Source organism: Cricetulus griseus, chromosome 3 (assembly GCF_003668045.3).
Source record: "Cricetulus griseus strain 17A/GY chromosome 3, alternate assembly CriGri-PICRH-1.0, whole genome shotgun sequence".
NCBI lineage: Eukaryota > Metazoa > Chordata > Mammalia > Rodentia > Cricetidae > Cricetulus > Cricetulus griseus.
Genome location: NC_048596.1, coordinates 106,438,769 through 106,582,947, shown reverse-complemented (window position 1 = coordinate 106,582,947; position 144,179 = coordinate 106,438,769). Strand labels below are relative to the sequence as shown.

General features: G+C 40.1%; 3 protein-coding genes and 1 pseudogene across 7 annotated transcripts; 2 read left to right on the top strand and 2 right to left on the bottom strand.

Moving 5' to 3' along the window:
• Nucleotides 1–31,957: 31,957 nt before the first annotated feature.
• Nucleotides 31,958–50,613, top strand: Ccdc90b (coiled-coil domain containing 90B). Of its 2 annotated transcripts, none has more exons than XM_027407649.2 (9): nucleotides 31,958–32,120; nucleotides 38,709–38,828; nucleotides 39,660–39,763; nucleotides 42,682–42,783; nucleotides 44,087–44,128; nucleotides 44,210–44,281; nucleotides 44,980–45,033; nucleotides 47,245–47,359; nucleotides 50,130–50,613. In XM_027407649.2, exons 1-9 carry the CDS (start codon nucleotides 32,021–32,023, stop codon nucleotides 50,189–50,191), a joined length of 771 nt encoding a protein of 256 aa, XP_027263450.1. In that variant the 5' UTR covers nucleotides 31,958–32,020; the 3' UTR covers nucleotides 50,192–50,613. The 2 variants fall into 2 exon arrangements, with proteins under 2 accessions (XP_027263450.1, XP_027263449.1); XM_027407648.1 differs by lacking the exon at nucleotides 31,958–32,120 and adding an exon at nucleotides 32,214–32,334.
• A 2,728-nt stretch (nucleotides 50,614–53,341) lies between these two features.
• Ankrd42 (ankyrin repeat domain 42) lies at nucleotides 53,342–111,472 on the bottom strand. Of its 3 annotated transcripts, XM_027407654.2 has the most exons (12): nucleotides 110,495–111,472; nucleotides 94,453–94,619; nucleotides 89,595–89,702; nucleotides 86,138–86,257; nucleotides 84,795–84,930; nucleotides 78,724–78,924; nucleotides 75,451–75,576; nucleotides 73,371–73,476; nucleotides 68,277–68,452; nucleotides 61,811–61,937; nucleotides 58,086–58,230; nucleotides 53,342–53,710 (listed from the first exon to the last, which is right to left on the bottom strand). In XM_027407654.2, exons 1-12 carry the CDS (start codon nucleotides 110,550–110,552, stop codon nucleotides 53,624–53,626), a joined length of 1,557 nt encoding a protein of 518 aa, XP_027263455.1. In that variant the 5' UTR covers nucleotides 110,553–111,472; the 3' UTR covers nucleotides 53,342–53,623. The 3 variants fall into 3 exon arrangements, 2 of the variants coding, with proteins under 2 accessions (XP_027263455.1, XP_027263453.1); XR_004769137.1 differs by lacking the exon at nucleotides 61,811–61,937; XM_027407652.2 differs by lacking the exon at nucleotides 53,342–53,710 and having other exon boundaries at nucleotides 57,295–58,230.
• On the top strand, nucleotides 92,636–92,760 carry LOC113834891 (annotated as a pseudogene).
• Nucleotides 111,473–116,784: 5,312 nt separating the features above from the next.
• On the bottom strand, nucleotides 116,785–142,028 carry Pcf11 (PCF11 cleavage and polyadenylation factor subunit). 2 transcript variants are annotated; one of them, XM_027407650.2, is made up of 16 exons: nucleotides 141,522–142,028; nucleotides 137,884–138,009; nucleotides 136,076–136,264; nucleotides 135,617–135,811; nucleotides 133,371–134,488; nucleotides 132,383–132,563; nucleotides 131,794–132,277; nucleotides 129,515–131,073; nucleotides 126,916–127,015; nucleotides 122,900–123,019; nucleotides 122,360–122,465; nucleotides 121,148–121,331; nucleotides 120,083–120,238; nucleotides 119,545–119,637; nucleotides 119,049–119,084; nucleotides 116,785–117,855 (listed from the first exon to the last, which is right to left on the bottom strand). In XM_027407650.2, the coding sequence occupies exons 1-16, from the start codon at nucleotides 141,711–141,713 to the stop codon at nucleotides 117,640–117,642; spliced, it is 5,055 nt and encodes a 1,684-aa protein (XP_027263451.1). In that variant the 5' UTR covers nucleotides 141,714–142,028; the 3' UTR covers nucleotides 116,785–117,639. The 2 variants fall into 2 exon arrangements, with proteins under 2 accessions (XP_027263451.1, XP_027263452.1); XM_027407651.2 differs by having other exon boundaries at nucleotides 132,187–132,277.
• Between the last annotated feature and the right edge of the window lie 2,151 nt (nucleotides 142,029–144,179).

The window sequence follows — 144,179 nt, the reverse complement described above, 5'->3', positions numbered from 1 at the left end:
CTAATTGGAAGGCAAAGTAACTTGATATTCAGAACTATTCTTCTCATTAAAGATTATTAAAGTTTCTACTCACTAGATCCTATTTCATCTACTTTCACACAGAGTCTGCCTTGTTGGATATGACTTATAATAAACAGCCTGAAGATGGGGTTGCAGAATTCTGGGATGTCTTAAGTTCTACACTTAAATAGCAATGCCATTTTCAGTATTTAGGAGAGATGTAGGTATGACAAAAAAAGAGTAGTTGGTGAACAGTAACATTTAATCACATAGTTCTGATTTTATTCGCTGCATGTTTTTATTCATTCATCCATCTGCTCATTCCTTTGACAATGTGTGAGGCACTAGAGGGAAAAGATTCAATGTGGTTCTCACTCTTGAAACAAAAGGATATGAAGAAAAGAACCAATGACTGCAAGCAATGCATGCATGCCATGATAGAGTAAACAAAAAGGGGCACCGCCTGGACAACTCTAGAATCACCAGACACATAAAATAAAATGTGACTGCTGTCCCCTGAGAAGAGAGGAGAGAACACCAGGGCCAGGCAGGCAGCTGCCAGTCAGCCAAACACGAAGCAAGCACTGAAAGTTGTACATACAGAATAATAGAAAGGTAAGAAGCCCCAAGGCAAAAAGTAGATGAAGAAAAACCAGGTTAATTTAAGTTATAAGAGCTATCAAGAACTTATGGGAACAGAGAGCAGAATTGTGGCTATTAGGCTTCAATGTGGGTCTTTTAACAATGGGGAAACCATTGGTTTAAGGATATAAAACTGCAGTTGGACAAGAGACATGGACTCTGTGAAGTTTTGAGGTCTACTGAGAGCATGATAAATATGGTTGATAACAATATGCTATATTTTAAAAGTTGTGAGATAGTATACTTTAAGTATTCTCAAAACAAAAATGATGAACATGTGTGATATAACATGTTAATTTGTTTAATTTAGCCATGCTATTGTGAACATACTGTATTCTGTATCATAATTGTGCATGATTTTATTTATGAACTAAATAAATGAATGGAAGAAAAAAAAGAGCTAGCAAGAAATGAGCATGAAGATAAGGCCAGGATTTCATAACTAATAATAAGTCTCTGTTTCATGATTTTGGAGCTGGTTGGTGGCTCAAAAGCAAGCCTGTTATATGCAGGGTCAACTCCCTTATCTGTTGTAGGCAGTGAGGGTTGAGAGGTAAGAAAGGACATCTCTCCCCTGCCCACACTGCCTCATAACAGTGAAGGTGCAGGTGTAATGATTTCACTAGACCCAAGATAAATGATACATGGGTGTTTTATTGGGGAACAACTTACACAGAACAATAATGCAGCCTGCCTGCCCTTCCAATCTGAGAGACAGCATGAGAGACCAAGCCTCAGGCTTTTCCCTTTCCGTACCTGAAGCCATGCCCAAAGGGATGTGGCCACTATTACAGGTTCACAGGCAAGATGCCACTACATAACAGCTAAGTAGAGGGGACAGCTGTTCCCCACTCACAGTTTTAGGCCTGCCTCACCCACACCTCTGCCAACAGTGTTGGGTTTATTGTGCTGCTCAGATGAGGTGCAAGGCCTGCTCACCCAAGTGCAGCAGCTGGTGAGAGGCAGGAGCAGCTCTCCCACATTTATGACCTCAGGGCCAGCTCTCTTACCCGCCTCAGGCATTGAGAAGTAGGGGAGGGCATCTCTCCCGTGCCCATGCTGTCATATGGCAAATGAGATGCAGGCCCAGGTCTCCCATACTCCTGTTGTCCAGGTGGCTCACCTGTGCCCCCTTCAACAGGGTCAGCTCTGTTGTCATGCCCCGGCAAGAAGCAGGGCCTACTGTGCAGAATGTTGCAGCTGGTAAAGGGGAGGGTCAGCTCACTCGCTGGAAGAGGCAATAGAGGCAAGTGGGAAGAGCATCTTTCCCTTGAGTCTACCATCATACTGCAGGTGAGGGAAGATAGTAACAGATATGCCCTTCTCATGCCCTCAGGGCTGGCTCACTCAGGACCCTGTCTACAGAATCAACTCTATATGTTGCCCAGGAGAGGTACAGGGCCCATTCAAATGAGTGCCACAGCTGGTGAGAGGTTGGGTCAGGTCCCTCACGGCTGCAGGTGTTGAGGGACAAAGGGAAGGGGGCATCTTTCCCTAACCCACACCATCACATGGCAGATGAGGACACGACTTGCTCTCCCATTCTCAGGGCCAGCTTGCCCATGCTCCTGCAGAAAGGGTCAGCTGTATTGTGCTACCCAGGTGAGGTGTAGGACCCTCTTTCCTGAGTGCTTGAGGACCAGTTCTTCCTAGTGTTGCAGCCAGTGTGGGGTGGGGCCAACTCTGTACAACCCTATCCTCTCTGCCTTTGGTGGTATCAGGAGCTTGGGACATCAACACAGACAGTGGCTGCATCAGGGCCTTGAACCTAGACATGGGGGTGGCAGCAACCCAGGCCCAGACATCACTATGGCTCTCAGTGGCAATCAAGCCATCCACCACAGCCTGTGCCTCACCACTTTCACATCTTCAGATATGCTTCTGTCCACAGGAAATGAATCATTCTGTCTCTCTCTCCCATAACCTACTGCACATTTGCTCAACATAATATTGCCCTGTCTGCCCAGCACCTTGTGGGACATAGCAGGTCTGCATATGGGTCTCTTTGCCCCACTCAGTCAATCATGGTGCTAAGCAAGAACATGCTTGCCTGAAAGAAGCTCTGAAAAGCAAGCAAGTAAACAAACAAACAAACAAAACCCCCGAATGCTTGCTTCAGCAAAAAGAACTCTGAAATACAAGCGTGACAAGAAGGCCCCCTCCCAATTGAGTACACATAAAGAAAGAGAGACTGATTTTAAAGGATGTATGTGTGTAACTGTGGAGGCTAACAAGTCTGAAATCCATAGGGCAGGACAGCAGGCTGGACAGCAGAATAGACTGATGAAGCAGACTTGAGTGGTTGTTGGAAGGTAGTTGGAAGGAGGTACTTAAGAAAGTAGTTGGAAGGCAGACCTCTGGCTTCTTTGTGGAATAGCTATCATTTCCCCCACAGCCTCTAAAGGATTAGATGAAGCCTTCTCACGCTATGAAAGCAACCTGTACTCAAGTCTACTGACTTAAATGTTACTCACATCTAAAGAGTCTGTTCACTTGAAGGTACTTCACATGAAGGGACACTCAAGATCTCAACCCTTCCAAAAGATCTATATGCAGTTAGTGGTTGAGTCATTTTTTTCATGGTGTAGCCACTAGTAAGTTACCCATATTCCTGTAAATAACCTCTCAATCACTCCTATAGGCAGCCCTAATTGAACCCATTGTGTCACAATCCAAAAATCAAACAAAAAACGCATGAAAACAGAAGGGGGACTAGTTGGGAAGAGGAAATGGGTTAGTGGAAGTGGAGAGGGACAATAGGGTAATAGGATGTGAATATTTAAAAATATATGTGTCCCATTGTTATATATAAAATGCTAACGAAAAACTGGATAAGGGCCAGCATGGTGGCACATGCCTCTTAATCACTGTACTTGGGAGGAACAGACAAGAGGACCTCTGTGAGTTCTAGGACAGCCTGATCTACACAGAAAGCTCCAGGCCAGTGGGGCTGCACAGTGAGACCCTGTTTCAAAGGGGAAAAATTCATCAGTAGAAAGGGGATAGGATATTCCTTCCCAGAAATATGCAGATAAGTATTTGACCCATAGCTGGACACTATAGTCAGGCTTAATTAATACATTAAATTTACTTTCATACCCTCTATATTGTAAATCTCAATAGTTTGTCCTCAACTTCCCAAGTAAGAAATACCGACACTTCTAGGTCCTTTTTCCGTCTTCCCTTCCCATACCAAGTCCTGAAAATACTGACAGACATTTCTAAACGTAATTGCTTCCCTTCCATGACAAACCATGGTTTCTTACCCAAATTTAAAGAGGTCCCTAATAAGTTTCCTTGCCTTGCATCTCATTCCATTACATTCCAAAGTCATTAAACTCTATTTGCTGATGAAAATGTTTCAGTAATTCTTTCTTTATTTACAAGATAAAATCCAGTTTTGTAAAATCCCTTTATGAGCTGGCCCTTCCCTACCTAGTCAGCACCATCAACCACCACTTGATATTATTAAATCTGTTGTTCTTATATTGTTGTTGTTACTGCTGCTGTTGTTTCTCAAGACAGGGTTTCTCTGTATATCCCTGGCTGTCCTGGAACTCACTCTGTAGACCAGGCTGTTCTCCAACTCAGAGAACCACCTGCTTCTGCAGATCTCTGGGATTAAAGGCATGCACTACCACCACTGGGCTAAATTATTAATTTGTAACTGACAATGTCTGTGATAATTTTGATCTTATGTATATGCTATAGAAGTATTCCGCCTACTATGTATCTTTTGTGCATATTACAATGCATTTATTCACATGGCAATCACCATCATCATGTAAGTGATCTTCTTAAAGGATAGGAGTCTCATGTTAATTCATCTTTGCCTACCGCTTAATGAATGATCAATAAAAATCCCCAATTATCTTTTTACTTGGTAAGCATCTTCTAGACTCCAGCTCCAAGTGTCTATCTGGTACACTTGATGCTGCTGTGTGCCTTTTACTGGTAAGACTTGAACATCTGCTCACCTCCAATAGGGCACTGATGACAGATCAAAGAAAAAAATTCTAAGTTCAACTTGGCTGAGTTTATTGGGGTTACTTCCACAGTCTGAATAAGGGGTAACTTAAAGGATCAAACCCCACTCAAAGCAGGTATGTTGCTGAAAAGCTGACCGTATGGGTGATGATGACTTCCACAAGCTGCAAACCTGCAGCTCTCTCCATTTTTCTTGTTTCCACCTAGGTAGATAAGTTCTGCTTGGCACAGAAAATCTACTTTTTAATATTCTCTTTCCTCCCCAGCCTCTCCTACCCTGATGCTTATGTTGTGAGTGTGTTACATCAGAAGCATAGACAAACACATTTGTGTCTTGTTAGTATGTAAGAATCTATTGAGTAACAATACATTCACAAAATGTCAGTGATTTGCCGGATACTCTTCACTTTCCTTGAGAATCTGGATCTCCTCAAGACAAATATCTTATTTTATTCCCATCTTGATTACTAATATTAACTCTGAGATCACACATGACAGACATATCCCATAGTAAATCTACATGTGTAAGGGTCTGGGAGAGCAAATGGCTATAAGAGGCTATAAGAGAATATGAGAGGTTTTAGAGGTCCTGAGAATCAGGGAAGATGACAGAAATACAAAGAAAGCCTACATTGCTAAGATTGGGAACTACAGGGAACTGGGGTTTTGGTGAAGCTACTGCAGTCCTGCTGTAAAGTGATGTTGCAGAGTCAGAGCTAAGCTGGAGAAGCTGGAGGATCACAGTGAAATCAAGAACTAGGTCTAGATGAACTAATTGGAGGACCAACAAATAGCAGCTACAGACTGGCAAACAGTGATGCTGACAGACAGCAATTCAAAGAGAAAGTGACCAAGCCAAGCTGAAGCCCTGGGCCAGTCAGAGTTCTCTGCTGTAGGTCCCTTGATGCATACACCAGGTAGTCAGGTAGCAGGTTGGTAATGGCCATCACTATATCACAGCTAGGTGTCCACCTCTTTATGGGGTCTGGATGAGACAGTTATAGCCTTTTCTTGGTCTTGAATGTCTGGTATATTCTTGTGCCTGATTTCCTTGGTACTGTTTTCACATGACAATATGCCCTGAGAGATCCAATTTTCCCCGATAAATTTATAGGATGACACATTTTCTACTCCTAGAAATAAGTCATTTATCAGTGTTTGCTATATGGGTTGTACCAGCCAGGTGATGCCAAGTATGTGTCGTCCAGGTGCAGAGCCATCCCCTGTCCTCAAAATGTAGTCAAAGCTGCTTATAAAATGGAGTTCCAGAGTAAGCTCGGGCTGAAACACTGCCTTTAAACACAACAGGACCCAGCCTGATGGCAACACTCAGCACAGTGCCAGGTACATGTGAAGCATGGAATTATACTCGTTCATTAGATAATAACTAGGTTCTGTCACTTGTGAGGTTTTAAAAATCTGAATCAAAGCTTTTACGTGTCCAGACCTATCCCTAACTCTGATGTAGTGAACTGTGAAAAATCATGCTGAGTGAATCTAGGTCGACTCTGCCCAGGAGAGATGGAGTGCATGTCTTTTGTGATTAACCTGCATACATCTCAGGCGGGCATTCATCCACACTCTCCAAGGGGATTATACTTCAGCCTGATGATCAGAGGATGGATGAGCACAGAAGAGTTACATGGAGGAAAGCAATGCTAAAGTAGAAAGTCCTTGGTGTCCCGTGAGACAAAGGTGAAGCCAGAATTCACTGAGATTATTTAAATCAAAAGAAGCTGTGTTTTCATCCACAGCCAAAAAGCAACAGCTCACACTGAGCTAAAAATTCACTGGTACCAGGTAAATAAGAAGCTCCTTTTTTCAAGAGTCTTTGGACAGAGTTCTGGGCTCCACTCACGTTAAAGCCCTAAGTTCCCACAACTTACTTTAAACTTCACATTGTATTTCTCCTTTCCCTTTGGCTGTATCTTACCTTTAAATCCAAGACCAACTGTCTAGGACTCAGGAACATGATTTCCAGTGTGACCCTCAGTCCTCTTGGGATAAGCAGTGTAGCAGCTTTGGAGTCATCAGGCCAGGCCTTGAGTCCCACACTCCAGCTAAGTTGCCTTGTCAAGCAGCTCAAATCTCCAAGCCTGTTTCTTAATGGATTTAATATCTAACCCAAAGATGTCATTTTGTTTATTAAATGAAATTTTTTAAAGAGTAGTATTATCATCAGTATTGTTCATCCTTTTTCCCCATCTGTCCCAACTGGCTTCTGTCCCAGAAAGTCAACCCTACCCTCTAAGGTATCATCACTCAGCCTGGAAATTACTTAGTTTGAGTCATTATTGACTCCTTAGAGAGCACCATTGTGTTACTCACAAGAAAGCTTTAAAAGCTTGAGCACTTGTATATTCCTCCCTGAGCATGCTATTTTGACTTTGGGCTCATGGCTGTAGATGTGAGGTTCCTACCCTGATAGGATAGGTAAAAAGGAAATATCCCCCTCACAGACAAAGCTGAAAGTCCAGGAATGATAAGTATCTAGTGGCCATTCTCTTGCTGATGTTTAAATGACAGCCTGAAGAGTCTTCCTAACAGTTCTTAAGGTTTCTAGTGATAAATCACAATCTATAAAAGATCAATACTCAGGGAGGAGAAAAAAATGTTTTCTCTACTATCCCAGTAGGTGTGTTCTTCTAGAAACGATCTAAGGTCAGTTCTTTCTCCCAGTCTTCCTGTGTCATGAAAACATTTTCCACAGCAGTCCTGCCTGCATCCTTACATTTCTTTTCATAATTCAGCATAGTATTCAAAGACCTTAAACATCAGGTAATTTAACCCAAATTTGTATACCAAGAGAAACTGAGATTCAGAGGAGGCAAAAAGCATGATAGAGGGGTATAGCTGTCAGAGTCAGATGTTCATACCAGCAGACAAATGGCAAACAAGTATTTATTTCTTTTCCTTTTAGGTTTTGGGAGTGTGTAGTTTGAATGAGATTCCCCTATAGTCTTGAGCATTTGAATATTTGGTCCCCAGTTGGTGATATTGTTTGAGTAGGTGTAGGAGGTGTGGCTTTGCTGGATGAAGTATGTCACTGGAAAGAGACATTGATGTTTCAGAGCCATGTCTATTTGTAGTTCACTCTTTTTGCTTGTTTATGGTTTAAGATTTGATTCCTCAGCTCTCAGTTTCCAGCTCCAGCCATCATGTCTGCCACCTGCTACCATGCTATCCCCACGATTATGAATCCTAACCTGCTTGAAGTGTAATGCCAAATAAACCCTTACTATAAATTCCCTTGGTCATGATGTATTATCACAGCAATAGAACAGTTCTAATAAAGAGGTCCAGACCAGGCTGGTGAAACCCACAGAAACAGCTGACCTGAACATCAGGGAGCTCTTGCTACCCAGACTGATAGCTGGGATACCAGCATGGGACTGATCCAGACCCCAGGAACATGTGAGGAGACCTCAGAAATCTACGGGACCTCCTGTAGTAGTTCAGTACTTATCCCTAGCATAGGTATGGACTTTGGGAGCCCATTCCTCATAGAGGAATACTCCCTGAGCCAAGACACATGGAGGTGGGCCTAGGCCCTATCCCAAAGGATACAATAGACTCTGATGACACCCTATGGAAGGCCTCACCATCCAGGGGGAGCAGAAAAGATATGTGATAGGTAGGGTTTTAGTTGGGGGAGGGGTGGTAGGGGAGGGAGAGGGAACTGGGATTGTCATGTAAAACAATCTTGTTTCTAATTCAAATTAAAAATCTGCAAAAAAAAAAAAAAGAAGAAGAAGAAAAGAAGAATCATGTCCTCAGACTTGATGCAAACATCTTTCTTTGAATGTGCCCTCTCCCTAGCTTCAGAGCCTTTGATAAGTTATGTCTCCAGGAATGGTAGAGGCTGACACTGGGTTTCTCATGTGAATTACAATTTTACAAATTGCATAGCCTGCAACAATCTCCTAATAAAATTTTTTTCTAATTAAAAAAAGAGTAGCTAATATGACTTCATCTTTTGTTGTTATTTTTGGTTTGTTTGTTGGCTGGTTCATTCATTCATTCATTCATTCATTTTGGTGTTGAGAATTGAACCAGGGTCTTGCCCACACTAGGCAAGTGCTCTACCACAGAGCTACCCCTAGTTAACCAAGTTCAAACATCTATTTCCAATGTAATAATACCAAACTGTAGAAGCCACTAAATGTTACTAAGATGTGACACTTTAGGCTTTCTTTTTGTGTAGAATCTGCAGCACATCTATTTCCCTACTCTTCCAGCTGGGTCCCTGGCTAGAAGTCTCAATTTCATTGGAGAACTCATTGGAACTGGAATCTCACATATCATCCCAAACCTACTAAAATAGAGGCCACTAGCTACATAAAAATGATAACTTTCCAGGTGTGGTGGTGTATGTCTTTAATCCCAGCACTTGGGAGGCAGAGGCACATATGTCTCTATGAGTTCAAGTTCAGCCTGTTCTAAATAGTGAGTTTCAGGACCCCCAGAGCTACACAATAGAAAGATGCTATCTCAAAACAAAAAAAAAAATGAAGAAAGGAAGGAAGGAGGAAGGGAAGGAAGAAAATAAGGAAGGAAGGGAAGAAGGAAGGAAGGAAGGAAGGAAGGAAGGAAGGAAGGAAGGTAAGATGGAAAGAAGGAAGGAAAACTTAGTGACCTTGGGAACTTGCTGAAATCACATAGTTGTTCATGATAGACCACACTCAACTCTTTATAAACTGTTGTGTGGTCACATGGTTCAAGTTACTAGTTCCTTTAAACCATGTTTATTCTTCCTGATAAGTAACTGATCTCTATTGATTTTGTTCATGAAAATTCACTCTTATTGTGTGACCTCCACAGAAAGCTTTAGTGATTCCTATTAAAATCTCACTCTCTCTGCCCTTCACACATATCTTCTAGAAGAAAATTAGTTCTTCCTCATTAACCAAAGTCTATCACCTTAGAATAGGAGGAGGTGACCAAAGTTTGATTTGATCACTCCCTTGAGAGATGGAGCAAAAAGAAGATGCCTGTGAATTGTGAACACCCTGTGATAATAATCACCCAGGTCCTGTCTCTAAGCAACAGAGAGCACAGGGAGTAATTACAGGCTCTTGCTTTCATATTGCATTCAACAATTTTCAAAGCATATACACATCCTACTGAGTCTTCCAACCATCTCAGGAGGGCAGCAGAACAAGAATTATGATTAATGAGGCCCAGAAAGGCTAAATGATTTTCTTCCATAGTAAAAAAAGTTTGTGAGTAGTAAGGCTGAGACTAGAACTACAACCTGATATTTTCCCCAGAAAGCTCCGGATAAATCATGCCTTGTGCTATTCTTAGAAATATTCTGATCATCAGTCAGTGCTTTAATGTGGATTAGCTGGAAGTCAGCCGAGAACAAGAATGGTTCACAAACTCATCAACATAAAGAAGTATAAGGAGGGCAGGGTAGGAAAGGGCTCCAAGGTCAAACATATACAACTCCATGATTTTACTGACTAAATTTGAAAAACCATGTATTTGTAAGCTCTTATTGCCTCTGATCTTAAGCCAGGTGTTCCTAGGAAATGGAACTTTGCATCTCCAAAGGCTAGAACCTTCTTGGGCATAAGGTGGATTCTAATATGTGTTTGATAAATAAACAAATCCGTATGTGTCTGTGTGAAATCCTGGTGGTTTTGTCCTTCTCAAGACCCACTGAAAAAGATTTTGGTTTTCTTTACTGTCCTCTCCCATTCCTCAGTAGCCTGGGTTAATGTATGACTCCTGTAGAGAAATCAGTCCAATAGAGGTTTTTTGCTGGCCTGGTACAAAGTGTAAGCCCCTCTGGTCCTGAGACAGCAGTTTTCAATTGAACCAATCCTCATTTCCCCCAGATACAACAGATTTGACATTTTCCAAGCAGAAGAATTTACCATTTTAAGACAAAAGCAAAAAACAAAACAAAATCAATACGGTTTTATTTGGTGTGATAAACTTGCTAAATGACAGTCTCTAGGCCTGATTCTGACCGATCCAGAAAGCATCTCAGATACAAAAGATACAGAGGAATGTCCAAGTGCCTAGCCCTCGTCTCTGTCTCAAGCACCTTCACTTGATCCTGTCCTTTACCACCTCTTCCTGACTTCTGCAGGCCTGTTAATCAACACAGTGGAAAGATATGCACCCCACCATTATTAACATGTTACTAGGATGAAGAATTAGATTGTGGTTACATTTGACCTGTCTATGTCCCCATGCTCTTTTCATTCGAAGCTAACAATACATTTGTAATTTTAAAAACAGAAGCCAACTCACCCAGCTGCCTCCCCTGACCCTGCCTGATGCTGTAGAAGAGAAGCCTAGGGCTGTTCACAGGACTTAAAAAGCTAGAATCTGCTGCTTTTCTACAGGTGTTCTATAAGGGAGGCACAGATCTGAGTGCTGTTCCCTTCCAGCTGCCAATCACACCCCTCCTCAAGAGAGCAGAATAGAGAACAAGATAGGTAAGGTGGGATATCTCTGTCATCAAAGGCTGCCTCTGCCTCTCTTTACCTACAGGGCTTCTTGGTGAAGCCCAAAATTAAAAGAGAAATGAACTGTGTATGCACCAACTGCAGAGATACCAGCCTCCACATTAGATTTCATTAGCATCCTAAGTCCTGGGCCAGGTGCCCATCAACAGAGAGTTCTGTGGACACATAGTCTGTGCTAGCCAGGAACTGTCTGTAGAAGATACCTGGATACACAACCCTCTGGGAAGGGAAAGGATAGAAATAGATTAATTAATTCCATGAATCAGTGTATTTTTCTCATTGATATAACAAAATACCTTACCAAAGAAAATTAATTTAGCAAAATTTTATTTTGGCTAACATTTCCAGGGTACAGTAGGCTAACCTTGAATTGTAGACTCTACATTTCTACACTCATGGTGAAAAAAATCACAATGGCAGGAGATCCAAGCACACCACATCCATAGTACAGAAGCAGAGAGAAATGAATACTCCTGCTCAAATCATTTTCTGTTTTTCATTCAGTCCAAGAACTCAGCCCTTGGATGGTACATCCTATATTAGGCTAAGTCCTTCTGCTTCAGCTGACATAATCTACAAAAATCCCTCACAAATTTAACAAGAAAAAAAAAGGAACACCAACCTTTGAATAAAGAAATACCCTTAAAAATTAGGACTAAGGGGCTGGAGAGATGGCTCAGAGCAGCATTGGCTGCTCTTCTAAAGTCCCTGAGTTCAATTCCCAGTAACCAAATGGTGGCTCACAACCATCTATAATGAGATCTGGTGCCCTCTTCTGGCCTGCAGGCATACATGCAAGTAGAATACTGTGTATGTTTAAAACAATCTTTAAAAAAAAAAAAATTATTACTAAATCTACCTAAAAGGAACTAATGCTTAAAAACAAAACAGAAGAAAACTTCATAGTTATTTGAATTGCTATCCTTATTTGAAGAAATCACACTAGCAGGGAAAAGAAACAATAAAAGACCTTGAAGTATAATACTGCATTGATAACAATGGGATTTTACAATATACTTTTAGGGGGCCATGGTGGAGCATGCCTTTAACCCCAGCACTCACATTTCTGTGAGTTCAAGGCCAGCACGGGCTATATAGTGAGACCATGTCTCAAAAAAAAAAGGCGAAGAAAAAGGAAAATATATATACATATGTATAAATTGAGTAGAGAATTTTAAAGTATATCTTTACATTATTCTCAAGCTAAGGAGAAAAAATAATATATTATTTTAGTATAAAAATAAGAAAAGAGTAAATATCAAAATTTATTTGAAACTTATAACACAAAATCAGGAATAAATATTAGCCTCATAGGTATCTGTTACAAAACAAAACCAGCCCAGCAAGGTGGCGTATCAAGTGAAGGTACTTGCCATCAACCATAGTGACCTGAGTTTGATTTCTGGAACCCATGTGATGAAAAAAGAGTAGACTTCTGCAGGTTGTTCTGTGACCTCTACCCTCATGATCAACAAAGAAAGAAAAAAGTGAACAAGTCATGAAAATATTATCAATCTAGAGTAAGTCTAGCTCTCCAATTCGTGAATGTGAAAAAAACCCGAATCATAAAATATACACATAATAAAGAAGAGGAAGTTAAGAGCTCAACTGACAGGTTAACTAAAAATATAAACCCAAAATTCGCACAAGGAATAACCACTAGTGTGAAAATGGAGATGCAATCCACTTCATTAATAACTAAAGAAATAATGGTCACAAATAATGGTACAATATCAAATAAAAGGAAAGGGAGTTTTGTCATAATCAATTACAGTGTGAATGAAAGAAGAGAGAAACTGGTGCATTCAAAAGTAGAAAGAGCGGGTGATTTTATTCAAATTATTTGGAGGGCAATTCGACATACATAATAGAGCAACCACAGTTATTCACATTATTTGATCCTTTAAGTCAATTCCAGTTAACTTTCTGGTGGTCAGTTTCCTTCTTTGCTAGTCTGGGGAGCTGACCAAGGGTAGGAACTGAGTCTTAACTTAATTTGAACTGCCAGGCAGGTCCAGATGCACACATGGTACAGAGTGATGGACTGGTATATTTTTTTGCTTCATTGGAATAATTCTGAAAGAATCACATTCCCAGTACACTGAAGGACACCATGATAAAGACAAAGAGGATATACATTTGCTGACTGATCCCAATCTCTTTATTGTAAACAGAGAGCTCTAAGACGAAGGATACTCCTGGGGTACTAAGGATATACGGACTGCCCACCTTGGGTCAGATGCTAAGTCATCCTATGTAGCTCAGGACCTGGTATTTACGACCAGCAATATCGTCAAGAGAGCCAAATGGTCTTCTTTTCCACACAGTAATAGTGAGTCTGGCTGAGACCATGCTATCTTAGAACCATCTTGAAGGGAAAGTATGGAGATTATGTTAAGCTTTCACACACTGCTGATAGTTCTTCAAGGTGATCTAGCATTTGGACGAGTGTAGTTTGCTTCATCCAGTTCTGAGTAAAAATGTCCTTCCAAAACTCCATACTGGGGGAAGAGGCCAGACTCTGAGACCTTTCTCTTCTTTCCAGAACTATTTGGAAGTGTGAGAACAACTATTCAAGAGCAGGCAATCTAGAAGCTGGCCAGAAACCTGCAAAGAAAAATGGTACACAGAGAGGAATAGTAATTAACTGAGCCAATCTGATTTTCTCTCTGGGCTTGATCAGAGAACAATTAGAGAATCCGATGTTTAAGAGAGAAAACTAGGGAATGCCATGCTGATTATTCTTCACTTGCTGTCACCTTCATCCCTGATTTAGTCTCCATTCTTCTCTGCCCTGTAGTTGGAGTCTTTTGTCTCGACCATCAGTTTTGGCAGCCATTTATGAAATAACACTCTGAGGCTAATATTAAATATAAATATATAAATATAATTAAATATAATTGACCAGTGGCTCAGACATATTACTGGCTAGCTCCCTCTCTTGTAAATTAACTCATTTCTATTCATCTGTGTATTGCCACAAGGTTGTGGCTTACCAGTTATGCTCTGGCATATTAGTCCTTTGGTGGCTACATGGCATATCTTCACTCCACCTACTTTTTCTTTGTATCTTTGTTCAGATTCCTACCTAGGTGTATTCTCCCTGGCCATTGGCCAAATCAACTTTATTTATCAACCAATAAATGTAACACATATTCACAGCATACAGAAAGACATCCTGCCCTCATCCAGTGGCTGATGGAAGCAGAGACAGACATCCAGATATACACTGAGCTGAAATCGGGAATTTAGTTGAAGAGAGAGAGGAATGAAGAGCGAAAGGGTCTGTACCAGGTTGGAGAAACCCACAGGAACAATTGGCCTGAACAAGGGAGAGAGAGCACATCGACCCCAGATGCTATCTGAGAGGCCAGTACAAGACTGATCCAGACCCCTGAACATGGATGTCAATAAGGAGGCCTCGGCACTCCAGGGAGCCTCTGGTGGTGAATTAGTATTTTTCCCTGGTGCAAGAAGGGACTTTGAGAGCCCATCCCACGTGAAGGGCTACACTCTAGCCCTGGACACATGGGGAAGGGCCCAGAACCAGCACAGGAAGATTTGGTGGACTTTGCAGAGCCCCTGTTGAGGGCCCTACCCTGCCTGGGGAGTGGTGGGTGGATGGGGTGGGGGATAGGCTGGGGATGGGGTAGGAGGGATGGAGGTGAGGGGAGGGAGAGGGAGAAGAGATTTACCTGTGAAACAAGCTTGTTCCCTAACTAGAACTAATAAATAATAAAAAAAAAAACAGAAGGACATCCCACATCACTGCCCTGATTTCATATGTGAGTGCACCTCTATTGTCCCTTACTCTCTAGCTTCTGTCTGGGTTCACAATCAGCCAAGAGGACAAATGGCAAGAGGTTGGAGATAAGAGGAAGACAGGTCATGGAATTTATTTCTCCCACAACCCCCATCTCTCCCTCCTACACTCACTTTGTCAATATTGCCCTTCCTCTGTAGTTACTGTTGGCCTTAGGTAGACTTTATATAGCTCCAACTTTTGTCCAGGCTCTGAGATCACCATTTCCACAGCCCTAACAGTTACAATGGCTTTCAGTCATTGCCAGTGTCTCTGCCCATACTTTTGCAAGTAGTCTAATCACTACTTTTAAAACCTCAGGTGAGGGGCTGAAGAGATGGCTCTATGAATAAGAGCAGCTGTTGCTCTTGCAGAGAACCCAGATCAGTTCCCAGCACCCATCATCCATAATGCCAGTTCCATGAAATCCAACCTCCTCTTTGACCTTCAGGAGCACCAGGCATGCATGTGGAACACATATATACATACAGCAAAACACACATACACAAAATAAGTTAATCTATAAAAAAAAAAAAACCCAGCTAAGGAACGCTATTGGGACCTGAACCGATCCAAAACCAAGAAGACAGGGAAAAGTCAACTTAATGGTATAATAGTGTAGGGAGCCGTCCCTGCATTCTCCATTACAATGATGGTGCCTGCAGGCACTAAATGTAAATTATTGCACAGGCGCTGGGTAATTTTCCATTTCCTTGATCTCTGCCTATTCCATGGCTCATATGGCCTGAGGAGCTGAAGCCAATCATAGGGTGACACGTCCCAGGCGGGGCTGCCAGCCTTTATTAGGGGACGGGATTCTTGGCTCGGGGTCTCCGCTCTGGTAAGCTTATGCTCTCCTCTCAAGACGCATTAAAGCTTTCCTGCAGAAGGATCCGAGTGTCCTGTGTGATTCTTGCCGGCGAGACTATAGTGCGGGACATCTGGTGCCGAAACCCGGGAACTTGTTAACATCGCCGGCACCGCGGAGACCCCTTGGCTACAAGGCGGATTCAGAACTGCAGGGTGGTAAATTCGGAGAGGTATGTCTTTTCTGGACTTTGGCTTGGGAATGTTGCTATTTTGGGAGGTTAGTGTAGAGGCTTCTGTGCTTTTACTAGGAGCCATTTTGACCTTTCTCACTGTTGTAGCAATCTTAAAGAAGTCCAGAATTACATGTCAGAAACCGAATGTAGTGAGAGATGGGGCGCGCCCAACAATAAAATATAAGGAAAAAGGACCTCCCGGGATGTCTAATGACAAGGGAGTGAGTAATTTGTTAGATGATTCTGTAAATAAGTTTAAAGCTTTAAATCTTGATAGCTCTGATGACTCTAAAAGCTCAAGAGATAAAGTTTTAGAGGAAACAGCTCAGCTAGGTGAAAAAGAAACAAAAAAGGAGGGAGAGAAAATAGGGGATAACCGGTCACACCCCGGTAAATTTAAGAGACCTGTTAATCCAGCGGGTGTACTTCCATCAACACCCCCATTATTTGGTACTGACTCCTTTTTACCATTAGAGGAGCGGAGGAAATTACAGATGGCTTTCCCAGTCTTTGATAGGGGAAAAGGCCATGCATGTTATTCAACACTTCTTGGAGGCCTGGAATGCCTGGGGCTTTAAAGCCTCATAAACATTGACGCTCGGGGCCATACTGCGGCCAAGCGTCACACCTCAGAACCTGAAAGGCCAAAGGAAATGGTAAAATGGAAAGATATCTTAACTGGTCTTTGGAGAGGCCCGGATCCTATTCTCATAAGATCCAGGGGAGCTATATGTGTTTTTCCACAGGATGAAGAGAATCCCCTGTGGATCCCGGAAAGACTCACACAAAGAGCCCCTTCGGACCTTCAAAAGTTGAAACTCCACCCTCTCCCCGGGAGTTGAGAGCCGCTATTATTATCCAGATTAACTCCTGTCCTTGACGGAGAGATTGTCATCATAGATCGCTTAAGGGGTGGGGATGGGATTGTTTGGTGCAGCCGTTTGCTGCGGATTGGTGTTGCTTCTCTGGCTGGTCTGTAGGCTCAGGGCTCAAACTAAGAGAGACAAGATGGTTATCGCCCAAGCGCTTGTAGCTTTGGAACAAGGGGCTTCCACTGACATTTGGTTAACAATGCTTAAGCAATAGGCCGCCGGCCAGACAGCTCTTGCACACCCGGAGCCTAGGCTCATTGCACAGGGTAGAGTGTCTGGTTTGAGCAGCCCATGAGGGATGTTGAGCAAGGCATCGCACAGAGAGTTGCCCAGTATGCAGGCTTCTCTGGGAGGCATGTTGTCCTGCATAAGGGTTGCCTGCCCTAGTCTCCCTTTCCCAGAAAAACGGCAGAGGACAGGTCGAGAGCGCTTCGGGTCAAGCTAACAGCCTGATGGCGACTCTTGTACACAGTCTTAATGTTTGATTGGGAAGGTACAACCTCTGCCTCTATCCCTCAACATATGGGTGACCTATTTGCTTGTAAAAATATAAAGCCTTATCATTAATTAATAAAAAAAGGGGGAGATGTAGGGAGCCGTCCCTGCATTCTCCATTACAATGATGGTGCCTGCAGGCACTAAATGTAAATTATTGCACAGGCGCTGGGTAATTTTCCATTTCCTTGATCTCTGCCTATTCCATGGCTCATATGGCCTGAGGAGCTGAAGCCAATCATAGGGTGACACGTCCCAGGCGGGGCTGCCAGCCTTTATTAGGGGACGGGATTCTTGGCTCGGGGTCTCCGCTCTGGTAAGCTTATGCTCTCCCCTCAAGATGCATTAAAGCTTTCCTGCAGAAGGATCCGAGTGTCCTGTGTGATTCTTGCCAGCAAGACTATTGCGCGGGGCATAATAGCAAAGTATTGTCTCCTCAGGTGTTGGATTCTGCAGGTTTCCTTATTTCAATTCTATCGAACTGATAAACATCTCTCTATCCCAAAGTAGTACTTTATCTTTTAAATTTCCCCTAGGCTCCAGGGCTGAGCTGATTATACAGCTATTGAAGAGATCACATCTCAATATATGTCTCATGATACATTGGACATGGGGGACATACCTGTGATCTTAGAACTTGGGATATTAAGTAGGAGAGGAGTGAGTTTGAGGCCAACCAAAACTACATTACAAGACCATGGGTTTGGTTTGGTTTGGTTTGGTTTGGTTTGGTTTTTTAATTCCCGTTCTCACACTACCTGCAGTGGCTGGAGGCTGGAAGGTAGGTGTTTGCTACTGATCATGGCCTACAGAGCTGTCACACCATTTGGGAAGGCCACTTCATCACAGCCTACATTCACCTGGTACTTGCATCCATCCAAAGCAAGACAGCACTTTCTTTGGATACAGACTCTGATGTCAACCCAGAGACACTCCAGAATCACCAGCTAGGTAAAACAAATGAAGAAGGAAAAATATTTATCCCTTTATTATAAAGGAATCTCTTTTACACTGTCCCCTTGTAATTTAAGAAGTAGCCTCACTGTGTTTCTTCCTGTGATGAGAACTTTCCCTCTTATGTCCTTCAGAAAGGAGTCACAGCTTAGAGCCACATTTTTTCCACAGGCTTGAATACTTGACACATAGACTAAACTTCTGAGAGAACCAAACTCCTATGATTCTTTTGTGTCCTGATTTCATTAACATTTTTAAGCTCTGCTGTTACTAAATTTTCTATTCTTACACCTGTTCGCATATTTTATCTGGAAGGCAACCTGCCACTGAGCATTGACCTGGAAAATGAGAACCCAAAACTAAAATATAAACTAAGAATCTGGATTAAAGCTAAAAATAATTTCAATAACTGTTGAGAAATATTTCATCATCACAGGAGGACTAGCTAACTTCTCAGTTTTATCTAGCTTTAAAAGTCTTTGGAAGGCCCTGAGTGGTGGTGCATGCCTTTAATCCTAGTACTTGGGAGACTGAGGCAGGTAGACCTCTGTAAGTTTGAAGCTAGCCTGGTCTACCTATCAAATTCCAGGACAACTAAGACTACATGAAGAGACCCTGTCAAAACAAAGAAAGGAAGGGAGGGAAAGAGGGAGGAGAGAGGGAAGGAGGAAGGAAGGAAGGAAGGAAGGAAGGAAGGAAGGAAGGAAGGAAGGAAGGAAGGAAGGAAAGAAGGAAAGGAAAGAAGAAAAGAAGGGAAGAAGGGAAAGAAAAGAATATTTTATTGCTTCAATGATAAAGTTACATTCTTGGCCCAGCTTCATTCACCATTGTATGCCATTGATCAGTCTCCCAGTGATGGAGGTTGAGAGTACTACTTGACTCCTACTTAACACATCATGCTTGGCTAGTCTTTGAAGTTAGTTGTCCTGAGACAAGAACATCATTTCCCTTATAACCACCATGTTATTTTGAGGGACCACCAGTCTCCCTAAGGGTAGCAATTCCTGGTTCAGGCCCTAAACACCACAGCTTCTCCAAGAACCACTGCTATATAAGGAAGAGTGAGTTTTCCCATGTCTTCCCCATAGGCTTCTGGGCATCTCAGCTGTGGCACACACTGGAAAGCATGGCTTAGCTGTGGCACACACTGGAAGAGAGCTTACCCAGGCTACTGTTCCATGTTTGGTATAGAGGACAAAAGCAAAAGCAGTTTCCCAAACCTCCAGTCACCTAAACTGTGAGCATGATTTAGTTCCTCTAGTCAGATGGGATGGTTTGAGACTCCAGGTGAGAGCAGAGTTGGATTGGGAAAGAGACACAGCATGAGCTATCAGGTATTTCACATAAATCAGAATTGAGCCGACTTGGTTGATTGGGTGAAAGCCTTAACTCTGCAGTGTGATTCCAAATAGTCATTCCTGGAAGCTCAATTTAAGTTCTGTTTCTTTCTCACTTCCAGAAATTCTGTGGTCCATAAACGCTTTTCCATAAGCTTCCCACTTCACACGTGGAACAGATTCTGTTGTAACTAAGTATACTCTCTAAATAATGCCTCACAATCTCACATATTTCTCCTACTTTGTACATTGCAAAGTTATTCCCACAACTGAAAACTCCTGCATGCTTTCTTGTAACTCAGTTTATCTACGCTCTAGTGTGAACTTGTTTGGCTTCAGGCCCTAGGTTAGAACCTGGAGTTATTGTCATGGATGTCTCCCTTCCCTTCTACAGAAGCAAGAAATTGTGTACTCTACTAATCAGAGATTGCTAATCTAACTTTAAGTAGGAGGTGCTTGTGATTCTAAGAGTTCAAGAGGGAGGGTGCTCAGGTTTGGGGAAGAACACTTGAAAGGCATCTCATCTTTGTTTCACTCTGTCTGCTGAGCACTACTCTGAACATCTCCTGACTAGTGAACCAAGGCCGAGTAAATATTCTCAAAAGTAAGAGGTTTTAAATCTACCATGAACCAAAAAACATCATTCATCACAATCAGTCTTATTCCATAAGGATAACAAAACACGCAAGGTCTCCATTGACTGTCTCTCCCTAACAGATGCTGTCACTCCCTTCTTACAACAGATCAAGATCAATAAGGATCAATACCTTTTGAGGAACAGAATGCTGTTTCGCTTGGGAATTGTGGCGTTTAGTATCATTACAGTCTTAGATCTCATTAACCTCTCCATCCTGAAGTTCAGGCAAGGGTGACTTTCCCCATATCTCTAACATAGCATGTCCTGTCCCCCGTGCCTCCCTCACTCTGATCCCCCATACTGATCTCCAGCCTTGTTAATATACTGTCCATCCCCTATGGCAAAGCTAAAATGCCACCTGTACTACAAACCTTCAGTCACTATAGGCAGAAGTAATTGATTCCACATTGTGCTGTGAATGTTTAACATTCACTTTGACCATTTTCAAACCACCTTAAGCATCCAGGATATGGACTAATTTGAAATTTTGTTGAAGTAGACTTTGATTCACAACTACCGTGAAGAGAATGTCATTGATCCAACAAGATGGTAAGGTTTGGTAAGATGAAGTCCTGGGGGAAGAAGACAGTGGCTCAAGCTCCTGTTCCCATCTTCATCTTCACTCTACCTCATAAAGAAGTAAGGAATGGTCATGTCTGGGACCTAGTTCCTAAACTTCATCAGAAGGATCCCGGGCATGGGGGTGGGGGTCAGGCCCCATACAAAGGGAGAAGGATATATAGGAAGTAACCGAGAACCAAGAGAGCAAGACTGAAGCAGGGTTAGTTAGGTGCTTAAACTCGGGCACCATTTGTCAAATAGAAGCTGAAGGTCTAAGGGCCAGAGAGCTCCCTGAGGCCCCACGAGTTAGGCATCTTTATTCCCACACTCTCATCCAGCCCAATCTAGTCACAATATTTCCATTATTTTTGTTGTTGTTGTTTGTTTGTTTGTTTTTCTGATCTCAGCATAGGTAATATGAAGTTGTAGAGGACACCCAAGCACAGAGGTCCCAAGGGCCTTAGCAGATGCTCTTAAAATCATAGCTAGCTGTCCACTAGAATCCACCAGTGCATCTCTCCTAACAGTACCACCAGATGAAGCTGAGGTTCTACTTCTTCCCTTCTAGATGGCCAAGGACTCATCCTGGTGGTTCTTGTATTTGTCAAGTCAAAATAAGCTTAAATGGTGGAGTGTTTGGCCTGAGATGGTTTCACGGGGACAGGACACCTGTCCACTGGACCATATTGGTTGGAGTTGGGGAGGAATGAAATCAAGAACAAGTGAGGCTTTTCCCTTTGGATTTTTAGACATTAAGTTCAGCCTCATTCTGATGACTAGAGTCAAATATAACAACACCCAGAGCTTACAGCCTGTTTCCCTACCATCTGGAAAAATCAGTCTAAAACAAAATAATAAAGCAATGTCATTAGCCCTAACACTTTATAAGAACATTCTCTGTGTCAGACACCAGGCTGAGCCTCCAGAGCTCATTTAATCTTTACAACAACCCCAGGAAGTTAGTGATCTGCTCACCCTTGTCTAAAGACAAAGAAATGGACACAGTAAGCTTAAGTAACTTATTCAACATCACACAATTTATAAGAAAGATTATCTGGCTCCAGACCCTATCACCTCAATTATTAATATATCTATCTCAGAGCTGGAAGGCAGAATAGAGCAAAAATTGGAAATAACAAGAATCCTAGTCACATTCAAGTCCCATTTCCAATAACTCCAAAAGGTAGACTGTAACCCCATGTACAATACAGGCTTGTCTCACAAGGTCAGTTTCTATCTTGAAGCTGAACAGTGGTGGACAGGAAAGCGTCTTTCTAAGGATGCTGTGGGCTGTTCACCAACACCTTCCTCCTCTCAACCTATTCTCCCACCTCCACTGGGTGGCCAGAATATTCCAGTTCCAAAAGTACACATCCTTAAGACCCTCTAGTATCTCCCTCCTGCCCGCAGAGGAAGTACCGACTTCTCCGTTCAACACAGAATGTCCTCCTCCAGAGTCTAGAGTCTTGCTCTTTATTTCCCAGTATTATTGTGGCCCCAGTCCATTCCCACAGTTCTCTACAACTAGAGGGAAGGAGATATATTCCTAGACTCCCCTGAGCTCCTACTACCACCTTTGTCTAAGCTCTTCCAGACTGTTCACAAGCGGGCATCAGGATTGGTCTGCTTTGGTCCTGTTACTTTGGCAGGTCTTTGCTATTCCCTACTCCAGAGGCAGAAACCATGACATGAATTTCAGAACTCCAGAATAGCCTCAAAGGAACACCTACCTAGCTGATTCCCTAACACTTCCACATCATTTCATCCACTGGGTTTCAGCTACTGATGCCTAACTGAAATGGCATATGGGAAATGCCTGTACAGTGTCTAGTGCTCAGCATATATTTTTCCTCCCCATAGTCCTCTCACTCCCCTGGTAACCATATTGTTGAAGGGCTGTGGTCCTCACCCAGCCTTTGTGAAAACATTGCTGGGCAGATACTCTACTCCAACTGTCCTATGGGATAGCTGAGAAATATCAAGTCTCAGACAAAAATAGCTTTAAATCCAAATGCTCTGCAACACAGATGGGTACTATGTCAGGATCTGGGTCTGTGACTGTGGGTAGGTATCAAAGATCCCAGCAATAAGAAAGGCAGATCTCCAGAGGTTGACACTAGCAGACCCAGTGGGCCTTTCAATGCAGAGCTCAAAGCAAGCTGTTCAAGCACTATTCCACCTTCACAGCAATTCTGTCTGTGCCAGCAAAAGAAAGGGGGTAGAGCTTTCCATTCTGTTGGAACCACTGCCCATCAATTGAGATCATTACAATTTGATCATTTTGCAAGCAAAAGGAGTGTTGGTTCAAAAATATGCTCCTCTTTGTTAGAACTTTCTTTGAAGAAATTGCCTGTGTTCCTGAGCCACAGAGGCAGCTATGAAAATCCTCCAGTGCCTGTACTTCCAAAAAGACAAGAAGTCTAGTTCTCATTTGTAATATTCTAAGAACTCTAAGGGTGAGCCTAAGTAGTTATTTGGATAAAGTGAAACCAGGAAGACTAATGTATTAACATCTTATTGCTATGATGAATATCTGAGAGAACTAATTTAGGAGGAAAGGTTTAGGTGGATTCAGTTTCAGTGCATGCTCAGCTAGCCCTGTTGTTTCCAGGCTGTGGGGAAGTAGAGCTACATGCTGGAAGAATGTGATGGAACAAAGTGGCTCACTGCAGGCACCCAGAAAGCAGAAAGAGACAGATGAGGGGTCAGCATAAAGCTTCGAGTACATCCCTCCAGTGAGCTACTCCCTCTAACTTGGTTGTACCTATTAAAACTTTGCAGCACATTCTAAAACAGAACCACTGGTGGGAATGAAGCCTTCAACATTTAGGCCTGTGGAAGCCATTTCCTATTCAAAACATAACTAAATGTCCATCATCTCAAGAGCTGGCCATTTCATCAGAAAACATGGTGCATCATGGTACCCATTTGACAGACAGAAACATAAATTGTGTGCCTATCAAGACCTTGAATGTGGGAGAAATGCTTTGTTCAATCCTATTTTATATGGTGAGCTGTATTAACTGGCATGTCTGTGTTGGACCCCTCCATCTTACCTGCTAGATTCAAGGTTTGTGATCTTATAATGGCTTTAAGAACTTGAAAATAAATGAACCCAAGCTATAGAATGAATTTTCTAAGAGCAACTGTGAACATTTAAAGCATATTTATCTATAAACTCAAATGTAACCATCACAGTGTAGGAGAAAGACATATTTAGGTAAAACCCTTTGATCTTGTTGAGTATATATAAGGATGTTTCTGCAGTATTCCTGCAGCAGAATGCCTTCATTTATCATCTTAACTCTACATTAAGATTTTTCTCTGGACCTCTACAGGGCCCCTATGCTGCGCATCTGCCTTTCAGGATCACCTCTTAGTTTTGAAGTTTAGAGAATGTTTAGTCTTTCCAATTTGTGGTGCTAAATCAATCCCTTAAGGGTTAATTGTACCACAATATTGACATTCTGTGACTCTGGTGATTGTTACTCCTACTATACCAGCACAAAGATCCACATAATGTTTGGAGAGGTTCATAGTCCTGCTCATGTCTCTGTAGCTGCTGGGAGCTGAGCAAAGATGCTCCTGTCCCTCAGGCTTCTGGAAGAAAAGAGCACCACTGAATAAAGGAACATCTTCAGAAGTATCCACAACAGGAGTATTCACAACATGCACAAGTCTTCTATCTCAGGCTACCTTCAGTGTCTCATAGATATCATCCCTTCTTCTCCCCCATTCATAACAGCTTGGAATGCCACAATTTTCTACATTTCTAATTCTCTTGTGTTTGTTCTTTACATATTCTCATAAAAACTTATAAGGGAATGTCCTTTGTCATATCTGGGTCTTCTATAAACAAATACCCAGCTCTTTCAACAAGGAATTCTCAATCCACTTTCCTTCTGTATCATCTCAGGCTGCATAATGTGGCTCTGGCACATAAGCATGGTTGTCAGTTAAATGTTAGGTGACAAAGCCAATTGGAAACAATCAGAGTCCCTTCCCTGGCAATCTAGGATTGGAATTATATGATTCTGAACTGAGTTGAGTGCTCCCCAGTATAGTGTTCTAGTTTGCTTCCTGTCTCTATAAGACACTGGCCAAAGCAAACCTGCAGTGGAAAGGGTTTATTTGGCTTCCAGCTTACAGTATATCATCAAGGGAATCCAAGGCATGAACTCAAGGCAGGATCTTGAGGCAGAGACCATGGAGGAAAGCTGTTTATTGGCTTTGTTCCTGTGACTTTCTCAGCTTGCTTTCTTATACGACTCAGGACCACCTGCCCAGGGGTGGCACCATCCCCAGTGGGCTCGGCCCTTCTCCAGGCCAATCTGATGAGGGTATTTTCTCAATAGTTCCCTTTCCCCACATGACTTTAGGTCACTGTAGAAATCCTAAAACCTATCAACAGGGTGGACAACAACAGGACAGAAAGTTCTTGAGAAAGGTCACACAGAATAGAAGAAAGGTCTTAGCCTTAGGTCCCACCCACAGAAGTTGTGTGGTACTAAACAAGTTCTTATCCTTTGGGGCTTCAGGTGATGCATCTATAAAGTGGGAGAGATCCTTGCTACTAGGAATTGTTGTCTTGGATATAAAGAGTCCATATTCCAAGAATTTCCAGCTTCAATTCCTTTAAACCCCCATGTCAATATTTACCCCAGTGAGGTAACCATAATTAGTGAGGTAATTTTAATTGGTAGGGTAACTATAGTTAGTGAGGTAACTGTAATTGGTTAGTCTGGCTTGAAAGTTTCCAAAATAAGGCTAAAACCATACAAACTATGTGGCTAAGAAAAGGCTAGTTTGGGGCTAGTGAGATGGCTCAACAAGCAAAAGCATTTACTGTGCAAATCTGTCATCTGAGTTCCATCCTGGATCTCAAGGTGGAAAGAGAGAACCAATTCACAAAGTTATCCTCTGACCACGTGTGTCATGGAACATGAAACACACATATACATACATATAGTGGGACATTACCAATACGGAGTCAGGTAGAAATATAAGGGTATTTAATAGGGAAAAGCCTTACTTACAGAGCGACCTAGCCAGCCGATGGCAGCAGCCTGTACAGCAAGAAGCAAAGAGAAACCGAAACCGAAAACATAGTCCCATTACGTCACTCTGACCACGCCCTCACAAGCCTGGTCAGGCACACCTGTAGCCAGCCCCTAAGAAGGCGTGGCTACAGCTTCCCCTACACATACATATATACATACATACATGCATACATATACAAAAAATGAAAAATAACTAAATAAAAGGTTGGTTTTCTTCATTATCAAACATACATATATCCCCAATAGAATCAACAAAGAAAACTAGATCTTTCCTCAAAAAGTTAAACAAAATTATCCTATAACCCTACAATTATACTCTTAAGTGTATAACCATAAGACTGAAGAAAGACAAAGAAGTATGTGTCCATGCATGTTCATATCAGACCTACATACAATAGCCAAAATAAAAATGAAACAAACATTAATCAATAAATGAATGGAAAAGCATATAATAGTAGATGCACATGAAGGAATATTTGGCATGAAACACTGATACATGCTGAAACACAGATCAACACCTGAAACATTTTGCAAAATGAAAAAGGTATACCAAAACTGTCACCTATCAGTAATTCCACTTATATGGTATATACAGAATAGATAAATCCCTACCAGCCTACAATCCATACTGCCAGAAAAGCTAGTAAACAAGGAGGACCCTATGAGAGACATACATGCTCCCCTGGAGAAGGGGAAAGGGTCAAGATCCCCTGAGCAAATTGGGAGCAGGGAAAGAGCGGGGAGGTAGCTAGGAGAATGAGAAGGGGAGAAGAGGAGGGATGCAGAGGACATGAGGGAGCAGAAAGGTTGAGTCAGGCAAAGAATAGAAGATAACACGAATGGAGATACCATAATAGAGGGAGACATTTCAGGTTTACAGAGAAATCGGGCACTAGGGGAATGTCTGGAGATCTACAGAGATGACACCAGCTAACAATCTAAGCAACAGAGGAGAGGCTACCTTAAATGCCCTCCCCTGATAATGAGATTGATAACGGACTTATATGCCACCTGATAGCCCTCATCCAGCAGCTAGCGGTAGTAGAAGCAGACACCCACCTAACTGAACTGGAATCTAGATGCAGAGAAGGATGAGGGAAGAGCAAATGGGCCCAGACCAGGCTGGTGAAACCCACAGAAACAGCTGACCTGAACATCAGGGAACTCTTGCTCCCCAATCTGATAGCTGGGATACCAGCATGGGACTGATCCAGACCTCAGAAACATGGGTTTCAGTGAGGAAACCTCGGAAATCTACGGGACCTCCTGTAGTAGTTCAGTACTTTTCCCTAGCATAGGGGTGGACTTTAGGAGCCCGTTCCACATAGAGTAATACTCCCTGAGCCAAGACACATGGGGGTGGGCCTAGGCCCTATCCCAAAGGATATGATAGACTCTGATGACACCCTGTGGAAGGCCTCACCATCCAGGGGGAGCAGAAAGGATATGTGATAGGTAGGGTTTTAGTTAGGGGGAGGTTGGTAGGGAAAGATGGGAGGGAGAAGGGAACTGGGATTGTCATTAAAACAATCTTGTTTCCAATTCAAATTAAAAAAATCTGAGAAAAAATAAGGAATAGACAAATCCCTAGAGACAGAATATAGATTGGTTTAGCCAGAAGTTGAGAGTAGCAGGAAAAGGGGAAACTTAATAGGTAAGAGGTTTTAGTTGGCAGAGATGTGTTTCAGAACATTTATTTACAATCTGAAGATGTGTTTTTGCCACGGCACCTTCTGATTGGTTTAATAAAGAGCTGAGTGGCCAGTAGCTAGCTAGGCAGGAAGAGGTTAGGTGGGACTTCTGGGGACAAAGAGGATTCTGGGAAGAAGGAAGGGAGAGTTGCCAGCCAGATGGAGAGGAAGCAGGATAGGTAGTACAGAAAGATGAGGTAAAGAGTCATGTGACAGAATGTAGATTTAAAAATATGGGTTAATTTAAGTTATAAGAACTAGTAAGGAATGAGCTTTCATAATTGCTAATAAGTCTCACTGTGTTTATTTGTGAGCTGGCTGCCCAAAGAAAAGTACTGCTACAAGGATGGAATTCAACAGAGGTAGTAGTTGTACAAACTAAATCCCACTAATTGTTTGAAGCAACCAAGCAGTACAATGAGGATGGTATCCTGAACTGGGGCTTGTTCTCTACAGAGAAAGAGTTTATTCTTGCCCAGAAAATGAGGAATTGGTAAGGCTTCTAAAGTCTGCATACAACAGGAGACCTTGGTGAAAAATATAGCCCTGACTGCTGAAAGAAAAGCCTAGACACGAAGACTGAGCAAAGACTGTCCCAGTGTCACTCCCCAGGTGAATGGCTTCCATTGGTGCTTCCTTTATCTTTTGGAGAGGGGCAGGTTGTTTCACAAGGTTTCATTGTAGCTGTGGCTGTCCTGGAACTCGAGCTGTAGACCAGGATGGCCTTGAACTCAGAGATTTGCCTGCCTTTGCTTCCCGAGTGCTGGGATTAAAGGTGTGTATCACCACCGTCTGGCCCAATGGAGCTTCTTACTCACTGAGGGTCAGCCCCATGTTTTCTGACCTCATCTTCTAAACCTAGGCTCATTTCTGTTCCATAGCCATTGTCCCTGTTCCTGGATGAGTAAGGCCTTCACACACACACTCCCCCATTTTTGCATATGTTATTGCCTTCCACACACAACATGCCCCACACCACCATCTGCCAAATCTGCCTCTACCTTTTACCTATTCTTCCAAAGGAATTTTCACAGAGCTTCATGTCCAGTAGTATAAACCTCTCTTATGGTTTCCTTGGCAGCCATGCTTCCCTTCATTATTGTAGCTCTTAAACTCACAGCCAACCTGAGGCCAGGACTGTGTTTTATGTATCTTTTCATAGTCTATCAGAGTCCTTAGTACCATAAACCATGATTTTCTGAGAGAACAAATGAATAATGAGAGACACCAGGAGGTGATATATTCTTGGACATGTCTTTTTAAATTTTAATTTAGTTGTTATTTTATTTTGGTTTACTGTAATTGGCAGACTTGTAACTGAGTCATTGTTGACATCCTGGTACACTCAGAAAAAAAAAAAAAAACTGTTTCCTGATTTGCAAAAGCTAAAAAGTGGCTGCCACTTTTAAGTCATGAAAGCAATATAATGCTAGCATAGTTCCCCCAAAGCTTTAGTGACTGTGGGCTCCTCTGTCTCCAGAATTACACAAAAGTCTGTAAAATAAGCTTCAGAAAGAACAAAGGACTGTCTTCTATCCTAGCTCACATACGCCCTCTAGTGTCAAGAACTAACAAGTAAGGTAAGGTAGAAAATTAAATCCAGAGCCAAAGCTATTTCACCTACATCTTTTTAAAATGCACTGGAATCAGCTACAGTAGATAAGGGCAGTGACTGTTTGAGTGCACCATGCTGCCTTCCCTTTCATTTCCATCACCCAAACTGCACTCACCATTCGTGGAACTTCTGGTTATTCCAGCCAATTAATGCCAACCTTAGCTCTGGTCCTCAGGCATCAAGGTCTTTGAGACAGTTTGAGCATTTTAAATGCTTAAGGATGTTGTGTCATCACTCTAGATGCAACTGGAAGCCCACCGAAGAAACTGGCATGTACCTTTGCTTTTGGCTTGGGGTTTATCACTTAGGGACTGAGCCAGCCCTGCTTTTCTCCCACTCATCAATTAGGTAATTTAACACAAATTACTTGAAAACTGGAAAAGAAGTAATGGCTTTATTACATATGTGGGTGACAAGCAGTAATGCTCATCTAAATTTGGGGTGCATAAGAATAACAAACACTAATAGTTGTCCTCGATAATGAAAAACTGGGACTCAGCACCTCTGCTCACTTGCCGCTGGCCTTCAAGTAATGGACAAACTAGGTTACTTCAGAGTAGTTGCGTCTCTCATACCCAGGCCACCTCACACCAGTGGCACAAGAAGTGATTCATTTGCCTGAATTGGAGAAGGGCAAATAGTTCCTTTCTGGAAAGGAATTTAAATGGACTTTTAACTTACTTTGACTCAAAAACTTTCAAAATTTCTTGTGAGTCCACTGTATAAAACTCAAATTCTTTACTCATTTTTATTCATTTTTTAATCTAAATTCTACCCACGATCCATGTATTCCTTTGCCCCCATCTAAAAGTGTCCTTACCAAATTATGACTATATTTTGAACACTCACACATTCATTTAACATCTACTTATCAAGGCTTGTTATGGACCAGGCACTAGTCTGCTACCATTATGAAGAATATAGATAAGTTCATAACATGAAAATTTTGGATGCTTAACTAAAGCACCAGATGTGCACATGGTATGTGTGAGTGACAAAAGGCATTGTGAAGTGGCCTTTCAGCTGGGATCTGAAGATCATGAAGGAGTTGGTGTGATAGACTAGAAAGAGTTGTTCAGGTTGAAAAATTATCAAATGCAAAGGCCATGTCGTAGGAAGCAAGATTAATAAAGTGTGCTTGTTCATTCCAGCCCTCTCCCTGAGAGCCCATGTCCTACAATCTCTACTTAATAAAAAATCCTTGAAAACAAGTTTGAATCCTACCTCTTCTCTCTTTTCTAATTTATTTTATTAGTGTATATCACTGTGCAAGTGATGAGTTTAATAATGACATTCTTATCCAAGAGTATAATGTACTTTGTGTTTATTTACTCCCCATTAACTGTTCATTTTACTCTTTTACTCTCCTCTTGCTATTTCCAAATAGCCCTCCCCTTCAATTTTGTGTCATATACACCCCTAGATTGCATATATAAGGAAAACCAGAGGACTTTTGTATATGTGGGTGTGGCTCACTTTGCTTACTATGATACACTCACATTTCCCTACTAATGTTATGAGTTTGGTTTTCTTTGTGGCTGAATACAACTACATTATGCATATAATACATTCTCATGCATCATTTGTAGATGGACTCTTATGCTTCTTCCATAGCTTGGCTATTTATTGCAGATAGTGCCAATATCTCACTTTCAGCTAGACTAGAAAATTGATTGTTTAAACACTCGCATGATGCTAATGTATTACTGTTTTCTACGGATGCCTATTCTCTCCATTCTCCTGTTCTATTCTCTCCATTACAAGTTCTTAGGGAGCAGAAATCCTTGCAATCCCCACATAGCCTAGCAAAAGTTCCTGTACAGTAAGAACTTGAATTGTTATTTAACTGATTTCTTTTTCTTTACAATATTGATCTTTAAACCTAGCTGGCATTCAGATATTTCTGAGAATGAAATTGAAAAACTAAATTTTAGAGTCTCAAGTGCTTGCCCTTTAGTCCCTCAAGTATTAGGGGACCGCCTCAAGCTGCTGCTCTGAAGCAGATGGTAGCTGTGCCTCTCACCTCTGTTCCCTATAACCGCACTCACAGAACCCTTTACACTTTCTCTACCTGTGTGGTCTACTAAAGCACTTGCTGATGGGAATCGAGTTTTGTTTTTAATGAGATTCAGTGCTTGGAATGGTGGTTGCTAAGTCGCTGATTCTCACAAAGTTGAAATCCAGTGAAGCCACTGATATTTTCAAGATTTTACCAAGTGGAGCAATGACTACGGTAACTGAAATTGGAGAGGTGTGAATCACGAACACATGGAACCAGTATGAGAACTTTCGTTTCCCTGATGGAAGGGCCTAAAACAGTTGGTCCTCCAGTGCACCAGAGGGCCAAGCAGAAAGATGGGAAAATGCAAAAATGTGCTGCGGAACAGACTTCCACAAGTCTCGTGGATGAGGCTACTACGCGGTCTCGCGCAAACACTCCCCCCCCAACCCCCGTCCCGCCCAGGTTCAATGCTAGCAGCGAGGACTGCGAGTCCCAGGATGCTATGCGGCTACACTGGTCTTTGGAAAGCTTGTTGTGGGACTTAACTCACCACCCCTAAATGCGTGCCCGAAGGTTCTCCAAGACCCCAGTTTCTTGGAGCAGTAAAGGCGGAAAGGTCTGGGGAAGGGATGAAGGGCTAAAGGGAGCCGTTTTAGTGAAGTGTGGCCCTGTGACGAGGCCCGGGCTCACGCTGGAGACTCCATAAATAGATGGTGTCCCTAACAGAACGGAAACTACATTTCCCAGCATCCTTATGGTGAGAGAACTTCATTGTCCGAAAGCCTCTGCGCGATTCGGCACGCCTTCCGTTTCCTCTTGCTGACCTGGATCTCCGAGAATATGAGGAGCCGCTGGATTTGGCGGCTCCTTCGCCCTGACGGCGGTGGGTCCCGCTGGACTTCAGCTCCTCACGGGTGTCTGTCACCCGTCCTGCGGAGAGGTGAGACAAGTAATTGCTCGACAATTCAGGCGGGTCACGTCTGCTCAGGCGTACTCGAGAGTGACACACCCCCTTCTAGGCCCCGCCTACAGGTGCAAAGCCCGGAGGATGGGGCTTGTTGGTCGAGGGCTGAACTGTTGGGGTCTGGGAGGAGGGCTGCCTGCGTCCTTGGAGACCCATCCTCTGTGGTCCTGGGCTTCCGCTGGGCTTCTGAGTAAGGAGGTGGGATGGGAGTGCGGGGTTGCTGTTGCATCTCAAAGTTAATGAACTCTAGATAGTTTGCGAGTGTTTCTTTTAGTTTCCTGTTCAGATTTACTTATTTATCCACTTGGAGCTCAGTGTTGTGGTAGATTGCAGCACACATTTCACGTCAAGTGCTTTATTCTCGCCGTAATTTTCGAGCCCTTTAAAAGTCACATAGTAGGCATTTTAAAAGTTGAACCTATGCGTTTCCAAACACTTGGCCCCGTTGTTAGTCTGTATATCCTGGAGAATATCTTACTTTATTTTGAGAACTGTTTCCAAGGCTTTTTTTTTTAAATGTTTTTGTTTTTGTTTTTGTTTTCTTTTTTTTACTCATTAAGGTCTTATGCCTTAAAACTACCACCTTCTTTTCCTCCTGGATCTATGATGATAAACTGATCCTTTCGGTACTCAAACACACCTCTCCTGCCTCTTGTGTGGCTCGTTTTGTTGTTATTGTTTTTAACCTGTTCTTTAATTTTATTTACACCACTGGCCTGCAGTCACAGCTGCCCTTATAAGGCTGCTGTTTAACTACCAGGATTATTCACAAGTCTTTGGTTACATGTTTAGGTAGTTAGTTTGCACACTCATTCTGATGGACTTTGAAAAGGCATGAGGAGATGGGTCCACTGGTGAAAGCATGTACTTCACAGGCGTGCTAACACAAATTTGAGTCCCCAATACCATCCTCATAAAAGGCCCTTGCAGTGGCCATTAGCCAATTCCAGGTTCAATGAAAGCTGCATGACAGCAGGGTACCATAGGCCTCCTCTGACCTGTGCACCCTCATACACAAAGGGTTATTGTTGTTTTGAATCTGAGGAAATAACTCAAGTCTCAATTTACCTGTGTGCTTTTAGAAATATACTTTGTTTAAATAAACATTATTTTAAAATACATGTCATTCAGAAAATATAACACCTCAAGTAAATGTTAATATTTTAATCCAATTGTTGAATTATTCCACTTGAGTCTGGGTACTCAAGTAACTCTTAAGTCTTCCCTTAAAATTAGTGCATGATTTGTGCCCCTGTTCAGTGTAACAGGTATTTACTGCATGGTGGAGATAAATAATATCAATAGTCAAGCAAATTTGAAAGCTGGTCTTTATCCCATGGAAAGACCTTAGTTATTTAGTCCAAAGTAAATGATGAAGGGATAATAAATAGGAAGATGTGATTTATCTAAATTTTCTCTTCAAAGTACGGCATTATTTGTTACTAATTTCCACTTTCCACAGTACATCAGAGACATTGCAGATGTTTCCTGTAAGTAGATCCCCAAGCCATATAACTAGAAGTACTGAGTTATTCCCCAAAGGCAGAGAGCAGGCATTTTTGTTAGTTCATTTAATTTGCCATCGATCTCCTGAGGCAACATACACAGCATGTCAGTAGGCTATAATGTAAGAATATATGCTTTAATGGGATTCTTTTTTAATTCCTGTAGAGAAGTAACAAGCGAGGACCAGCCAAAATGATTTAGCAGGCAGAGGTATTGCTGCCCAAGCCTGATGGTGAGATTTCTGACCTGAGGCTCATGAGATAGAAGAAGAGAACCAACTCCTGACAGTTGTCTTCTCACCTCCACACACACAGTTACCTGTACCCTCACGAATACATACTCCATACACAAATATACTCCATATAAAAAAGTTTATTTGTATATTCCACATACAAATAAATAAGAAAACTAACCTATTATGTCACTGAAGTGGTTCAGTTCTAAAAACAGACAGTAAACTAATAAAACTTGCAACTTAGAATTAATGAAATCTAATGCCTTTTTAAAAAGTAAATTCTGGCCTTTTCCATCAGAAAGGCATATAGTACAATCTTTATTCCCACAAAGGATCAAATGTCTCTCTTTTCTCCAGTGGATATATTTTGAAATCACATCATAAAAACCACAGCCTTAAAAATCCAGAGCAGCCAGGCGTTGGTGGCGCACGCCTTTAATCCCAGCACTTGGGAGGCAGAGGCAGGTGGATCTCTGTGAGTTCGAGACCAACCTGGTGTACAAGAACTAGTTCCAGGACATGCTCCAAAAAAAAAAAAAACAGAGCAGAAGTACACACCTTACTGTCTTTTACTCACAGGCTGAAATGGGATCCTCTTAGCCCAGCTATTGTCTTTAACAAAAATCTCAACTGTTCAATTTTACCAATAAAGACTTGGGAGCATCAGATGCTGGGGTGAAAGCCTGCTAGCTCAAAGAGGCAGAGAAAGCACCCCGCTGGCCTTCCTCCTCTGCCGACATCCCAGAATCTTCTAATACCATCTCAAACAAAACCTCAAACTCCCATGTCTCTCCCTTCTATTTCCTCTGCATCTCTATCCATCATCCTGACTCCCTCTTAATTCTGTTTGGGGGTTTTTGTGAGATTTGTTTGCTTGTTTGTTTTTTGAGATGGGGTTTCTCTGTAGCTTTGAAGGCTGTCTTGAAACTCAACTCAGTTGGCCCAGAAGGTGTTGAACTTACAGAGATCCACCTGTCTCAACTCCTCCCCTCCCCCAGTACTGGGATTAAAAGCGTGCTCTACCACCTGGCTCTTTGTTATGTTTTGTTTTGTTTTTTTGACACTCGGTTTCTCTGTATTGTTTTGGAACCTGTCCTAGAACTCACTCTGTAGACCAGTCTAGCCTGGAACTCAGAAATCCACCTGCCTCTGTCTCCCAAATACTGTGATTAAAGGCGTGTGCCACCAATGCCCAGCCTCTGTTTTGTTCTTAATAATCCCCTGTTCACTTCCTGTTAACTTGTTGCTTGCTTAACTTCTTGACCTTTGTATGGTTCAGCAAAAAGCACTGGATTAAAGGTGTGTCCTAGGGCTGAGCTGTACCACAAGTAGAAACAAGTTTTTCCAGTAAATAATGCAATGTCAAGGTTAACAGTGTGATCAAATATCCTGTAAAACCCAGCAGTCTGAGACAAATGTGAACAAGTCTCTGACCTCAAAACATCATTCTTCATTGTACATACAATGCCAAACGTGGTCTCTTTCATCCAACATGTATCTTTTAGAGCACGTAAAACTGTTGGGCACTGGGAACTCAATAGAGACCAAGAACAAATGTACCCCCTACTTGTAAATGGACATTTCTCTCCTGCCTGCCTGTTCCCAAATAATTGATTTGGCTTAGTATTACTTAATGCTCAGCCAATAGCTCAGGCTTATTACTCTCTAGCTCTTACATTTTAAGTTAACCCATATTGCTTATTTATGCTCTGCCACATTGCAGTACCTTTATTTGCATGGCATGTTCATCTCCTGTACCCTCTGCATCTGCCTGGTATCTCCTGACTCCTGCCTATAGATTGCCCTGCCTATACTTCCTACCTAGCTGCTGGTCAGTGTTTTATTAAACCAATGAGAGTGACAAATCTTTACAGTGTACAAGAGGATTATTCCACAGCACCTATTCTCAAGGTTTACTTTAGTGGTTAGCAAACTTTCTGTAAAAGGGATGAATGGTAAATATTTTAGGCTGTGTGGGTTATATGGTTGAATACAACTTCTCTGTTATTGAAGCATAAAAGCATCCGTAGATAATAATCCCAATGATGTTTTATTTATGGAAACAACTTTGAAGACTGGGTATTGGTAGCCTGATGGCCACAGTTGACTAATGCCTGATCTAATGGGGAACTTACAAATTAATAGTTGTGCAAATATGAAAATTGTGAATGGTGTTAGAATTTTACAAAGTACTTTTAAAGCCCATTAAGAGAGATCTGACCTCAGTAATCCTTGCATACTTCCCACCAGAAGAGACATTTGTGCAGAACTCTGAAAAATGAATAGGAACAGGCAAACGAGAGCTTTCAGAACACAGACTGGGCAAAGGCCCCAAGAAGGGAAAGCAAGCAGATGGCATGTTTGTAGAGTTACCATCTAAGAGCCAGAGTGCATAATAGGATGTGAGATTAGCCCTGCAGAGATTTGTTGGCAATGTTAAGGTATTTGGTCTCTATCCCAAGGAGCTGATTTTCAGGTGAAGCATTCATTATTTATTGACTGAAATTAGGAGTACCAATTCGACTACTCATGAGACCTAAGATCTAAGACATATCATACTTGCCTCTGAGCATCGCTTTTCTCCATCAAAAAATGAGAATTTTAAGAATTTAGTAATAAGCATGAAAATATTAAAGTGTTATCTAAGTAAATATTCCTGATTTTTTTTCTAAACTAGAATGAACTTCTAATGAGAAATAGGTAATTTAAGGTACCAAGTCATTACTCCTGCTGCAGCTGTATAGGGAAACTACTGAAATCTACAGTTCTGATTTTTATTTTTCTCTCCTACTTTGGGTGTGACACACAAAAGCACATTTTTTAACCCTTTTCTTGATGACACTCAGCCAAAAGAAGGCTGACTATGCTAATTTATTTTAATGCATGGTTCACCTTTCCAGCTGCTTCTTTTATCTCTTTGGTTAAACGGAATTCAGAGGTGAGGCTTTGATTTTTTTTTCTAATAACACCTGATAACATCCTTCTAGTCCATAAAATCAGTGAAGGCACAAGGAGTGTCTGGCTTCAGTATATTTTGCCCTGTGCCTAGCACATGACCTAGTGCTTAGTCTACATTTGTTGACTATAAAGATATTTAAGAAGAAATCGTATATGCCCTATAAATTACTAGCATAAAGTAATACCTGAAATTGAAGCTGTCATTTCAGTACCTAGATATATATAGGTAGTTTGAGACAAACAACACAAGGTGATAAAAAGAATGTGAGCTTTGTAGTCAAAAGAACCCAAATCAAAATTCCATTACCTGCCACTGAGTCTGTAACCTAAAGTGAATTACTTTGCCTTTCCTAAGCATAGTATGGTTTGGTCTAACCTGGTCTGGTTTCAGTATGTAGCCCAGGATAGCATCAAATTCATGATCCTCCTGCCTCAGTGTCCTGAGTGCTAGAATCACCATATCCAGCATGAGGTACCATATCCAGCTCTAGTGTGTGTTTTTTTTAATTTAAAAATGTGACTTATACTACCTTGTCTTGGCAGCATAGTTATCTGGTATAATACTTTGTATTATACTACCTGACAGTTACTATCTTAATGTATCATAATAGTTTTATATGGGCAGAATTCATCCTCAGAGTAAATATTTTATAATAAAATTCATCAGTAACAGAGATGATTATACTGTGTCTGAGTTAAGTTTTGGGGATTTAATGGAGCAGGACCAGAAGACTTCACAAATGAATGGGCTCCTATACTAACTAGTAAATGCTCCAGGACTTAAATCGAATTCCTTGATTGTGACTCACCTGTGTATCAAAGTGTTGTTGTATGACAAAACTTTTCCTGGGAGACACAACACATCTACTCACCCCAGATAGGAAGCCCATGACAGACCAAAGTACAGATAATACCAAAGTCCAACTTGGTGAACCATGAGTTTCATTGTGGTTACTTACAGGATGGGTGAAAGGTTACTTAAAGGAGCAGAAATTACTCAGACAGCTGTATCAGCAGCTGTCCCACCCCAGCCTGGGTGACAGCTGACAAACCTAGGAACTTGGAGCACACTGCACAGTCTGCAGGCAGCTCAAAAGGTTGAAGAATGTCCTTTCTAAGTGTCTGTTGGTCTAAACATCCTCCAGACAGCTCGGCTGGTTTCTACTTCTTTGGGGCAGCTATTCTGATCTGAGTTGTCCTTGTAGCTTTTCTCCTCTAGGAGTCCTCTTTCAGTTCAGTTTGTCTGAATCTTGGCAATTTGGCTTCTCCTAGAACCATCTATGCAGCTTCCTTCCATCCAAGAGGGATTCTCCACTTGTATTGCTTACTCTGGCCAGGAAGGGGGCCTAGTGCATCTGGTCAGTTTGAGTTATTTCCTAAAGCTGTTTTGAGTTGTTTACTTGTTTACCCTCCTGCTTAAGGAGATTCCCTGAAGGATGGAATGTTCCAATCTTGGAGGAAACTGTTACACAAGTGCCCTTATGGGTCCTAAAGATACAGTAACAAAAAAAAAAAAAAAAAAAAAAAAAAAAAAAAAATACAGCCATGGCCTCATAGGGATTATAGTCTGGGTCAGAAAGAAAACAGCTAACATACAATTGTATTAGAGCTGAAAACTGTAGGAAATAAATGATATGGGTACATGATGAAAGAAGAAAATGAAACGTATTGAATGTTAGCTATGTACAGGATAGCATCAGAGACTTTCAGATGAAAACGGTTCAGAAGAGTCGGTGAATTTGGGTGAGATTACAGGACTTCTAATTAGGAAGCTAGAACTGTATTTAGAAGAGGAGAGCTTTTCAGAAGCCAAAGTGTGGTACCACTGTTAATTACTGTAAGATAACGCTGACTTCTCTTTTCAGGTTTCTTGACCACCACAACAAAGACGAGTTATGATAGAAGGCCAGTGGACGTAACTCCTTTAGAACAAAGAAAATTAACTTTTGATACCCATGCACTGGTGAAGGACTTGGAAAATCATGGTGAGAAACAAGTACTTGAAAGAAGAAAATTAGCAACACTTACATAGTAAATTTCCAAGTCAAGACTGTGGCACTGTTACCAACAATTAAGAGTTATTTTTGAAACAGAAGTGCCCACCGTACTCTACAATGTTTTATAGTCATTTAAATTGTATTGTTGGGAAAAAGATATATTGTGAAAAAAGCATTATATAAAATTATATGCACAAAATTAATTCCAGTGAAGTAAAAAATCACAGCAACAACAACAAAATAAGCTTTTAAAGACTAATACTAAATTCTGGATGGAAGTATAAATTTTGAAGAATAAAAAGTTAAGGAATAAAATATTTCCAGATATGGAAATATATTACAAGTAAACAGCTGATTGACATTGCAGAATGGTATTCAAAATATTACATCTGCTTACTGAAATTCTAGATAGCCCTAAATGCTAAGAAGTTCTTAGGAATAGCTAAAAGAAAATTTAGTAATTTTATAGAAAAGTAGGCAAAGGCCATGTAAAAAGGCAGTAACAGAAAACTAACAAAAATGTACGTGAAAGTGCTTAACCTCATGATCAACCAAGTTATATATTGAAGTACAAATGAAAATAACACCATTGTATTGCCAATTATATAATCACTGTCAAAAAACTAGAATTGTTCAATTTTGTTGTTGTTGTAGTTATATTAGGAATTACAGAGTGCTTTTAGAATAAGATAGCATTGTCTCACATTTTTCATTGTAACTGTTTTAAATATAATAGTTGAAGTATTGAAAGTTTGTTAGCTGTCGCTTCTGCTAGTGGCTGTACATGTTTTAACATGTATATTTACTTGCTGTGTACAGGATTTGACAAGACACAAGCACAGACTGTTGTGTCAGTACTAAGTAAATTATCAAATGTCAGCCTGGATACTATCTATAAGGAAATGGTGACTAAAGCTCAACAGGTAATACATTCATTTTTTTTTTTATCACCATGGTATTTTCATTAGATAATCTTTCCCAAGGAAGAATTTGAGAAGCCTTTTACAGAGTCTGTCTAGAAACATTAGAATTAGAGTGTCCCTAACAAGAGTACAGTGATACCAAGAGCAGAATCCAGTTAACTTCCCTTGTTAAAGATACATGTAAAGTCATTTCCCTAAATCTTTCCATTAAACTTAGTAATTTCTTAAAAAAAAAAGATACATGTAATATTTCAATCATGAAATAGTGGTAGCCTTTAGTGAAAGAACCTTTTCCCCTGGAGAACCCTCCAAAGTAGAAGAGCTAGCCTTTCTATAGGACACATTTACTGATTTTATGTGTGCATGGTTAATCTTCACAGACTTTGAAAGCTAGAAGGGACAAACATGGCTGTAAAAGGCTTTACAAAGTAAAGCTAAAATGTGAAAATCTGACTGGATATGAAAGTCTTAAAAAAAAATTAAGCAAACTGGTGGTTAATGAATTTAATCCCAGCACTCTCGAGGCAGAAGCAGGTAGATCTCTGAGCTGAGGCCAGCCTGGTCTCCAGAGTAAGTTCCAGGATAGCCAGGGATATACAGAGAAACACTATCTTAGGAAAAGAAATTCTTTTAAACATTATTTATTGGATGTGGGGGTGTATGTCATGGCACAGGCGTGGAAGTCAGCTTGCAGGAGTTGTTTCTCTTCTTTCACCATTGAGTCCCAGAGATTAAACTCAGGTTATAAATCTGGCAGCACACATGCTTACCCACTGAGCCATTTTGATGACCTATGTATGAGTTGAGTAATTTTTAAAACTTTTCACATTTCAATGATAATGGACTAAAATCAGTAAGATATAACTGTTTAAAAATCTGTTTTATTCTTATGCTTATTTTAGTTTTTTCACATTTAGTCTCTTTTTTCTTCATATGGTTATTTCAAAACAGACATAAATATTAGGATTTCTTTTAATCCCAGCACTTAGGAGGCAGAAGCAGGTGGATCTCTGTAAGTTCAAGACCAGCCTGGTCTTCAGAGTGAGTTCCAGGACAACTAGGGCTACACAGAGAAACCCTGTCTTGACAAACAAAACAGAAAAAATGGGATTTCTTACATAAAATTAGAATCTACTTCATGGAATTTAATTAATGGGTTACAGAAAATAAAAAGCTCTTAAAGATACTATAATCCTTAATTAATTAGAAATTGAAACACTGATCTCTTAACATTCAACTTGCCTTTCAGTTTTGCATTATTTTAGCTTATTTCAGGATCATCACAAGCTAGTAATTAACTGGAAAAAAAAAGCCAAGCATTTTATTAATTCTCCCAAAGTTCTAATCTATTCTTGAGTAATCTATCTAAAGGAGCTACTGACATTTTCAATAAAATAACTTCCTATTAAATTTTAAGCCTGCTTTTTATGCAAGCATGAATTAAAACTATGATTTCAGGAATATTCCTGTTGCCAGAACCACTTAATCCTACATATTGAAAGTAGCATAAGTATAAAAATGTTACTGTGAAACTTTTTACTTTTTATTTATTTATTTTTGGAGTATAGTGGTTTTATTTATTTTTTAACTTTTGGCTTTCTAAAGTACTGGTTTGTGATGTTAAAAGTAACTCTTTCATCCAGGAACCTAACCCCACTTCTAGGACAAAAGAAAGCACAAAGATGATATGAAGGACAGAGCTAAGGTTCAGGGCCATCAAGCTATCACACTACCATATGAACCCTTCAGAAGAGACCACTGTAAGTCTGCCTGATGACTCCATGGATGGTCAGAACTGTCACACAGACAATAGACGAGGCTACTCATAATGGATCACAGCTTCACATTTAAAGTTTATGAATAATGGCACTTGTACTGTTTTGTAGACTTTTTGAGTCTCAAGCTCCATTTCTATGTGGAATATAGGTAGTTATTTCTGTTTTACCAATAGGGAAACCAAAGAAGTAACTTGTTGAAAGTCACACAGAAAATGGCAGAGTTTGGGTTCAAACAGCTTTGTAGACCATTCTCTTTGTAAAGTTGTTTTTGAAGATGTATACATTGTAGACCTTTTGAAGACTAAACTATCTTAGCTTTCAGCTAACTTAGTTTCTTGGCCATGTGTTTGAAATTGCTATGCCCTCTGTTATTGAAAACTGAAGTTGGTTTGCAGTCTTTCTCACCCATAGCAGTCAGAGAACTGTAACTTTAGAACTAAACTGTGATTCTTCTTGCTTGGACCTTCTGCTTAGCAAGCTATGGTATGTATGGCCCTCCTCAAGATTACATACTCTTTCTTTTGATAAAAAGGTAAATTGTTAATCTGCCTAATTTTAAGAAGTTGAATATGGAAACAGATTTCTTTGTAAGGTTGTTGTGGGTCATTTCTGAAGGAATGTTCTTCTGCTAGGTATGAGGATGAGGCAGGAGGGTCAAGAATTAGTTGAGAAGGGTAAACCTAACTTTTCCCATTTTTACAGGGTTAATTACAGAAACTAATAAAGTATTCTCTAGTTTTTAAAGTTATGTAGAGCAAGACCTTTCCTGCAAAAAAAAAAAATTTAAAGTTCTTTATAAAGCAAGTGCTTACCAATCTGTCAGGTAGGAGTCATATTTTCTCTGTATTGTCAAATATAGGAAAAAGACCAGGAAATTTAAGAAAGCACTTTTGTTGGGATCCTCTTCTTTAGAAGATATAGACATTTCTCTTCACTGGGAGATAAAAGTTTCTTCCTTCAGTTCCTTCACTTTTATTTTGATATTTCAGATATGTGGGTACCATGTTATTTTTTACTTAAACAGTAATTATACCTATTAGAATGTTGACACATTCTTTTAAAATTCCATAAAACAATTCAAAATTAAAAGGATGCTACCATTCCATACATCACTAGGTTATATTTTATTTTGTTTTCTAGGAAATAACAGTCCAACAGCTAATGGCTCATTTGGATTCCATCAGGAAAGACATGGTCATCCTAGAGAAAAGTGAATTTGCAAATCTGAGAGCAGAGAATGAGGTGATAAAACTTTAAACTTATTATTAAGGATAAAAATGTAATTGATCTCACAAGTATGCTTCTTAGTAAATAGTAAGACCAAATACTATTGTATAGCTGAGTTTGGTGATGCACTTAGGAAGCAGAGGCAGGTGGATCTCTGTATGGTGGGGGCCAGCTTGTTCTACATATACATAGCACAGTCTAAGCCAGCTAGGGCTACAAAGTGAGGTCCTGTCACAAAAACCAAAAACAAAATTCACTGTTTAGCCTTACCTTATCTTTAAAGTTTCTTGGATACTAAGTACATATTGTAAATTGTTTATGTGAAATCACATAGGGGAAAATTTGAGCTGCAATATAAATTTTCTAGTATAGTTTATTATATATTGTCCTTAAAACTGAAAGTACTGTGATGTTCTCCATTTTATTTAATGCTGTGTTGACTTTTGTCACTATGCGGAAAAAATGTATTTAAAATTATTTACTATTTTAAAATTCTGTTTATATATAAGTGGCTATGTGTATATGGGTATGGGTGCCAGAAGAGGGCATCAGACCCTGTGGAGTTAGATTAACGGGCAGTTGTGAGCAACTGGGCATGATTGATAGAAACCAAACTCAGGCCCCCCCCTAGAAGAGCAGTAAGCACTCTTAACCACTGAGCCATCTCTGCAGACCCCCCAAAATGTATCTTTGTAGTTAAATCAGAAATAAGTTCTTCACTAGCTTAAAGTTAAGATTAATTTTTTTTGGGGGGGGGACTTTGGGAGGGAAGATGAGGGAACTGTAAAGGTACCTTGTGATACCTATAAAGGTCAGAAGAAGGTATCAAATCCCCTGAAACTGGAGTTACAGGCAGCTGGTGAGCTACCAGATGAAGTTACTGGGAACAAAGCTCAGGTCCTCTGGACTAGCAACAAGCAGTCTTAATCACTGAGCTATAGGAGAGGGAGAGGAAGAAGGGACTTACATGTGAAACAAGCTTGTTCCCTAACTTGAACTAATAAAAAAAATAAAATAAATAAAATAAAACCTCTATCTTTAAAAAAAATCACTGAGCCATGTCTCCAGCCCTAGCTTAAATATTTTTAAATTTAAAAAAGCAAATCATTTTAGAGGTAGAGTCTAATACCAAAACTAAATGTTTTTGACCTAATATTTATTTATTGAATACAGTGGTCTGTTAGTTCTTTACTTTTTAAAATCATAATTCTGTATTAAAAATCCAGAAATATACTTTTGCTAATCTAAGTTTTCAAACTTTTAAAGTAATCCTAGGGACTTTTGGATTGATGCTAATTGTTACCTCTTTTACACCTAGAAAATGAAAATTGAATTAGATCAAGTTAAACAGCAGCTGACTGTAAGTGAAATTTATTCTGCTAATTTCAGAACAAATGCCCACTACAAGATCATTTTTTAAAATAACTAATTTTCTTTAAAGCATGAAAGCAGTCGAATCAGAGCAGATAATAAGTTGGACATCAACCTGGAAAGGAGCAGAGTAACAGACATGGTAATATGCTTTTTTAAAAAATTAATTATATTTTATTTATTTTTGTGTGTATCTGCATTTGTGTGGGCATACTGGTAGAGGGTAAAGGACTGACTTATGGGAGCTAGTTTTCTCTTTCCACCATGTAGGTCCTAGGGATCAAACTCAGGTCTTCAGGCTTGGCAGCAGGGGCCTTAGCTACTGAACCACCATCTCACCAGCCCAGTAATGTCCTTTTTTTTTTATTTTATTTGTTTAGTTATATGTAGATGTAAGTATGTTTTGTGTCCACATGTGGCTATCTGCATGTGAGTACAGATGCCCTAGTAAGCCAGAAGTGTCAGGTCCCCTGGAGCTGGTGTTGTATACTGTTGTGAGCTGCATGACGTGGGTGCCAGAAATCAAACTGAGGTCCTCAGGAAAAGTAGCAAGTCCTCTTAACAGCTGAGCCATTTTTCCAGCCCCTCCAGTAATGTGCTTTTAGATGACATTTTTGTTATTTATACCTTTTAAAATTATTTATAACCGTTTTTCATTGCTGCTGTTGTCGTGACACATGTAAGGTGGGAGACAACTTCACAGAGTCAGTTCTGTCCTTCACCTGCTTGTGGGCTCCAGGGATCCGACTCAGGGTGAGGCTTATGTGGCCAGTGTCTTTCTCCACTGAGTGACCTTGCTGCCCCTTTTTTCTGTTAACCTTCTGGCTTCATATTCTTTAGTTCACAGATCAAGAAAAGCAACTTATGGAAGCAACCAATGAATTTACCAAAAAGGTAAGGTTAATATGTAGAAGTCTTTCTTCCCCTTGTTTCATGTTCCTTGCTTATATGACCATTTTTATATGCATCAGTTTGTAAGCTTGGACTTTAAATACCTAACCTGTAGAATCTGATGTCATCACAGCTGCTACATTTGCCAGCACTCTGCGGAAAGCTGCCCCTAGGAAGTGGGGTTACATGAACTGCAACCTTAGAGTAAAGCTTCCCAAGGCTAGAGAGACTACTGAACATAGCACACTCACAGAGGACTAGAATCTGGTTCCCAGCACTCATCAGGCAGCTCACAACCACCTGAACCTCCAGTTCCAGGGGATCACATGCCTGATGCCTGCAACACATATCCATACACAGACACACAATTTAAGATAAAACAAATCTTTTTTTAAAATGAGTTAAGGATTGAGCATGGTGGCACATGCTTTTAATCTCAGCACTTGGGAGCACTTGGGAGACAGAGGTGGATCTCTGTGAGTTTGAGGCTAACCTGGTTTCTACATAGTGAGGTTCAGGTCAACCGGAGCTACACAGTGATTTTCTGTCTTGAAAATAACACCCCCCACAAAAAAAGAATTTACTTTTTCATGACATACTTTTTTTAAAGTTATTTTATAGAAACAGTAGTTCCTTTAATACAAAAACAAAAATTCACTATTGTTTAAATTTCTAGATTTAAATAAACAAATAGCTTTAACATTTTTGAATCATAGTAAATATTTAATATTTATTATGTACCAGATACCATTATACATGTACTTGTGTCTGTTAATGCATTTAATCTTCATGTCTACCTCTATAATTAGTATTATTTTTACATTAGCAGTTTGGAAAATGACAAACAGAAAGATTAAAATCACACAGCCAGTAGTTGATAGGGTTGAGATAAGAACATAGATTCTTAGGACTAGAGAGATGGCTCAGCAATTAAGAGCACTGGCTTCTCTTCCAGAGAACCCAAGTTCAATTCGAGGCACCCACATGGCAATTCATAACTGTCTTTAACTCCAGTTCTAAGGGATCTGATACCCTCACAAAGATATACATGCAAGCAAAACACCAATGCACATGAAATAAAAATAAATCATTTTCTAAAAAAGAACACAGATTCTAATCCAAGTGTGCTATGTAACCTCAGAAGTCAGGACTGCCATGACTTTGAAGCCAGGCTGGGCTACTGTGTGCTGTCCTGTCTCAAATAAAGAGCCCAGGCTCTAAACACTGTACTTAGAGATCCTGTTACATTCTCAATAATCCTGTAATATAATCATTAAATAATAAGTAAACTCTGGCTTTCTGATTTAGCTTCATCCTTTTCTTATAAAGTTCTCTTGCTCAGAACTTTTTAAACAAATAATCTTGAATTTAAGAATTTTGTTTCTTTCCCTCATTTTTCAAATAAGCCTTCTTTTTTAAAAAATCTTGTTTTATGTGCATTGGTGTTTTGCCTGCATTTATGTTTGTATGAGGGTGTCAATTCACTTTGAGCTGGATTAAACATAATTGTGAGCAGTTATGTGGGTGCTAGGAATTGAACCCTGGTCCTGTGCAGGAGTAGCCAATGCGCTTAACCACTGAGTCATCTCTCTAGCACCACTTGCCCAGAATCTAGTATAAGGAAAGAACACCTGTGTTCTTTCAAGAGTTCGTTTTCTTACACTTCTTGGCCAGAGAAAGCAGATAATTAAGGAAATAAGCAAATTCTCTCAGGTAGTTTCTGAACTCTGTTTTCTATATGTGCAAAGTTACCCACCAGGTATATGGAAGTTCCTTTTATATTGATCTCCATCCATATTATAAACTTAGATGATTTTTTGGCAAAATATATTTAAATAGGTCTTTATGTTTAAAGTGTTAATAATATTCCAATAACTTTACACATAAAATGATAGGTCTGGTACTAAACTGTTTACTTCTAGTTTATCATATATATTTAGCTCTTGAATATCTTAGGATATTTTTAGTAGACTATGGGTTCAGGGTTAGAGTTAGGGTTAGAGTTTAGGATTTAGGGCTAGGGTATTGAATAATTTGAGAAAATTATCTCCAGATAAGAAATTGGAGGAATATTTTGTAACTTGTCAATATTCATTTACTAGTAAGACTTTTTTAAATGCACTGTTAGCACACAATTGAAGGTTTTAATATAAATGATTTTGTTCATAATACAAAGAGAAAAAATATAATTCTGTTTATTCTGATTTGCTACAGGATACCCAAACCAAAAGTATTATTTCAGAGACCAGTAATAAAATTGACACTGAAATTGCTTCCTTAAAAACACTGATGGAGTCGAACAAACTTGAGACAATTCGATATCTTGCAGGTAAGTCTGTCAGAAAAAGGAATTACTGACAGTGAATTTTTGGATCTGTTGGTTCCTAACTGTCAGAATAACTATGCCAGGACAGAGAAAAAAAGGAGCTAAAATACTCTATTTCTTGATATCCTGTTTTGCTTAAAGAAGGTTCAAGTTTCAAGATCAAAGTTTATCAGGCAACTAGGCAGTTCACTTAGAGAAAAAGATGTATGGCTATCAAGGAAATAAACCCAAAAACAAAATGGTAAAAGTAATTGGGTATATTCTACAATGGAAAATTCATTTTATTGTAAAGATTTGAATGGTGTTAAAAAGATCACTAAAGTAGATGTAGGGTGTTTAAAAAAGAGAGCAAGCAGAGAGGAGTGAAGGGTACAGAAACATCTTACCTTAAACTGACTGGACACACAGATATCATCCCAAAATTAGATTGTCTCCTCCTGAACACAACTTCAATCTGAACTAAGATTTTATGACCCCATGTGATAAGAAGAATGCACTAGTTGAGTATTGTATTTTTTTTCTTTTTTTGTAAAAGCAACATATTTTCATTTAAACTCTCGATAAAGTTCAAGAACAATGAAAATCCCCTCACCTTCTTTATTTACTATTAGCAGTTTATATATTGTCTGCTATGTACAAGAAATATATATGCTTGTAAAAAGGAATTATACATTATAATTAACTATGTTCAAATGTAACTAATTGTCTTAAATATATTTTAATATTAATGCATACCTTTTTATTACAAAGGGTAGTATTCTAATGTATCAAAATGTCATAATTTCCCCAACAGTATTGCTTTTAGTTCTTTATCCTTAAGAGCAGTGATATTCTAAACATCCATATACATGCATGCTTTTCTAAGGACACACACTTCTGGACCCTTATTGCTATGTACATTTGAAAATTTGGAATCAGAAGATACACCTATTTTAAATGTGTGTATTTAAAAAATACTATAAAACAAAATCCTGATTATAGTAGTTTTGGACCAGCTACTGTTTGTGGTGATGTGACAAGTTAGAAGATAAAGTAAGTCAGCCCTCAACTGATATGTAGCTCCTTCTTTCTAAACTATGAGGACTCTGTTTTTTATCTTTTAACATTAGGTTCCTGCTTAAAATTCAGATTAAAAAGTAATTATAAAGCTAGGTTTGAAAACCCCTATTTACAGGGCTGTGGTAGCACACATCTTTAATCCCAGCACTTGGGAGCAGAGGCAGGCAGATCTCTGCAAGTTCAAGGACAGCCTGGTCTACAAAGCTACACAGAGAAACCCTGTCCTGAAAAATTAAAAAAAAAAAAAAGAAAGAAAAAGGAAACCCCTACTCTAGAAAAGTCTATAGAACCGAAGGTCTTGAACTTAATTGTAATGCTAAGGGAAATTCCAACAGCCATTTGTAATGTTCATTCTCGTCTAAAATCAGTCCCAAAGCAACAAAGGAATGATTTCAAATTCTACCTAATATTCTCTTGAATATTTACTTAAAGAATACCATAGTTAAAAACAAACCCGTTTTTACCCTCCAAGTTGAAATGTTGACATGACATTTTCCAAAAAGCTTTCCTTCAGCACTTTATATCTACAAGGCAAATAGACTTAGTAGTAAGAAATAAGCAAATTAGCAATTGTTTTAAAAAAAGATTTTCCTAGGTCTGGAGAGAAGGCTCAGTGGTTAGGGGTACTGTTTGTTCTTTTAAAGGATTACCAGCACCCACATGGTGGCTCACAACCATCTGTAACTCCAGTCCCAGGGATCCAGTGCCGTTTTCTGGCCTTCACAGGCACAAAGCACACACATGGTTCTCAGACATACATGTATAATACATGTATACATAAAAATAAATAATAAAGACTTTACTGAGTCATCCTTCTTTCTTTTGACTGAGGATTTGGAACCATTAATGCTAAGGCATTATCTCATTCCTCCTCCTCTAAATATATTTTTGTACTGTTGGTAAGCATTTTAGGAAGCCACAATTACATAGTTTTAAATAGGTAGGAACATATGGCATGAGTGCATCTATTTGTCCTAGAATACCTGAGGTGTTGCTAATGAAACAATAAGTTCCCATTTATTGAAGATTCACAAATATCAGGCATGGTAGGATTTGGCTCTCAGTTTGCCCAAAACTTCTAGGCTTAGCCTCCCAGGTATCTGGAAATATAGGTACATGCCATCTGTGCCCAGAAACTTCATTGAAAACATGCCTCCATAGGTCAGCCTGTAGGCAAGCCTACAGGGAATTTTCTTGATTAATGATTGATGTGAGAGGGCTCAGCCCACTGCGGTAATGCCACCAGCCTCTGGACAGGCTGAACACAGGCTGAGTATGCCAGTAAGTAAGATGGTTTCTGCATGAGTTCCTGTCTCCAGGTTCTTGCCTTGAGTTCCCATCCTGACTTCCCTCAGTGATGGAGTGTAACCTGAGAGTGTAAGATAAAATAAACCCTTCCCTCCCCAAGCTGCTTTAGTTATGGTTTTATTACTGCAATAGAGACCCTAAGACACAATGCTAGTAACTGTGAAGTACTACTTACATTTTCTGACATGACACCTATATTTTTAATTTATTTTCATTTTTACTTTCTAAAATACAGGAAGCTATCGATGTATGTCTTGCTTTACAAATGCCTTTTTATCCTTAGCTTAATTTTCTAGGGAATAAAAAACATGGAATATAAATTTGATTCTTTGTTTCTGTTCATTTAATCAGTATTTACTACCTGAAATTAAACTATAATTTGTAACATAGCTTCTTCTTTCCACAGCCTCGGTGTTCACTTGCTTGGCAATAGCATTGGGGTTTTATCGGTTTTGGAAGGAATATTGACACTCCTCTTGCTGCTGATCACTCCATAAACTGTACTTTCTACATATTCTTCAAAGTACTCATCGACTAAATAGAAGTGTTTGGATATTTTATTTTTAGGTTATATGACTTTATTATGTTGAAAAGCTGTCTCCCAAAGCCTGGTTTGAGATAAAAGGACATTTTGTCCTTATCCTTTTGATAACTACAGCAACATTTCATTTGAGCTTTGTAGCTTTGTAAATGAAGTAGGATTTGTTATCAGATTGCATACTTGAAAACAATTCCATAGACTATATACTTACTGAATTTTACTTCCCTGCTTATTATTGCAGTTAAATTTTTTTATATATAAAATACTACAAAGTTGGTTGGATTTTCTAAGTGACTTCCTATGTGAGTGGAGTTTTTTTAGTGAATAATAAATTTTAAAATAATGTGTATCTCATTGCAAATGTGTTATACTTACTATTGAAATCTATAAAGATACTCTATTATATCTTTTTATTTTTTCATATGTACAGCTGTTTGAGGAGTGGGTTTTGTATTTTATTTTGTATAGACAAATTCTTCTTTGGGCTGCCAGCTCAAAAAAAAAAAGACACAGACTTATTATTAATTTTGAAGGCTCGGCCTTACCTTAGGCTTTTCCTAACTAATTGTTATAACTTAAATTAACCCATATCTTTTAATCTATGCTCTTTCATGTGGCTCAGTTACCTTTACTCTGTACAGCCCATCCTGCTTCCGCTCTGGCTGGTGAATTTTCTTTCTCTGTCTCCCAAGAAGTTCCACCTAACCTCTTCCTCCTTAGCTAATGGCCATTCAGCTCTTTATTAAACCAATCACAGTGACACATCTTCACACAGTGTAAAGGAATATTCTGCAACAATTGTGGTTTGTGGTTTGTTTGCTGTCAACAGGGATTGAGCCTAAGACTTAATGCATGCTGGCTGATCAGGTGTTCTACTGCCACCTCTGTTCCCCGGCACTTACTCTCACCTCTCAAAACTATTTCACAGTAACCCATCTCAGATTTATTGACTGAAACAGACTTCCTCAATAAATCATTTAAATTCAGCATATATATATATATATATATATATATATATATATATATATATCCATACATAACATACACACATACCACACACACACACATAACCATCTCAGAGAGTTAGGGGTTGGAACCTCCTGAACAAAAAGGAAATTCAAATTTATATTGTTGTCCTTCCTTTTGTTGTTACCCAGTCTTCTTCTACATTTTTCTTGGTTTTTGTTTGGGGGGGGTGTTGTTTTGGGCTATGTATATACAGATATGCAAGCATCATCATCATTGGGTATCTTCCTTATTTCCTCATTCATTCTGTGTCTTACTTTTTTGAGACAGGATTCTCTCTCTCTCTCTCTCTCTCTCTCTCTCTCTCTCTCTCTCTCTCTCTCTCTCTCTCCCTCCCTCCCTCCCTTCCTCCCTCTGCCTCCCTTCCTCTCCCTCTGCCTCCCCCTTCCTCTCCCTCTCCCCCCTCCACTCTTTCTTCCTTCACACCCTTCTCCTCTTTTACCCCCCAAACTTGGGGTTTACCATTTCAGCTAAACTGTCAAACCTCAGGACTCCATCTGTCCCTGTCCCCCAGGGCTGGGATTACCAACACAGGCTGTATACCCAGGTTTTACAAGGGCGCTATGCATGCAAGCTCAGGTGAGTCATCTCTCCATCCTCTCCATATTCTTTTTTACATCTTAGTTCTCTATCCAGATTGAAAATGCTAAGCATTTCAACAAGATTTCATAATGCCCTTCCTGGCAAAGGCTTTTTAAGAATAAATAAATTTAACTCAAAGTAATCCTGCCAATTTTTAAGATACAAACTATACAGGAGATAAAGGGTATGTTGGTGTCTTTATTTGAAAGAGTCTCATGTAGTTCTAGCTATAACCAAGAATAATCTTGAGCCTCCCAAGTGATACACTTACATGCATGTGCTACCATGCCCAATTTTATGTGATGCTGGATATTGGAGCTAGAGTTTCATGCATGCTAGGCAAGCACTTTTCCAACTGCTCTTCACCCCCATCCCAGCCAAACCAATTTTACCACTTGCTTATAGATTTTGATTAGCCTGATCTGATGTCAGCAATTAGGTTCTTGGGACCAACAGATCCTGATGACACCAGGTTAAAATAGCCACCACACAGCTTGCTGGCTCCCCATAGGAAGAAAGAGGAATAGAATGGGAATGTTTAGGAACTAAATCAAAACCATAGCTGTTTCTTAGTCAACAAAAAACAAAGTCTCTAAATTCAAGAGATTATGGGGAAAAGGAGAAAACAAGCCATGTTTTCATCCTTCTGTGTCTGCTTAACTAAAGGCAGAATTCTGAAACAAAGTATTTAAGAAAGTGTTCTTAGCAAAGGTCTAGCTCAGGCTTTTTACAAGAATAGATTTTCTCTCATGTAAAGCTTTTGAGTGACATTTGCTAGTTTTAAAAAAAAGCTGTTCTGTGTAAAAACTTTTTAAAAAGAATTTTCGGGTTTGAAGAGATGGCTCAGAGGTTGAGAGCACTGGCTGCTCTTCCAGAGGTCATGGGTTTAATTCCCAGCAACGACATGGTGGCTCATAACCATCTAAAATAAGATCTGGTGCCCTCTTCTGGTATGCAGGCAAACATGCAGGTAGAACACTATATATAACAAATAAAATTTTAAAAAAAAATTCTTCCAAGTCTAGATGCTCTGTAAAAGTTAAGTCATTTGAATAAATGAAATGTTTTGTCAGGGTGGGTGGGTGCGTTTAGGGGCATATATGCATGCATGTGCATCTCGAGACAGTCACTCTGGAGCCCAGCTGCCTACACATTCATAATACTCTTTCCCCAGTCTCCTAACTGCTGGATTTAGAGTGTGTACTGTAATACCTGACAAAGAACAAAACTCTTAAAACTATATGCACATTAATAGTGGTAAATAGAACTTTCTAGACAGTAAAAAAATACAACTTTAGACAGGCATGATGGTGCACACCTTTAATCCCAGTACTTGAGAGTCAGAGGCAGGTGGGTCTTTGTGAGTTCGAGGCAGTCTGGTGTACAAAGAGAGTTCTAGGACAGCCAGAACGGTTACACAGATAAACCCTCTCTTGAAAAACCAAAAAAAAAAAAAAAAAAGAGAGGAGAGAGAGAGAGAGAGAAACTTTATTATAAAGCCATAGTGTCATTTTAGTAATTTTTATTTCCTAGAATTGGATTTCCTTTGACTATTAATTTATCTTATATTTCAGTTTATGTAAATACTTACAAAATTATTATTCATAAATGTTGGCTTGCATGTATATGTATATGAAAAGTATCTACCTGAGTCCATGTCGTTTTCAGCTTCATATCTAGGATTTTTATTGATTTGCAGTTATATCATGAAGGGGAAATCAACTGTTTGTTTGACCTTATTACACTAATTATTAGTACCTTCTCACAAACACGCCCCCAGGAGATGCTTTCTTTTTCACTTTCCGCTTTTCTTTGCTAGACTCACATGAGTCATCTTCCTATAAACAAAGAAAGGAGAGTCAAATAAAGCTTCATGCTAACATTCTTCAAAATCATCCAAAAAGCCATGCTACGTATTTTCCTTTAGGATTAAATTTCCTTTAGGATTTTGTATAACCACATCCCCAGACCTCAAGTACTAGTGCTTCGTGTTGTACTGGATCGTAAGGCTGGGAGACTCCTTGGAAAGTCATTCAGTGCCATCTCTGCTTAATATAGACCCCAAAGGGAACAATTTTTCATTTCTGCTTCTATCTTAAATAACATTCCATACATTACTGCAATGTCTAATGTACTAATATGACTGCATTTGGAATCTTTATGGAGCCCTACAGGGCTGGGATTTATCTTTCTTGACTTCTCCATTCCTGAGTTTTTGTTTACACAGTACTCCTTTACAACTTTTTTCTCATTTTCTACTTAGCCCATTCCCTGAAACTTTCTCATCATCTTGGTATTCACAAGAGTCAACAAGTGCTATAGGAAGAAGCAAAGGAAGGGACAAGAGCACAGCAGGTGTTCAGCAGAAATTAATCGTTGTTGAATAGTTGTAGTGAAAAATGCTTTAAGTGCCATTTACCCTAGAGGCAAGCTACATGCTCAGGAATAGTTGTCCAACACTATACAGACTCCATGCTTTGGTATTGTCTTTTTTGTTGTTGTTTTGTTATGTGTGTGTGCTTGAAATTAGATGGGGGTCTGAAAAGAGTTGGGGGTGGGGAGGAATATGACCAAAATATACTGCACAAATTAATTTTTAAAAAGAAAATGCCCTGTTTAGTTGATGCAGATGTTCCTAAAATGGCCTTTCCAGCACATGTCCTTGGGAAGGGCTCATGGCTAGAGTTACTTCCGAAGATATTCCTGTGCATGCCATTGCTCATGTGCTCAAGAGTTAACTCTTGTATACAGCATATGAACCATGGAAGTTGCTACTATCCAGTACAACCTGGAAAAAAAAAAAAAAAACATGTCTCCATACCCTTCCCTCTGCTTTGCTCCTGAAATTTAACTTGGAATCACCCAAGTTCTTAAAGACAAACCTTGTCTGAATTTTTGACAAGTACAATAAGAAAATGAGAGTGAATGACTTATAATTCAGTAACAGTGTGTAAAAAGCATGTGTGGATTTGGAGTTAGGCAGATTAAAATCACAGCTATCTAACAAAAAGTTTATTTTATCTGGCACTAGGTTTCTCAATTAGCAATATGAAACATTGCATCCTAAACAAAAAGCCTTGATGTTAATCCCAGTATTTAAGCAACAATACCCATTATTGATGATGACAGAAATTTCAAAGTGTGTTAAATGATCTCATGAAACTTAAATTTCAGTACTGTGGGTAATGTATTCAACCACACTGAAAAAGGGAGACTCCCTCGAAGCAGTATAAAGTATAAAAGTGCATAATGGAAAGAGGATCTGTGGCTAGGAGCCTTAGGACAGGCAGATTTGATAGGGAACCTGGAGACATAAGACATAAGAACGAAACAAAAAAAGGAGGAGAAGAAGGAGGAGGAAGAGAAGCAACAGCAGCAGCAGCAGCAGCAGCTAGGCAATGGTGGCACACGCCTTTAATCCCAGTACTCCAGAGGCAGAGGCAGGTGGATTTCTGAGTTCCAGACCAGCCTGGTCTCCAGAGCTAGTTCCAGAATAGGCTCCAAAGCTACTCAGAGAAACCCTGTCTCAAAAAAAAAAAAAAAAAAAAAAAAAAAAAAAAAAAAAAAAAAAAAAAAAAAAACCTTAAGAATGAAATGATCTAAGGCTTGGTGCAGGAAAGTGTATGCTAAGTTCAAGTCGGATCACTTACATAAAAACTGACAAATGGGGGACTGAGAAGGTGTTAAAGCTCAATCAAAATTGAGGAATTCACTTTGTTCTAGGCAAAGATTTCAGAACAAGAATTGACAGGAAACTAAGTTGTTTACTCAAATGTATTTGGATAGGGAAGGACTAGATACCTAAATACAAAACTGGCCAGGTGTAGTGGTATACACCTCTATCTCAGCATTTGGGAGGCAGAGCCAGCCATGGCTTCATAGAGAGACCCTGTCTCAAAACAAACAAAAACTAGGCAGTTAAGAAAATAGATCTGAGTGTGAAAATCTGGTCTTGATGATAAGTTTGGTTTCAGTTTTAAATTAGACACTGCTGGAAATTTAAGATGAAAATATTCCGCTATCAGAACATAGGAAGGGAACCCTAGTGAGAACATGATACTAAAGTACAAGTTAGAGTCTTTGTAGACAGAAACAGACATATGATCAAAAGACGGGGTTCCCAGATGCTCTTTGGGAGGCCAGTACGGGACTAATCCAGCCCCCTGATCATGGATGCCATCGGGGATGCCCCTGCACTCCTGGGAGCCTCCGGAGGTGGACTGGCTTTTTGCCCTGGTGTATGTGGGGGACTTCGAGAGCCCATCCCACTTGAAGGGATGCACTCTGTCTCTGAACACATGGGGAGGGTCCCAGGCCCAGCACAGGAAGATTTGGTGGACTTGGTGGAGCCCCGGTTGGGGGCCCTACCCTGCCTGGGGAGTGGTGGGTGGATGGGGTGGGGGTAGGTTGGAGGTGGGGGAGAAGGAATGGGGGTAAGGGGAGGGAGAGGGAGAGGGGAATTATATGTGAAACAAGCCTGTTCCCTAACTTGAATTAATAATAAAAAAAAATTAAAAAAAAAGACGGGGTTCCAGTTTGTCCTTGCCAACCTAGCCTTACATGGTGGCACAAAACTGCAATAACACATGGAAGACTGAGGCAGGAGATTGTGAATGAGACCAACCTGGGCTACCTAGTGCATTTTAGGTCTATCATAACCTAAGACCCTGTCTCAAGAACAAAATAAAAGACGAGAGGAGAGAAGACACATACATAAACATATGTGTCCTAGATATATGGAAAAATTTTCTACATCTCATAAGCTAAACTGTTGCAATGGCTTCATCTGGAGAACATTTATCTGGTTTCAACATGTTGCAAGCAACTCCATTATATTATGTCACAATCTCTGAAGTGATTAAAGAAACTAACAATTAGTTTGGCCAAAATAAAAAGCTAGGGAGTTTTGTTACAGATCAGACAAGGTGGCAGAGGTCTGAAACAATTTATCCATGATGACTGGAGACAAAAACTTCTCTAAAGGATGAATATGTTCATGGTTCTCAGTCCCCCACAATGTCAGGGTAAGCTGTCCCCAGGACCACATCACAGTGTTTTTTGAGACAGGGTTTGTGTAGCCCTGGCTGTCCTGGAACTCAATCTGTATACCAGGCTGGCCTCAAACTCAAAGATTCATCTACCCCTGCCTCCCAAGTGCTGGGATTAAAGGCATGTGCCATCACTGCCTAGCTGCTGATGCTGCTGCTGATGCTGCTGCTGCTGATGCTGCTGCTGCTGATGCTGCTGCTTCTCTTCCTCCTTCTCCTTTTTTTGTTTCGTTCTTATCTCTTATGTCTCCAGGTCCCCTATCAAATCTGCCTGTCCTAAAGCTCCTAGCCACAGATCCTCTTTCCATTACGCACTTTAATACTTTATACTGCTTCGAGGGAGTCTCCCTTTTTCAGTGTGGTTGAATACATTACCCACAGTAATTTAAACTGAAATTTAAGTTTCATGAGATCATTTAACACACTTTGAAATTTCTGTCATCATCAATAATGGGTATTGTTGCTTAAATACTGGGATTAACATCAAGGCTTTTTGTTTAGGATGCAATGTTTCATATTGCTAATTGAGAAACCTAGTGCCAGATAAAATAAACTTTTTGTTAGATAGCTGTGATTTTAATCTGCCTAACTCCAAATCCACACATTCTTTTTACACACTGTTACTGAATTATAAGTCATTCACTCTCATTTTCTTATTGTACTTGTCAAAAATTCAGACAAAGTTTGTCTTTAAGAACTTGGGTAATTCCAAGTTAAGTTTCAGGAGAAACTCTATTTTACTGTCTCATTCTATGTTTCTTGGTTTGTTCAGGTGTTGCTGATATGGGACTTTGTGGGGACATTGTTTCTTCTACTAGAAAAACTGACACCAGGTGGAATCATCTAAATTCTTGCCCTTTTGACTTCAGCTTTTTTTTTTAATAACAAAAGTTATGTATTTGAAACTCAAAGTACAGTTCCAGAAAGCAAAATAATAATGCTTATTCACAGTGGCAAATGGTGTCAGATTCACAATCTTGATGTCAGTTCTAGAAAGTAGAGTTAGCTCTAGTTTGTAACACAAGCTCAAATAGGCCAAAAGCTTTTACCCACATCAAAAAAGATTATAGACAGGATTCAAATCCAGCCCCAACCCAAAACTTACAATCTTAGCCTCTTCTAGATACTGTTTATGAAGGAAAATAAATGTGTTAAGAACACCAACCATAGCCACGACACTGGGGGCCTGAATTTTCTTCAGCATTTCCTTGAGTTGATCCATATCTGCTCGATATTCATCCAGTTGACACTCTAACTTTTCTCTTCGGAGTCGCTCATAAGCCAACTGGCCTTGCAGCTCTTTGATGGTCCTATCAAAAATGTTTTCTCAGTCAATCTCAATTTACATAACGACTATTTTTGTTAACTGTGGAAAGCATCTATACTTTAAAGCAAATAAAATAAATCATTTATTTGTCAACTGTGTTTAGGGTCTTTTATAAATCAGCAGTGATTTAAGTACTGGGGAACAAATAGTGGCCAAGAAATAAATAAGCAAAATACATGGGATGCAGGAAGGTAACAAGTATTAAGATAGAGAGAGAAAAGCAGGAAACAGAAATATAAAACGTGGAGCAGTTGATTAACACTTCAGTGCTAGTTAGTTTTTTTGTCAATGTGACAAAAGCTGAGTCATGTGGGAAGAGGGACCCCAACTGAGAAATTCCTTCCATCAGACTGACCTCTGACCTGGGGCATACTTGTGGGATATTTTCTTAATTAAAATGAATGATGTTGGAGGGCCCAGCCAGGCCCACCTAGATGGGTGCTCCTTAGAGTATAAGAAACAGGCTGAGCAAGCTATGAAGAGCCAGTCAGTAAGCAGCTTCAGTTCCTGCCTCCAGGTAATCTTGCCTTGAGTTCCTGCCCTGACATCCCTTTAAAGACAGACTGTTAACGTTCCTCCCCCAAGTTGGTTTTGGTCAGTGTTTCATCACAGCAACAAAAAAGCAAACTAGGAAAGAAATTGGTACCAAAGAGTGGGCTATTGCTGTTGTTAGGAACAGGCAAAAGCACCTTGTCCTAGGTACTGCCATTTTGATTTCATGCTACATTTTACCGGCAGGATAAAACAAAGTTCATATTCCCAAGCCCTAGGGGATTAGGGAACCTTACAATAACTGACCCACCTCCTCCTTAAGCAATAGAAATAGTCTGTTATGAATCTTTAGTTCTCTAAAATCATTATGGCTGTTTCCTAACAACAGAAGAAACAAATGAATCTGATTGGTTGGACTGAAAAGCTTGCATTCTATGTCACTTGACAATGATGGAACACAAAGGGAAAGCCCCTAATCTTTGAATCCTGATGGGTGGAAAAAAGAAACTATTGTGGCACAGTTGTTAGTGGGTTTTGTGCTTAAACGCTTTCTGGAATGACCATTAGGGGGCGCAGTCAGCTCCTGTGTCTCTACTGTGGTCACTGATTAGTTTCTGTAGTGCTGCCCCACAATAAATCTTGCTTTGGGGGACCTGTCTGCTCAGGTTGACTCAAAGCCTTGGCTTGGAACTGCAACACTGTGACAGACCTGGTCATGTTGTTCTGAGGAGGATTGTGGCAGCTTTTGGAGCTCTAAGTACTAAAAGGTTAATGAGCTGTTGTGGGAGCTTGGAAGTAAGAATTTTGAGAGATGTAGGCTGATTTGTAAAGTTTCTGAAAGTAGTAGAGACTATCAGGGCCATTCCTGTGATATATCTGAGTTAAGATCTGTGGAAGCACTGGGCAGTGGTGGTGCATGCCTTTAATCCCAGCACTTGGGAGGCAGAGGCAGGTGGATCTCTGTGAGTTGGCCACCAGCCTGGTCTAAAGAGCTAGTTCCAGGACAGCCTCCAAAGCCACAGAGAAACCCTGTCTCAAAAAACAACAACAACAACAACAACAACAACAACAAAAAGGATCTGTGGAAGCAAAGCCTGTGCTTCACTGCAACAGCAGATGCTGGTCAGCTAGGGCTGAAGGGTCGATCAACTGTGGTCAACAAGAGACCACCACCACTGGAGTGATTTGCTCTGCTGGGCTAGTTAATACTGGTCAGCTGAGGGTGAGGAATCAGCTGTGAGCAATAAGAGATTGGAATTATTGAGATGAAATTCTCTGGCAAGTATTTCCTCAGTGTCAGGACGTGGAAGCTGTGGTCCTGTAGGGGATCAAGGGGGCATCTTAAGCTAGAAGTTGAACTTGGTAACACTTAATCTCCCTGGTTCCAGGCTTGTGGCACATGCCTTTATCTTAGAACACAGAAAGTAGAGGCAGGCTTGAGGCCAGATTGGACTATATAGTGAATTCCGGATCACAAAAGCTACATAGTAAGATCCTGTCTTCATTTAAAAAAAAAAAATGTGTTTTTAAATCAGGATCACTCTATTTAGTCCTGGGTGTCATGGAACTCACTATGTAGACTAGGCTGACCTCAAACTCACAGAGCTTCGCCTCCCAAGCATTGTGTGCCCCATGCCAAGAAGAAAAAGAAGGAGATTGAGAAGAGAGGAGGAGGAGGAGGAGGAGGAGGAGGAGGAGGAGGAGGGAAGAAGAAAGAAGAAGGAAGAAGGAAGAAAGAAGAAAGAATAAAGAAAGAAAAGAAGAAGAAGAAGAAGAAGAAGAAGAAGAAGAAGAAGAAGAAGAAGAAAGAAAGAAAGAAAGGAGGAAGAAGGAAAAAAGGAGGAGGAAAGAGGAATGAGGAAGAAGGAAGAGGGAGGAGGAAGGAGAAGGAAGAAGAAGAACCTTTTAACTCTTAAAGTATTTTAATTTTTAAAAGACTTAAGGAATTTTAAAAGTTATACTATATTTTATGTTGTGATATTAACATGAGATCTTTGGGGTAAACAAGAAAGGTTGGTTTAATAATTCCGTATTTGTGTCAAACTGACCAGGGTCAATTGTGCTGGTGAGTTTTGTCAATATGACAAGAGCTCATCTGGAATGAGGGAACTACAAATAACCCCTTTCCTCCTCAAACTGGGTTTGGGGAGTGTTTTGTCACAGCAACAGAAAGCATGCTAGGACAACTTCATATACATGGTTAGGGAGACTTTGCTGAAAAGAGATTTGAGCCAAGTCCTGAAAAGAATGAGAGAAGTATTTAGAATGTGGTTAAGATCATTCCAGAAAGTGCAGAACAAGCCCTAAGAAAGGATTATGCCAAAGCAAGTTCAAGAAAGCTAAAGGCCAGCACAATTGGAATAGTTTAAACAAGCCAATAGTGTAGATTAGCAGTAAAGGAGAGCCAGAACAAACACTGCCTCATCAGTCATAGGAAAGACTGGCTTCTCAAAGTAAAACAGGAAGCCAGTAGAGAGGGCTTGATATTGTAACAACATGATTTCGCTTAAGCGTTTGTTTGATTTTTCTGGATGCTGTGTTAAGAACTACAGGGTAAGAAATATACGTAAAGGCAGGGGTCAGTGAACTGGAATGAAAGATGCTGTGACTTGAACCAGAGTTTTTGTCTCTATCACTGAATGGTGAGGATAGCACAGTGGTAAGCATGCTGGGCCTATAATTTAGTGAACAAAGAAATGGACTTCATAATTCTTTCAGGCTAATGTGAATGTTTACAGATCATGTCACCTGTGCTAGCTGAACGATTTAAAATCACTGTGGTCTCAAAACCTCAATAAATAGTGTCAATTTTGCAAGATGAAAACAGTTTGGAAGACTGGAATCACATGGCATGAGTATATTTAACACTATCAAACTATACACTTAAAGTGATGATGAGGTAAATTTTGTTACATCTATTATTCCACAACTTTAAAAACATCTTGAAGGACTTGGGAGGGAATAAGATTGGGACTTAACTAGCTGGCAGATTGAAAGAACACATTTCCAGGAAGAAAGCCTCATGTGGAATTCATAGTTACTGAAATACAAAGCATTGGTAAGGACATTACTTCTCAGATTCGAGCAGTTCTTTCTTCTGCTGTAGATCCTCTTCTATTATCCCACCCAAGTATTTGAAATTGCTCTCAGCGATTTCCAGAAATTGTTTCAATTCCACAATTTTCTTGTGGGCTCTCACTGAAAGACAGTTGATTAAGAATGAATTTAGATGACAGCACATACACTTACAGGATGGTGATTCCCTCTCAGCATTTGCTTCTTTTTCTTTGCAACAGCCTTTTAAAAATAATAATTTTACTTTATGTGTATGAGTGCTTTGCCTACATGTATGACTGTGGACCACATTCAGGCCTGGTACATGTGGAGATCAGAAAAGGGCACTGGACCCCCTAGAACTGGAATACAGATGGTTGAGAGCCACCATGTGGGTGCTAGGAACCAAACCCAGGAACTCTTCAAGAGCGAAAAGTGCTCTTAACCACTGAGCCATCTCTTCAGCCCCATTTGCTTCTTCAACAAAACCATTGTCTGCTGTTTATTGAAGGAAGTGATGAGAGTATGATAAAATGTAGAAGAGTAAATATAAGTGATGTAAGCAATAAAATGCCCAGTTGGAGGATACTTTATCAGTTATTGGAAAATGAATCAGATAATTATGATGCTGATGTTATAGGCAAGATGGCTTAAAGAAGCTTAGCAGTGTTATAAAATGAGAGCATGCATTATCTATTACATGTTAGAAAATTAGAGAAAAACCATGCCAGCATCTTCAGGTTCTCCCTTGGTTGCATTCACAATAAAAGGATCTCCCTGGTCCCTGGAAAATAAGCCTAAGACTGTACGGGGTGCTTTTAAATCTTTTTAAAGGAAAAAAATCTAGACATGAATTTCAATTTTTTTCTTAGAAAATATAGTTTCAACACGACTATATATTCCAACCAGAATAACTAAAAGCACCCTCCAAAGATCAAAAGGAAGGGGAACTGATATTTTCTGAGCCTCTGCCACAAGCTAGGCAGTTCCTATTCTTTGGTGTTTGAAATTAAGCCTTATAACAATTCTGTCAGGGTAGAAATACCAACATTGCTGTTTTTCATAGATGAGGAAAGTAAAGTTCTGAGAACAACAGAGCTAAAAAGTGGCAAAGCTCTGATGTCTGAATCCATTGCTAAGACCGACTGTTCACTCACTACATAGCTGCTTGTTCTCATATTAGCTCAACTCAAACACATTCTTCTGACTTTCCTCACCACTCAGAGAGCCACTGAAAACATCCTTCTCATTCACTACAAACCATGGCTCCCTAACCAAACACAGAAGAAACGTCAAAGTTACATGGCATGAAAATACTCCTTTCAGGATGCAATGGGTGTGGTGACAAGGGCATTATATAAAGAAGTCTGAAAAGGCCTTATGTCCACTTACTGGGTGGCTTTGGGCAAGTAACTTAGTGTCTCTAAACCTAGTGCACTTTATAAGTCAATATGATACTCTAATAGTGTTTCTTAAGAGAGAACACAGATATAATCTTTCCTATACACTTACTGTGATCAATGGAAATGTTTTGTAAACTGTACAGTTCTACAGACTAAAATTTCTGGTAGGAGAGTTATATAACAGTAGCTGAAAATCAGAACAAATGCCACAGAAACAAAGTTTTCTCTGATTACCAAACCAGTTCAATTCAAAATTTTTAAAAAGCCTAGCACCAATAGAAACCACAGTCCCGCTGAGCGGTGGTGGCACACGCCTTTAATCCCAGCACTCAGGAGGAAGAGGCAGGAGTATCTCTGTGAGTTCGAGACCAACCTGGTCTACAAGAGCTAGTTCTAGGACAGCCTCCAAAGCCACAGAGAAACCCTGTCTCGAAAAACAAAACAAAAAACAAAAAACAAAACAGAAAAAGAAAGAAAGAAAAAGAAAAAAAAGGAAAAGAAACCACAGTCCCATTGGCTTCTGGGTATCTATTTGTATCAACATGTAATCTGGGGGTGGAAGGAGCAGCCTAACTTAAACTAATTCAGAATGTTTTGGTGGTTATCCATTTGTTATGGACTGAATATATCTCTCTCAAAACTCACATTGAACCTCTATATTCCTGTGTGATGTTATGTGGAAGATAGGGTTTTAGAAGGTGATTGGTGTTAAGTGACATGACAATAAGGGTACTGTTCTCACAAGATTAATATCATTAGAGGAAAACACTTTAGATGACTTAACATTTGCATCCATGTTCTTCCCCAAACGCTCCTCATTCTTTCATTTTGAGTACATGGTTATATCAAAGTCAAAAGCAGACCCTTCTCAATAAAAACATCGTGTTAGACTTTGATCTAGGACTTCAGCCCCTAATTATAACAGATAAATTTATGTGGTTTAACTTTCCCAGTCTCTCTAGTGTTTAATTACAACAGCCTGAGCACATTAAGACATCATTAAATGGAATCAGATTGTCCTCCAAGTGGTCATCATGAAAATAATTGAGGGATAGAAATGTTATACTCTTTCTCATCCTCCAGTATATTGTATCCAAAATAGTTAGAATGATAGTCTTTAAACATAAAGCAATTAACAGGTTGTCATGATTTGAATGACAATGTCCCTAGTAGGCACTGGTATTTGAACACAAAGTCCCTAGTTCATTGAAGAAATTTAGTGGTGTAACCTTGCTGGAGGAAGTCACTGGGGTTGGGCCTTGAGAGCTAAAAGCTTCCCATCATGTTGAGTTTGCTCTCTCTCCTTGAAGCTTGTGTTTAATGACATGAGCTCTCAGCTTCCTGATCCTGCTTCCATGCCTGTAGCTTGCAGCTGGCTACTGTAACTACAACCCCCTGCCAAGATAGAATTGTAGGCCTAAATGAACCATTCCTTCTCTAAGTCATGATATTTAGCAACAGAAAAGTAATTAATACATTCTCTCACCTGTTAGGAGAACTTGCTGTCCTCCAGAGATCAAGTTCAGATTCCAGAACCTACATTTAATGGCTCACAACCTGCACCTCCAAAGGCTTCCTAGGGCACCTGTACTCGTGTGTGTGTGTGTGTGTGTGTGTGTGTGTGTGTGTGTGTGTGTGTGTGTGTATGTGTGTGTGTGCTACATGTGCATGTGTGCACGAGCGCACGCGTGCACATGCAATTTAAAATATAAAAAAAAAGTATTTTTGAAAGAAAATGACAAACACTCCCATGGTTATAAAAAAAATCTGTTCCAAAGCATGTAGAAATGATGTATATGTTTACCAGTGTAAGTCTAGTGCTTACATATGCCTGACACATAAACAATATTCAGGAAACAAAAGTTGGATGATAAAAAAGAAATAACAGTTTCAGAAATTCTTGCAGTGCTATGTTGAGTTCAGAATATTTTCTAAATTCCAAAAAGGAACTGTTAATTTTCAGGCATCTGTACTGGCCTGTCCTTGGGGTTCTGACAGGATACACCCTCAGCTGCAGCCACTAAGGGCACCACCTGTGCATATTCACTACATTCCCTTTGAAAAGGGCCCTACCAACCTCCCATCTTTCTCTCTTTCTCTCTCCCTTCCTCTCTTCCTCTCTCCCACCACTCTTGTCCTCAAGAACTGGTTTCTGCTCCCCTCTCTGCCCCTTTTTCTGCCCTTCTCTCTCCTCTTCCAATAAATCTCCTATGTGAGTCCTGTTGTATGGTGTGACTTCTCTTTGAGGCATTTTTAAAAATTAAAACAGGAACTATATCCAGTATACTACCACAGTCCTTAGCCAAGGCTATGAACACACTACAAATCCACACAAGTGTTGGTTAAATGGCATGCCTTACCTATCTAAATCCTAGCCATTCAAGGCAAAGCGCAATCCCACTTTTATAAAGTTTTGCTTTCTATTCTCTCCTTAGTGAATACTCATTTAAAACTCATTACCATTCACCTAGAAAAGGGAAGCACCTAAGAGTCATCCTTCCCTGCCTTCATCTTCAAACACCTCACACCCTGATCAATCAGCCCATGTCCCCTTTTAAAAACACATCCAAATCTCACCATCTCCATTCCAATCCAAGCTATCACCAACTCTCTTCCAAATTAAGGCTACATCCTCCTAACTGACCTTCCCACTTCCATTCTTACCCTGTGAAAAGAAATGGCTTTTCCCTTCTGGAAATCCAGATATACAAACAAGTAGAACCAATCAGATCCTGCCTTGCTTGTTCTACAACCAACCCCAACCTCTAGATACTGTGTGTGTGTGTGTGTGTGTGTGTGTGTGTGTGTGTGTGTGTGTGTGTGTGTAATATCTTAAAGGCAAATGCATAATACTAATGCAAGCTCTGCTGGGATAAAAATCTCTATTACAAAGAGGCTGAAGCAAAACAAGAATGTGACTCTGATAGTCATAGGCCTCCATTAGAGACTACAGGGCCCAGGAAACTATACAGATAATACTATATCTGGCAGAATTCTAATTGAGCGTCCTTGACAAATTTTTAAATTAGAAACTATCCATATTGACAAATGAGTATGTTCGCTCCTATCCTAATTAACAACCCACCTGAATTGGTATGCTGTTCTTGCCCTCCAGTCTGTTACATCCCTAGTAGTTAGAATAAGAGTCTTTAACCATAACTCAAATGATATCATCTCTGCCCTAACCTCCTCCAATAGCATAGAAGAAAACCTAAAGCTAAATTCTTATCAAGCCCTTTATGATTCCTACTGGGCCCCCACCCACCTCTCCAACCAACTCTGATAACATCTCCTTGGTGAATCCTCTCAGCCTTTGCACATGCTCTCTTTAGGATGCTCTCCCAAGACCTCCATACAGTTCATTCTCATCATTCAGGTCTTTTCTGGAATGTCACCACAGAGTCCTAACAGTTACCTATTCCATCACTTCATTTTCTTTATACTCCTATTTTCCTATCTATCATTATCACCAAATAGAAGTTCCTTTGAATTGATCCATTTTCTCTAATAACAACTGTAGTGGCACGACAGACTATTAGTAAAACTTGTTGCAATCATTCTCTTTAAAAATTACTGGACTGAGAAAAAAGGATCTGCCATGAATTTGAAAGAGTGTGGGAAGGGACAATGAGAGGGTTTAGAGGGAGGAAAGGGAAGGGAGAAATGGTGTGATTATATTATAATCTCAAAAATAAAACAGTTACTGGGGCTGGAGAGATGGCTCAGCGGTTAAGCGCACTGGCTGCTCTTCCAGAGGACCAAAGTTTAATTCCCAACAACCACATGGCAGCTCACTACTGTCTCTAACTCCTGCTCCAGGGAACCTGGCATTCCCACACAGACATATATGCAGACAACACACCAATGCACATAAAATAAAAATAAATCTTTTAAAAAAAAAGAGTGTTCTTTCTCTTGCAGAAAGGTTTGCCAGGTTTGATTCCCAGTATCACATGGTGTCTAATAGCCATCTGTAACTGCAGCTCTGGAGGATCTGATGCCCTCTTCTGGACTTTGTGATCACCAGGCATGGTGCACAGACATACATACAAGCAAAACTCCTATATGCATAAATTAATGAATCCTTACAAAAATATCATTATAAACAAACCTTGGAAATCATTGAGATGTTTGTGTGTGTGTTGGGGCAGGAGGAAGTTAAAGTCTTTCTACGTAATCCATGCTTGCTTTAAGTTCACTATGTAGGCTGGACTAGCCTCACACTTGTCATCCTCTTACCCAGCCTCCCAAGTACTAAGATTATCGCTCTTGAGTTGTGTTTTTCCATGTTTATGATCCACTAAGTATGTTTGTCTTACTTAACTTCTTTAGTTTCCATGTTACATTCTTCCATCCAAAGACCATATTGTATACTTGTTTATATTTTCAATAACTCTTAGAACAAAAAAAAATACGAAAATTGGTGCTGGTTTCAAAATACCAAACTACTTTTCTTTATAGACAGTGTCATTTGAATAATTTCCAAACTTACAGTAAAAAGTAGATCTTATTGTTAATTTTTTATTTATGTATCTGGTGGGAGAGGTGTCCCTTGAGCTGGAGTGGGTGTTGGGAATCAACCTCTGATAGAGCAACAAGAGCTCTTAACCATCTCACCTGCCCAAGTGTATTTCTTTTCTTTCTTTCTTTCTTTTTTTTTTTTGGTAGTCATATTTGTTGTCTGTGCACACACATTCATATGTGTACATGCTCTTTTATGTGCACTCAGGCAATCACATGCTACGACACATGTTTGGAGTTCAAAGGACAACCTCTGATGTTGGTCCTTGCTTTCCACCTTACTTGAGACAGAGTCTCTTTGTTGTTCATGAACACATACTCCAGGCTACCTGGCCCTCAAGCTTTGAGGGTTTCTCCTGTCTTAGCCTCCCATCAAATGTCAGCACCACTGCAATTACAGAAGCATGCCACTATGCCAGCTTTACATGAGTTCTAGGGATTAAACTCAGGTCCTCACAAGTGCACAGTAAATGCTTTTACCCGCTGAGCCATCTCCCCATCCCCATGGCAATAGTATTTCTTCTGAATGGCTAATTCAAGATAGAGACAGCATACTTACTTCTGGCATTTGCTTTGTCTGCATCACTCAGACATAAGTCATCCTTGGCATCGGTGCTTCCCTCAACACCATGCTGTATAAAAAACTTTATATGACTGTCATCAATTCCAATCTCATCATCTATCTCATATTTCTGTAGCCCCTCTAACAGTTTCACTGCTGCCAAATGGGCAAATCTGTAGAAAGGAATTAATAATTAACCAGATCCATAAACTTCCATACATGTAAACTGTGGTTCATACTTAACTTAGGCAATTTCACCATATATGCACTTCTGCCAACCCACCACCAGGCAAAGACGCAAACCTGTAGCTGAAGGTCAGTGAATCTGATGTGCATTCAGCTCAGTTACTAACTAAATACTGTAAAATCCATGTCCTGAGAAGTGATCCCAAAGTGTTGCTGCTAAAAATACACTAGGAGAAGATATCCCACTTTACTGTGCCTCCAAACAGAATTACTTCATTGAATACAGAGCCCAGAAACTTGATTCCCTATTTTACTGTCTTTTGTTAGCCCAAGATGGGTGACAGAATTAATTGTGGTTCTAGTCTTAGAGTTAACTATAGTTCTTACCATACTTACTCTTCATCCTTCAACCCAAAGCACCTAGCTCAGTTTTGAAATTTAAAGGAACAGCAATGGCCTTTCCTTCTGTTTTCTATTCTCTTTGCTCTTTCTCACATTTCATGAAGCCCATACTAATAAATTCTTCATCTTAGAAATTTTCACACTAATAAAGTCTTGATCTTAGAAATTTTTCTGTTGTGAATAAATGAAACAAGCATACTTTCCCACAGTGTTGTTAACTGAAATATGTAATACTTTCTTCTAGGATATGGAGAATCACCAAACACTAAACTCTATTTTCCACACTGTTATACTTTGAATGTACTATATTCCCATACACTTATGTTTTGATCACCAGCTCAGGTCCGCAGCTTGTGGCGCTATATGGAAGGCCTAGCTGACAGAAATAGGCTGCTAAGGCTCAGGCTTTGGAGATTATATCCACCCTTAGGGAGCCAGAAATGTCTACTTCCAGCTTCCCAGCGTGTAAACAACCACCACCACATACTCTCACTACCGTGCCTCACTCAGCTGCCAAGCCTTCCTCTAATGAGCTGACCTTCTCTGAAACCATTAGCCCAAATAATAAGCTTCTCTCCTCTCAAGTTGCTGGTTAAGTATTTTGGTTACAGAAATGTAAAAAAACAAAAACTCATATATTCATATTTTTAAAACTATAAACTTATATACATTAAATTCTTATTTTTATCAGGTACAGTAAGTAAATTATTAAAGATCTATCACTATGGCTAGCTTTGCAGCTAAGTGGCACAGCACTTGCCTAGCATGTACAAGTACTCAAGTAATAAAACTACATAGAGAGTGGTGTGGCTGACAAAGGAAGAGAGCAAGGGAACTATGGTAGATTGAGACAGCAGGATATTCCTGTATCTTTACAAGATTGAAAAAGAACGCTGGATGTATGGGTGCAGGTGTGTGCATCAGTTAGTGATCAGGTCAAATCCAAAAATACATACCTTAAAATATGAAAGAAGCAAAAAACTATAGCACTGACTGCTAGGCAGCACAGTGGGGACAAGGAAGAAAATTCCCCTCAGGGCTTTAAGAAAAGTAGAGAAGAAAACCTGGGCATGCTCTACAGGTGCACAGTCGGGCACTGTGCAAAACTAGTTTAAGACAGCAGGTCTGGATCCATATAGTACAGGCAGTCACAGGAGAGGGTCCCTGAACTTGCTAGTTTGCTCAGTGAGCTCTGAGCAACCATCTTAAAAGAGATGCCACCAGCAAACCTAAGGCTTGAGCCAAGCTGTGGTGGCACATGCCTTTGATCCCAGCACTCAGGAGACAGAGGCAGGTGGATCTCTGAGTTCAAGGCCAGCCTGGTCTACAAAGCAAGTTCCAGGACAGCAACAGCTACACAGAAAAATCCTATCAGAGAAACAAAACAAAACAAACACAAAAACAAACCTAAGGCTTGAAGAACTAGAGGCCCTGCACCTTCATACCTTGAGCTAACAGCCTCTCTTTACTAGCTCTGCAAGTGCTTATTGCAGGAGACAATGTGGGCCTGAGAAATTGGCTGTGACTCAGACACACATTTATTGCCATAGATCTCCGAGGCTGAGAAATGCACTCGGAGAAAACAGGGTACTTCCATTTGGAAATGGTGGGCTGACCTCTGAAAAGTGGAGTGAAATTAGCAGTTGGTGGCTGTAAGCAGGGGCTGGAACATAGACTAGCAGTATCAGAATAGACAGGATTACTCAATGCCTATGTATCATGCCCTCAATGCAGATTGAATGGGATCACCCTCTCCACTCTCAGAGCCCCCAGAGACAAAAGGTGGCAACACTGCCATAGCTTTTGTATTTCCCATGCCCAAGCATGCACTGGTGGTGCACTGCTCCTGTACATGGGGACGCTGCTCCTGTACTTGCTGAAGTGCTAGGTTAGCATACAGAGATCACAGGCATGAATTGAGCCAGTAGTGGTCACTGTTTTAGCTCTTGCCTTGTTCAGTAAAACTCAGAAGGGCTCAGCCTTCATATATTTATTTCAGGTTCAACCTGTTTGGGATAGAAAGAAAAACAACTTGCTGCCCACCACACCAACTCTAGTACATGTCAAAAGAAACAACTTGGGGGGAAAAAACACCAACTATATCCCATCTTCTCACAAGAAGGAACTAAGGATTGCCACTTGGGTTTGTTTTGTTTTTCTCTTTTTTGTTTAGAGACAGGTGTTGTAGAATGTTAAAGATTTGTTACACTCATTTGTGCTGTAGAATATTTGTTGACACATCAGAAAATGTTCAACATCCTTAGCCATCAGGGAAATGCAAATCAAAACAACTCTGAGATACCATCTTACTCCTGTCATAATGGCCAAAATCAAAAACACCAATGACAGTTCATGGTGGAGAGGATGTGGAGAAAGGGGAACACTTCTCCACTGCTGGTGGAAGTGCCAACTTGTACAGTCACTTTGGAAATCAGTATGGTGACTCCTCAAAAAAAATGGGAATCAGTCTACCACAAGATCCAGCAATTCCACTCTTAGGCATAAACCCAAAAGAAGCACATTCATACTACAAGGACATATGTTCAACGATGTTCATAGCAGCACTATTTGTAATAGCCAGAAACTGGAAGCAGCCTAGATGCCCCTCAACTGAAGAATGGATAGAGAAAATGTGGTACATTTACACAATGGAGTACTACTCAGCGGAAAAAACAATGGAATCTTGAAATTTGCAGGAAAATGGATGGATCTAGAAGAAACCATTCTGAGCGAGATAACCCAATCGCAAGAAGACAAACATGGTATGTACTCACTCATATGCAGATTTTAGACATAGAGTAAGGATTACCAGCCTACAATCCACACTGCCAAAGAAGCTAATAAACAAGGAGGTCCCTAAGAGAGACATACATGGTCCCCTGGAGAAGAGGAGAGGTTAAAGATCTGCTGAGCAAATTGGGAGCACGGGAAGAGGGGGGAGGGAGCTAGGAGAATGAGAAAGGGAGAAGAGGAGGGTTGCTGAGGACATGAGGGAGCAGAAAGTATGACTCAGGGGATGAATAGAAGATAACAAGAATGGAGATATCATAATAGAGGGAGACATTTTTGGTTTACAGAGAAATCAGGCACTAGGGAAATGTCTGGAGATCTATAAAAGATGACACCAGCTAACTATCTCAGCAACGGAGGAGAGGCTACCTTAAATACCCTCCCCTGATTATGAGATTGATGACTGACTTATATGCCTTCATTCAGCAGCTGGTGGAAGTAGAAGCAGACACCCATAACTAATCACCAAACTGAACTGGAACCCAGATGCAGAGAAGGACCATGAAGAGCACAGAGGTCCAGACCAGGCTGGTGAAACACACAGAAACAGCTGACCTGAACATCAGGGAACTCTTCCTCCCCAGTCTGATAGCTGGGATACCAGCATGGGACTGATCCAGACCCAGGAATATGGGTTTCTGTGAGGAAACCTCAGAAATCTATGGGACCTCCTGTAGAAACCCAGTATTTATCCCTAGCATAGGTGTGGACTTTGGGAGCCCATTCCATATAGAGGAATACTCCCTGAGCCAAGACACACGGGGGTGGGCCTAGGCCCTCCCAAAGGATACGAAAGACTCTGATGACCCTATGGAAGGCCTCACCATCCAGGGGGAGCAGAAAAGATATGTGACAGATAAGGTTTTAGTTGGGGGGGCGGGTAGGGGAGGATGGGTGGGAGAAGGGAAATGGGATTGTCATGTAAAACAATCCTGTTTCTAATTCAAATAAAATAAGTTGGAAAAAAAGAATTCAATATGAAAAAATTGTATACTATATGAGCCCAATGATATGTATAGCATTTTTTTCTTTGAAGTATAAGCTTCTAGGGTTTCCATGACTATAAGCCACTGGACGGCAGGCACTGTGTATTCCCATATTTACAGTCTGACTTCTGGCCACAGTGCCTGGACCATAGTAACTAGACAGGAAGCTGAATAAACAACAACCAAATGAGAACACAGATATGCACTAACTATTCCCTGAGGGTCTTATCTGAATGGGCTCACAGAATTTCATGATAGGGACTACATTTATTTTCCATGTAAATTTCTAAATATGATTTAAACTCCTTATAATGTTTCTCTATTATCACTGTTATTATTGCTTTTTACCAGTGTTTCTCAACAAGGTATCAAGGATATTTGGATGGAAGAATGCATTGTGCACACTAACTAGATCGATGCAGAATGTTTAGGATTCCTGGACCTGACCTCCTTATGTGGTAAATGGTCATTGTCATGACCTTTGTTATCATTTCTAAACATCCCTTCCCCAGAGGAAAGAGAACTAATACGATTGTCCAGCTGAAAATAATTGCATTAACGAGGAGAGCTAATAAGAAATAAACACCGCTCAACTGAAAAACTGTGATCCCACCAGCATCTTGAGTCTCCCAAACCTGTATTAAATTATCAGAAATTTTTAAGTACAGAAAGTAAATGAACAACTTTAAAAGTAGAAGCAAGGAACACAGTAGATAGGAGTTTATACCTCTTAGCCACATCGCTGGGTCTCTCTCCTGCTTTGTTGGTAATATCACTGTTGGCTCCCATTTTAATTAACCACTGCAAACACTCTATGTGGCCTTGTCCAGCAGCTTTTTAAAAAGATAAAAACCAAGGAAACACATAACACATACAGAGAAAGAGTTGCTATTGGAAACACAGTTTCTGAAATGTTCTTGTAGTAACTAATGAAAGTAGGCTGTGAAAGTATTTTCTTTTTCACTTGTACATTTACTAGACATTTAATCAAATATCTAACCATCCAAATAATTTTGGGTACAGATATAAAAATTGGAGCTCAAAGTTCAAACAAGCAAGTCATAGAATTGAAAACAGAATCTAGTCTTTCTAACTCTTACCCCAGTGCTATGTCATACTGCATAACTCCAAAGCAGTCTTTTGTCATACACCAGTGAGAGTACATGCTACATGCTAATTACTACGACCTCTTGTTCTATACCTACCTACTGCATATTAAAATCACACACAAAAGAAATCTTTTCTCAAAAATTTGACATCTTTTTGTTTACTTTGTGTCTGTACCTGCACACATTTGTGCATGAACAGTATAAAAGTGGAGGTCAGGGGACAACTTTCAGGTACATCTACCATGTAGATTCTGGGGATCAAACTCCAGGTTTGGCAGCAAGCACCTTTACCCACTGAACCATATCACTGACTCCTCTGCCCCCACCAATCTTGCTCTAGCATAGGCAGACAGTTAGACAGGGTTTCAATAATCATTAAGTGTAGTGAGAGATAGGTACTGTTAAGTGTCATAAAATATATGATATTATTACTAAGTCCCCATAAACATAGCATCCCTTTGATCATTAGCAAATTGTTCTGTTCCTCAATCCCTACTCCCTTTCCTCATCTCTCTCTTCTCTGTCTCTATCTCTGTCTCTCTCTCCCCTATCCAGAACCAGCTGACAAAAAAAATACTACAGGATTGGCCAAAGCTCTGTAAGTAAACACCCATTAGATATATTCTGTAGACATAACAGTAACATATTCTGTTTTAAAATATGATCAAAAAAATCATATTTATGACCATGAATAATGGTATGGTTTAAAATGATCAGTTTAGCCCAACATTTCTATTCTATCTCAGGCAATACAGAGGAAAAAGGAAGGATAAATACTTTATCTAAAATGGAATATAAGAAAAAGATTCTGCACTGGAGAGATGACATAGCCTTTAAGAGCATTTGCTCTTTCAGAGGACCTGAGTGCAGTTCCCAGCACCCACATGACAGCTCACAACAGTCTGTAACTCCAGTATCAGGAGATCTGATGCCCTCTTCTAGTTTGTTCAGGTACCAGACATGCACATGGTGTATACATGCAGGTATACACCATGTACTCTCACTGGTGTATACGAGTGTTTACTCGTATACATAAAATAAAATAAAATAAAATAAACATTTTTAAAGAAAAAAAAAGAGCAGGACATGGTGCCACATGCCTGTAATGCCCATGACAGAAACAGAGTCAGGTAGATCTCTGAGTTGAAAGCCAGTCTGCTTTACATGCATAGACAGGGATATACAGCAAGACCCTATTCCCGAAATAAAATTAAAAATAAAAGGAAGGAAAGTAGGGAGGGAGGGAAGGATGGAGGAAGGGAAGGAAAAATTAAAAAATCTGCCAGGTGGGGGTGGAATACACCCTTAATCCCAGCACTCAGGAGGCAGAAACAGGTGGACCACTGTGAGTTTGAGGCCAGTGTGATCTACAGAGCTAGTTCCAGGACAGCCAGGCCTACACAAAGAAACCCTGTTTTGGAAAACCAAATAAATAATATTAATCTTTTTAAAATACTGTTGTAAGATGTTTCCTTAGCATTTCAAGTGCCACTATAACAATGTCACCAAGAAATTCAACTGGCATTACCATCAAAGATAGATATCTATAAATATAGATTTATCTGTCATCATAAAGCACTTGAATCAGAAACCAGCCACTGTGTATTTTATATAGCATTCACTAATATCCACTAGGGTAGATTTCTGATCAATAACACTTTAAAAACATAAGAAATTTAAAAAATGAAGCAAGCTCACCTTTATGCATAGGAGTCGATCCATCATCATCACGTTCATTCAAATTGATTACTCCATCTCCAATCAATTTCTTAAGCATTTCTAAATCACCTTTAAATGCAGCCACATGACCTGGAAAAGCTAAATCTAGATAAAAAGTCAGCATTTTAATAAACACAGGAATTTGTTCTTTTCCATACCTCAAGCTGTCATACAATTCAGATTTCAACATTATCCTAAGTATGAAGCTACTCAGGTGAGTTCAACTGACACACTGACAAATAAAAAGAATTATAAAATACAATAGCACTAAATGTGATACACTATCTAGAACAAAAATTACAAATTATAACTTAATAAAATTTAAAATTTTGCTCTTGAAAACAAAAAAACTATGAATGGAAGAAAATATTTGCAATTCAAATCTGACAGATTATGTCTAGAATATGCAAAAAATCTCTTAAGCATTCAATAATTAGAAAAGTCTTATCTTTACAATGTCAAAAACTAAAAATATATTTCATTATAGAAGTGATACGAATGACCAATCCAGGAGAAGATGCTCAAGGAACCAATACACACCCATTAAAATGACTGCAACAGAACAGACTAACTATGACCTGTGTTAACAAGGATATTGATCCCTTTGGAAAACAGTTTGAAATGTGTCTCCTTAAATAATACCTAAAGATAGATATATATCCATCATATGTTTCACTCCGAAGTACTTACCCAAGAGGGATAGAAACAGATATCTATACCAGTGGTTCTCAACCTGTGGGTCCTGACCCCTTTGAGGGTTGAAGAGCCTTTGCATAAGGGTTGCATATCAGATATCCTGCATATCCAATATTTGCATTATGATTCACTACAGTAGCAAAATGACATCTATGAAACAGCAATGAAATGATTTTATGGTTGGGGGTCACCACAACATGAGGAACTGTATTAAAGGAATGCATTAGAAAGGTTGAGAATCACTGGTCTATGTAAACGTAATAGCTACTCCATTGATAATTCCCAAACTGAAAGCAATCCAATGCTCACCTTCATTCAAGTTGATCACAGAATACAACATAGCAATAAAAAGGAATAAACTACAGCCAGGCGTTGGTGGCGCACACCTTTAATCCCAGCACTCGGGAGGCAGAGGCAGGCAGATCTCTGTGAGTTCGAGGCCAGCCTGGTCTCCAGAGCAAGTGCCAGGATAGGCTCCAAAGCTACACAGAGAAACCCTGTCTCAAAAAAAACAAAAAAAAAAAGGAATAAACTACAAATACACATAACATGTATGGATACTCAAAAGGACTCTATATATAAAACTCCAAAAAAATGCAAGCAATCTGTATTACCAGAAAGCAGATCAGTGACTGCATGTGGATAGAGTAAAAGGAGGAGTAAGCTGAAAGGAGTCTGAGAAAACCCAGGTGTGATGGAAATGCCTGTATCTTGATTGTTAGGATGGGATCATGAGTGCATGCATAGATCCAAAATCATAAAATCATGTACCTGAATGCACTTTAACTTAAGTAAATTAAAAACTGATGTTTAAGGATATCATTATAAAGTGAAATAATAATCCACTTCTGAGAGAAAATTATATCTGATAAAAATCAATAAATGATTCATACCAAGAATATATAGAACTTAAATTACTTAGAAAAATAAATGAAATGCAATTTTTAAAGAGGTAAAAATATAGGTATATAAATATAAAGTACATAGCACCAAAAGCAGAACTGTTAATCATGAGTATTTACAGAATGGTCAAAACCTTAAGCATCATCATCCAGTGATCCCAGAATGCAATACAGTCTTCACATTCAGTGTGGGCTATGTGAAACAAAGACAAGGAGGCGATCCTCTAAAGAAGCTCTGGCCATGTACACAAGCAGGCATGCACAAAAATATTCACTACACAGCCACAGTTTTAACAAGAAACTACAGCAACTTAAAGGCCAAGTGGAGAACAGACAAGTAATATGTTACAATAGTTTAGTTTGTTACTATAACAAATACACAATATAGTATTATATATTTTGTAAATGTATCATATATAGATAGAATTGTAACTAAGATATAAAACCTTAGAATGGACCAATAAATCCCAAATAACATTTTGCTCTTGTCCTATTATTTATGTCAAGTTGATACAAGCTAAAGTCATCTGAGAGAGGGAACCTCAATTGAGAAAATCCTCCATAAGATCAGGCTGTAGGCAAGCCTGTAGAACATTTTCTTAATTAGTGATTGATGGAGGAAAGTTCAGCCCATTGTAGGTGGTGCCATCCCTAGGCTGCTGGTCCTGGGTTCTATAAGCCTGTAAGCCTACTCCTCCATAGCCTCAGCATTAGCTCCTGACTCCAGGTTCCTACCCTGCTTGAGTTCCTGTGCTGACTTTGGAAATGTAAGCCAAATAAGCCCTTTCCTCCATAAGTTGCTTTTGGTTATGGTGCTTGATCACTGCAATAACAACACTAAGACACCCCCTTGAGAAAAAAGAATGGCATTAGGGAGAAAGCTAAATGCTTCAACTCTGTTGTATGCAACTCTCTTATTCTTAAGTTCAATGTCACTGTCTTAGTGAGTGTTACTATTGCTGTGATAAAACACTACGACCAAAGCAACTTGGGGAGGAAAGGGTTTATTCGGCTTACACTTCCATATCACTATTCATCTTTGAAGGAAGTCAGAACAGAAACTCAAACAGGACAGGAACCTGGCGGCAGGAACTGATGCCATGGAGGGTGCTGCTTACTAACTTGCTCTCTATGGCTTGCTCAGTCTGTGTTCTTATAGAATCCAGGACCAGCAGTCAATGAGCTGGGCCCTCCCACATCAATCACTAAGTAAAAGAAAATACTTTACAGGCTTGCCTACAGTCAGATTTATGTAGGCATTTTCTCAATTTAGGCTCACTCCTCTCTAATGACTCTAGCTTGTGTCCATCTGACATAAAAACTGGCCAGCTACATGATTTGTCTAAAATAAAGAATCTGGATGAATAGGAATAGTAACATATATTTTGATGTAACATTTGAGTTACAAATTCTTAGTCTTGGGGCTACACTTTAGGTTTTTGTTTGGTTTTGGTGTTTTGAGACAGAGTTTCTCTGTAGCTTTGGAGCCTGTCCTGGAACTCACTCTGTAGACCAGGCTGGCCTGGAACTTACAGAGATCCACCTGCCTCTGCCTCCCGAGTGCTGGGATTAAAGGTGTACACTACCATCATCCCGATGGGTTCCATTTTAACTTTATCATTCTCTGCTAAAATATGTGGGATAAATTACTTACTGTCCTGATCATCTGGATTGCTTCCTTCATACTCAGCCTCCTGTATAAACTGTAAAATGTTCTGTTTTAAGAAGCGCTGGGCCAGGTCCAATACATTTTCTCCATTATCATTGAAGGCTTTTAAAGCTTGTGCTCCATTCTTCATTCTATTCAGTAGGAATTTAAAACAATGAAGGTGGCCTTCCATGGCTGCTAAGTGAACTGTAGATAAGATAAAAAGAATGGAGTTAATTCTAAAAATGACAATACAATACTTCAAAAAGCTGGGTGTAGTGGCACCTGGCTAGAATGGGAGAGGCAAAAGGACTATTAATTTCCAGGCCATCTTGGGCTGTATAGTGAGTTCCAGGCCAGCCTGTGAATACATAGAGAGACACTGTCTAAATTTCTTTTTGAAAATAGCTTTAGTCAAGGGTACTTTTGCACACCTTAAGTTCTAGGACAGCCAAAACTGCATAATATAGAGACTCTGTCTCAAAAAGACTCCCCAAAGAAAGAAAGAAAGCTTTAAAGAGCAAAGATAAATATTTTTTATCATTCTGTATTTGTCACCTTCTTATAATTCATTATTCTTTATAATTAATACAAAAACTTGAATTAATACTCTACACTAGCCAGTCATGGAGACACAGAACCACAATCCCAGCATTGGAGAGGTGAAGGCAAGAGTACAAGTTCAAAGCCAGCATGGGCTACATTGTAAGACTCTGTCTCAAAAGGAAGATGTTATATACTAAGCACACATCAGCAAATTCACTGTTTCCACACTAAATCCTTGGCTACATTGCAAGACCCTGTCTCAAAAAGAAAAAGGTTGCATACTAAGCACACATTAGCAAATTCAGTTCCTGCACTAAATCCTTGAAAATAAAACAATACAAGTCATTTCTAAAAGCTATAAATGAACCAAAACCAACAAAAAAGAATGGCATGAACACAAAGAAAATTCAAAGAATCCTAAAAAGTACTGGATCAGATTGAGAAGCAGCCATAACCAAAACTTTTGGAGAAAGAGGAAAAAAAAAAAAAAAAACAATTATGACTTCCGAGACCAAGAAAAAGCGTAATATTTGTGCAAACTGTGACTGAAAGTAAGGTAGTTCAAGTGGCTATGGTATCCCAAAGAGAAGTCCTTCACTCCAAAGGCTAGTTTGCAGGCTCACACCATGCCATCCTGGGTCATCCTGCAGCCCTACCAAAAGGTCCTCATAAAATGATCCTGCCAACCACTTATTCATCACATGCCTTTGCAAATCTCACAGATTTCTAACTTAATATATCAAAACTAAGCTCTTCCCTCACTCTTTCCTGACACTGTCTTCTGCATCTTTTTTAATGATTTATTTATTTTTATTTTATGTGCATTGGTGTTTTGTATGCATGTATGTCTGTGTAAGGGTGTTGGATCCCCTGGAGGTGGAGTCACAGGCTGTTATGAGCTGCCATGTGGGTACTAGAAATTGAACTCTGATCCTCTGGAAGAACAGCCAGTGCTGTTAGCTGCTGAGCCATCTCTCCAGCCCTGTCTTCTGCATCTCAACCAAAAGAAAGCTCTCTTCTTCCTAAGTCATCCAGACTTTATTACCGTAGTCACTCCACACATCTACTACAACAGAAACTCCTAGTGTCTCCCTCAGAATATACAAAAAACCCAATTCCTTCCCACTCTCCTTACCTCTTCCACTTCATACTACCATACATGGTCAAACCTGAACAGTAGTTTAAATTGTTATATTGAACTTGTTTTCCTTTCCCAGGCACTGGAGATTAAACCCGGGGCCTTGAGCATTCCAGGCAAATGCCCAACTTCTTGGGCTACATCTCCCTTTTTCTTCAATTTTATTTTGAGACAACATCTTGCTAAATTACTCAGCCTGGCCTCAGATTTGCAATTCTTATGCCTCAAACTATGGAATAGCTGAGATTACAAGAGTCTGCCACCATATCTGTATTCTCTCTCTCTCTGTTTCTTGCCTCGACATGCCAATACCCTCACTACAGTAGATTACAAATATAATAACCAAAATGATAACCACTCTAAGGCAGTGGTTCTCAACCTTCCCAATGCTGCAACCCTTTAACACAGTCTTTCAGGTTGTGGTGCTCCCCCCTCCAACCATAAAATTATTTTGTAACTGTAATTGTATTACTGTTCTGAATCGTGATGTAAATATTTTCGGAGATAGAAGTTTGCCAAACATCCACAGGTTGAGAGCCAATGCTCTAAGTAAGTTTGCTCAGATCACCCTGTGCTCAAACCCTTTCAGTAGCTCTCTGTCCCTCTGCAACCCCATCTGTCACTCTGGTCTTTGCTTTTGTTCTGGTCACACTGATTCTCTGTTATGCAAACCACCAGAACTCAGGAGGGGAGCAGCACATGGCTCATCACCTCTCCTTCAGTCTCTACCAACTGTTACTGCCTCGTTGAAGGCTTTCCTAACTACAACACTACTTTAAATTTTATCCCTCTAACAGTCTCCACTCCACTTTGCTATATTTACCCAAACATGTATTCCTATATACTGTTGTATGTTTGGGTCATTCATTTTGACTCTATCTTTCACCTCACCACTACATGAAAACAATGACTTTGCACTTTCTGCTGAGCTATCTCTGGCACATAGATACATGGATGGTGCTCAATAAATACATACCAAATTGTTTGAGATGGACTGTCTCTCAGAGCACACATTTATGATATGCTATATGTCTCTCTGAGCATATATCTCTCTTAATTTTCATGCCTAAATCAATATTAAAAGATTTTATTAAACCCAAAATCGGTTTCATAAAAAAAAAGTTTTTGAGAGTATCTCTAGTCCCTTAGGCATTCTTATCCTCTATATATACTATCATAACAAAGATAGATGTTTAATGATACTATTGAACTCTAATCCCAACTTCTGATTTTCTTTTATGATTAGATCTTATTGTGTAAATTAATGTTAATCTTGTCTATGGGGTTAAGGTTATGGCTCCACAAAATTTGTTAAAAACAAAAACAATTGTTGCTAAACCAAACCAAAAAAAAAGATAGATGTTTAAAAAATAAGTTTGATCTTTTTAATGACCAAACAGCAAAAGAGCAATTAAAACAATCAGACATACTCGAAATGAAACCGACTCCTACCTTGTATTACACATAGAAAAGTAAACATAAAAGTAAAATAAAGTTTCTCAAACATAAAGGATGTCTCTGTGACCACAGAACAGGGTGAGTATTTTTTAATCAATTATAAAAAGTACTAACCACAAAGAGAAGATATTAGTAAACTGGGCTAGACTGAAAGTAAACTTCTGTTCATTAAAGGATGTCTCAAAAGAGTAAAGTGTCAGTCCATAGAATGGAAAAGGTATGTGAAATTTATGATGCTGATAAAAGGCTTCCATCTAGACTCTATGAAAAACCCTTATAACTCAGGAAGAAAAAGAAGAACCAGGACATACGAAGGATGTCTGAACTGCTACAGCACAACAGAAAATAACCAATAGCCATTAAACATAGAAAGAAATAAAATAAAATGATGTGCACTGTCAGCAGTCATGACCAAAAACACAAATTAAAACCAGCAAGAAAGCCGGGCAGTGGCGGCCCACGCCTTTAATCCCAACACTGTGAGTTTGAGACCAGCTGGTCTGCAACTGCTAGTTCCAGGACAGTCTCCAAAGCCACAGAGAAACCCTGTCCTCACAAAAACAAGCAAACAAACAAAAAACAGCAAGAGAGCCAACAATCCAACAGAATGACTAAAATTAAAAACTGGTTAATAAGGTGAGCTACTAAAATGTTTTCTTCCAAATTCCCAAATTACCTTATTATTTTTAATCATCATTAAGATAATGGATTTTACTATGACATTGTCATATGGGTATTATTGTAAACTGCTGATATTCACTCCCACTTCCTTTTCTTGTTGCACCAACCCCCCCCAAATAGTCGTCCTTCTGCCTTCTGATTTCATGGCTTTATATATATTTATAATGCCTTAGTTATATTTGTTTAAAAATATATTTATATATTTCTGCATGTTTCAGATTTTAAAAATTATTTGTATGTGTGCATGTCTCTGTATAGGAATGTCCAACTGGAGTTACAGGCAGTTGTGAGCTGCCCAACATGGATGCTATGACCCATGTTGCAGGTCCTCTGCAACAGCAGTAGGAGCTCTTAACTGCTGAGCCATCTCTCCAGCCCCTCTATGTGTTTTATATTGTCTTTACATATTTAACTCTATATACACTTAAACTCTGCATATGAGAGAAATTCCCTATGGAGCCCAGGCTGGCCACGAACTCACTATTCATCCTGTGGTGGTTTCCAATCTTAATCCTCCTTTACCTTTCAAATGCTGGAACTGGAAGCACTGATAGCACCATAACTCGCCGCAAGGGGAACTCTTAAATATTGCTATGGGTATAATTGGTTACACTGACTTTGGAAATGAAATACAATACAAGCCAAGCACTCAGAATACTAATATATTATTTCATCCCAGACAGTTCAAAACTAAAGGGCAGGGCTGAATAATAAGCCAGAAGTTAGGCATTAATTATAGAAGGTCCAAATTAACTAGAAAGGGGATGGGAGAGAAGTCTCTGGGTGCAAGTAATAGATACGAGTTGATATTAGTGGTTACAGAGATGCATTCATTTGTGAAAATTCAATGGCATATCCATAGAATTGGGTGCTTTTTTATATGCACATTATACTTTAAATTTTTATTTGGGGGAGGTGGAATATATCTCAGTAGTAGAGGTTACAGGTTAGGTACTGAACTCAATCCTAAACATCACACACACACACACACACACACACACACACACACACACACACAGAGAGAGAGAGAGAGAGAGAGAGAGAGAAATTTAATTGAACAAAAGAGCAAGTTTAAGAAGGATGAGATCAAAGTAAGATCAAAAATGAATTCATACAAACCAACAAGTCTTCACAAAAAGGATGCTAAAAGTATATATCATAAAGAAATCCCAGCCAGGCGTTGGTGGCACACGCCTTTAATCCCAGTACTTGGGAGGCAGAGGCAGGCGGATCTCTCTCTGTGAGTTCGAGGCCAGCCTGGTCTCCAGTGCGAGTGCCAGGATAGGCTCCAAAGCTACACAGAGAAACTCTGTCTCGAAAACCAAAAAAAAAAAAAAAAAAAAAAAAAGGAAATCCCAGGTAGTAAAGGTCCAAAGACAGAGAAGAAAGAGAGGGAAAAGACGGCATCCAACATACCAAGGCAAATAATCGTGGATCCACGAGATCCAGACATGTTCCAAACAGCAAAGCAATTGGATAATTGGATCAGACTCGCTCATGTTACCTGCCTAGATTTCCCTTTCATAGAAGTGCTTAAGATTCTTTTAAGATATAATTAAAGGATCTTTTTCAAAAATCATGTGGATATGTGGATATGTGTACAGGTAAGTGCAAGTGACCTCATGGAGTCCAGATGAGGGTATCAGGTCCCCTGGAGTTGGAGTTATAGTCAGTTGTGAACCATCTGATGTAGATGCTGGAAATTAAACTAAGATCCCCTGGAAAAGCAGCAAATTACTTTAACTGCTGAGCCATTTCTCCAACCATTTCTCGAGGATCATTTTTACTCCTATTTTCTGAATTTTCAATACCACTTCACAAAGAAGAAAGGGTGTTTAGAATCTATATGTCAACTAGCCAGTTTGTTTCAAGTTAAACCTAAACTGCAATTAACAAACCAGCTCATACATATGTGTGTCCTCTGAACTACCTAAATAGTAAAATAGCTGTCTGTGACCAGGCACCTGTTTAATTTATATAAGGCTCTCAGCTGGATCCCACATGAATACTGAGAAAGGAGGGGAGGGAGGGGCAAAAGAGAAGGAAGAGCCAGTTTTTCTACTGCTGGGATAACTCGAGAAAAGAAATCATGATGGGTATGTAGCACAGACATGTAAATAGTTCATATCAGCTGATCTATTTAAGCTTAATGAAGAAATTACAGAATGGTGGGGGAGTTTAAAATTCTTAAATATGATCAAGAATTTAAATATTTTATCAATGAAAAACTAAAATGTTTGCTTTAGTTCAATACCGGGAAGGTTTCCATTGTTGTCCACATCTTCTATGCCACACCCCCATTTGACAAGAAGCTGCAAACAGCCCAGGCGCCCATGAAAAGATGCATAATGCACCGGTCTCCACTCTCTCCTGTCAGTCACACTGGGATCCTAGAGGTAAAATTCACAAAAGCTCAGTTTCTTGCTATTTTATATGGAAAGCAATAAATCTAGAAGCTTGGTCTGACAATTGAAAATTAGAAGCTATTCTTAAAATTATACAGCAAACATTTAAAAAGATAAAAAATTGACTGCAGCACTAAACTGAACATATAAGCAAAGAAGTTTTCAGTGAACTGTAATAAAACAGCCTTTTAAAAAGAAAACTACCAGTCCACATGAAACAACGTTTTCAAAGAAACTAAGTAATTGTTTCACAGTCCTAATTTATAAAATAAAAAGGATAGGGATGGGTTTAGATGATGTCTTATCATTGAGAACATAAAGAATTAATCAAAAGAAAAAATGTTTAATGTTTTTACTCCTAGAAAACAATCTCACTATGTCCTCTATATTGGCAGTGTGTTTCCTCCCCACCTCTCTCTCTGTGGGGAGGTTGAAACAAGGTCTCACACTGTAGCCCAGGCTGCCCTCAGGCTTGCAATCCTTTTGTCTCAACCTACCAAATGCAGAGATTACAGGTACAAGCCATCACGCTCAGTAAAAACTCTGTTCTTTAAAAAGTTATACAACTACTGAGTGCTATCAAAAATAAATATTAGGAAACTAGGGAGGTGGCTCAGCAGTTAAACATAGAGAGGACCTGTGTGAGCCGGCTCACATTAGCCTGTAACTATTCCAGTGAGAATCTGGGGCCTTTGGCCTCTGCAGGCACCTATACTCATATGCACATATCTGCATGCACATATACATAGTTTTAAAATATTTTTATAAAATAACAGATAAACATTAGAATAAATAAATTCAAACCTGAAGAAATAAATCACTTCCTAAACTGGTGTATGAAATAAAGAAGTTTTTAAAGCATTTTGTAGATACATGCAAATTCTTAAAGACATAATATCTGGTGAAGATTTGTTTAAAAAGTTTCAGAGTCTTCCCAGTTAAGCTCTGAACCAGCAGCCAAATACATAACCTCTGAAATATTTTGTATTACTGTTCATTTGGGGGAGAGATGGGAGATTTGTCTTAATTACAGAATCCATGTTTAAAGATAGAAAAGCTAAAGGAAAAAAAATTACTTCCCCCAAGACATAGGAAGGATTTTAAAAGTCAGGACCAGATAACCAGACTACCAAATACCAGTCTACCTACATGATCACATACTACCACTAACTAATTAAGAGGAACCCCTCACCACTCCACTTCGCAGCATTATTTGTAAAGTAAAAGAGTGTCCATGAGTGGCAGCGAGATGTATAGGAGTGCATCCACGATCATCTTGAGCTGCCAGGTTGGCTCCATTGATTATAAGAGCCTAGAAACAGAAATGGGAATAGGTGTGCATGAGTACAGATGTTAAACTATGAATTCTGATAGAGTAAAGGTAAGCAATTCATGTATCTATAACAAAACTACATATGATCTACAGGCAAAATATGATACATTCCTTAGGTAACCCTAAAAAGGGGTTGAGGTCTTCTTGTTAAAGTTAATCGCCTGAAGGACCTTAATTGGCTAACTTAAGTTCCTGGTCAATCTTCTAAGATGGTTTCATCCAAATGTGAAACTGAGCCAATTTCCATATAGGTCACTGACTACATGGTTTCTTCCTGTGTAATAGACAAAGAATTAATTTCAAAAATCTATCGGTACCAATGAAAACCCAGTGATACGGATATCAACAAACAGCTTTTAAAGTTCCATGATAGCCAGGGCTATATAGAGAGACCCTGTCTCAAAAAAAAAAAAAAAAAAAAAAAAAAAGAAAAAGAAAGAAAAGAAAGAAACAAAGAAAAGAAAGGAAGGGAGGAAGGAGGGAGGAGGGAGGGAGGGGGAGGGGGGGAGGGAGGGAGGGAAGAATTAACGTAAAATGGATCAGACACAGAAAATACAAAACTATAATACCCCTAGAGGAAAAATCTAGATGACTGGGGACTGGACTACAGTTCTTTAGATACAATACCAAATGTATAATTCATGAAAGAAAGAACTGATAAGACTAGGCTTCATTGAAATTAAACACCATGATACTAAAGACACTGGAAAGAGAATAAATAAGACAGTTCAGAGAATATATTCAATAAAGGACTATTATTCAAAACACAAAACAAATTCTTAAACAATAAGAAAAAATTCTATTTTAACATCGACCAGAGCTGTAGATGTAGCTCAGTGGTAAATTTCTTAACTATAGCAGACTCTGAGATCAGTCTCCTATACTACCAATGAATGTTAAGATCAGACACTGACCAAAGATGATAACCATATGAAAAGCTTCTCCACATCAAAGGCCACCAGAGAAGTGCAAATTTAAACAACAATAAAATGTCATTATCGCCAGGCGTTGGTGGCACACGCCTTTAATCCCAGCACTTGGGAGGCAGAGGCAGGAGGATCTCTGTGAGTTCGAGACCAGCCTGGTCTACAAGAGCTAGTTCCAGGACAGCCTCCAAAGCCACTGAGAAACCCTGTCTCGAAAAAAAAAAAAAAAAAAAAAGTCATTATCTACTTATTAGAATGGCCAAAGTCCACAACACTGACGGCACAAAAGCTAGCAAGGATGAGGAGTCATAGGCTGAATATTTTGGAAGACGGTAGGGCAGTGTCTCTTACAAAGCTAAGCATAATTTCACCATAATCCAACAATCATACACTCCTTGGTATTTAGGTAAATACCTAATAAAAAACTGAAAACTTACAAAAATCTAAAAGTGAATATTTATAAGCTTTACTCATATTGCCAGGATTGGAAACAATGAAAATACCCTTGAGTGGGTGAACACTAACAAATATTCAGACAATGAAATACTGAGCACTAAAAGAAATTAATGATCCCAAATCAACTGACTGGGACTCATGGGAGCTCGAAGAGATCAAGGAGCCTTAAGGGTCTGACCTATGTCCTCTGCATATAGATTATGGCTGAATAGCTCAGTGTTCTTGTAGGGTTCCTAACAGTGGGAGCAGGGGCTATCTCTGACTCCTTTGCCTGCTTGTGGAACCCTATTCCTCCTGCTGGGTTGCCTTGATGTGATGGCATGTGCCTGCTCTTACTGTAGCTTATTATGCCATGTTTGGTTGATGTCTCTGGGAGGCCAGCTCTTGTCTGAGGGGAGATGGAGGGTGGATCTGGGGAAGGAGAGGGAAATGGGGGAATGCAGTCAGGATGTAATATATAAGAGAAGAATGAAAAATAATTAGTAATCATCAGGTATATTGGTGCCATAACCCTAGAACTTAGAAGGATGAGGCAGGAGGCTCACAAGTTCAAGCCCAGCATACCTTACACATCAAGACATCATCACTAAAATAAGCAAATAAGCCAAGAACTGTGTAGTTATAAATCTGTTTGAATGCAGTCTGTACAATACCAAGAGTGAACCCCAGTGTAAACTATGGGTATCAGGTGATTATGCTGTGCCACTGAAGAGTCACTGGCTGGGAAATCAATCTAACAATTTGAAATCTGTGTACCTTCTGCTCAACTTTGCTGAACCTACAACAGCTCCAAAAATTAAAATCTAGGGGGCTGGAAAGAAGGCTCAGCAGTTAAGAGCACTGACTACTCTTCCAGAGGACCTGGATTCAAGTCTCAGCACCCCCATGGTAGTTCATAACTGCCTCTAACTCCAGTTCCAGGGGACCCGACACTGATAGCAAAACACCAATGTGCATAAAATAATAATAATAATAATATTTTTTTAAATTAAAATCTATTTTTACAAATGAACTTTTAGTACCTTTTTCTTTTTTGGCACTGAGGATTGGACCCAGAGCCTTGACCATGCTACCCCTGCATGGTGTCATGTGGCTACACCCCCAACTCCCTTCTAGTCAGTATTTCTTAATTATTTCTTTCTCACTCAGCATTTCCTTTTTTAGTCAGTCTTTATTTACCAGTACCTTAACAAAGCATTACTCAGTCATAATTCCTACCAAGGGTTTTAAAAAGAATAATCTTCATGACCTTGCCTAATCTAACAAGCCAATAACAGTCAAAAATGACATACTGAGTACTTACTGTGCTTTAAGGATCATAATAACAACAATAATAAATCTTATCAACCTAGGGAATCAGGACATTCTTAGGGATAGATAATCAACTACACAAAAAAGACTTTGATGAGGAACAAGCATGCAGCATAGAACCAAAAATACGTCCCATAAAAACTCTAAGAAGGAAGAGACCAGTGTGGGACAGAGAAGGGAATCAAGGTGCAAGGAATGGCTTAAGCACTTTAATGCTTGTTGGAAGAAACTCATCAGGTAAAGCTCCACTTGACCCAATTTCCCCAAAAGTCACTATTGTATTTTCTCTTTCCTCTTATTGCCTACCTGCTCAAGCTAACACCCATCACTTTAAGAGCTAAGATTTGAACAGACTTACATTGGCACAATACAATCATCTGCACCATACAACGAAGACACTCTGGGCATGACTGTGACATCACTGAAGATAACCCAGCTCCTTCAGAGACTAAAGAATCTCCAGCCACATATCATTTATGTGGCTAGCTTGTATCAGTCATTCCTTCTTAACAGCATGTGTTGGATCAAATAGAATAGAATAATGGCAGAATTCCAACAGAGCTATGGTAAAGTAGCTGAACTCACTGAATTGAAAAGAAAAAAACAGTAACCATAAGCATTACCTGCATACAGGCATCTTGACCCCGGATTGCAGCTATGTGAGCCGCTGTCCATCCTCTTGTAGTTCCCTGTGTGGTATCAGCGCCATGCCAGAGTAGCCAGTGAAGACACTAAGAGAATAATAACATTAATGGGTGGCATATTAGACATATTTTGTATTTTTATAACTTTTAAATTTAGTCTGTTATCATGAGATTCCTACTGTAACATGAAAAAAAATAGATGAGTTAAGAAAAGCAAAGGCACAAACACAGTGGCATAGCAACAAACATTTGGCTTCACTCTCAGGTAAGAAAAAGAAATAGAGACTATAGCAAACTGGAAGCCATATTCCTTGTCTATCAGGTACACTTGATACTAAATTAAAGGCATTTCTTGCTGTGAGTGAAATAAATGCTAGTTCAATATACCACTTGGCTAATATTGTACATGCCAAACAAAACTAATCCATGAGCAAGTTTCCTCAAGAGCTGCCAATTTGTAATTACTATTATCTTTTTTTGTTTTCCACAGCTAGAAAGATGTAGCTTCTCGCTGTAATTTTAATTTGCATTTCTCTAATGGCTAATTATGTTGAACCTCTCAACTGCCATCCATCCACACATTCTCTCTGAGAAAATGTCTACTAACATTTGCCCATTTACACATTTATTTCCTTACTGTTCAGTTCTAAGTATTCCTTATTTAAGCAAGATGTAATTTTTAGTCAAGTATATGATTTGCAAAGGTTCTGTCCTGTTTATATATAAGTCTTTCAATGTTTATATTTAGCTATGATCTATTTTGGATAAACTCTGATTTTTTTTGTTGTTTGGTTTTTTTTTTTGTTTGTGTTTTTTGTTTTATTTTGTTTTTTTGAGACAGAGTTTCTTTATGTGTAGTCCTGGCTGTCCTGGAACTCACTTTGTAGACCAGGCTGGCCTCTAACTCACAGAGCTCGGCCTAACTCTGACTCCAGAGTGCTGGGATTAAAGGTGTGGGACACCACTGCCCGGCTTATTTTGGATAAATTCTATATGCAGCCTACTATGGGCCAAGATTCACAATCATTTCACATGAATCTCCAATTAGGACAACTAAGAAAAATATTATTTGGGGCTGGAGAGATGGCTCAGTGGTTAAGAGTACTAGTTGCTCTTGCAGAAAACTTAAGTTCAGTTCCCAACACCCACCTTATGGTTCATAGCCATCCACAGTTCCAATTCTAAGGAATCTAATGCTCTCTTCTGATGTCTTCGGGCACCAGATACACACATGGTACACAGATATACATGCAGAAAAAAATACCCACTTAAAATAAATCTAAAACATAATTAGAAAGAAGAAAAAACAGACTAAAAATGTTATTTGTTCTCCATTAAATTACATTTGCACCTTTGTCCAAAAAAAAAAAAAAAAAAGCAATTAATGAGTTGACCAGATGGTTCAGCAGTTAAGAGCACTGTCTGCTCTTCCAGAGGACATGGTATTAGGATCCCAGCACCCACATGGTAGCTTACAACTATCTGAAACTCCAGTCCCAGAAGATCTGACACCCTCTTCTGGCCTCTGAAGGCACTATGCACATACATGATGCATAGACATACATGCAAGCAAAATTCCCATACATGTAAAATATTTTTAAATATTTTTTTAATTTAAAAGTAGGTACATAGCATGTACTTAAGGTCCTAACTAATCAAAAGCTTGGGGTAAAAGGATTTCTTAAGCTCGGTAGTTTGAGGGTATAGTGAACAGACATACTGAAGTCAACCATGTTTTAAAAAAAAAAAAAAAAAAGTTGAAAAATTAACAGTGCTTCAGAAATCATTGAAGGGACAGTGTGCAGGACTTTCACAGAATCAATGACAAATTAACAATGTTGTCAAAATTGACCTTTTGAAGTCTGGAAAACGACAAAAGGCATATAACAAAATGTACAGCATATATATTTAAGAAAATCTACTGAATCTTAGGCTGGGGATGTAGCTCAGTTGGCAGAGTTGCCTAGCATACTGACCCCTATAATCCCAGCACTTAGCAGGGGGTGGCAGAAAGATTGCAGGTTCAAGGACTTCTACTACACAGGTCAGCCTAGGCTATAAAACAACTTATCTAAAAAACAAAAAAAGTAAAATAAACTGTCTAAAGGAGTTGCAGGTAAGATGGCTCAGCAGGTACGAACAGTGGCTATTCCATTCAGAGGACCTGAGTTCAGTTCTCAGTATCCCTGCCGGGTGGCTCATGACTGCCTAGAACTCCAGCTCCCTGAGATCTGACATCCTCTGCTGGTCTCCTTAGGTACATGCACACACGTGTACATTATCACACACATGCATACATACACATAAATAAAAACATATTTTGAAGGAAATAAAGAAAATCTCAGTAAAGGGCTTCTGTTTTTAGCCAGGGGCTATAGCTTTCCCCATCCCTAGCTTCATAGTACAGATCTACTTGGTTATATAGCTCCATTTTCCTACCAGAGGGACACTTTATTTGGAGGTGAACTTTAGGTTCAGGCATATTATACAGAAAAATTCCAACCTCAATGACCAACAAGTTGGGAAAGCCAATGATGGGGGAGGTCCCTCTGTGTATATGATAGGTGGGACTAGAAGTCAAGAGGGATTCTGGGAAAGGTAGGAAAAAGCTCAGAGTCACCAGGTGAGCCCAGGAAGACAGGATGCTTCCGCTGGCATCCAATAAGTCTTAGATTTATGATAATTAAGACTGAGCTAGCAGATGAGAAATCCTAGTCATTGGCCAAGCAGCATTTGTACCTAATAAAAGTTTCTATGTGTTACTTGGGACCTTAACGTGGTGGCGGGCAGAACTTGGGCGGCCTGGCAGAAAGACTTATTGTTACAAGCCAACATCAGAAAAAGACTGAAATAACAACTTCAATCCTTAAATCCCAGCACTCAGGAAGCAGAGGCAGGTAAATATCTATGAGTCTGAGGCTAGCTTGGTCTACATAAGAAATTCTAGGCAAGCCAGGGCTACACAGCAAGACCCTGTCTAAGACATAAGCAAATTAAATATTTTAAAAAAACTTTAAAGATGCTTTGCACAGTGGCAGTATCATAGCCAATGAGGTTTATCCGAGACAAGATTACTTTTCCCAATACCCTGCTATGACGACTTGAAATAGTCCCCATTGGCAATTTTTGACAGTCTCTACGGAGACTGAAAAAATGATTAAATGAAAGTAATTGATGAGGCTGAATGGGTATTGAAGGGACACTAGCCAGCCCAAGCATAGCAAACACTACTCTGGCAGGCCTTGCCCTTCTCCCCCATTCCCTCTGCCTTGCTAAAAATTGTTAGATTACATTCCTAAAGCTAGTCACCAAGGTCTATTCCCTTAGTTAACTGACCACTTCCTCCTCCTGAGGCTGACTACCAAGATCCAGCTATCAAAGTATTAAAATCCAGAAATCAAAAGACCCCTTTGGCAGCCGGGCGGTGGTGGCACACGCCTTTAATCCCAGCACTCGGGAGGCAGAGGCAGGTGGATCTCTGTGAATTCGAGCCAGCCTGGTTAACAAGAGCTAGTTCCAGGACAGCCTCCAAAGCCACAGAGAAACCCTGTCTCGGGGGGGGGGGGGGGGGAGACCCCTTTGGCTGTCCTAACATGCCCAATCAAAATTAAACACCTCATCCTAACATCCTAACACACGGTTCCCCCTTTACCTTTATAAACAGTCATATGTCTATGAGCCACATCTGTCTCCTCTATTCAGAGGCAGGACTTTGTCCCTAGGGACAAATATCCCTCTCTGCTCTCCCTTGTTCCCTTCCCCTTGTCCCTCATCTTCTATCTCTTGTCTTTGTCTCTTATTCCCTGCCCTCTGTCCCTCTGGGGCAAATAAACATTTGTGCTGAGATCTTGGTCTTGGGGTATCTTGAGCCGATAATAGTCCCTTCAGGTACCAAGAAAGAGACTAATAACGCAGTGTATCTTATTTGAATATGGCAGAATAAAATCTTTTTTTTTTTTTGCTTCTTTCTAAAATCAGTCAAAAAAACAGGAAGGAAGGAAGGAAGGAAGGAGGGAGGGAGGGAGGGAGGAAGGGAGGAGGGAGGGAGGAGGGAGGAGAATAAGGAAGGGTGGGTGGGTGGTGGAAGGCAAGAAGCAAGCCAAGAAAGCCTAGGCATTTGTAAGTAATAATAAGACTCTGTGTGTGATTTATTTGGGAACTGGGTGGTGGGGCCCCCAAAAGCCAAAATAGTAATAGAGTAAAAGAGCAAAAAAAAAAAAATGCACAACACTTTGGGACTTTAAAGTTTATGCAGAACATGAGCATAGGTTTACTGTCATGCTTTACAAGTTAGCCTCTCTGGTTGTCTTTGGAACCTAGTCACCATATTGTAAAGAAGCACAAACTAACCCCATGGAGATAAGTCTGCAAAACATCTACTTGGAAATAAAGTACTAAGCTTCTAGCCAGCATTAACCATTAGACAGCTGAGTGAATGAAGTGACTAATGAGGAGACTATCACAGCCTCAGCACACTAGTTCAGTACTTGAGATTGAACATAGGGTCTCAGGTACACAGGGCAGGTACTCTACCATTGAGCTATATCCCCAGCTGTACTCTTCAAGTCTTCTAACTAAAACCCCAGTCATTGTGGAGCAAAGACAAGCTGTCACTACAATTCAACTTCTTAGTTCACTCATGAGCATTAAAAATCGTTACTTTACAACACTACATTTTGGGATAATTTGTTAGGAAGCCTTACTAAAGAGCACTCAGATAACAGATTGAACTGAAAAGATTATTTTTGAGTGTCAAACATGAAGTCTTATCCCTGTACTAAATTTATTAAACTATCATTGTCAATTCATTTTAGCTTAACAGTAGTTATAGACTTACCTCCAAACTTCCAGAATGTGCTGCCCAATGTAAAGGGGTAAACTGATGGAGAACATCAACTTCATTAAGACTGACTCCACGTTCCACTATTTCTGAAAGCTGCTTGACATCTCCAGCCCGTACTGCATCATGTATGCTACCAAAATGCACCTTCTTCCTGGAACCTACTGAAAAATAAAATTTCTTCAAATATATTACAGAACAGTGAAAAAATTACAGCAATGAACCAAGAGAAAGCACATCACTTTAGCTTTCTGAATAATTTACTACAAAATTTAGACTACTCTAAAACAAACAAACCACACAAACAGCCATGATCACAGAAAAAAGTTTATGGGTATATGGTTTTGAAATAGATAAAACAGTTTTGTAACTAGGGAAAGATAATAGCTAATATAAACATACAACCTTGAAACATAAGAAATCCAAGTTGCTCTGGTATACATCTAAAGAATAAGACCTATATGAAACATTCACTAAGCACTATTAATATGAACTAAAATTTGAAACCAACTAAGTATATCTTAATCAGACTTTAGGTTCTAGTTCTGAGATACATACAGCATGACCCTGACCCACCATCCTTCCAACAAAGGAATTTAATATATGAAAAATTAAACACAGCCATGGCAGTGAATGCCTTTAATCCCAACACTTGGGAGGCAGAGGCAGACAGATCTCTATAAGTTTGAGGCCAGCTTGGTCTATATAGTGAGTTCCAAATCAGCCAAGGCTACATAGTAAGACCCTGTCTCGAAGGAAGGAAGGAAGGAAGGAAGGAAGGAAGGAAGGAAGGAAGGAAGGAAGGGAGGGAGGGGAGGGAGGAGGGGAGGGAGGGGAGGAGGGAGGGAGGGAGGGAGGGAGGGAGAGGAGGGAGGGAGGGAGGGAGGGAGGGGAGAGGGAAGGAGGGAGGAAGGAGGGAGGAGAGGGAAGGAGGGAGGAGAGGGGGGGAGGAGGAGGGAGGGGAGGGAGGGAAGGAGGGAAGGAGGGAAGGAGGGAGGGAGGGGAATTACCTTTCTTGGTCCTAACAGACCAACTCAAGTCTCAGGAAAAACTGGCATCCTAAATCTAGAGAAACATGCATATTCAGAGAAATATAATTGAGCTCAGCTTACAGACACTGCTGGAAATCATAAACTACTAGAAACACTTGAATAATTCTGATGACTTGCCCAGGCTCAGTATCATAGTTAGGGTTCCTATTACTGCGATGAAATACCATAAGCAAAAACAACTTGGGAGGAAAGTATTTATTTCAGTTTACATGTCCCAATCACAATCCACCAGGAAGGGAAGTCCCTCTTAGACAAAAAGAAGTCAACCTGCAAAGAATTGGACCTGAACAGGGACACATCAGAACCAAAGATGAGTTAGAGAAGAGTGAGTGTATGATTCTGGCTATGGGTACCAAGGAATGCAACTAAGGTTGGCAAACCTGGATGGATGAGCACATGTGGAGGAAATTCTATAGAGTTGTCCTTTCCTGTATGTGTATGTTAGTGTGCCTTTGTGCTATGACAGCAGTTACATGGTTCTTGCAATAGGTAGTGAGACATGCAGTTATGGCTGAGCCATCAGGACTAAGTGTGTCTGTGAGAGAAACCCTAGGATTGCAGTGTTTTTCTATGCAGTATGGGGCAGCAAACCTGCTTGATGAGGGACATGGAATTGCTCTAAAAGCAGTTAAAGGTTTAGAGGAAATTTTGCAGTCTCTGAGATTAGCACACAAGCACAAGGGTCAAGATTTCAGCAAATGCAGAGGTCATAAGGGAGCAGAAAGGTTGAGTCAGGTGAAGAATAGAAGAAAGGATATGTGACAGGTAGGGTTTTAGTTGGAGGGGGGTGGTATGGGAGGACGGGAAGAAGGAAGAAGGGAACTGGGATTGTCATGTAAATCAACCTATTTTCTAATTCAAATAAAAAATGATTAAAAAAAAAAAAGGTTGCCAGCAAGCAGGAGTGGAGATTGCCTGGCCTCTGCCAGGTGGTTACCAAGCAGGAACTTGTTTCTGTAAAGGAGTGATTGCAACAAGAAAAGGGGATGCAGCTAGCATCTTCCATGTTAGTCTCTATTTGGCAAGTAAAATAAAGAAACAAGAGGATGCAATAGAAGTGTTGACTTGCCACTTAAGGTTCTGGAACCGAAAGGGAGAGAGTACAGTTACATCTATGCTCAAAAGCCCTTCTTGGGCTCCATGAACTTGGAGCCCACCGGAAGATTCCAAAAGTGAGGAAAAGATGGTAAAAGCAATAAAAGATACCCCTCATATCCAATCTCTAATAAAGAGAAAATCTATAGTCCAGCATGAAGATAGAGGCATTAACAATCGTCTAGTGCAAGAGACTATGGTAATCAGGGAATATTCAGCACCTGAGCTGCTGGAATTGGGAATACTCTTTAAAAAACAATGAAAGAGCCTGTCACAGCCTGAATTGTAAGGCTGTGGGACATGGGAGTAAACTGGATCAGTCTGACTGCTGTGGGGGCAGAAAAACTGGGGACTATAACTCTCCTATAATTTTTATAAGGCAAAAGCTGTGTAACCTGAGACTGTATGAGGGAAATCAACCTTTAATGGACTGGCTTATCAGAGCCATTGGGAACATTTAGTTATCTCTATCTAAAGTCCCCATAAATGCCCAGGAATAAAAATAAAGAAATAAAAATTGAAAAAAAAAAAACAGCAGAGGGACAGGCACTATTGAGGAAACTAGGAATGAGACAAGACAGAACTATGGACCAGACAGAACTATGTTTATTTAATGCAATTTAGTAGCTTAGCTGAGCCCCATGGTGGGACAGAATCTTTATGAAGGAGAGGCTTTGGCACCTGGTGATCTAGACCATCATATGGGAAGAGCAGAGGAGAGTAAACAGGCAAGGTCCTATCTGAATCACCCAAAGACAAATGTGCCAAACCAGAGTTCGTAGGGAAAATACTGATAGCAAGTCAACTTTCTGTATTTGTGAGTCTTTGAAAGGCCTTAATGCAGTGGTTCTCAACCTATGGGTCACAACCCCTTTGAAGGTCTAAAGGGTCTAAAGCCCCTTTCCAAGGGATGGCCTAAGACCATCAGAAAACACAGATATTTACATTACATTTTACAATAGTAGCAAAATTACACTTATGAAGTAGAAACAAAAATAATTTTTTGGTTGGGGGTCACCACATCATAATAAACTATATTAAAGAGGCACAGAATTATGAAGGCTGAAAACCACTGCCTTAAATCCTGACTAGCAGTTCACCAAAGGGGGAAAAAAAGACATGGAGGTACAGATGATCCCCACAGCACCTTTTATGAAAAAGAAGGTATCCCAGAGTGGGAGCCACCCACACCACTCCTCTGATGGAGAGGCCAAGATCACCTACAAGTGAGGGCCATATGTAGAGTTATGAATCTACTGGTCCCCCAAGAATGTTCAAGTTACTTGGGGGCTTTGGTAAATACTAGAGTTCAGTTTACCTTAATTCATGGCAACCCCAAAAAGTATAAGGGACAGTGAGCAACAGTGGATGGATATGGTAATAAGATAATATAAATAAAAGGGACTAAGCTGGTTCCTTGGATGGGGAGTTACTACTCCCAAGAGTATCTGGCATGTATTTCTCCACTGCAAGAAAACATTCTGGGGATGGATACATGTTGGGAGCCATAAGTTAAGGGGCCATTCAGAGCAGTGGAAAACTACAGGTCCTTGAAGGACTTGCCACCTGGCAATTGCCACCACTAGCTGTTCTATTCCTAAAAGAGATAAGCAGCTCCGAGGACAAGAAACATAGGAGGTTTTCAGGCAACAGGCATTTTTTAGATAGCCTTATGCAAAACACCAGGTGCACTAACTCCCTGTTCCCTCCTCAGTTCCTCCTCCATGCGGCCCCAAGGTCCATTCCGGGAGCCCCACGGCCAGCGGCCTTGCTCCCTTCTCCCTCCTCATTCCCTCCCTCTACATTCCCTCCTTGCCACATCCCTATTTAAGTCTTATTATTCCCTCAATAAAGTGAGACCTTGACAACAGAATCTTGCTTGGTCTCCTTTCTTTCTCTCGCCCATGATTCAGGCAGTACCTCTTCAGACCCTGGAATAACTGGACCCGAGGGACGGGTCAAGTGGCACCCGAACCAGTGACCTGAAGCACGGTTAAACTGTCGGATGGCAGACAGATACCCCGGGACAAAGAGGATCTTGCTGACTGCATAACTCGTGCACTTCATCAGGAGGAGGTAAGATGCCTATTCATTGCTGTCCCATTCTATCATGGGAACTCTAGTGTCTAAGGAGTTGCAATTTATAAGGGAACTCAAGACTATTCAGGGAAAAAAGAGTAAGAGTTAAGATGTGAGGAGCCGCATTCACATTTGCCATTACAAGATGGCGCTGACATCCACTGCCAGATCAAGTAAACAATGTTGGTGCGCATGTGCCCAGTGTTTTTCCACTTGCCTAGCCTTGCCTCTCCCGTGGCGTCATATAGGGTGATGAGTCATCCACCTATCCCAGCTGTACACGCACTGCTCGGAGCTTATGAGCTTTTATAAGGGGACGGGATTCTTGGCTCAGGGTCTCCCTAATCGGAAGCTGATCATCTGTCTCTCAATATGCATTAAAGCTTTACTACAGAAGGATCCGAATGTCCTGTGTCGTTCTTGCTGGCGAGACGATCTCGTGGGACATCTGGTGCCGAAACCTGGGAACTTGTTAACATCGCCAGCACCTTGGGAGACCCCTCGGAGGACGGGGCAGATTCAGAACTGCAGGGTGGTAAGTTCGAAGAGGTATGCTTAATCCTGATACCCCTTTTTTTGACTTTGGCCTTAATTTGTCACCACCATGGGATGGGTTAGTAGAAGCCTTAACTCTAGTCTTGATTATTCTTCTTTTGTTCATATTGGTCTTATATTGTGCTCATCATGGCTGATGTTTCAGTTCGCGACCAAGCTTACCCCAGGTAGCCGCCAGCATAATGGGCTCTTCACAATCTATAGTCACAGCCTTACAAATGGTTCTAAAACAGAGAGACCTAAAAATTGCTCCCCGAACACTCCAAAATTTTGTAAAGGAGGTGGATAGAATGGCGCCATGGTATGCCTGTTCCGGGTCCCTTACCGTGGCCTCCTGGAACAAATTAGGTAGAGATCTAGATAAAAAGCACATGAAAGGGGATCTTCGTCTAGGTACTAAGGCCATATGGAAATTAATTAAAAACTGTCTAGAGGATGACACTTGCCATCCCGAGGTAGCAGAGAGTCAAGAAACGCTTGAAGAGGTACAGGATAGTATGTCAAAAACTGAACAAGATGAGAGATTGGGAGCTCAAAAAAGGAAGGACATGTCTAAGAAAAAGGGCCCTCCCCAGGATACAAAAAAGGGAGGAGAGAAGAAAGGGGATGACCAGTCACACCCCGATAAATTTAAGAGAAATAAAGACTCAAAACCTAGTCTCTACCCTACGGTGAAACTAGAGGCCTTGGAGATGTATACTTGTTTTAAAATATTCTGTTTCCTGGTAGCCAGCCACATGCAACCTGGTCACATGACTGACTGGTTGCCATTTTGCTGAAGTTAAAAAAAAAGGATACTTAAACCGCCATCTTGACTAAAAGTGACCGCATGGAAATTAGAGGTACCATCTTAGAAACAAGTTTTTCAGTTAAGATTTAAAATGTTAATGCTTCTATATATTACAGAAAGACCTTAAGGGAATTTAAATTTCTTTTTAAAACCAGTTTTCAAATGTTTGATTTTATTAATGTTTATACTTAAAGAGCTTCAATTTAGAATTATTTTTAAGCAAAGCCTGACAATATAAAGTTCTTGTTTTATAAAAGATACTAATCTATTATAAGATGTTACAGTTTATATTTTTAGAAGTTAAATTTAGGATGTTGATAGCACACACCTTTAAGCTCAGGATGTTGGTGGCACACGCCTTTAAATTTAGGGCATTGATGGCACACGCCTTTAATCCCAACACTCGGGAATAAGAGGCGGATGGATCTTTATGAGTTCAAGGCCTGCCTGGTCCGGCAGATCGAATTCCAGGACAGGCTCCAAAGTCACAAAAAAACCCTGCCTCAAAAAAAAGTTAAGCTACTGTTTAAGAAATATAATGTAACTCTATATAGTTTTAAGTTCAACTATATTACAAAAATAAGACTTTACCTAGCCACCTGTATGCTTCTTAAAAACAGATAATGGGCCGACTTATACCTCTCAAAAGTTCCGACACTTCTACAGACAGATAGAGGTTACCCATCTGACTGGCCTACCTTATAACCCTCAAGGACAAGGCATTATGAAACGTGCCCATCGCACACTTAAGTCTTATTTAATCAAACAAAAGGAGGGAATGGGAGCATCCTTACCCTCGGTGCCAAGAGTTACAATATCCATGGCACTCTTTACCCTTAATTTTCTAAACATTGATGCTCAGGGCCATACTGCCGCCGAGCGCCATACCTCAGAACCTGAAAGGCCAAAAGAAATGGTAAAATGGAAAGATATCTTAACTGGTCTTTGGAGAGGCCCGGATCCTATTCTCATAAGATCCAGGGGAGCTATATGTGTTTTTCCACAGGACGAAGAGAATCCCCTGTGGATCCCAAAAAGACTCACCTGAAGAGCCCCTTCGGACCCTCAAAAGTCGGAACTCCACCTTCTCCCCTCAAATTAGTCGGGAGTTCAATGAGACCTTCCCAGGCTCTTCCTGGATTTCATCAGCAGTTTCTTATTTTAAGGAATGGGTGGGGGTGGGACTTTTTTGGCACAATTCTCCATAGTGGTGTGGTGTTTATGCTTGGGACTGTGTGTAGACTCAAAACCCAAACAAAAAAAAGATAAGGTAGTGGTTGCACAGGCACTCGCTGCCCTAGAGAATGGAATCTCCCCCGGCATTTGGCTAAGCATGTTGAGGCAACAGGTCACCGACTGCTCAGCTCCTACACCTCCGGAGGCTTGACCTCATTGCATGGAATAGAATGAGCAAGGTTCGGCAGGCTAAAAGAGTTACAAGGCTAAGCACTGCACAGAAAGGGCCTGCGGCTTTTCTTGTGGCTCTTCTGGGAGATATGTCATCTTACATAAAGGTTATATGTCATAATGCCCTTCCCCCAGAAAAAGATATAAGGACGTGTCTGGGCCTGCTCTGGACACAAATTCTGGAGTCCTACTCAAGACAAGGCCTGCATCCAGTTTTGGGGAGTTGACCTCTATCTCCACTCTACATTTGGCTGGCCTATAGCCTCTATGTTTCTATATAATTATATAGGGGGAGATGTGAGGAGCCGCACTCACATTCGCCATTACAAGATGGCGCTGACATCCGCTGCCAGATCAAGTAAACAACGTTGGTGCGCATGTGCCCAGTGTTTTTCCACTTGCCTAGCCTTGCCTCTCCCGTGGCGTCATATAGGGTGATGAGTCATCCACCTATCCCAGCTGTACACGCACTGCTCGGAGCTTATGAGCCTTTATAAGGGGACGGGATTCTTGGCTCAGGGGTCTCCCTAATCGGAAGCTGATCATCTCTCTCTCAATATGCATTAAAGCTTTACTACAGAAGGATCCGAATGTCCTATGTTGTTCTTGCTGGCGAGACGATCTCTCGGGACATTAAGAAGAAAGATTTAGTTCATTTTTTTGTTTTATTGATAAAACTTGTCCATGACTGGTCCTAACGGGATCAGACATAGCTCCCCAGACCTGGGAAAAGTTTGGGAGAGATTTAGGTAAGATGTATGAGACAAACCCAAAAAGTGTTCCTGAAGTTATTCTTAATTATTGGGCTCTTCTCAGGAACGTCATTCAGAGCCCTGAACTCGATGGTGAGAGGTCTTGCCTCTTGCTGACTGTTAAAGACTTCCTTCAGAAGTCGTGACCATTGTCATGTACAGAAGCCAATGACCGACCTTCCCCCATTCCTTCAGCCCACGCTCTAGCCTGGGGGTGGGGGGAGCTCTGCGTACTTGCAAGCCGCCCACAGCGGGGGACTGGGGGACTCGCTGGTCCGCTGGCTGCTGGCAGCATTTCTTACATTTCTTAGAGGCGGTCAAGCTTGGGGCTGCAACCTACAGCCTTGGGAGATGCCGCCATGGGTGATGGCTAGTCAGTGTATATAAATGCTATTGATACAGCCAGACAGAAACTGTTTTTGAGACTTATAAAGAAGAAAGGGCAACATATTTAAGCTTAGAATTGTTCAAATCTTGAATGCTCATATTTCAAGGATTTTAGGAGAAATTTCAACTAGGGATTTTTCTTTTCAACAAACTGATCATAACCTAGGAAAAAGGAGAAATGTGAGACGTATGCAAGTTATGAATGAACGGTGTGGCCACACCTGGAGGCGTGATGTGATTGTGAATTTATGAATACAGATGAATGGAAATGCCTAAATTGCCTTGGATATGATTAGAGATATTTACATTGCCTCAGATATTGTTTAAAAAATAACAAAATCACTTTAATAGGGTCAAAAATAGCATCCAGTTAATAAGTCAATGTCTTAACAGGAAAAATTATGATTTGAGCCCTAGGAGATAGTCAATTAAAAAGTTAGCAAAAGCCTATAGCATTAGATTAGAGACATGAGAAATCTATGGATGATTCTGTAAAATTTGGCAGATGAGAGGATAGAGGTCTTACTAAATTTTTATGGTTCAAAAGGAAAATCTAGAAAATAAAAGTTGATACATGATTTTAAAAAGGGTTTATAAAAAGCCTCAGGAGAGAGCCATCCTGTTAGATTCACAGCTTGAATGTGTCCTTGCTGATACAAAATCACCTTGCCCCCAACCCTAGCTTTCAATGGCGAGTCCTGCCACAGGGCATGGCCAATTCCCCTACATAGTGTCAATGCTTTGTAGCCCAATCTGTAGATCCTTTAAGATTAGAGTTTCCTGAAGCATATATTATTCATTATATGGATGATTTGTTAATTGCTGCTAAATCACAGATTTTAGCGCAAATTATTGCCCGCTCCCTAGTTCAGGTCCTGCAGTCCCAAGGCTTCAAGATACCCCCCGGAGAAAATTCAAATTTGCTATCCCTTCCTGTTTCTGGGATTTCAATTAGAACCAAGCCTACTCTTTACACAAAAAAAAATTCATATCAGGAGAAATAAATTGTGCTGCTTAAATGATTTTCAAAAGCTCCTTGGTAATATCAATTGGCTGCGCCCTTATGTTTGCCTCACAACGGGTGACCTCAAGCCTTTATTTGATATACTACAGGGGGACCCCGACCCTTGTTCCCCCAGAAAACTTACACCTGAGGCGGAGATGGCACTTATAAAAGCAGAAGAGGCCATCTCCCAGCAGAGCATGGGGTATTTTGACCCCGCTAAACCACTCTATTTGCTGGTCTTTTCCACTAGTTATATGCCCTCAGGCTTGTTGTGGCAGGAGCCTCATCCCCTCCTATGGATACATGCCCCAGCTATAGCATCTAAGATTTTGCCCCCTTATCCGCTCCTAGTGAGCCAGGTTTTTTTTTGTTGTTGTTTTTTTTTTTTTCAGGGATTGGCACCGCGATCTGGTACTTTGATTGCGACCCCGATATTATTGTCACCCCCTACACAAAGGAACAACTTGCCTGGCTACAACAGAGACAGGAGGAATGGACGGTGTTACTCACTGGATATTCTGGAAAAATTGATAATCATATGCCAGGAGACAGGCTTGTCCAGTTCCTTAATGTTACCCCCTTTATTTTCCTAAAACAGACACGCTTGCAGCTCCTCCCCGGAGCCATGGTTATTTTCATTGATGGTTCAAGTAACGGAAAGGCTTCCTACGTACTTAATAATCAAGTTTATTCTATTGACACCCCGTATTGTTCTGCACAATTGGTTAAATTGTTTGCAGCTTTTACTGTCTTTTCCTTATTTAGTCAGGTGGAGTTTAATTTGTTTTCTGACAGCCATTATGTAGTGAGAGCCCTACAGGTTCTTGAAATGGTGCCCACTATTCAGCCTATCACACCCACATTTCAGTTATTTTTTAGAATTCAGAAATTACTCAGAGCTCGTGCACACCCCTTTTTTGTAGGCCATATCCGTGCACACTCTGGCCTACCTGGTCCTTTATCACAAGGAAATAAATTAGCTGATCGGGGAACTCGACTAATCATGTGAGTATCTCTGCCAAACCCCATACAGGAGGCCCAGACAGCTCATTCTCTCCATCATCTTAATGCCTCTACTCTACGCCATAGGTTCAACATCACCCGAGAACAGGCCAGACAAATTGTCAAAAACTGTAAAAACTGTGTGACCTTCCTACCAGAACCCCACACAGGAGTCAACCCCCGAGGATTAATTCCAGGAGAATTGTGGCAAATGGACGTTACACATGTCCCCTCCTTTGGAAGGCTTAAGTTTGTACATGTCACTGTTGATACATACAGTGGCTTCTTGTATGCGACCGCCCAGACAGGAAAGGCCACTAAACAGGTCATTTCCCATTTATTTCTTACATTCTCGGTTATGGGCCAGCCCAAGATTTTAAAAACTGATAATGGACCTGGATATACCAGCCAAGCTTTTAAAAGGTTCTGTGGTCAAATGGGAATTGTACATCGCACAGGTATCCCCTTTAACCCACAAGGTCAAGACATCGTTGAGCGTGCCAATCAGACGCTTAAACACACATAGCCAAGTTGATGGGCCAGGAGACCCTCTACTCAATCAAGGGTAATGCCAAAACAGTCTTGGCCCATGCTCTTTTTGTGCTAAATTTCTTGTCCTTGGACGATCAAGGACACTCAGCAGCTGATAGACTATGGCACCCCTCCACTCAGCCCACCAGGACAAAGACAGGCACTCTGGAAGGATCCCATAAAAGGGACCTGGGAAGGGCCTGACCCTGTGCTCATATGGGGCAAAGGACATGCCTACATATATGAAACCTCAGCACAAAATGCCAGATGGCTCCCGAGCGCCTGGTGAAATTGCATAACCCACCCAGGGCAAACCAACCCTGAGGAAAAATTCTCCTTTTCTAGATGTCACCTAGGAACCAAAGAAAAAAAGGACGACACTTCCTCTTCTGGATGTGGATAACATTTGAGGTGGTAAGAATGGCGAATGCTTCCCCTTACCAGATCTTTAATTTCACCTGGCAAATTATGAGGCCAGAAATGTTGCTAACTCCTCATTATCCGTGGGTCCCAGCCCTAAATTCGACCCTCTAGAGGCAGATCTCTGCAGATTGGCCATGGGAACACACGATTCCTGGGGATTAAGCACCCAGTTCCTCCCATTGGAGGTAGCCCCTCAAGGGTACCACCAGGCTGGTACTGCAGGATGTTTAGATCCAGGACAAAGACAGCTTTTAAATAACGTACCCATATATGTTTGTCCTGGAATCTCCCACAGAAATCGATCCCTAGTAACAAAATGCGGGCTCTCTGTTGATTTTTATTACGCCTCCTGGAGCTGTGAGACCACGGGAGACACATACTGGAATCCTTCCTCCAGCTGGGATTTTATTACAGTTAAAAGGAAAATTCCCAGCTCAAAAGAGGCTGCCCGCACCAGGTTGTGCTATACTGATTCCCCTACCAAGGGATGGTGCAACCCCCTAAATATTTCTTTCGCAGAACCAGGAAGGAGATATGATTGGGCCAACTCTAGGGGGCTGGAATGGGGACTTCGTGTATACTGGCTAGGTCAAGACATTGGTTTAATCTTTAAGATAAAACTAATAAAATCTGTTCCCCGGGCTCAGATGATAGCGATGGGCCCCAACACAGTTTTGCATGGCGCATTCCCTAAAGCTGCCACAGTTTTACGTGACTCACTCCCTAAAACTGCCCGCCCCTCGAGCCTCCCTGCTATAGTAAGTTCCTCTATCTACACCACGATTTTTCAGCCCATGTTACCCCAAGGACCTGCTTCCTCAGCGAAACTCATTCTATCCATGGTAAATGCTTCTGCTTTAGCCTTGCAGTCCCTTAATAATTCTCGCTATCAGGAATGCTGGATTTGCTTTTCCCCTCGGCTGCCCTTCTATGAGGGCATGCTGACTTTCGAAAACCTTATCTTCACTAATGAGACTTCCTCACTAAGCTGGCATTCCGTGAACCATGAGGGCTTGACCTTAAGTCAGATCTCAGAAAAAGGCCTCTGTATTAGAGGACCGGAACTCCATTTCCCAGAACCCTTACAGCCAATGTGCAACCAAACTATCTTTATTAGCCAGTCATCTACATATGTAGCTGCACCTGATGGAACTTATTTTGCTTGCTTTCTGGGACTCACCACCTACATTATTGCTGCCCAGTTTTTACATGAACGCGATTATTGTGCACTTGTCCAACTGATGCCTCGCTTATCCATACATGACCCTGAAGACCTCCTCCCAATATGGGAGGGGGGTGATGAAAGGTCTGGACAGAAAAGAAAACCTATTTCAGCCATTACCCTGGCTGTCATTTTAGGACTTGGAGCTGCAGGAGCAGGGACAGGGATAGCCTCCCTCATCACCTCTAAACAGCAATATGCACAACTGTCTATGGCAGTGGACAAAGATATAAAGGAATTACAAACAGGATTACAAAACGTAAAAGACTCATTGGTCTCTCTATCTGAGGTGGTGTTACAAAATAGGAGAGGTCTTGACCTTGTCTTTCTTAAAGAAGGCAGCCTATGTGCAGCTCTTAAAGAGGAATGCTGTTTTTATAAGGATAAGACTGGACTGGTACAAGACAGCACAGAGAAAGTAAAAACTAACCTAGAAATTAGGAAAAAACAGAGGGAGCAACAAGAATCATGGTATGAGAACTGGTTCTCTACTTCTCCCTGGCTATCAACTCTTTTGCCAAGTATTCTGGGACCCCTTATGGGTCTACTCCTCCTTATATCATTCGGCCCTTGGGCCTTTGCACAACTAACCAGATTTGTTAAGACACAGATCGATGCCATGACTAAGGAGCCTGTTACGTTCACTACAATCGCCTCCAGACACTGGATTTAGAGGTAGCTGAGGAACCAGAACTGACGGAGGAATTGACAGAGCCTGCGAGAGCCCTTGACTTTTCCTCTTTACGCACCCCAGCCTATGCGCCTTGGAATCCGTGGTGCGTTTTGACTGGAACAGCATGCCCCTGACCCCACTTCCCTTTCTTTTCCTTTTTTGACCCCAGTAACCGCTAGCCACACCAGATCAGTAAGTTTGCCGTTCGTTGCCTGCCCTGACAGCCTGGAGTTAATAGGTCTGGCCTTGATCCCTCCTCCCCACATCCAGGGCAGGATACTCAATGACAGGAGCCTGAGGGACCCTCTGATGGATAGCACCCGCCATACAGAGGCCGTAGAGGCCTGCTCAACGGGCATGGTGCCAGAGAGAGGGACACAACCCCTCAGTTGTCCTAAGACAGGGGTCCTGACACAATAACATGACGCTTCATCATAATAAAGGAAAGGGGGAGATGTTGGGAGCCATAAATTAAGGGGCCATTCAGAGCAGTGGAAAACTACAGGTCCTTGAAGGACTTGCCACCTGGCAATTGCCACCACTAGCTGTTCTATTCCTGGAAGAGATAAGCAGCTCCGAGGACAAGAAACATAGGAGGTTTTCAGGCAATGGGCATTTTTTAGATAGCCTTATGCAAAACACCAGGTGCACTAACTCCCTGCTCCCTCCTCAGTTCCTCCTCCATGCAGCCCTGAGGTCCATCCCGGGAGCCCCACGGCCAGCGGCCTTACTCCCTTCTCCCTCCTCACTCCCTCCCTCTACATTCCCTCCTTGCCACATCCCTATTTAAGTCTTATTCCCTCAATAAAGTGAGACCTTGACAACAGAATCTTGCTTGGTCTCCTTTCTTTCTCTCGCCCATGATTCAGGCAGTACCACTTTGGGGGAGTAGTGCCTAAGAGTGCTAACAGTGAAGCCAGTCATGTGTAGTCAGGCAAGATGGCAACATGGGAATTTGCCCACTGGAGTACGGTGGTGGTGTTGAAACACCCAGAGGGGCTGCCCAGGGGCCATAATAAAGTTACAAAAATCACTATAGAATTCAAAAGGGTAGAGAGTGAACCCTTTCAACAGTTCCATAAAGCCTGTAAAAAAAAAAAAAGCCAGCTTGCTCCTAGAGTACAACTGAGAATTATAGAGAGCTAAATGGGGTAGTTCTCCCTGTTGATACTGTTGTGCAAATATTGTTCAACTGAACAACTAGTACAAGCAACGGAGTCTTTCCATTCTGTATTGGACCTTGCTTAAATTTGACTCACCTATTTCATGGTGAATTTCTAGGGTGGGGCACCCCACCCAGTGTCAGGGATGGGGTAACCCAGTGTCAGGGATGGGGTACCTCCTAGTGAGTTGTTGCCCAGGGAAGTCCCTGAGGCTCCACAAACAATAAAAGTTATTGCTACTAAAATTGGTCATATGCCAGAACTTTTGATAAGACTCTGTTGCTGAAGACACAGCATGTACCATGCTTTAACTGTAGGTCATAGAGAAATTAAGCTTGGACTGAACTGAAAACTCCCACCCTGACTCTGGCTTTTGTAGTGCCAGTGGAGGCAAGGCAGACTGCTGATAGAGAACCCTCTTGCTTGGCTATGAATTCTGTATATTAAAGTACTGATATGCAAGGCAAGGTGTGCCTGCTTGTGAAAAAGTGGCTCAGCTATCATGGGTAAAACCAACAGCCTTCCATTTGGATTTAAGGCCCATTCCACAAAGAGGAGTTCATGTCTGGTACTGTAAGCCAGTACAAAACCTGTGGCTTGGCAGGTCATGTCCAAAAAAAGAAAACAACTTTTTGATTTTTCTAGATGGATGTGATGCGCTTGTCAAACTGCCCTCTGAACATCTGTTTATGCCCATAGATCATGGTTGTTGTCAGCCTCAACTCATAACCACTGGTACAGCTCCTGAGCAGGCAACTGTTACTTCCACAATAGTGGCCTATTTCTTAATCATAGGTAGACACCTGTTAGTCACCCCTTCCAAGGTCCAAGGATCACTGGGAAAGAGGGTATGGAAAGAATGTAAGAAGTGGAGGAAGGCGTGATAAAACTGAAAGATTTCATCCTACAGGAAGCTCCTTAAGGAAGAAGGTACACAACTCAAAATAGCTTTTATATTTTTTAACGGTTTTAGGAAGTCCCTAAAGCTGACCAGACTCACTGGGCTTCTCCCTGATAGAGGAAACAATAAAAGCTTAGAGTCCCTCTCAGACCAAAGGAAGAATTAGCTGCTGCAAAGAGGAGTCTCAGACAATCTGAGCTGCAAAAAGGCTCTAAGAGGAACAGAGAGAGAGAGGGAGAGGGAGAGAGAGAGAGAGAGAGAGAGAGAGAGAGAGAGAGAGAGAGCGCACAAAGATAGCTGCCTGGAAGAAGTTCAGACCAGTGACTATAGGAAACGACACTCTCCAACCTGTTGGGCTGCCTGCAGGCTGTGCAGGGTGCTCTAGGTTTCCCAGCTTTTGTGAGCTGTCACCCGTGTTGGGGTGAGCGTTGGTGATGAAGTAGTCTTTAAGTCCTTTCCTATAACTTCTCACCCATATTCCTGTAAGTAACCACAATAAAACTCATTGGTTCACCAAAATGGAGTTTGGTGTTATCCAGAACTTTGGTCTGTTGTGGGATCCCTTTCTGGGGGTGAGTAAACATGTGTGTTTCGTATCCCCAGGAAAAGTTTTGCCACACAACACCCATCTCACAAACAGGAGGAGGAAAAAGAAAAAAAAAAAAAACATAAAGGGAGCTCCAACAGAATGACAATTAGAAAACTAGATAAATCTCATTTGTCATCTCCACAGTATCCAAAGCTGCAGAAAAGAACTTACAAAGATACATAATATTTAACAAATGATGTTTGAATTGAGTAAGATGACCGACAGACAAATGATGTGGATATAAAGAAGGAAAACTCAAATAAGGGAATATAGGGAATTGGTGAAAATAAAGGGGGAAGGAGGAGTGACAATAGAAAACGAAAATTGCCAGCAAGAGATCGGGCTGATGCCCCTCAAGTAGGAAAAGTTTTGTGGCCAAGACAAGGAATGACAACTAAAGTATGTGACTCACATGAATCTGCAGTCTCCCTAGAGGACTTGGAGGGGCCTGAATTGGCCACATGAGGCATGGTACAGTTCTTCGCCCTCGGACTTGGACTCTGGGGAGGAGTGGAGCCCAGGCCCCTGCTGCTGCGTCGGTCTTCACTTGCTCCCACGCATGGGTCACTGCTGCTGCAGCAACTGAATTCCTCGTCGTTGGCCGGGGGCCCACGATCCTCCCTTCTCTCCCAAGAGCTCCTAAAGCGGGAATCTTCTTCGCTTTCTCTCTCCCAGAAGCCACTGAGGCGGCGGCTGGCGTCTTCACGGATGCTCACCCTAGAGGCGTCACTGGCCTCATAGCTCAGGTCATCACTTACTCCTCCCCAAAAACTACTGGGGCAGTGACTGCCGTCGACACTTACTCCTTCACAAAAACCGCTGAGGTCGTCACTGCTGCCTCTGTCCCCCGAGTCGCTGGTTCGGGGCCCTCGGGCTTCAGGGACGCCCACACAGCCGTCTTCGCTGACAGCTCTCCTCGAGTCGCGGGGATTCGGGCCCGCGTCGCTGCCGCGTTGGCCGCTGTCACCTCTCACAGCCACCCATGGGCTGCTCTGCCGATGTCCATCGTGTCCCCTAACTCTCTCCTGAGAGACACTGCGGTGCGGGCCTAGGTCTTCACCGATTCTTCTCGAGTCCCTGCGGGAAAAGCCGCCGTCCTCACCTACTTTTCCCGAGGAGACCCTGGAGCAGCGGTCCCCTTCTTCGAGTTTTTTTTCTCTGGGGTTGAGCCGACAGGATCCCTGCTCCTCCACCACCCTCTCCCTGGACCCGGCGCCGAGGTAGCCGTGCGGGCCGCGGATGGCACATGGGCGGCGGCTGGAGCGGAGGCCGCTGTCTTCGCTGTTCTGTACCCGGCCGTGGCGGCGGCCGCCGTCCGCCGGAACGCTCTCCTCAGAGTGGTTTTCCAGCGTCTCAGTTCCTGCAGCCTGGAGGGAGCGGTGGCGGGGCCGTCGCCTTGGAAACAAGTAAACTTCCGGTGTGTGGTCACTTCCGTATCCTTTATGCCTACGTCACTTCCTGCTTCCTTCCTTTCACCTTTTTCGAGGCTTCGCCTAAGGAAAGCCGTGGGACGCTAGGTACCGAGTGGTTTTCGGTGGTTTTTTTTTTGATTTATTCTGTTTTGTTTTGCTTGCTCAGTCTCACAAGAGCCTATCGAGACCTGCCTCTGGAACATCCTGTCGTGGATCTCGCCCCCCAGTGGAGGTCTCAGGACTGCGGTTCGCGTAGCTGACCTGTGCGCCGCGCCTGCGGGGCCTTTTCGTCCTTGGCAAGCCTGGTATACTATGTCAGTGCTGGTTTGGAAGAAAATCTGTTTTTACACAATGGCTTCGCAAACAGAGAAAAATGCCTAAAGGGGCGGTAGCAGGTGCAGTCCCTGTCATTATTAAGTGCGTGCTCCGTGTCAGGCTTTGTTCGTTTGTTAGGTGTCATCCCCAGTTTGCAGGTCGACACTTGAGATTCAGTAGTTTGCTAAAGCCAAACAGCAGGTAAGTTCTAAAAACAGCAGTTGTTAGTCCGAAGACGACTCCAGTCCTACTTTAAATGCAACGTTTCCTTCACTATAACATTTTTTAACTGAACGAAACCTTTCCAACAACGTTGCTCAACATGTATTCTTCCACTTAAGTTCTACGAATGTATGCAAATTTTGGCTAGCCGCTGAGAATATAGAAACTTTAAGCATCGTCCCTATAGCTTGCAATTCTCAGTGGTCCCGTTCCCCCCCACCTATCCTCAACCCTCCCCTGGAGCTGAGGACCAAACCCAGGACCTTGCACAAGCGCTCTATCACTGAGCCAAATCCCCAACCGCTCAGTTTGATTTTTCCGTATGCTTATCACACATGCATTCTCCTGTCAAGAGTAATGAGTTGGGGGTCCTCTAAACGAACTTTTTCATTTCTCTGCCTCTGAATGTGTCATTTGCCCTCTAGAAACTATTCTATCCTCTCCATGGTTATGTTCTCTGAACACATTTGAAAAATATCTGACCATATACCTTCTCTCTTGAGGTAAATTGATTTTCTCTACCATAGCGTTTTAAATAGTGGTAACTGACATTTCTTGGGTTTATATGACCAGTCTAACATTGTATTCAGTGCTTTGTACTAGTTTTATTGTTGCTAAACCTTGACTATTTTTCATTTTTATTTTTAAAAGCATCAAATTGCTTGAGGATACACAGTAAGTAGTTAATACCTACGTTAGTATTCCTACCACATCCTTGATTTTTTTGTTTGTTTTTGCACATTACCCTCAACACCTGATTTCCCCAAGCCTTTATTAGATTATATCACACATTGTAATCACCTAATTAACATTTGGTTTTAACCCCTTCCTAATGAGGTGAACCTTCTGGAAGGTAAGCATTCAATCTTCAACATCTGGGTGTTCCTGGCATCTAGAATATTTACTTCAAGAGAAGAGCTACTCAGCAGCTACTGTGTTGTTGAGTGTGGGTTGGTCTAATTGTTCGGTGAGTGAACTGATAGGCTGCAAACAAAGTTTTTTCACTGTTGGAAGAGGATATAGGATTAGTCATTCCAGTCTAATTTTTCTTTTTCTTTTTAGAACTGGGGCAATTGAGACCTCTTGTGAGACAGGTATTTACTGAATTACTGAATTACATATGTGAAACTAGTGTCTATGACAATTGAACTGCAAATCATTTTAAACCTAATCTGTATTGTGTTTATTTCTTACAGATGAAGAAACAGGTCACATTTGATCAGGATGACATTAGTAGGACTTGGGGATTTGGAACCTACTATGACTAACTCTAAACTAACACAGTGCTTATAGCTACTACAAATAGTAAAGGCTCAATTTCTGGGCTATGCTATATAGAATAGATGAGCCTACACAATGGACACAGCAAATCTGAGAAAGAAAAGAAGAGAAAACAGTGTTGGAAACAAGGGGAGCATGTTACAGATAATAGAGGTTTTTTAAAAAATCAAAAATGATTTTACACAACCTATACTAAAATTTGGCAAATTGACTTCAATAATTTAGGAAAATACAGATATCCAAAAGTTGGCTCAAGAACTCTATCATCATAAAAGAATAACCTAATCTATCCTTGGCAAATATCACGAGGTGAAAAGTAGGACAGAATACTTACCAAATATGAAGCTAACATATTCATAATTCAAAAATTTAAATATAAATTACCTATGAACCAGTGACTAGATAAAGTCTTCTAAATACCTTGCTCAGATAACTATAGTAACTGTAACACTTTACAGTTAGAGTAAGAAATTCCATAAGAGAATGGCTAAGTAAGTTTTACAAAATTTATAAGATGGTGTACAGAGACAAAAAGATGATTCAGCCTGTAAAAAGTGCTTAATGACCTGTGTTGGATCCCTGAAAACACACATAATGGTGGGAGAGAAGTGACTGAAGCAAGTTGTCCTCTGACCTCTGCACACATGCTGTAGCACATATGCACTCATTCTCCAATGATGTAAACACTCAAAATAATTTTTAAAGGGATGGAAAATCTAAAAAAAAAATAGTGGTAGACATGCACTCTACAGGCATTAATTCATGTTATAATGCAGTGGAGAACAAAAGAGAGAAAATGCATGTAATCTCACTTTTTAAAAAACTTTAAAAAAAAAAACTCCTTAGAAAATTTTAAGTTTGGAAAGAACCCATACCAAATTGAGTGATTCCATTATAGACCACAAAAAGGAGTCATGGAAATACATAATATAAAAAATAAGCAAATAAAAAGATGCACTATCATATAAAGCAGATGATAGTTTTAAAAGTAATGGTCCATAATTAAGATAAGGAAAAACACATTGGTTTTGGCAGTTGTTGATACAGCAGTTTTAATAAAACTATCAAGATACAAAATCAGATGGCATAGGATTTCAAGGTAAGTTGACAGTAAGTTCAGTTTTTCAATTGAAGCAAGGCAAGTTCATACTGGAGTGGACATATCAACATTCCAGACAATAGGAATTGTTTTCAGACAGGAAGCTATAATTCTAGTTAGTAATGATTAGTTATCCACACCTGGTTTGTTTTTAATTGTTCTTTTTAAAATTTTTTATTTGTATGGGATTTTTGTCTGCGTATCATATTGTGCCTGGTCCCTTCATAGGCCAGAAGAGAGAATTTAAACCCTGGGGTCTGGAGCTGCCATGTTGATGCTGGGATCCAAACTGGAGTCAAGAAGAGCAGCCAGTTTTCTTAACTACTGAGCCATCTCTAGCTCTCAAGTGTTTTTCTAAAGTGAGATAAGACAAGTGGATCTCCTATAAATCAGCTCTAGGCATTATTCTAGAGAGTGGGGCCAGCTTAGAGCAACTTGATTTTGTCCTAGTGTGCTCATAAACATTTTAAAAATAAGACAGTTTCACTGTTTTGCCCAAACTCCCTGGGCTCAAGTGATTTTCTTGTCTGATTCTCCCAAATAGCTAGGACCATGCCATTGCAGCCTGTTTTGTCTCTTCAAGACACACCTCTCCCTTTGATGCCCTCTACCATGTCCTTGCCTTGGACATCCTATGCACAATTTTTGGCTCTTGATTTACTCTTTGTTTGCTGAATAACATTCAACCTCAAGGAACTGACCCTGTTTTGAATTAGAGAACTACTATCATACTAGTTGAGGCCACCTTTTTGCCTTAATTTTAATTCATTCTGTGGGTGAAGAAGAGCTCATGTGGAAGTCAGAGAACGACTTGTGGGAGCCCTTCCATTACATGGTTCTTTGGTGTCAGCACCCTTACCAGCTGATCATCTTGCTGGCCCACAAGTTGAAGCTGTTCTTGACAACAGCCTCCTAATTTTTTATTCCTCTCCCTGCCCATTTTCTCACTTTGTGGCTCAAACAGAGCTTTACACGTAAAGAAATGTTCTACCAGTGTACAGCCTCAGCCCCTATCTGACATAGGGCTCATATAGTCTAGACTGGCTTTTTAACTTTGGACTGGGATTATTCCGCACCTGGTCTATTTATCTCCTCTGCAGGCATCCTTAGACTCCTGAGAATTTCCTGAATAATTTTTATTAACTTTTTTTTGTTTTTGTTTTGTTTTTTGAGACAGGGTTTCTCTGTGTAGCTTTGGAGCCTATCCTGGCACTCGCTCTGGAGACCAGGCTGGCCTCAAACTCAAAGAGATCCACCTGCCTCTGCCTCCCAAGTGCAGGGATTAAAGGCGTGCGCCAGCAACGCCCAGCCTTTAACCTTTTTTTAATGTACTTTTTTGATATAGCTACAATGCCAGCTACTCAATGAGAAATTAAATAGAAAAAAATCCTCCTTAGGCACTCATGCATAAAATCTTTACAGTAAAGTTGAAATTTTTGAAACCACATAGTTTATCTTCTAAAGTGAGATTTTAGGTTGATTTTACAATGTAATGTTCCTATGTAAAACTTTGATGTTTTGGAAATTACAAACCAATCACACTAAATCCTTCCCAATAGGCTAGGGAAGGCTGGAGAGATGGCTCAGCAGTTAACAAGCACTAGCTGCTCTCCCAGAGGACCTGGGTTCAACTCCCAGCACCCACATGACAGCTCACAGTTGTCTGCAACACCTAGGGGATCTGGCTCCCCCATACAGGCATGCAGGCGAACACCAATGTATGTAAAATAAATTATCAAAAAGAGCACAGACTGCTCTTGCAGAAAACCCAGTCTGGGTCCTAGTGTCCACACAGCAGCTTACATGTGGGTGCAACTCCAGTTCCAAGGGATCTAATGCCCTCTTCTAGCCTCCTTGGGCACCATGTATACAGATGATGCACCGGCATAAAACAGATTTAAAAAAAAAAATGTAACATTCAAACTGAATTCTCCAATGGTAACCCTATCTGTGTGCATTCCATTCTTAGTTACTCTACACCCACTTCTTTGGACTATTCCTTAATAATTCGCCAATAGTTTGGTAGTTCTATCTGTCTTGGTTGTAAAGTAAGACAAAACCAGGTTTCACACTGTACTTTTGGAGTGGCTAAATTTTATTCATAAACTAGAGTAGCCTTTGGTACTGTAACCAAAGAAATCACATGAAGAAAGCCTGCCAATGCCCACCACAAAACATTACAAGTCTTAATACTGTACATGTACTATGTCCCTATGTCTTAATACTGTACATGTACTATGTCCCTATCGTCTATAAATGGTAAAATACTGTATCTAGGAGTGTGACTTATAGCTGGCACTGCACTCATGTTTTAAAACACATGAAAGATAAGAGGGTCACATTCTAAAGTCACTCAAGAAATACAAACAAAGATTCTTCATCATTCAATTTATTACATGTATGAATATTAACATCTCATGGTATCCATCTAATTCAATCAAAACCAACAAAGGAAAAAGTTAACCATGTTTTTCATATGAACATTCTTACACAGAGTCCCTGTAACTTAAAATAGAAATATGCTCATCTGCATTAAATTGACAATTTGAAAAATATTTTCTAAAAAAATCACTTTTAGTACTTAAATATATTTGTTAATTGCTTGATGGCATCAGTGTCTGAGTTCAAGAATAAGCATTACTGTTTCATTACGGTACTTTCCAAAAGTGGACAGGTGGATGATTCTAGCTGGAGATACATATCTATATGTAAGCACATATGTCCTATTGTTTCTTTCTTTTTTTTAAGTCTGGCTTTTCTATTTGAGAAAAACTTAAATTTGAACTTTGCATTAGATCCTGGGAAGCTATTAGAAAAAACCATCTCAAATTAAGGTTGTTGTTCCATTCCATTCTTACCCAATAAAAGTATAGAAACACTGTCTTTATTTGATGGTGTGCATAAATATTACACTCCATGGATAGCAAAAATATTTTTATTTATAATTTACAGTTCACAAGTGAAAATCGTACATTTTTACACATACAATTTCATTTTGTTAAATTTGCACTCATCTACAGAACTTTCACACAACAAGCACCTGAAACTGTGCAGGCAGTAGTAAATGCAAATACTAAAATGTATTTATTAACCAAATGATAGCTGAAGGCCCTGCCTCAGCTAGACAATTTATATAGATATGTCTATATATACATAAAAAATTCTTCACCTTCTAGATCCAACAGCAGCTTTTGTTAAAAAAAGAAAACCATACCTTTCTCATTTTATTTAAACTGACTCAACTGTATCATTTTCTGTTTTAATTTCAGTGGGTGTTGCTACACTTTCTTCCGAACAAGCTGGTGGGGCATCAATTTGCTCTTCCTTAACTTTGGGACTTTCACAGGGTTCTTGCAATTCGTTTTTGACAATGTTCAACATAATGTTCAAAGGGTTTTCAACTGGTGTCTTGCTGGGAGATGGTGTACAATCAAAAGAAGATGTCTACAAAATGAAAATCCCTATAAGTACTAATGAACGTTCAAATCATATTAAGTAACAGTTTTATAAGACCCTTAGTCAAACAAACATACAACATTCAACTACAGTGCTTCCCACAAGCTCGTAACATTGATCATTCAGTGCTCACTCAGCAAGAAAATACATGAACATAATACTACTGGAAAGAAGTTGGCTAGGCTTCGGTATTTAACTGTTATAGGGTTGTGATTTTGTGTGTCTACATGAATTTTTAATTTCCACATCAAAAAAAAAATACCTTAGGAAACACTGATCTTCTAGTGATCTAAATATATTTATCAAACCAAGTATCAAATTAACATGTTCCACTAATTTAGAAATGTCAAGCTACAAATATAACAATTTGAATTTCTAAAGCTACTGGACTAGTATGTTACAATTTTATCTGTCATCACTTAAAATACATTACTAGAGCTTGGGAGATGACTCATTGGATGGAATGAAAGTGCTGGCCATGAAAGTGTTTCAAACCTCTAGCACACATAAAATTTGGATGCACAAGACAATCCCTGGGAATTTGCCAGACCAACTAGCCTGGTATAATCACAAAACAAAAAAGAATCAATAAAGGAAGGTCAGAGAGTTAACACCCAAGGTTGTCCTCTGACCTCCACATATATGTAACTAACATTCAAATAAATGAATGTGCAGAACAACAACTTTTGATTTTTTTTTTTTTTTTTTAAGTTTTGAGACAGTCTCTATGTGGTCCTGGCTATCCTGGAACTCACTATGTAGACCAAGCTGGCCTCAAATTCGAAAGATACTTCTGCCTCTCAAGTGCTAGGTTTAAAGGCATGTACCACCACACCTAGCCTAACAATAAATTTTAAAGTATTCCTCTATTATGTGACAGACAATACATTAAAAAAAATTTAGTCGATTCTTCCTAGAGCCCTACAAACTTATTGCCATTGTGATCCTTCTCATCTTTAGTTCTCAACATTTCTCTAGTAGTCCAGTATAAATTATGAAGTCAAGTAAACAAAGCAAATAAAACAGTACTTCAAATTTTAATTATCTATTTTTCAGTGATAAGTCAATGTACATCAGAGCCTGTCTAATGCCAATATTTAATGAATATCCTATTTTTATAAAGCCATAAAAGATTAAAATTTATTGTAAATAAACATACACAATATCCCAAAAGAACTTACATTTTGATAATCTTCATAACACGATGGATGGTAAATCTGAAGAAAAAAAAATAGCTATTCATATGCATGTTCACTTATAATACATTATTCTGAAGCAAATTTTATTTTCCTTTAAATTTTAAATCAAAGGATGATAATCATTTGGTCAAAAATTAGAACACAAACTTTTAACCTTACCTAAATTAAGGAGCATGAAAAAAATATTTCTCCTTTTAAACTTGGCTTTATGCACTTAAAATATAAGTTTTAATGGTGAAATACAGTATAGTTAGGCAAAAATCTACTTCTGAGTCTAGCATCACTCATATGGCCTACTATACAAAGTATAGAACCATATAGTTGCTAGGATACCTCCAAAGGAAACATTCTGACCTTAAAGTCCAGTAACATTTTTACTGACCAAAACCCAGAAAGGATTATGAATCATCTTCAGAATGGTGAGTTTACTCTAACAAAACTTTAACAATTCCTTATAAAATAAAGAACTGGAAATTACCTTTCCGTCTACTCTAATAGCATTTTTTAAGTGCCATTCCTCCTCCTCTTCATCCCAGTACTGTTCAAATTGTTCTTGACAGATTTCACAACTCTAAAATAGAATCATATAAAATTAAATAAATGTACATTATTATCCAATAAAATAAACCTTTTAAGTTGAGTAAGAAATTTAAAATACAAAATTTTAATCAATGTCCAATAAATAATGAAGTTTTACGGTTTGTGCCACCCTTCCACATAAAAGGTTAACATTTCATTATTGTTAGTCACTGATGGCATCTCACCCAAACTGGTTATGAAACAGCCATGATTGTTTTTTGGGGGTGGTTTCTGTTTTCAAAATAAAAAGCTTAGAAGAAGTCCTTTTATATTTTCTAACAACAATGTCTCATGTAGCCCAGACTGGCATCCAATTCCATATACCGGGCCTGGTCTTGAACACCTGATTCTCTGTGCTACCAGGCTTGGGTGAAGACATAAATGTGTGTAAAAGAACTGAGGAACACTGCCAGGGAATTCAGTCAACATTCTATTACCTCAACTGCTCCAGCTGGTCCAGCAGGTACACTTTGGAACTCCTTTTCTTTAGCAGCCTCCTGAGTTTTGAGGACAACCTCTTCATGAACCTTTTCAAAAAACTGGCTTTTTGCACGTTCTTCCAAATCAGCTATTTCTTCAAATTCTATCCAGTCCTTAAAAGGAATTGATGTAAAGGATTATGTTCATTAATGTTCAAGCTTTTACTGCTTTGTCTTCACTATAATCCATTTAAAAGTTAAGGGTACGTTTTCATACAATATGCTCTGATATTTTAATATTTTTTTTTCTTTTTTTTTTGGTGACAGGGTCTCAATGTGTAGCCCAAACTGGCCTTCAACCATGTAGCAATGCTTGGCCTATTGGCAATTCTCCTCCTCATTTAGCCTCCCAAGTAAATCTATTACAGGCATATGCCACCAAACCAGGTATGACTGAGATCTTTACTATTAACTCTACTTAAGATAAACGTCATGTATAATGTTTCATTTAAATTTATTTTGGAGCTGGAAAGATGACTCAGTGGTTAAGAGCATTCGTTGCTCTTGCAGGACCAGGATTCAGTTCTCAGCACCAACATAGTAGTTCATGACCATCTATCTCTTAACTCCAGTTCCAAGGGATCCAACACACTCTTTTTGGCCTCCTCAAGAACTGCATGTATGTAGTGCATAGCACATAAACATGTTCTACTTCAGTTTGAAAATAGTTAAACATTCTCAGAACTAATAGTATGCATAGCAAGGAAAAATTAGAAAATTATATTTTTTAAAGATTTGTTTTTATGTATGTATGTATGTTTTTATGTATTTGTTTTTATTTGTTTTTAATTGTATGTCTGTGTGTGAACATGGGTGCAGTGCCCAAGGAAGCTAGATGTCAGATCCCATGGAGTTGGAGGTGCAGTCAAGATGCTCATACACAAAATAATAAATCTAAAACAACTATATTCTATGGATTAAATTTTACTCAGAAAATTTATGTTAACTTCCAGCAATTACTAAAACTTATACTTCAGAATATAGCTAACATCTAGGTAACTCAGAAGCATATGGATTACTTACTGTTAAACTGTAGTACCAACGTCTATGAGTGACTTTTCTGCTAACATCTTTCTCAGTTCTATTTTGCCGATAATGCCAGTCCAAGTGATCTGCATAAACATCTGTCTGGGATGTTGTAAACCTCATTCCACAAGAGTAACACTGAATCCCAGTATACAGCCGGTTTATAACACTGTCATAACGTCTATTTTGAAAAAGAAAGTCTTTCAATTTTGAAACATGACAATGGTTAAAAACAAATTACAAACACTTAAGTTTTCCATAATAGGAATCAAACCAGAAAGATTTAAGTGAAGGTTAGTTAGTATGTCACTGACCCTTTTTACTTTAACTCTGGTTAAGTATGAAGAAACATGGAACCTACTTTTTTATAAATGGCAAGAAATTTCACCTCCCTACAATTTTAATGTTCTGAATAGTTCAAATGTTCTACTCCATTTAAAGAATAGTTAAAAGTTCTAAGTAATAATAGTATGTATAAAAAGTAAAAAATTATACTTTTAAAGATTTATTGTTTTTAATGTGTATGTATGTCTGTATATGTGCACATATTTGTATATATGCACATGAGTGCAGGTGCCCATGGAGGCTAGAGATAATCAGATCCCATGGAGCTGGAGATGCAGGTTATGAACAACCTGATGTGGGTGCTTGGAATCAACTCAGGGACTTTGGAAAAGCAGTATGTGCTCTAAACCACTGAGCCATCTCTCCAGCCCCTAATGTTTGTTTACATTCTTATTTATTTGCATTTGTTCCTTGCTATCTGAAATAGAGCATGATCGCTCTCACTCTTAATTCCAACGCTCAAGAGTTCAAGACCAGCTTAGGCTAAAGAGACAACTCAAGAAAGAAGAAAATGACAACAGAAAATAAAGATTAAAAGTATGAAATAAATACATGAATAATTATTAGTGCCTAATATTTAAACTTGAGTAGCAGATATATTTAGAGGGGGCTCAAGCCACTATTATCTAAATAACTAAATCTAATATTAGATTAAAAGACCAGTGTGATAGCTCACAGTTGAAGTATTTATCACAAAAGCTCGATGTGTTGAGAATCCACAGTGGAAGGAGAACCAACTCCCAAAAGTCACCCTCTAACCTGCACAAACACCATGGCATGCATGTACCTCCACTCTTACACAGACACATTACAGACGTACACAAACACATGCATATTAATAATAAATTTTAAAACATCACATACTGCTTCAATTCTTCAATTGTAAAATTAGTAAGATCTGGAACATCTTGATCTTCATTCTGATCCTCCTCTTCTTCAGGGGGAGGCTGAGCAACAGCCTCATTTACCTCTGCAGTTGAGAAGATAAATTTCTCAATACTACATTCCCTGTTTCTTTATAGCAAAACACCAGTTACAAGCCTATACAGAGGAATCTATCTGGTATTAAGTACTTTTGGTATGAAGCTTATTGGCAACGAAACCTAACAAAATTTCTTAAAACTTTGTTTCCTCAACATTCACATTATTTTCAAACCCCAATATAGATTGACTAGTAAAAATAAGCACATAACATTTGCAGCAATGTTAACTAAAACAACCATGGACCATGAGGATAGTACAATCTTTAGAAATTGTTAAAATTTTCACTATAACCCAATTACATTTGGTTTTCAAAACATAACCATACCTAAAAGATATAGCAATTCAATTACTCAAGTATGGAAATTCATAATATATCTCTAAATTAAGCTTGGTGTCTATGAAGTATAAAAGCATACTCACGTGTTGTAGCTGAATCAGGCTGTGACAATTTGAGAATTCCTGTTTTTAGCAGTTTTGAAAACAATTCATTTACATCCACCTGACTGAGATGATTATCAGGATATGCCTTAGGAAGACCTCCTTTTAAAAAAACAGTAACATTCTTAAAGTCAACATAAAGACTCATATTAAGTAATTTTTCAAAGTTGAAGCAATATTCAAGATATTCCACCAACAATAAATCTTTCTAATGATGGATTTAATTATTTAAAAAGCTCAAGTTTTCTATTTGACTGACAAATCATTACTTCAAAAAATTTCAGGATAAATACTAAAAACAGTATGTATAGTATATGTAATACATATTTATAAATTCTTGTATAAATATGTAACATAATAATATGTACCTACACTTTACACAGATTTTCAGGTTTTTTTGTTTGTTTGTTTTTTTTAAAAAGCCGGGTAGTGGTGGCGCACACCTTTAATCCCAGCACTCGGGAGGCAAAGACAGGTGGATCTCTGTGAGTTCGAGACCAGCCTGCTCTACAAGAACTAGTTCCAGGACAGCCTCCAAAAAGTCACAGAGAAACTGTCTCAAAAAAAAAGTATCTCCAAAGCAGTAATACTGCTGAGTGTGTTTTTCGCGGGCATGATAGGAACTGATGATATAAGGGAATGAGCCCTGGAGCCCAGAGAACACCTGCCCCTCTGATATATGTTGAACTAGACTTGCAAAGGAATTCAAACCATTGCTAAGCACTGTCAACTTTATCAAGGCTTTAACAATTTGAATAAGGCAACAGTCTTCTTAATCCCATTATTTTGCTAGCACTATTCTAATAACTAATCCTTCAACTCAACTGTAAAAACAGGACAGCAGCTCAACAGTAGAGTAACTGCCTAACACTCTTGACAGCCCTAGATTTGGGTTCTACAAAAGTTTATTTAGGGGCTGGAGAGATGGCAAGGAGGTTAAGAGCACTGCCTGCTCTTCCAAAGGTTCTGAGTTCAATTCCCAGCAACCACATGGTGGCTCATAGCCATCTATAATGATATCTGGTGCCCTCCTCTGGCCTGCAGAGATATATGCAAGCAAATACTGTATACATAATAAATAAATCTTAAAAAAAAAAAATGTATTTATCAGGGGGCTGGAGAAATTGCTCAGAGACTAAGAGCATTGGCTGCCCTTCCAAAGGTCCTGAGTTCAATTCCCAGCAACCACATGGTGGCTCATAACCATCATGATGAGATCTGATGCCCTCTTCTGTCCTGCAGGCAAAACATGTAGGCAGAACACTGTATACATAATAAATAAAATCTTTAAAAAAAAAAAAAAAAGTGTATTATCAGGCATGTTGGTGCATCCCTTAATCCCAGTAATAAGAATGCAGAAGCAGGAAGATCTGTTAGTTTGAGGCCAGTCTGGTCTACATAGCAAGTTAGAAGCCAGTCTAATGAGACCCTATTTGAAAATAAAATAAATTTTTAGTGTTTACCACTGCTATCCATCTGCCTATACTCCATACCATTTAATCAATTTGAATCCATAACTATAATACATAAAGTCTCTCCCCTTAACCATTAGATATGCCCATCACAGGGCTTTTATAAATATATATGTATTTAACTGTCTACTCAAATGTCTCTATGTGGGAATAAGTCCCCCTCAATAATCAATTACAATAGCATTTACATACTACTTCAATATTTGTATTCCATTAGAAGGAACTATTTATATGTCTAAGGGGGACAATTAGCTATTTACTTGGTTGGAAGTATCTAAGTTCAGCAGTGATAAAGAAAAATACTACGATACCAACTCCTGGGATTTTAGCTAGAATTTCTACTTTCTATTTGTGAAACATGATCTAGTTGCTTACTGCTGCCTAAATTTCTACTGCTTATAAAAGAATAATAAATAATAGTTCCTGCCTAAGGCTGATATGAGGTTTATATAAATACTATTTGTAAGGCAATTAGGTATTATTTGGAACAACATACACTATTCAAGGGGAGATGGGAGCATATCTGCCACACTTAAAAGTTCTTTCTAGGATAAACCTTACTAAATTCCTCCTGGCACAATGTCTTTCATGCAGCAAATGAACAAGAATAGAACTAAAGGGAAAGGGCATTTTTTTACTTTCAATTAAAGAATATTAAGAGAACCTGAAAGACAGTTTCCTAATAACAGTTCATGCTTCTTGAAAGAACAAGTAGAACTTAAAATATTCCCAACCCAGGGGAACAAAACATTTCCTCTGCAACATTGCTCTCCCTTGATTATACGTATAACCCAACATTTTGAAAACCAGAAGAAAGGTAGCTTTAACTCATGTCATTAATCTCAATATAAAAAACTTTTGCTAATGAATGTGTGTGTGGGGGGGGGGTGTGTGGGGTGTGTGTGTGTGCGTGCGCGCGCGCTGGAGTCTAAGTGCCCACAGAGGCAAGAGACACTGGATCTCACTGAAACTGAAGTGACACTACAGGTGGTTGTGAGCTGACTAATTGTGGGTACTAGGAACTGAACCTGGGTACTGCACAAGGACAGAATGCATCATTCTTAAATTCTAAGTCATCTTTCTATCCATAAATTCTTTAGAGGAAAATATATTCATATGTCATTTAAAAATTACAAAGTACTTTTGCACATCTCATTTTACTGTCTTTTAAGAAAAAAATCCCAAGAAATATTGATACTATATCTCTTTTTCACAGAGGAAAAACACCTGAACAACAGGGACAACACTTGTTTATGCCTGGCCCAACTATGACTATACAATGGGGGGAGGGGAGGACTAGCTAATCCTAATTGTCCATCTAGAAATTAAAAGAATACATATTAAATTCAAACTGACACAAATTTTAAGAACTACTTCATAAAATGTAGTTTTATTAAAACATCCCTAATTTGTAAGTTATGAAAAATTGTTTAAAAATTTAAGTCAGTAACAATACTATATTAAAAGTACCATTTGTTTGGAGGGGTTTTGCTATTTTGTTTTTGGGGGTTGTGTTTTTAGTTTGGGATTTTTTTGTGTGTGACAGGGGGTACTTGGGATGGAACACTTGTCTTTGTACATGCTGTGCAAGTGAGCTTTTACCAAAAACCACACTCTAGCTCCAAAAATATTTTTTGGAAAAGCTAAGAAATGATTGTTTTGTTTTGTTTGGCAGTACTCAGGCTTGAACCCAGGGCTTCATTCATACTCTAGGTAAGTGGTGTGCTCTAACACTATGCTATACTGTATCCCCAGGCCTTCTGATTTAGAAATTCACAACAACATATAGTTCAGAGTAAATGCCATGAGATATATATATCCCATTTACCACAAAGTAAAATTAATTTTAAAAGCCATTATTAGTTACAACTCACTCTTGAAAAAAAAAAAAAAAAGCCGGGCGTTGGCGGCACACGCCTTTAATCCCAGCACTCGGGAGGCAGAGGCAGGTGGATCTCTGTGAGTTCGAGGATAGGCTCCAAAACTACACAGAGAAACCCTGTCTCGAAAAAACCAAAAAAAAAAAAAAAAAAAAAAAAACCTCACTCTGAAGTAACAAAAATGCCTATCAGGTTACCTGTCTAAAAAATTAGTTGCTTTTTTTCTATTTGTGCACCCACCAAAAACTTATAAATGAATCATCTTATGAGATAGTATCCCCATTATTAATGTTTACTGGATCATAACACATCTACAAATATCAACTAAAATTTCTACAGTTTGCCATTTCCTAAATGATTAAACAACTATCACAACAAAATTATCATTCCTCTAGCCAATTCCAGACTCCACTATCAATAGATTTCCTTCCCTGATGATCTGTATAGCCAGCCTAAATATCCCTAGCTGTAAAATGAGGTTTACATGACCATGCATCAAACAATATAAACAAGGATAAAAACTCTTCAGCCAGATTAAATTTCTATAACTTGAACACAATCTCTCAAAAATGCCATTTTCTATACCAATAGCTACTGAACAAAAATTTTCTGTCTTTTGAAAATACCTCAGTTAAGAAGGACATACCTGAAGGATTTTGAATAAAAGCTCCAGGATTCTGTGGATGAACTGGTAAAAATTGTTGTCCTTGGCCAAATGCTACTGGCTGAGCAACACCAGTCAGAACCTTTAAGATAAATAATTTTACGAACATGTTTTTTCTACAAGTAAAAATATAACATTCTAATCACATAAAAATTTTCACAAATGTCCTAAGGTCCAAGGTCTGTGATAATAAAGATTTAGAAAGTAACGAAAGTAACAACTGGTTTACTTCCATAAACTATATACCTTCTATCTGTTGCAGAGTCATAAGGATCTGAGAATGGGTTAAAACTTCCTTTAAAAGAAACAGGCATAGTCCCCAGCACTTAAGAGGTAGAGGGAGGACCCTTAGGTTCAAGGCTAGCCTGGTCTACAAGAGAGTTCCAGGACAGCCAGAGCTACACACAGAAACCCTGTGGGGAATAGGAAGAGACGTCCATAAAAGTATAAAGAAACCATGCAAACATAAGGTACCCACAAACTAAGCTGTGTGACCTATGCTGTACAAGTCACTTTACCTTGATGCTTTCCTTATTTTACAAATAGAATAGGCATCCAGAGATAAAAACCTTTACACAATCATAGGGGCTAGTTAGCAAAGCTTAAGCCAGAATTTCTAACCTTGACCTTTTCCCAGTCAAAAAGTGTAGTGTTTCAATCAGGTATGATAGAACATAAGTATAATCCCAGAACTGGAGACTTGGGAGCCGAGGCAAGAAGACTGAAAATTTAAGGTTGTCCTGAGCTATGCTAACAAGATTGTGTCTTGAAAAAAAGCAAGGAAAAACTGTTTTATGTAGTGATGTGAATATCAAGAAGTTATCCTGCTTTGCCATTTTTGGATAAGGTTATAGCTGAGTTCAAAGTAGATTACAAAAGTCAAAGAGAATTGTAAACAAAACAACAACAACAACAAACAGCTGGGAATGGTAGCTCACATCTGTAATCCCAACACTTAAAGAGGTTATGACAGGTCAGAGGTAAGACAGGTCAACTGTCCTAAGTTTGAGGCCAGCTTGGACTATAAAAGTTAAGTTCTGGGGCAGCCTAGATTACAGAGTTGAGACCCTACCTAAAAATAAATAATAAGACTGCAGGCCTAAATATGGCTTAGTGGTACATCATCTGCTGAGAATCCCCAAGTTCAAGCTCCAGAACCATAAAAGAAAAGATTACAATAAAGTTTGAAGTAACTACTGTACTATAACATACAAATTGATGTTTGGGATTTAGTTACATAAATATTCATTAATAAATCTTGTTCACTATCCATGTGACTCCTCAATGGTGTAGACAACACACACACACACAAAATAACACATCACAGAAAAAAGACTAAACAAAACAAAATTATACAACATCTGGTAATAATAGTATTTCAAGGAAATACAAAACTTATTTAACAGGCAGAACAACTGGGTTTTTTTAATCCAAAGTACTGTAAATGAACAGAAGACTTGCAATAAAATTTAGAATATGTTTTAAAGATTCTTATTTTATGTCTTTTTCAATGCAATCCAACTACTATAAAATGAATTTGCCCTAGTAAAGTATCAGCTACTGGAAAAGAAGTAAATTTAACCAAGGGTAAATTCGACAAGCAAATAAAAGTAGTCAGGGATCAACTGACTGAAAATATATTATGAATGCATTGCTTTAAGACTAATAAACATTTTTAAATGTATGCAAAAGCTGGGTGGCATTTGACTTTAATCCCAGGATTTAGAAGGCAGAGGCAGACAGATTTCTGTGAGTTCGAGGCCAATCTGGTCTACCAAGCAAGTTCCAGGAGAGCCAGGAATACACAGAGAAACCTGTCTGAAAGAAAAAAAAAAAGAAACAAACAAACAAACAAAAAAAGAGAAAGAAAGAATTCAACAAAAGAAGTTGAGTAAGGCCAGCAAGATGGCTCACTGGTAAGGGTGCTTTATGTTCTTGGTACCACATAGGTAACAGAGAATTGAGTTCCATAACTTTTCCTCTGACTTCCACAAGCTCACCATGTCACCAACAAACATAAACATACAAAATAAAAATGCAGTCTTTTTTTAAAGTAAAAAAAAAAAGCTCTGTGCCTGGCCTTTGCAGGCAGCTGCACACACAAAGCTAGGCTATACACACAAATTAAAACACAATCTTTTTAAAACAAAGCAAGTGTACATATACACTGAGAGGAAAGGAAGACATAGAGGAAGGCTGCAATGGCTCAGTGTCTTGGAATAATGGCAAATATCAATCCCCAAAAGACTCTCTCTAATCCCACTTCCCTAATATACAGGTGTCAGTAAGTACGTTAATAACTTATACTGTAAGGTACATTCTTTTTTTTTTTTTTTTTTTTTTGGTTTTTCGAGACAGGGTTTCTCTGTGGCTTTGGAGGCTGTCCTGGAACGAGCTCTTACAGACCAGGCTGGCCTCGAACTCACAGAGATCCACCTGCCTCTGCCTCCCGAGTGCTGGGATTAAAGGTGCTATACTGAGAGTTTGAGAGTAGCCTCAACTATACAACTTTGTCTCAAAAATAAATTTACTTACCTACATATAGTTACCACATAATTTTAGGATAACTAAAATAGCTTACCTGTTGAGATGCCTGAATGTTTCCTACTGACATTGGAGTAGGTAAATTGCCAAAGTTTCCAAACTGAGAACTCTGAAGATTCTTTTCATCAAAATAGTGTCCTGAAGCTCTGTTAAGGGGATTTGGGAAATTCTGGTTTCCAGGGCCATGAGGTCCATTAAAATTTGGTCCTTGAGGTGTATCAAATATTTGTTCGTGTCTCTGGAACTGTAGTCCTTGAGATGGAACATTAAAAGCATTGCCAGGTGGATCATTATATGGGGCAGTCTGATTGAAAGATACCGATTCAAGCCTTTGTGAAGGATGATTGTCAAATCTGGTGCCTTGCAGACCAAGAGGAATATCAAATCTTGATGCTTGCTGGTGTTGTGGCCCATCAAATCTTTGAGGTACACCATCAAACCTTGGTTGAACCTGCTGTCCAGGTGGCCCATCAAATCTCTGTGGACCTGGCTGACCAGTTCTTTCAAATCGAGGACCTGGCTGGCCATGTAATCCATCAAATCTTGGCAAGAGTGATGGCTGACCTGGCTGTCCATCAAACCTTAAAGAATGACAACCTTCAAATCTAGGACCACCTTGACCCAGAGGCCCTTCAATTCTCAGGCCACCTCCTGGTACAGGACCCTCAAACCTCATTCCACCTCCTTGTTGAACTAAAGGTCCTTCAAACCTGATCCCAACCCCTGGTTGACCATGTGGTCCCTCAAACCTAAGGTTCCCACCTAGTTGATTATGTCCTTCAAATCTCAGACCAGCTACAGACTGACTGTGGGGACCCTCAAACCTCATTCCAACTCCTTGCTGTAGCAAAGGGCCCTCAAATCTGATACCACCACCTGGCTGACCATGAGGCCCATCAAACCTAATTGCAGCCCCTGATGGACCATGACCCCCCTCAAATCTAAGTCCACCTACAGGCTGACCTCGAGGGTTATCAAATCTAAGACTTCCCACAGGCTGTCCATGAGGTCCATCAAACCTCAGACCACCCACAGGTTGACCACGATGTCCTTCAAACCTGAGACCACCCACAGGCTGACCCCCTGGTCCTTCAAATCGCAAACCACCTGCAGATCCCTCAAACCTCATACTAGGTGAACCTTCAAATCGAAAACCACCTCCTCCTCCTTGACCAATTGGCCCTTCAAACCTGAGAGGTGTTCCTACTGGTCCTGGAGGACCTTCAAATCTCAAAGGGCACCCACCTCCTAACTGACCTTGTGGTCCTTCAAATCTCATAGGGCCTCCTCCCCCCATTTGTCCTGGTGACCCATCAAACCGAAGAGAACCTGGTGTAGGAGGTCCATCAATTCTAGGGCTTAATTTATTAGGTCCTTCAAAAATCATCTTGCCTGGGCCATCTCTTGTCACAGATGGCCTACCAGGTCCATCAAATAATGGTCGGTCTTCAGCTAAAGCTGTAAGCCGCTGATTTGTATCAAGGCCAGCAAATCTTGAGGCTGGGCCGTCTACAAATGGTTTATCTGAATCTTCATATCTAGGTCGCTTAAGTGGAAAACGATCATTGAATGGAGATCTCTGCTCCTCTCGTACACCTTTTAAAAAGAAAAATACATATTTTCACTAAAATTGAATTTACATCAAATTATTCTTTTTATAGTTATTTAAAAACTTATCCAAAGATATATTATCTCATTACATTAGTGGGTAGGGAAGAGACAGACAGCAACAGTAGGTTAAGAAGATGCCCTTTTAGCCAGACATTGGTGGCGCACGATTTTAATCCCTTCACTCGGGAGGCAGAGGCAGTCAGATCTCTGTGAGTTTGAGGCCAGTCTGGTCTACAGAGCGAGTTCCAAGACAGCCTCCAAAGTAATACAGAGAAACCCTGTCTCGAAAAACAAAAAACAAAAAAGATGCCCTTTTGATTTAGATACACCTAGGGTTAAAAAAAATTCCCATCCTGTCAAGGTACTTGTCATCTGACTTTCAGAGCAAGTTACTTAACATCTCTTGGTTTTGCTTCCTATTTGTAAAATTAGGGTAATACGTATTTCCTTGGTTTTGTGAGGATTTAATCAAATTAAATATATAAAAAATAAAAACCTAGTAAAGTACCTGATATAACTGACCTTATAAATTAGGTCCCTTCCCTTTCCATGGGAAGGTGGGGGAAAGGCAACAAAACAGAAATACACACACATACACACAAAGGAAGTTTGAACAGTGATAAGTTCCAGCCCCACTTAGCTTGTTCATTTTTCCCTTCACTGCTGTGTGATTCAATAGGCATAATCTCATTTAACTTTTTCTACCTTTAGCAGAGACTTGCTCGTCATGTCTTCTCCGGCCCTCATGGGGTGAAAGATTCTCAGCATAAGTACGACTCCCAGATATAGGAGAAAGACGTCTTGCTCTTTCACTAAATTGTTCTTTTCTGTCAAACTGTGCTCCACTATTCCTACTTGCATGTTTACTTTTGGATGGCTCACATTCTATTCCAGACAACAAGGCATCAGTCAAAGGGTAGTCAAAAATATCAGGATCTAAGAGATCAAGTCTTGGAAATGAATGCTGAACCTGTGTCCTTTTCAGTTTTGCTTTATGTTCATAGTAGGTTAATTCAGCATCAGATAAGAGAGGTTTCTTTTTTAATCCACCTTTATTTTCTTCTGTAGGACTATCCCGTACATTGCATCTATGTTTACCTTCTTGATACTGAAATAGCTGTCGAATTTGATGCACAACAACAAGGAACTCATCCTGTGTAATTTCACCAGAAGCTAAACGTTCACTCGTCTGCATAGAGATGATAAAATGAAATGAAATATTTTAAATATTAAAAAATACAAAAACCTGGACAAAAGAAAATAATGACTATATGAGATTAATCATAGTCACTACCTTTTGAAGTAATTCTCTTTTGCTTGCAAGGGTTAACTCTTTAGGAATCTGAAGATTGGCATCTACACTTAATCGATGTTGCTGCTTTGGGGTTCGAGGTGACAATATTCCTTTAGTGCTTGACCAGCTTTCCCTATGCCTTAGATGAGGAGGTTTACTATGTTCATCACCCTGTTGTAAGCTGAAACCACAAGAGCAGTGTTACTTCAAAGCATTTATTTAAAAAACAAAATTCCCGGGCTGTACTTAAGAATGCTGTAAGGCTCTGGTTAAATAAAGTAGGTACATAAAATTGTTTTGAAAAACTTGAAAAGGCAAGCCAAACAGAGTAAGAATTCTGATTTTTAGAGGTTGAGGATTTGATTCAAGGGGGGAATGGTTGGTTGTCTGGAATGTTCAAAGTCCCATGTTTGACCCTTAGCAGCAGCAATAGCAGCACCATCCCTACCCTACTCCCATCTTCACCCCATCAAAAAAAAAAAAAGCTAATGGAATAGAATCACGAATTCAAGGACAGAGTGAACTAGCTAGAATGATCCAGGTGGGGCTACATAGCTAGAACTATCGAGGTCAATTAGAAACAAAAATAAAGACCTAGAAACTAATTCTTGCCTATAAACATACAGCTTCAAGTAGATGAATAAACCTTTCTAAACTTTCATGTCTCTAGAAAATAGAAGGTATTTATTTTAACCCACTGGGTTGTATTTCACAACTAGAAAAATAATTATAACATTCAATTATTGTCTTCTGATGTTTAAACTAAACTGTATATTCTAAACCCATGAATGGATCATATCTATAATCCCAGCATTCAGGAGGCTAAGGTAGGAAAACTGCCATGAAATGGAGGCCAGCCTGTGCTACTTAGTCAGTTCAGGCTAGCCTGACATATGGTGTGAGAACCTTGCCTTACTAAAGTAAAAAAAAAAAAAATCACAATAAAAATCATACATTTTGTATTTTACCAAAAACATCAGCAGCATACCTTTTATTTTCTTCCCAACCAGATTTCCATCTTTTAGCAGACTTGGAGCTTTGCCAATTCTCTATATTCTCCTTTGGTTCTGCGCCTGACTTCATAGAATGTTGACTAGAAGTTTCTTGTGGCCGTTCCTCATCCATCTTTTTCAGTCTTCGGGGATCTCGAACATCCTGCTTAGTACTTCTCTTAACATTTCTTTCTTCCCTGGAAGGTGGTGGGAACTCTTCCATATGTGACTGTTTAAGTCCTGACTGGCGCATCTTTCCAGCTTTGGGGGCCAAAGTTGGAGACATACTTCTTTGCCTTCGTTTAGGTGACCGTCTATCTCTTCTCTTTGGGGAATGTATAATTGGTGACCGAGACTTCGGTGACCTCGATCTTGATCTCTTTCGAGTACTTGATCTCCCTGGTTTTGTCCCCTGTTTTTCCAATTCTTCTGTTACCATGTCCTGTTTCTGGACAATGCCATTTATGATTTTACTTCTACTTCCAATCAGTCTGTGTTCAGATGATTTCATGTGTTCATCTTTATCCTTCTTTTCTGCAGTTTTTCTCTTTTCTTTTACATCTTCATCTTTGCCTTCAGCTTTATCCTGAAGATGCTTTTTTAAACGTGGATCTCTCTTGTTCATATCAGACAACCTCATACTTTCAGATTCTTGATTTTTCAAGTCTTTTGGGTGGGATAATTTGTTTTTCAAAGGTGATGGTGATTTAGATTTAGATTTAGATTTAGAATCTAACTGGTCAAGTTCTTTCTTGGTTATTCTTTCACTTGATTTACTTTTTTCTTGCTTGGATGAATTTAGTTTTTCAGAGGGTACAGTTTTACTTGTTTTAATATCAGACTGGTTTAATGTGTTCATTACAAATTCCTTCCTATGACTCTGCTCTTTGCCATGAGAAGAATGTTGGCTCATCCTGTTAAGACGGGGATCCCGATTAGTTCCTTTCAAGTCCTGGATTTGTAAAGATGGACCCGGTCGGCTTTTGTCAGGTTGCACAGGAACCTGATGGGGAGTTTTAACCGCCATAGCAGGAATTTGTGAAACATGTAATTTAGATGGTGCTGATCCAGGACCCAAGTTGGCGGTCTCCTGCTGAACACTAAGAGATACTGCCTGAAATACAAAATGTTCATGTTAATACCATAACCAATGAAGACTATTTTATTTGTCATTATATAGACTATAGTCAAGATTAAATTTATTTGCTCAATACTGCACGAACACTACACACTTTTTTGGGAGGGAAGGGAAAGGGGGAAGAGTTTCACTATATAACCCAGGCTGGCCTAGAACTCACATAGATGTTTGCCTATCTCTAGTTCCCAGTGCTGCAATTAAAGGCATACATACATACATTACCAAACATGTCAATACTCTATTCTTCTAATGTATAAATATAATGAAGAGAGTTCAAGCACCTATATGATCTTGGTTCTTACCAGCCCTTTACTCTGTGTTTTAGAATATATAATTTCTAATACAGTAATTATTCAAAACTATCAAAGATTCTAAACCAGACTGTGACTCAAAAACAATTAATGACTAAACTCAACTGTTCTGCATAAAAGACAGGATGATTCTAATTAAACTTTGTCATAAAATAGTTTCTCTCAAAATGTTAATGAACTTACAAAACTCTTCCTACACCTCAATCTCAAACTTAGATGCTAAGTAAAAACTACATATACACACACTCTTGGGACTCTATTTTTGTTAACTCTTGTAAACTTTTAGAAACATGATTTGTTCATGAATGTTATGTAAAGACATTCACCACAATATACTTACTATCTTAAGACTAAACTATTAAATCCCTATTTAAGACAATGGTAAAATAAAACTACCGTGCTACCCTGGCAAGAGTATATATTTATTTTCCTAGTGTTTTCAAACATGCTGCCAGGCTGGCCTCAAACTTGCTATGTGACTAGGATGACCTTGAACTTCTGATTCTCTTGCCTCTTCTTCCCAAGTGGAGATTAGAGACTTGTGCCATCAAACCTGATTGATCCCAACGCCAACTAAGATATATATATTTGCATCCTCCAAAAAATAGCAATTTAGTAGAAAATATTGAGACAGAATACAGTTCATAATCAAGTGTTTTATAATAGGGTTATAAAATTTTGACTAATTTTCAAAATAGGAAATAACACATTATCAATAAAATATTCATATACAAAATAACTACTTCCCTATTAGAATGCTTAAAGACTTAAATATCAAATCTCCCCTACTTACCAGTTGTGCCTTAGCTTGTTCTAACTCAAGCTCCAGCTTTTTCTGCTGAAGTTCTAACAACTGTTTTTGTTTTGCAAGTAACTGCTGCCTTATTAGTTGTTCTTGGGTAAGATTCTTTTGTATATCAGGTACAATCGGAGGAGTTGAGATACTGGGGGAACTGACCACTGTGCCAGGTGTTGAAGGCTCCTCGGGCTAAAAGAAAAAATATTTTTTAAGCAAAACATATCATAGCTAAAACTGCCAAAGGTCAACTAAAAATTATCAACTTTACCTTACTATTATCCAATCACAAATATCCAATTACACATACACCCACACCCACACACACACACACAAAAATGCTTAGGCATTTAAAATCCCAAATGTACACAGTAACTACTTTTCAGAAAGTTTACAGAAGTTTGCGCTTGATAGTCAAATTGTATTAGCATACACACCATTCATATAAAGACTTACCGATTTATTTAAAAATTTGGGATTCACATGGATGCTAGATGTATTCACATTAGGGGGCAGAGGTTTAATAGGCCAAGCAGGATCTAATGAATTGACTCTGACATCCAAGGCATAAAGTTTCTTCAAAGGGAATATTTCATCCCATGTGGAACGTAATTTAAATAAACTTTTTCTAGTATTTTCATCCACCTAGAACAACAGAACAATTCTCTGGCTTGTTAAGTTACTATAGAATGTATGTATATTAAATATAAAGTGTCTTGCCAATTCACATGTAGTATCCATTTGTACATAAATATCAAAGACTTATTAAAGTACATTTGATTATTCAAGTTAATCAAATTACTCCTCAAAAACAAAAACAAAATCAGAGAAGTACTTATCTAACAGACTTCAAGCAAGCAACTCCTTATGTTTTTAAAAACACACAAAGTCTCCACATGGTAGGACTTGATATAATATTCCTAATAAACTCACTGGATGAAAACATAAAAGCCAGAAAATGGTTTACCTGATGGCTAATTTTTAAGTTACTGGCTAGTAACATACAACCAAAAGATAAAATTATCTAACCAGTCTAAGACTATTATCTATGAAATGCTACTTTGGGTAACAAGACACCCTCATAATTTTAATTCACAGAATCCTAGCCAAAGATGGGCATGACATAAGTTGCCTACTCATATTGTAATGGGTATAATTACTATTCGAAAGTAGAAAAACCCAGTACTTGGTAAGACAAGATTTTTAACTTCAGTCTTTTTACCTATATTCATGTCTTTAGGGAATGTATTTACAAGGCAATTTTTATTAACTGTAATAAAATTAAGGTTAGATTCAGTAAAAATGATACCAAACCCCCATATAATTGGAACACACTGAAATTGAAACCAGGTTAAGTTGCCCTAAATTACTTATTGCAGTGGGCTGACACTTTTTAATAATAACTGAAATACAGCTTTCCAAACTATTCCTCTACATACTATTTCTATCTCAATAAGATCTAATATGGATTTTCTATTAAAAGAGAAAACAAAATTACAGCCTAATTCTACCATTCAAACAGCTGTTAGGGTATGTCCTATAACAAGTATATCTAATAAAACATAACATCAATTATGAATTGTTAGAAAACCATCTTTAAACTGAAATACTTCAAGGGCCCTTCTGCTCAGTGTGTCAGAATTACCTCAGAAAACCCCTCCTATTAACCAAACTACCAGGTACAATGTCACAATGGTATATACAATTTCTAGCTATGGACACTAAAAAGCATATCTCCCAAGCACTAGAGGAATAAAAGTATTTCCATAATAACCTAAAGCAATGTACTCCTCCACCATCCACATGTCCCTGTAACTTTCACAACAAAATTATATCCAAAGGGCATTTTGGGTAATAATAGGAACCATAGACTGAGGCACACTAGAAGATTATGCTTCCCACTCCCCAGCATTTAAACAACAAAAAAACTGACTCTGGAAGCTGTCACTTTTTGCCCATATTCTACAAACAACTTCACATGACCAATACTCACATTTTTGAAAATACACAATTATAAAAGTTAATCAAAGTATATTCGAATCTTCAATGGATTAAGCAGAATCTGTTTTAAAGCTCTACTATAAAAAACTAGCATTTGCCACTTTCCTTGAAAAGGCACTTGACAATAAATGTCCGGAAGAATGAAACGTTCCACCACCCAAGAAAACCCAACACAAGGCAAGTTATTTATTTAATCTGGAACACATTATAAAAACTCAAATGTTTCTAAATATATATATATATATATATATGCATATATATACCTTTTCAAACACACAAATAAATGTTGCAACTAGATTTTTAGTAAAGGCAGTGAGATACTCTCTTCCAACGTTTTTCACGATAGAATCCATAAGGTACATAACAGGAAGCTTCTCTGAGGATGGAGCCTAAAGTATAAAAAGAAACTGAGAAGTTTAGTATAGTGAATTGCCACCAAAGAATTACTTTTTAAGTGTTTTTAAACCTACAATATAGACCTCTAGTTTTGTTGGTACAAAATGCTTTTATGTTAACTTTCTAAGCCTATGTGTTCAATCAAGGACTTGTTTCTTACAATGTAATTTTAATTGTGCACAAAAAAAAGCTCAGAATTAAAGAAAAACCATAACCTCTAGTAATTTCAGGTGCATGTAATAAAAGGGCCTGTGTTCAAATTGACAATAAGGAGAGGGAAAATATTTTCTGTAATCCAAGTGTCAGCTTTGAGATCTGTGTTTATGTTGTGCCTTGACTGGATGGAGTACTCTGGTTTCACAGGGTAATTTTATATGTCAAAGTCTATGAAGCTTTGTTACCTATAAAATCATTAATTTGCTATAATCCAAAATGAACAATGAAATTAAACACACTTCACATATGAAGTCAATGGCAAGACGCTTAAAACTTGCACATGAACATGCAGAAGTGCAAGCTTGTTATTGATACAAGAAAAACTGGATAGAGGAGCCGCTGAGTCATGTAAGTCAGGTTCAACTTGACTGGAAACCTGGATGTCCTGAAGATTTTCTTCACAGGATGGACTGTCGTCGAAATATTTCTCCTCTTACACACACAAACCAGGGATTCTAAATTTGTGCTGAGCCAGTGTGGTAATGCTGATAAAGGTACCAGCCCTTCCGAGGTACATTTGCCCCAGGTGAACTGTAAAGCCTACCCACCACTGGCTTTTAGAAGGCACAGCAAGCATCCAGAAAGCATCAGCAGGTTCACAGACTTGTTGAAGAGCACTAAGACATGCCATATAAGCTGTTAACTGACTCCACAGGAGTACCCATGATTTCAGAAAACAAAACTCCCAAACTACCCACCCCATGTGTATATGAATCTGACTGAACACTTACCCATAGCTACCTGTAGCTAGAGCAGGCACATACTCCTGGGGTATGCAATGCCATGCTTCACAAAACCAATTGCCCTGACAAGTGTGTGGAAATGCTCTTGCTTCTGATATCACCTTACAACCAAAGTTGACTACAGAAACATTTGAATAACACTGTATGGAAAACTTAGATGCTAATAAAAAAAGGATTCACATGGCCAATATGTGTGGGCATACTATTAAGTACCAACATGTCAAATGCTTCATTGCTGTGTCTTCACACTTATCATGTCTTGTTTTATACCATTTAAGTAATTATTGTACTTAGGAAAATAGGCTCTTTTAACACCACAATCTGCTCAATAGGCTAGTGTGTTATTGTACAAGGGAAGTCCTACTATATTCCTTTTTGCTACTACTATCTTATGGGAAGAGTGAAATTAAGTGTGAGTCCATTAGTTTACTACTGCTGAGATGCTAAAGAATAAGGACACAAGCATACACTCTTCCAGAAACACAAAAACCAAGCCAGTTGCTACCGAACGACAAGCAAACCCTCCCCACACCCCCAAACCAAGTAAGATTCTTTCCCCAAAGTGAATTTTGCTTAGTCTGGCTTTACAAAAATAACCAGGAAGCATGTGCTCCAAAACTTTGAGCGTCTTTTACCAGCAAATACTCCACCTATTTTCACCACTTTGTGTAACAAAATACACAAATACAAGTTTTATGTGGTCAATATATTCTGCATAAAGTTTTCAGTTCTCCAAGGTCTTGTAGATCCATTAAAAACCAGCAAGGAAGCTGTCTCCTTTGAGTGGCAATCTGAGCTGCTAAGTATTAGGTGCTGTGAATACCAATACCCAAAATATAGTTTGAAACCTTTGGTTCTTCTAAGTCCAAGGTATTTAATGTTAAGTCTTCAACAAGGCAAAACTACATTTTCTCTGACAACATGTATGTGGGTATCAACAAAAAGGTGAGCATGAGGAGCACTTCCTTCTTAACCCTCATACTTTAAGAACAGCTGTTGCACAGGCACTCAACAGGAAAAGGTGATGGAGATTTGTTTAGCTGTCAAAATGAACATGATAAATTTGTTGAGCCCTTAAAAAAAATAAATAAAACCTTTCCCCCTCTTTAAATTAAGGTATGAAACGACCACGTGAAACCGGGTATCTTGTGAACTGATATGCCCAAAAGAGTGGATGGACCTAAAGAAGAATGAACCCAAGTCACTTAAAGACTTTTGTTTAAAACACACAACCACGTAAGTAAAAATTCTTAGAAACAGATTCTACACCTTACAAAGGTAAATAAATAAGACAAATACATATTTTATATGTTTTATTCACAAATTTTATAATACCAGTCACACATTTCAAAACCATTTATTAGAGTCAGACCACTCAGTTTTACACTAGACAGAAACCGTCTCTAAACAATATATTGGTGGTTGCTGTTAAAGTGGCCTTTTAAAAGGGGTTCACTCTGCTAAAAGGAGGCTCATCCTGAAAACTGCAATCACTAACAACTAGAAAAAAAACTAAACCTTAAGTACAAGCTTGAAAAGTAATTAAAACGAATTAATTGGGAAGCGGTTAAGATTCATTATAACTAAGTTTAACAGTAACTTTACGTAAATGACATATCGCTCCCACATGAATCCACAGAAGAGGAAGACCAGAGGGAAATAGAAGGTGGCAAAGGACCACTTCGGTCAAGGGGTGAAGAAAAGCAAGGCTTCACTATCAGGGAAGGGAGGAAAACAAGAGAAAAGGAAAAGGAGGGGCTGAAATATCAAAAAAAAAGAAACCTCCAAGTATTTGTTACCCACTGGGGCAATTCTCAACCTACAGGTTGGATAAGATCTATCCCCCACACTCAAACCCCACCCTCAGGCCAATCTCCCTACCATTGGGGCAAATCAGACCCTCCGAGAGGAGAATAAAAGTTTGAGCTAACATCCCCCACCCCAAAATGGGGCTGACGGGTGTGAGCAGCTGCCTGGCTGGCAGGGAAAGGATTCTCCTCTCTTCCCTTTCGCATCATGTGCTTTGCAGGCGCCATGTTGAGCTAACAGGCCGCTGCTCCACTCGGGGCCAATTCCCTATACCCAACCCACCAGACAGCTCGCTCCCAGGTCCCCCTTCACCTCCTTCCAACCCACAGAGCACAACTCCCCAAAAGGGCACTGAGAGAAGGCCCCTCCCCACCTTCCCAGGGGCTTAAGATGGTTTGTTTTAACTCTTACTCTCCCAAACCACAAACTGCCTCTAAGTCTTCCCCACATCCGAAAGGGCTGTCCCCAAAGCGTGCGAGCGTGGGGACGTACTCCGAGGTGGCCTAAATAGGGAGCTGGTAAGCGGAAACGGGGCTCCACCCTGTATCCTCCCCGCTCCCTCCCCGAAAGAGGCCCACGCTCCCAGCCAGGGCCAAAGACCAAGCCCGAGTCGGGGGTGGGGGGTTGGAGAGGAGGAACTCCGCGCCCCCCTTCGGATGGAAGCGAGACCTGGGATGAGGCTGACACTAAAACCAAGGAGTATTAGAAGAATAGGAGGCTGCGGGGTGTATAAAAACCTTGGCGGTTTGGGCCTCGATGAGAGAGACGATCTCCTTGGCGAAGGGCAGGTTCTCCTCGGCTAGAATGGTCAGCATATTGATGTGCGGTTTGCTATTGAAGGTCAGGTCTTCCAGCGACGATTGATAATCCCGACAGGCGTCCTCCCGGGCCCCCGCAGCCACGGCCTCGGCCGGCGTCTGCTCTGACATTGCGCCGCGGCCCCCCTCCGAGGTCCGCCGCCGCCGAAGCTGAAGCCGCTCGACACCCCGCCTCCCCTCCGACGCCTCGGCCTCGCTGCCCGGGTCTCCGGCGGCTGTGGCTTCACCACATGCTGACCGCGGAGGGGGGATGGGGGACGACCCAGGGGGAACCTCGGGGAAGAAACGCTGCAGCCTCACGGGGAATCTCCGTCCACTTCCAGCCGCCGCCGAGGCTTCTTTCTCCACAGACACAAAATGGCGGCGGCAGTGGCGGATCCAGCTCCGAAAATGTCTGTGTTCCCAACCGCTGCGTCGTGCGAAATGAACTAGGGGAGGGGAAATGTGCGGTAAAAGGGGCGGGGCCGTTGGAAACACCAGGCGGGATTGGCTGGCCCGCGCGTGTCACAGGCCCCGCCCCCGGGTCTTCCGCAGGACGTCCAGGCGCCTCCTTCTTCTTCGGCCCGGACTGGGCTTTCGCAACACCTCCCGCTCGGAGGCGCGGTGAAGAGGACGGTCTGTTCTCATTGGCCAGTTCGTAAGGGACTGTTCGGTCATTTGTTACCATAACAACCCACCCAGGGAAGCCAATAGAGGACGGCTGTTCCCGAGGACCGGCCCAACCAGTTTAAGAAAGCTCCACCAGGCCCCTTTCTTCCCTCCTCTGCACTCCTCCAACCCAGGGCGGGCCCGTCAATCATCCTTCCTCCCGCCTGCCTCTGCGGTGCGGGCGGGGGATGGAGTGAGCCTGAGGAGCGCAGGCCTCCAGACCAGACCAGACCAGGTGCTCCCGGGAGCCTGGGCGGGGTTCGCCCAGCCAGCTGTCCCTCAGGCTTTAAGCAGAGGGCGGAGGTGCCTGGCCTACCCGGAACCCAGAGGGGAGTAACTCCTGCACACACTTCACTCATAAAAGCACCTAGACAGGCTTGTAGGAGTTGAGTCCCCAGAAAAATGTTTTATTTTATTAACCGGTGCTGTGTGAGAAAGACGCTCCCCAAGGAGTCAGATTTCTAGAAGGGTATTCATAACAGCAACACCCATCCTAATAGATCTCACTCTTTTTTTTTTTTTTTTTTTGGATTTTCGAGGCAGGGTTTTTCTGTGGCTTTTGGAGGCTGTCCTGGAACTAGCTCTTTTGGACCAGGCTGGTCTCGAACTCACAGACATCCACCTGCCTCTGCCTCCCAAGTGCTGGGATTAAAGGCATGCACCACCAACGCCCGGCTAGATCTCACCTCTTAATCCACTACACTTCTAAATGGCCTTAAAATACAATATCTGAGCCTTACTTGGTAGCTCAGTCCTTTAACCCCAGCATGACGAGGCAGAGGAAGGTGGAACTCTATGAATGCGAGGCCAGCCGAGTTCCAGCCCAGCCAGTGCTAAATAGCAAGGCCTTGTCTGAAAAAAACCAAGCATGCTAATTCCCCAAGCTCAGGAAGCAGAAGCAGTCTGATCCCTGAGTTCGAAGCCCGCCTGCTCTACTTAGTAAATTCCAAGACAACTAGGTTGATGCAGAGACCCTGCCTCAAAACAACAACAACAGAGATGAACAAAAATACGGTATCTGAGCCCGGCGTTGGTGGCGCACGCCTTTGATCCCAGCACTCGGGAGGCAAAGACAGGCGGATCTCTGTGAGTTTGAGGCCAGCCTGGTCTCCAGAGCTAGTGCCAGGATAGGCTCCAAAGCTACATAGAAATCTTGTCTTGAAAAACAAACAAACAAACAAACAAACAAAAAATATATATATATATGGTATCTGGTTAAACGGTGGTGGTGAACAGCTTTAATCCCAACGCTTGGGAGGCAGAGGCAGGTGGCTCTGTGAGTTTGGGGCCAGCCTAGTCTACAGAGAGTTCCTGGACAGCCAAGGCTATGCAGAGACCTTGTCTTGAAAAACAAAAAATAACACCAACAACAAATACAGATTCTGAGAAATATGGGGGAAATATCTTAGGTTTCTATAATCTGTTTTCAAGATACACAAAGCAAACAACTTCCTTTGTCAGGGTCTTAGTGGGCTATGAGTTACTGAAGTTTTCTCTGTCTCTGTCTCTCTCTCTTGTCTCTCGTCTCTCTCTCTCTCTCTCTCTCTCTCTCTCTCTCTCTCTCTCTCTCTCTCTCTCTCTCTCTCACACACACACACATTATTTTTGTATAAACTGATGACATTACCATTCCATGGTATGGTTAAGAAGAAGGTTTTTACTGTAGATATGACAGAACAGCCAGAGGCATCTGGGAGAGTCCAGAGAAAGTAGATGGAACATGACCAGCAGATTAGACATGGCCAGGGGTATCTTCGAGAAAGGGGAAAATAGCAGGGAATAGACACAGAGGAGCAGAGCAGAGAGGGCGAGAGAAAACATAACAAGAATAGCAGGGTTATAAAGAATGAGTACCTGGGGGCAGGAGGGAACCCAGGAGCTAGAGGGAGTTTAGGGTGGTTGGGGAGGTAAGAAGGGCAGGATGCCCTT

Bases quoted from the DNA above. Each gene is read 5' to 3' on its own strand.
- Ccdc90b (XM_027407648.1), top strand. From the start codon at position 32,229: ATGGGGCTTGTTGGTCGAGGGCTGAACTGTTGGGGTCTGGGAGGAGGG. The intron at 38,829-39,659 runs GTGAGAAACAAG...TGCTGTGTACAG, and splicing joins GAAGGACTTGGAAAATCATG to GATTTGACAAGACACAAGCA. The intron at 45,034-47,244 runs GTAAGGTTAATA...GATTTGCTACAG, and splicing joins CCAATGAATTTACCAAAAAG to GATACCCAAACCAAAAGTAT.
- Ankrd42 (XM_027407652.2), bottom strand. From the start codon at position 110,552: ATGCCTCATGTGGCCAATTCAGGCCCCTCCAAGTCCTCTAGGGAGACT. The intron at 78,925-84,794 runs GTATTGAACTAA...TCTTATCTACAG, and splicing joins CAACAATGGAAACCTTCCCG to TTCACTTAGCAGCCATGGAA. The intron at 61,938-68,276 runs GTAAGTATGCTG...ACTGTCTTTCAG, and splicing joins AGACAAAGCAAATGCCAGAA to TGAGAGCCCACAAGAAAATT.
- Pcf11 (XM_027407650.2), bottom strand. From the start codon at position 141,713: ATGTCAGAGCAGACGCCGGCCGAGGCCGTGGCTGCGGGGGCCCGGGAG. The intron at 134,489-135,616 runs GTAAGTAGGGGA...TTTGTATTTCAG, and splicing joins AACAAGCTAAGGCACAACTG to GCAGTATCTCTTAGTGTTCA. The intron at 127,016-129,514 runs GTAAGCTATTTT...TTTATCTTAAAG, and splicing joins ACATTCAGGCATCTCAACAG to GTTCTGACTGGTGTTGCTCA.